General features: G+C 40.5%; 7 protein-coding genes and 3 pseudogenes across 11 annotated transcripts; 3 read left to right on the forward strand and 7 right to left on the reverse strand.

Annotated features, from left to right (window-relative positions):
- Positions 1–12194: 12194 nt before the first annotated feature.
- Positions 12195–38881, forward strand: LOC103716924 (sacsin). Its single transcript, XM_008805130.3, has 13 exons — positions 12195–12730; positions 14067–14793; positions 15918–21919; positions 22921–24413; positions 24587–24850; positions 27846–28063; positions 29210–29481; positions 30334–33370; positions 33465–33597; positions 33968–34485; positions 34586–35503; positions 35591–35767; positions 38303–38881. Exons 1-13 carry the CDS (start codon positions 12384–12386, stop codon positions 38498–38500), a joined length of 14304 nt encoding a protein of 4767 aa, XP_008803352.1. The 5' UTR covers positions 12195–12383; the 3' UTR covers positions 38501–38881.
- LOC103718588 lies at positions 38730–43514 on the reverse strand (annotated as a pseudogene).
- A 1986-nt stretch (positions 43515–45500) lies between these two features.
- On the forward strand, positions 45501–50299 carry LOC103716908. Of its 3 annotated transcripts, none has more exons than XM_039115109.1 (3): positions 45501–46049; positions 46169–46489; positions 49212–50299. In XM_039115109.1, exons 2-3 carry the CDS (start codon positions 46377–46379, stop codon positions 49942–49944), a joined length of 846 nt encoding a protein of 281 aa, XP_038971037.1. In that variant the 5' UTR covers positions 45501–46049; positions 46169–46376; the 3' UTR covers positions 49945–50299. The 3 variants fall into 3 exon arrangements, with proteins under 3 accessions (XP_038971037.1, XP_008803333.1, XP_008803340.1); XM_008805111.4 differs by having other exon boundaries at positions 46359–46489; XM_008805118.4 differs by having other exon boundaries at positions 46359–46489; positions 49242–50299.
- Positions 50300–63686: 13387 nt separating this feature from the next.
- On the reverse strand, positions 63687–78061 carry LOC103716898 (annotated as a pseudogene).
- Positions 78062–82033: 3972 nt separating this feature from the next.
- Positions 82034–82591, reverse strand: LOC120104306 (pentatricopeptide repeat-containing protein At2g13600-like). The gene has a single exon (XM_039115227.1). The coding sequence runs from the start codon at positions 82589–82591 to the stop codon at positions 82034–82036; it is 558 nt and encodes a 185-aa protein (XP_038971155.1).
- Positions 82592–82647: 56 nt separating this feature from the next.
- On the reverse strand, positions 82648–83561 carry LOC103716890 (pentatricopeptide repeat-containing protein At2g22410, mitochondrial-like). The gene is made up of 2 exons (XM_039115228.1): positions 83250–83561; positions 82648–83181 (listed from the first exon to the last, which is right to left on the reverse strand). Exons 1-2 carry the CDS (start codon positions 83559–83561, stop codon positions 82648–82650), a joined length of 846 nt encoding a protein of 281 aa, XP_038971156.1.
- A 2284-nt stretch (positions 83562–85845) lies between these two features.
- On the reverse strand, positions 85846–95409 carry LOC103716881 (dolichyl-diphosphooligosaccharide--protein glycosyltransferase subunit STT3B). The gene is made up of 6 exons (XM_008805072.4): positions 94329–95409; positions 93319–93855; positions 91191–91645; positions 90894–91016; positions 89542–89601; positions 85846–86969 (listed from the first exon to the last, which is right to left on the reverse strand). The coding sequence occupies exons 1-6, from the start codon at positions 95223–95225 to the stop codon at positions 86840–86842; spliced, it is 2202 nt and encodes a 733-aa protein (XP_008803294.1). The 5' UTR covers positions 95226–95409; the 3' UTR covers positions 85846–86839.
- A 12292-nt stretch (positions 95410–107701) lies between these two features.
- LOC103716784 (pentatricopeptide repeat-containing protein At1g12620-like) lies at positions 107702–114654 on the reverse strand. Of its 3 annotated transcripts, none has more exons than XM_008804947.4 (6): positions 112630–114654; positions 110541–110601; positions 110186–110437; positions 109102–109192; positions 108834–108912; positions 107702–107949 (listed from the first exon to the last, which is right to left on the reverse strand). In XM_008804947.4, the coding sequence occupies exon 1, from the start codon at positions 114453–114455 to the stop codon at positions 112698–112700; it is 1758 nt and encodes a 585-aa protein (XP_008803169.1). In that variant the 5' UTR covers positions 114456–114654; the 3' UTR covers positions 107702–107949; positions 108834–108912; positions 109102–109192; positions 110186–110437; positions 110541–110601; positions 112630–112697. The 3 variants fall into 3 exon arrangements, with proteins under 3 accessions (XP_008803169.1, XP_026664369.1, XP_008803177.1); XM_026808568.2 differs by having other exon boundaries at positions 110186–110448; XM_008804955.4 differs by lacking the exon at positions 107702–107949 and adding an exon at positions 107956–108698.
- Positions 114655–115741: 1087 nt separating this feature from the next.
- Positions 115742–121225, forward strand: LOC103716803 (serine carboxypeptidase-like 34). Its single transcript, XM_039115111.1, has 10 exons — positions 115742–116048; positions 117624–117731; positions 118147–118242; positions 118340–118432; positions 118539–118627; positions 118732–119022; positions 120110–120246; positions 120454–120546; positions 120680–120785; positions 120865–121225. The coding sequence occupies exons 1-10, from the start codon at positions 115775–115777 to the stop codon at positions 121012–121014; spliced, it is 1437 nt and encodes a 478-aa protein (XP_038971039.1). The 5' UTR covers positions 115742–115774; the 3' UTR covers positions 121015–121225.
- Positions 121226–136077: 14852 nt separating this feature from the next.
- Positions 136078–144179, reverse strand: part of LOC103716770 — a 12238-nt pseudogene continuing 4136 nt past the window's right edge.

Below are 144179 nucleotides of genomic sequence, written 5' to 3' on the forward strand. Positions count from 1 at the left end.
AATCTAAATCCAGATATGCAGCATTATCGGAACATTATGTATGCTAAATTCAATTTTCTTAAAATCCAAATATAGTTTGTAAATTATATTCTTTCAAATCATCAAATTTAACTTGACAGCCGAGAGTTGTGATTACATCAAAGTGCCACCGCATAGCCCTCAATAGCGGGGTATCAAAATACCAACGTACAATCCTTACTAGCAGGGTATCGAAATGCCAATGAACAATCCCTACTGGTAGAGTATCAAAGTGCCAACATACAATCCCTACTGGCAAGATATTGAAGTGTCAAATGTACAACTCCTACTAGCAGGGTATCGAAGTGCTAATGTACAGCTTCCTCTAGCAAAGTATCAAAATGCCAACATACAGCCTCCACTGGCAGGATATCAAAACATAATCTCGCCATGAGTCCAAATCTGTTTCCATTCAAAACTCTTTTTCTCAAAATATGTTTAGCGTTCCAAATTATAAGATGCGAAATCGAAATCAATCAAACATAATCTATATCAAAACCTATACATTTAATTAAGAATCATACAATATTCTAGAAAAAGACATATATATTAATAAGACACCATGTATCAAATTCATAAATCAAGAACAATTTGATTCATAAAATATTTATAATTTGCCGAATAAATCTAGAAAAGAGGGTTACATTACTTATCTTGCGAATGCAATCCAATTAATAGATTCAATTAGGGACCCATGGTTGCCTAGTGTGGACGGCGGCCGACGATGGCCAACGACAAGGAAAAACAGACTGAAACAGGGCTCCCCCATTTTGGACGGTTTTTCGGTGATTTGCCAACCCAAAATAGGGTGAATCCCAGCTGCAATACCAGGAGAGAGATAAGAAAAGGAACACATACCTCGATCTGGCGAGGTGGTATGGCAGCTTTTTTTTGACGACAAATTGAGGAAGAAGAAGGATCGAAAGAGGAGTTTGAGATCAGTGGCTCGATCTCAGGTGAACTCGAAGGAGGAGGAGGTCTTTAAATAGATAACTCTGGCCTTATCCGACCGATCTTTGGATCAAGATGAACTTCCAATCTCCGGAGCGTATAGGGTCAGAGTCTTCTTCCCTGCCTTCCACATGTGCATCGCACGTGAAGCATGGCCCAAAAATGGCCGGGCCAAATACTCTAGGTTGGTCAAATGGACCGAGCTCAGATACAGGGCATCACAGTATCAAAATAACAACTAAGAAAAATTACAAAACTGTGTTCATCCTTCCAAAAATTCGTCACACTCTTACCTCTATATGTGATTACTTAGGTACAAATTTTGTTGTTATCCTTGGGAAAGAAAAGTATGGTTAATGAAAAAAAGAAGAAAGACCACTTGTTTAGTTGGAGTTTTCAAAGAAGAAAAATGAGAAAGTAGCATTCCTATAAAATTAAGATTCTCATATGTCACTAAAAAAAAAATCTATGAGGAATGTGAAAAAACTACTTTTCCACCGGTTGAGAATTGAGACCTTTTTTTTCAAAATTTTTCTTAAGCCATCAAAATTCATAGGTAAGATCTTTCTCTTTATTAAGGGTATACTAGATATCTCACACAACTTTTTCAGAAAAATAAATGTTTAATCAAACATAAGCTACCCTGAAATGTGTTATATTTTCATAGTCAACCAAATATGCCAAAATCAGATAAATACACCTTCCAATGAATTGTGTCTTGTATTAGAAATATAGATGATTTAATTTTCTTAAATAGGAAGGTTGGCCTTGTTCTATTGCAAGATCAAATATCCTAAATCTCTTATACAAGTTATACTTCCATTGTGAACTAGCCCTTCCATCCATCTTCATGAACCAGACATGAACCTAGCTTTGGCAAAAGACTCATATAGCTATCACATGATCTTTAAAAGTTTTGAAAATCTTTAATATACCTTTGTTACATGTTCAATTGAGGAGAAAAAAATCCTCTGAAACTTTCCCTTTTCCCTTCCAGCATTGAACGAGGAGCTCCTTGTTGAGGTCTCGGTTGAAGAGCCTGAGGAGGAGCCTATCATCGATTTTGGGGCTGCCATGGATTGCCAGGGAGTCACTCAGGTAGACAACCGAGAGGGCCACGAAGAGGGAGCTCTCGCTCACCAAGTTGGATCAAGCGTTCAACCAAAGGTAGTGCTACGAGATGCCAGTGGGCTTTTTCAGCCCAACCCTATTTCATCTGAAGTGTTTCCTAATTTACATAGGTTATAAAGTAGGTCTACTCTGATACTATTTGTAACAACATAAAATCTCACCAAAAATGGCCAACCAGAAAGTATTTTTGGGGTTCTTGATTTTATATAAGTACGCAAGATATATCCAGCAAAAAGTTGATGTGAGACTAAATACACGCTCATGCAGGTCCTCACATATTCTCTCCGTTTAAGTCCTAATGTCCTTACATCGATTATTCGCTGGATAAATATTGAATATTTATACATAATCATAAAATTTAAATAATATTTTTTTGGCTAGTTTTTTTGGATAAATTTTTAAATTATCAAAGAAAATCTAAGCATATGACGGTGGTGATTGTCATCGAGAGAAGGCCAATGTCTAATATAGCACACCCGTATGTGATGGGTGTTCCAAATGTTTGACGATGAACCTCTTTTTATGTTAATAATACTGGTCGTCAATGTTAACAACCTGTATAATATCCATCAAGAATGAAGCTGCATGTTTTCGGTTAAAAAAAAAATAGAAACCGAGAAGAAAAGAACGTAGGAAGACAGTGATTTTAAGCTCCTCGGCGTCATCGCTGACGGAAGCACGCGCGTACCACCCGATCTACGTGTCAACCACCATGAATCAGGCCACACCGCTAAATGCACCTAACGCTTGACGGTCAATTTGGATGATTGACCCGAGGGCAGGTGTGAGCCGTTCTTAGCTTGAGCGTTACCAAACCACTCTCCTTCCCTTTCTTTTTCTTCTTTTTTTTCTTTTTTTTTTTTGGATTTAGGTGCAGATGATACTGGAATGGATGCATCCTTGACCAAGTTTGACAATGAGTGTGGGTCCAGCTTGATGGGTGCGTAAAAATTTTAGTACAGATGCCTGATAGTAAAAATAATTCTCAAATGATCATCTCCTGATCCGAGACATAGGGATGACGATGAGAGATGGAGGAGCCTTTCAGGCCAAGCATGTATTCAGAAAAATTAATGGGACGGCTGACTGGGTGGCTACCTACGCGGCCTACCACTCAAAGTATACCCTTTGGTCTGGAGAGAGAGAGTTGCCATTGGCACTCCGTGAGCTTTTGTATTTTGACTTTATTGGGTGTATTCATATACGTACTGTATGAAACATCTGTTTTAAGTGAAAAAAAATAATCCTCAAGTAGCATGATAACCCTCTCAACCATAGTCTGTAATGATATGTTACTGCGCTACAGAAGCTTATTATAATAATTATAACGATCATTATTTATCTCAAAAAGTAACATTTTTAATTTTAATATTACAATAATTATTCAAATAATGGTTGTTATGATGGGACCATAATGGAACATAGCATTCAATAATGAAAAAAATAACAGTTTAATCTTTTTCCTCGTTTTATTTAGATAAAACAATAGATTATTTGGAATGTATAATCAATTTAGGAAATTGAAATTTAAAATAAATATTTATTTTACTAAATTGAAATTGCAGAGAAAATAGTAGTTATTATTTGTGTTATAGCGGTTTGCTATAATGAAAAATAATAAATATTATTCTTTATGTTATTTATCTGAATAACATAATGGAGGTGGTTCAAACTATTATAACAACTATTATAACGATTATAATAGCCGTTATAACGTTTAAAACATCGCCATGGTCTCAACAATCATAGTTGTGCATGAAGACATGAAGACTTGCGTGCACTGACTGTTGGAGAGTTACTTATGAATAAAAGTCTTGGAAAGCTAACGTTATTTAGGGAATTTATTTATGTGAATTTTACGTTATTTGAATAAGTGAACCATCCCGCAAATAAGAGGATGCAATTGGATCTGCAATTCAGACCGACAAAATGGGTACATCAAAGAGTCTAATCATGCGTATTTATCACCTAGTGTCAGCCGATGCACCAATCAAAATGGGAGATTGAACTAAGATAAACCTCCAATACAAAGCACCTACGAGAAAATGGGTATTTTGAACCGTTTGACTTGGATCTCTCAAAATAAATAATAGTAAATTGAAGAATTCTAATAACATTTTTTTCATTAATTTTATGATAGAATTGATTGCGATATCTTTATTTATACCGGTAAGATCTGTTCTTACAAAATATGGATCAGATTTCTACCTATTTCAATTGTAATCATTTCATCTGACTTTTTTTGGATTGAGATATATGCATGATAAAAGTATTTTCTAAAAATGAAACTTTTTATTTTGACCATCTTATTTGGAAACCTAGATATTATTTATTGCCTTTATTACTAGATGCATGATAAATTTTGAGAAACTATCCAATTACAAAAAAAATCTTAATTGATGTTTATCCCATGATTGCTTTGTTTATATGAAAATTTGCATAGAATCGATAATCATGTCATGGTATCTTACATCAGCATGGTCTTTGTATTCCGAATCATTGTGATTTATGTCCTAATATTGAGGAATCTATCTCTCATGTTATTTGGATTACAGATTGGCGACTTAGATCTGGAGATGGGCCTTTCTCTCAGACATAGCTATTATTGCAATTCTCTCCATCGATACTTTCCTCTAGAATATTAAAGATAGATCCTATAGAGGTAACCGAAAACTGAAATTTTGAGGTTGTCCTAATGTCATGCATTGCTTATTAGATTTGGTTGGCCAAGAAAAACATATCTTCCAAAGTATTCTCAAAATGGTCCTTATGAGAGCCTCCACCTTAGCCCAGGAGTATATGTAAGTAGCTGCCTCGAAAAAACTTCTGACAGACTCTATGCTCTCATAGATGATATATTTTTCTTGGATGCCACCACTCCCCATGTTTTCTCAAAGTTAACTATGATAACATTGTTCATAACAGAGGTAATTTTGGTGGGACTAGCTTTGTTATAAAAAGTGTTAGTACTATGCTGATGGCAACAAACAACATTAGCTATTTGAGGTTACAGTACCAATGGCAGAGTTGCATGCTGCATGGAAAAATTTGACATATGCTATGAAACAGCTGAAAGCTTCTCATATTATTCTTGTGGGGAACTTTTTAATAGTGGTTTAGTGGCTATCAAGCTCATCAAATATAGACACCAATTCTCATCTTTTAATACTGGATTGCTGGAGAATGAGAACAACTCTACGTTCATATGAGGCGACATATGTTTATAGAAAAACTAATAATCCTGCAAACTGGATGGCAACATATGTGGCTAATCATACGAAGACTACATTGTAGATTGTTGTAACAGATATTCCTTCTGATATTTTATATATTTTTATATTTCTGTTCCCATAGATATATTTATATTAAATTGGTATAATAAATCCTATTTAAAAAATTGATGTCATGGACTCTAACAGTTTTAATGTTACCCACAAAAAATCCATATCATAACACACCTCTCAGAGAATACTAGAGAACAGCATAAAAGGGATTTTTATTAATTCTAAGTATTGGGTTGCGCTTTTAGATTTATGGGGCGGTGGAAACAAATTTAATTACATTATATGCTATGCATGAACTTTAAGGTAAATCATAAACAAAACCCTACACTCAAGCAACAACTATGTCCTTCTATTTCGTACATAGCAAGCCGAAGCTGCGCCGCTAAACAATGCAATAAAGAAAGCTAGACCTACCACCAGGTGCTCTAATGCAGTGAAACCCCATGTGCATATCACATGGCACCCATGTCCCCCGATGTATGTCACCAATGTCCAACCGCCGCATAGACCGCAAAACGTGATCGCACCTACAAATCGCTGCGAATTATATATATACGCGGACTGTAGATTTCTGAATCATGCCACAATTTTTTTTCCTATCATCCATCAGCGTTCTCTTCTGATTAATTTATCTAGGAGCTGGACCACAAGACATGACTTGATGGACCCAACACCCAATTCTTTTTTTTTTTTTGGCAAATGGACTCGATCCTTTTGCTAGTAAAAAAACAGAGACGTGAGCCCCCTTCCTGCCCTAGTAGTGCCCACGATAGATTTGGTCTCTTGGGAGCTCCCATCTTTTAGTATTCTCAAGATAAATTTTGACAATAGTATGGATGAGGATGGGAGCATTAATGGCGTGGGTTTCATCATTAGAGACCACGAACCCAGGATGATAGCAGATGGGGCCGGAGGATATTTGACGCCTCGGTCATCGGGGCTGAGATCGGAGCAGCATGGAAGGGAGTCACCCATGCGAGGCAGATTTTGGGGCGGACTACATCCTTTTCGATGGTGATTCGGCCATGGTGGTTGAGTGGATTCGGGGCCGAGGTCGTGATGCCAGCTTCAGACGGTTGCTATGCGACATTCGCAGGCTCTTAGTTGAGTGTGGTCTGTATGAGGCCACATATGTCTATAGAGAGGTGAACTGTGTGGCTTCATTCGCCGCCCACCACATTGGAGGCTTTATTTGGGATATTCGTGTAGTGGTGTCTCACGCTTTTGGTTAGCTGCCAGGTAGGAGTGAGCTGCTGTTTTTGTGAAAAAGAAAAAAAAGGACGTTACCGTACCAGGAAAAAAATAAAAAACAAAGACGTTACGAAACGAGGCACCCGCGGTCCGATCGATACCAGATAGCGAGCTAGCCGTTGCGTGCTGCACGTGGTCACCAGCCCCGGAAGTGGGACCCACTGAGACCGGTGCGGACGGAGCATTCTGCGCCGGTACCGAGGAAAAAATAAAAAGGGACCATGCTGAGCGACCAATCAAATCGTGCCCGTAACCGTCGGATTTTTTGGGGGCGCGCCAATTAAATGAGTGGCGCTGGTTGCACCTACATCGTGGGAAGGTAGCAGTCAAATCAAGTGGGTGGCAGGTTGGGTGGATTTACTTCTGCCGAAATGTTGGGAATGGTGGCTACGGGGAGCTGCGGGAAACCGCAAGTTTCTTGGGTTTCTTCGATCGAAATCTCATAAAAAACACGTGTGATGACGAAATCATCTCCAATTAAAAAAAAACTTTATGAGTCGGCGAACAGTTTAATATCGCGAAGTTGCTTATGCCGAAAATGGTATAACCACTCCAGTGGAAGGAGCTGAGACGGCGCATCACACTGCCAGACGTGAATATATCCCCCCCCCCCCCCCCAAAAGAAAAATACATAAATATCCTCGTAAATATAAAATTTTACATAAATATCTTTTCAAAATTAATATTTATATATATATATATTCTCAGAAAATACTTATTTTGCTATTATACCTATTTTTTATCCTTATTTTTGCATATGTATCCACGACATTTAACACTGTTAAAAAAATTAATAGTTTCAAATTAAAATAACTAAAATATTCTTAATAGGTAAATATGCAAAAAATATATTTATAAGGCGATCACAGCGGACAAAAAAATAATTTCAATTATTTATTTTATTTTAATATGGTTTTTATTAACAGTATTAGAAGAAACGTTATATTAGGGGCATTTGTGCAAGAAAAAAAGTGTCCAATAAGGGTACAAATAAATATAAATTTTAAGAAGGTATTCATGCAAATTTAAATTTATAGAAGGTATTCATACAAAAAAATTCCTTCAAAAAAAATTGAAAAATAAGATGTTCCCAAAAGTTATAGGAATATGAGCATGAGAGGAATAGACGAATTCACTAAAATGATTTGCCATACGAAACTATTCAATCCACAACATCGTTCGTCTCCCAATAAATATGTCTCGCGTGAAAGGAGATACAACCGCTAAACAAGTGCCAAATATTTGCATCAGGGTGTACTTAATTGTTGAGAAAGAGCTTGATGGTATAGGCTTGATGGACAAAAAAAAAATCTAAAAAATATATTAAATTCAGACATAGGTGAAGAGTTGGACGTAAAGTATAATGTTTAAAATCCATGTTTCTGTAGGTGGCTTTTGTATGCACATGAGTACATCGTTAGCAATTTTAATAACTATACATGAACAAATTTAGAAATTAAATATATGTGCAATTGCTAGTTTTGATCATAGTATTGTTCCCGGTATATCATCTTGTATGAATCCTACTGACTTGATGATATGGAATGATTATGCAGCATCGATAGTTAAATTTTTGGAAGCAACAACTTGTTTCTTTTATATGTAATGCTCAACACTGGATTCTGAATTAGTCACAATAAGTAGAACAACAATAGTTCTAATTGAACGCAACTACATAGACCTTAAGCTACATCGTCTAACTTATCAGATGTATATTTTAAAATTAAAATTGTGAGACAAGCAGTCTCACTTATACTTAGCAATCTAGCGAACATCACCGTCATCAATGTTGTTTATCCAAATTTAAAATCATGCCAACTATATATGTCCCAATAATTATGGCAGCAACACCTAATTTTGCATACGTGGCCCATGCTTAATTAAAGTAACATGCCGGCGGTGCCATTATGTCATCAATTTTTCCCCTAACAACGATTGTAATGTTAAAAAAGAAAAAAATTTCTCTTCGATGCAAAGTGAAAGGAAAGTTAATAATGTTACTTTCTCGGTTATTATTTCATTATAATGGTTTTAAATATATATTACAACAGTGATTTAAATACAAAAAATTAAATATTATTTTTTTTGTACAATGGTGTCTCACACACAGTAGATGTAGATGCAACCAACAAAATTAGAAAATAAAAAACTAGCTAAAAGCCTTGACATAGACGCACTGTTCACCCAGACGAAATCTCTAGAGTGGTGAGCCGCAAAGGAAGCAAACTAATCTGTAGCACCGTTTGCCTTTCTGGAAACGTGCGTGGCGTGAGAGTCGAGCTCCCTCAGCAATCTACGAATCTCGTGGATCACTGGCCAGTCCTCCGCTATATGTCCCTAACTTCGGATCCACTCAAGCACCGTGGCCGAATCTCCCTCGAGAATGATATGATCTGTGCCCAGTATCCGCCTCGCATAAAAAGACATCATCCCAGGTAAGTCTAAGCTCGGCGCACACCACTGACGAGTCGAAGATCCGCCGACCCCTCGCTGCAACTAATATAGTGCCATGGTCTCAGATGGCGAATCCCATACCTCCACAGCTCCCATCCTCGGCCCCAAATACTGTTTAAATAATGACTGTTAGAGGGGATTGTTTACAGCACAATGCATTACTAACGTGGATTTGGCCTATCATGTTGGTTTTGGCTGCAACCTAGAGTGTGACTCGCAATTCCTAATGTACTGCACATGATATGATGGAAATTTAGTCTCCGAGTCACCAACTTCTCAGGTTGGTTGGCCATAAATTGTCCACTTGCTATTTTCCATTTTATGCATTAAATACCTCTTCACAACTTGTTCTATGAGCAGGGACTACTTCAACTAGATAGCAAGGATACAGGCCACTTCTCTCACAATATGAGAGGAGCTCAAGAGAAGGCGTAGACACAAACCCTATTTAGAAACCACATTGGACTTGGCAAATTTATTGTACATGGAAACACAATGACATAGCCAATTCTGCACCACCGATATCCTGCACATCACTTAACGGTAGGCCCTTGCATCTGAGATAACAATTTTGTAGGTATGCAAAAATAATTTCTACCAACAATTTACAACTGAATAAAAAGGTACAGCGGCACGTGCCCAAATTGCATCATCTTTGAGGGCGATTCGACCACAGTGGTTGAGTGAATCCAAGACCGAAAATGCATAGTTGAGGAGTGGCCGATGATCCAAGAGATATGTAGATTGCTGAGGGAGTGCGACTCCCACCAGACCTCACACGTCTATAGGAAGGCAAACGGAGCCGCCGACTGAATGGCTGTATATGCAGCCCACCACTTTGAAGGTTTTATCTGAATGGACAATAGCTTTTGTAGTTTGCTATTTTCTGATTTTATTGGTCGCATCCATATCAATAATGTGTGAGCCGCCGTCGTACCAAAAAAAACAAAAAACAAAAAAAAAAATAATCTAGATTTCAACATGATCATGTTTATTATTAGTATGGGCTTCAGTGTAATTATCTTTTACCATCAGTGGGTTGGCAACGGGCCACCGGCATGGAACGACACGAGGAGTGTAAGGGAGGCATGGGGGGAGAAGAGAGGTCTGAGGGTTTTGGACCGCAGTAGTGTTTTTGTCCCATGCTAGCATGCACTTGAGATAATATATCTGTCACATGTAGGCTGCACAAATATAAAGCATTATACTCATGATGCCGACAACAATATCTTAATTAGATAATATATTTATCATATAGCAGACTATGCAACTGTATAGTGCAACTTATATTATTTTGATCCAAAAGTAATATTCATATGAAGTCACTGGTGAAATCTTCAGGTTAGCTCATAAATGACTTGGCCCTAGCAGAAGATCCATTAACAAATCAGCACTGTTTGGTGTGGAATCTGAACAGATTGCAAATATAAAATTACTAACCATCCATTCATGGGCTTAATGGCAAGCACTTTGAGATTCCTGCTAAGTGTTAAGGGTGAGCATCATGCTAGGTCAACAGATGGCTGGCTTAACCTGTCCAGCTCTAGGATGACCTAGTTTGATGGACCGAGCATGGGCTTAAAATATTTTTAACCGACTTGAGCCCGAATTCCTTTCGAGCCCCCTTGCACGCCGGAGGAGCTGCCTATGTTTGTCCAATTTTCTACGAGACACAGCCTCTAGGGTACCTCTCGTCGTGGATAACAAATCCGATTTTCTATCGGACACAGCTTTTAGCTTTTAGGGTACCTCTCGTCTTGGCTAACAAAACCCATGGCATAAGGAACGACTACAAACAAACAAAAATTAAAAAAGTTGTTGCATGAAAATTTATTACCTAATATTATGAAATGGATATAAAGGCCCATGGATGCAATTCCAATGGTAGGGGACTTCCAGGCCAGCCCAATCCACTGGAACATGTGTTTTTGAAGTACAAAGAATAGGAATAGAGAATATCCATGGTTCCACTCAGTATTCTTGGAACTAATTATTAGTCTATATCATACTAAAGCCATTTACTATCATCACCTCAACAGATGTAGATGAAGAGATAACGTAATTGGGTAAATTGTGGTTGAAGTTTGGATTACTTTGTTGGCACAGGTGATGCATGGGGCCATGGAAGAAGCTCAACTTAGGTTGGTCCTTGGTCACCTGGATCTAAACGCACATATGTTCTGTGTAAGCATATGGGCCAAACATGGTAGGATGGGCATGGGCCAAAAGTTCAACTGTGAGGTGTTATAATTCTTTGTAATTATTTCGCTTGAGAACGAACTTGTTTATTCTAAGCCCACCTAGGGCAAAGGATAGCAAAATGTTACCTCTAGCCTTACCTAGCCTGATCACATTCTATTTGTTTTAGTATAAACTTGTCTCGAACTCCTTATAGCCTGGCCTGGCCTCGCCCAATCGATGGCATGCGACAATTTGGTCAATCAAGTATATACCTAGGTATAAATTTTAATCCTACCAATGATCGATAAAAATTCCATGACGTTATCATCTTGTGGGAATTCTTCACCAGAAATGCTTATGGAGCAGCCTAAAATCTAAACCAACTAATTTCATTTGAAGGCTGCTGACAAGATAATGATACATTTTCATTGGCTCATTTTTGCAGACTTTCTTGGTGGAGTTTGTATACATGATGTTGTGCATGAATTGCAAGTTTTTTTTCCTCAACAAATAAACGAATTCCTTTTTAATTCCCAAATAGAAAATCACCTTTGCATCACTTCAAATTCTTTGAATGCAAGATATGCCTTTCAAGTTTGGCAAGCAATTGAGGGGATAAAAAGATATATCCCTGAATTCCTGGTAAATTTAAAAATTCTAGAGTCCTATTACTTTTAAAAATTTAAAGATTATAACGCCCAAGAATTTCGGGATTGGGTAATCTTTTTCTTGCCCTATTATATTTATCTAGCGTAGGGAATCCGGACCCCGTAATTATCTCATCTGCCCAACCGCCGGACATCATAAGCCAACCGACGGCAGATGCCGCGCGGCCGTAAACAACCTGACCGTATATCAATAATTCCCTTCATGCCGGTGGGGTCCTTCTAAGAGCGACATCCCTCCTCTTCCTTCCTTCCCGTGGAAATTACAACCAGGACCCAAAACGAAGGCGAGTTCTTTGGTTCTTTCTTCCTTGCCTTCGAGACGCGGCGACCTCGTCCTGGCCCTCGGCCTCCACCAAACCCAAATCCCTCGAGTTCTAGGGTTGCGATTCGCCCATGGCGTTTCTCTCTGGAATCTAGCGATCTTTCCCGTCTTGCGACCGGCGAGATGGATCCATCAGGCGACGCGGACCTCTCGCTGCTGGAGGATTTCGGGCAGCGGGTTGACCTCACGCGGCGGATCCGGGAGGTCCTGGTGAACTACCCCGAGGGAACCACCGTCCTCAAGGAGCTGATCCAGAACGCCGACGACGCCGGCGCCACCCGTATCTGCCTCTGCCTCGACCGCCGCACCCATGGCGCTGGCTCCCTCCTCTCCGGTAAGCTCGCCCAGTGTCAGGGTCCGGCGCTTCTTGCCTACAATGACGCCATGTTCACCGAGGACGACTTCGCCAGCATCTCCCGGATCGGGGACAGCAAGAAGCAGAGCCAGGCATGGAAGACTGGCCGTTTTGGGTTACAACTTACAACCCTAATCTTTAACCCCTTTCCCTTTTATTTATAGCTTTGACGCATGGGAAAACGCTTCTTTTCTGATAGCATTGCGTGCCATACTGCCCTTTAGGAAACTAACCATAAGTGCTTGCGGAATTTAGAATCTTTGGTCAGTTTCGTCGTTCTTTAGCGGTTTGTGGCATAATCTAGTGACCGATATAAGATATTTAGGGCTAAATTTATTTTTTCTTTCCTCTTCTGTTTTTGTTTTCAAAAATCCAAGAAGAAAAATGAGCTAAATTGAACAACATGAATGATGAAACCCTTCTGTTTTCTGGAACTGTTGGTAAAACCTTTAGAGGTTTTGGTAACGAATATTTATCACTTACGGAAAAAGAGTGAAAATAAAAGCAAGAAATTGCATAAGTTTTGTGCAAATGCTGTCTTCCATGTCAATCTCCATGTGGCATTTCATCAATTTTTAGAGGAACAAAAACACAAACACAACAACGATGCCAAACAGGCTCTTAGTAATGAATAGGTATGTGCAAGTATCAGAAATCAGCAATGTGGGGCTTTCAAGTTTATTAATCTGAGAGGTGGTTCTTTTCTTGTCCTTGTCGCAGGCCACTCCTTATCTACCACTCTCACTTTAGGGTCAATGGAGATTATTTGCAGGTTACTCATTAGGGAATTTCTTTAGTGGGTACTTGTAGTTATAACCTTTTGTTCTTGTTCGATTTATGCTAGTGCCAGTTTTATCAGACGTGATTGATCTCTTGCATATATTCTTAGTACTAATTTTCTTGCATCACAATCTACAATAGCTGGGAAGAACTTTAGCCATTGATCCACAATTATGAGAAATAGTTCAAGGAACCTTCCCAAGAATAATGAACCTGACATGCCTTCTTTAGTTGCTTGGGTAGAATGAGTTCAGCTTTTAGCTTTTGTAAGTGATTCATCATTTTTAGGTCCTTCAAAAATCTCGAGGAATGTTTTCTCTTGAATTCTTTAAAGAATAAATTTTTGCAAGAGCCATTTGTTCCTTCTTGTCTCTATAGCTCCCCACTTCCCCTCCCTTTCTTTCTCCATCATCTTATAGCTGAACGCTATAATTGTGGAAAATTAATTCGATTACCAGTAGCTAGACTCACTTTTGTCTTGGAAAATATGTTTGGCTCTTTTGACTTTGTGTTTTCTGCAACATCTTTTAATTAGCTTTTTTTTTTAGATATATTATGCTCGCTATTGGTCTCTACTTCTTGTTTCCTGGGAATTTGAAATATATCTTCATTCGCTATGTTTATGGTTGTATTGATCATGGCTTGATGTCTATTTATTTATTTTCAAATAGGGTGGGCTTTAACTCAGTGTACCATCTAACCGACTTGCCATCTTTTGTGAGCGACAAATATGTTGTCCTATTTGATCCCCAAGGTGCATACCTGCCAAATGTTTCAGCTGCAAATCCTGGGAAGCGACTTGAATATGTTAATTCTTCAGCAATATTGCTATATAAAGATCAGTTTATGCCATATTGTGCTTTTGGATGTGACATGAAAGGGCCTTTCCCTGGGACTTTATTTCGTTTCCCTTTGAGGAATGCAGATCAGGCAGCTATTAGCAGGCTGTCAAGGCAAGCATACTCAGAAGATGACATCTCTTCCATGTTTTCGCAACTATATAAAGAAGCAGTTTTCACTATGCTTTTTCTTAAAAGCATTATCTCGGTTGAGATGTATGTGTGGGAAACTGGTGCAAGGGAGCCACAAAAAATATATTCTTGCTCTGTCAGGTTGCCGAATGAAAATACAGCATGGCATCGCCAGGCACTTGCGAGGTTTTCTAGTACAGCTAAATCTTCTAATTGGCAGACTGACTCCTTCTCATTGGATTTTTTGAGTGAGACTTTCTCTGGGGCAAATTCAGGAAAGCGGATTGATTCATTTTTCATAGTACAGGCGATGGCATCAGCATCGAGCAAAATTGGCTCATTTGCAGCCACCGCTGCCAATGACTATGAGCTTCATTTGCTGCCTTGGGCATCTGTTGCAGCGTGTATATCCGATGGCTTGCCTGAGGTAATATTCTTCTCCACATGCTTTCTATTAGTTGGCACATAAATCTTATAGTGTTGGTATTTTGGTAGAACATACTTGTGGGTCCAGTTCAATAAATTATAGTTATTTGATTTCAATCTTATATGAACTTAGAGCTACTTGCAACTATAGTGACTAGGTTTGACTAAGCTTTCACCTTTTTATGGAAGTAACCCTATATCTTGCATTTCCATCTTGATATAAGCTGAAGCAGATAGTCATGCATGCTGATATATAAAGGCTGTTTGTTTGCGCCATAACTTGAACTATTTATTACCAATCTGTCCATCTTTGTCATGTTCTTTGACTCCATGAGTTCATTAAAGATGGCTGCAGATGCTTTTCTTCAGCTCCTTTTATTTATGAAAACAGCTTTATCATGGATGGGCACAAGTATGTTGACTATATTTCATAAAAAATGTTTATTATTGAATGGTTTGATGAATCATAACCACTTAAAGAGGAGGAAATTCTACATGAACATCATTTGCTGTCATGTTCTGACACTGAAGTGAAAGTCATCAAATTTTATTTGGATTTGGGTATGAAAAAGAAGTGGGATGCTCTTCCCTGAATGCCATGCCTTCTGAATGATTCATCATTTTCATATGTTATCTACCACATAGAAAATGGTTTAGTCTCACAGTCATAATTTCACCCAAAAAGAATGCCCTGCTTGTAATATGCAGGTGGGTGTTTGGTTTTGTAATCATGTACCATTACAGTGCATATGAGACACTAAATGAGATGCTGTAATGTATTTTTGAAGAACTCTGATTCATGTTCTTTGTCCTTTTTTATTTTTCAATACCTGAAAACCTGCATTTGCATTCAATCTCCCATCCTTATAATTTTTATGTTTTCAAGTGTGTCAAATTTCAATCAATGCAAAGCCTATTGCTTATGATACTCAAACTTCAAACACCCTAATTTTTATGTATTCAAGCTTGTCAAATGTCAATAAATGCAAAACCTTATGCTTGTGATACTCAAAATATTTAAATACCCTGCTCTTAACATAACGTTTAATGTGCCCTTTCCTCAAGGAGTCTTAGTTCTATAAAATCAGAGCTTATAACGGCTTTCTTGTGAATTGAAAATTACAGGATAATGTTCTTAAACAAGGCCAGGCATTCTGTTTTCTTCCACTGCCAGTAAGAACGGGATTGCCTGTGCAAGTGAATGGTTACTTTGAAGTCTCCTCCAACAGACGTAGCATATGGTATGGAGCTGATATGGACAGGGGTGGGAAACTTCGGTCTGACTGGAACAGGCTTTTGTTGGAAGATGTGGTGGCTCCAGCTTTTAATGAGTTATTGCTTGGTTTACGAAAGCTCTTGGGACCCACCAAAAGGTACTATTCTTTATGGCCAAGTGGAGCATTTGAAGAGCCTTGGCATATTTTAGTTGAACGGATCTACAAAGTTATCTATTCATCTCCAGTCTTGTATTCAGATTTTGAAGGTCAAAGGTGGATACCACCAGCCGAAGCATTTGTTCATGATGAGGAGTTCTCTAAAAGCAATGATCTTGGCAAGGCTCTTGTTTTGTTAGGAATGCCTATTGTTCATCTTCCTAGTATACTAGTGGATACGTTGTTCAAATATTACGCAAATTTTCACCTGAGAGTTGTGAGTCCTATAACAGTGCGACATTTTCTCAAGGAATGCAAAACCTTGGTTATGTTAAGTAGATCTTTCAAGTTGGTTTTATTAGAGTATTCTGTCAGCGATCTAGTGGATGCTGATGTTGGTAACCATGCAAATGGTCTTCCTTTGCTTCCATTAGCAAATGGTCAGTTTGGAGTCATTACAGAGGCCTCACAGGGAATTTCTTGTTATGTCTGCAATGAACTAGAATACAAGCTGCTGAGCGTAGTTCCTGACAAAATAATTGACCAAAATATTCCTGCTGACTTGTATTGTAGGCTTTCTGAGATTGCCAAGGTCTCAGGTGCAAATATCTCATACATCAATGGTCAGACTTTCCTTCAGTTCTTCCCTAGTTTTTTTCCCACTGAGTGGAAATATGAAAACAGAGTCCTATGGAATCCAGATTCAGGTGCTACATTTCCCACAGCAGCTTGGTTTGTGCTTTTCTGGCAGTATCTTCAAGATCAGTCCTATGATTTGTCAATATTCAGAGAGTGGCCAATATTGCCATCTACAACAGGGCACCTTCACAAATCTTCGAAATTCTCAAAGTTGATTAATGCAGAATTCTTATCTTGCATGATGAGAGAGCTTCTGACCAAGGTCGGTTGTAAGATACTAGATGTAAAGTATGGAATTGAACATCAGCAGTTATCTCTTTATGTTTATGATGGTAATGCTGCCGGTGTTCTGAGCTCAATTTTTGAGGCTGTTTCGTCAAATGATAATCAATTGCAGTTGCTTTTTCAAGATTTTGCTGTTGATGAGAAAAATGAGCTCCGCCACTTTCTTCTGGATCCAAAGTGGTATCATGGAGGCTCTCTATCTGATCTAGACATAAAAAACTGCAAAAAGTTGCCCATTTTCCGAGTGCATGCTGGAGGGCATACCCATACCTCACAATTTTCTGACTTGGAATGTTTTAAAAAGTACTTACCACCTGTTGGTATACTTGAGAACTTATTGGGTGGTGAATTTATTCTCTGCACATCTCAGAATGAAGAAGATATTTTATTGAGATATTATGGAATTGAACGTATGAGAAAGACAACTTTCTACAGGCAGAATGTGATAGACAGAGTAGTTGAGCTGGAACCAGAAGTTCGTGATGCAGTCATGCTATCCATTCTGCAAGATCTACCACAACTGTGCTTGGAAGATTCCTCTTTTAAAGAACTTTTGAAAAGGTTGACATTTGTTCCAACCATCCATGGGAGCTTAAAGAGTCCTCAATCTCTTTATGATCCTCGGGTGGATGAACTTCTTGCTCTTTTGGAAGAATCAGATTGTTTTCCATCTGGCTTATTCCAAGAACCAGGTGTTCTGGACATGTTGCTGCTTCTAGGCCTTAGAACATCAGTGTCGACTGACACTATTATACAAAGCGCTCGCCAAGTTGAATCATTGATGCATAAGGATCAGTTGAAAGCCTATTCACGGGGTAAGGTGCTTTTATCATACCTTGAAGTCAATCCTGTAAAATGGTTGCACAATATGCCAAATGACAGTCAAAGTAGGGTCAATGGGATGTTCTCAAAAGTTGCTACAGCACTCAGGCCTCGTGATATGCCTATTGAAGCTGATCTTGAAAAATTCTGGAGTGACCTACGAATGATATGCTGGTGCCCCGTTCTGGTTACTGCACCCCATCCAGCTTTGCCATGGCCTTCAGTTTCATCTATGGTTGCTCCCCCGAAGCTAGTCAGGTTACAGGTGGATATGTGGCTTGTATCTGCTAGCACTCGCATACTTGATGGTGAATGCTCTTCATCAGCCTTGTCATTTAGCTTGGGTTGGTCTTCTCCTCCTAGTGGTAGTGTAATTGCTGCTCAACTACTTGAACTTGGCAAAAACAATGAGATTGTGACGGATCAGGCACTTCGACAAGAATTAGCCCTAGCGATGCCAAAGGTATACTCTCTGCTAACTAATTTGATTGGTTCAGATGAGATGGATATTGTTAAAGCTGTTCTAGAGGGGTGTCGGTGGATTTGGGTGGGAGATGGATTTGCAACTGTTAATGAAGTAGTTCTGAATGGTCATCTTCATCTGGTTCCTTATATACGTGTTATTCCTGTTGATCTGGCAGTCTTTAGGGAATTGTTTTTGGAGCTTGGCATAAAAGAATTTTTAAATCCGACAGATTATACTAATATTCTTTATCGAATGGCTATGAGAAAAGGTAGCACTCCGCTTGATGTGGAAGAGCTCAGAATGACTGCATTGGTTGTGCAGCATCTGGCTGAAACTCAGTTTCAGGATTTACAGGTCCAGATTTACTTACCAGATGTGTCGTCTAGACTGCTTCCATCAAGCGATCTAGTTTTTAATGATGCTCCATGGTTGTTGGATGTTGGAGAGAGTGCATTTGGTGATACATCTAACGTTGCTCTGAATTCAATGAGAAATGTTCATAATTTTGTTCATGGCAACATTTCAAATGATGTAGCAGAAAAACTCGGTGTCCGCTCTCTTCGTGGCCTGTTGCTTGCTGAGAGTTCCGATTCAGTGAACTTGAGTTTGTCTGGGGTTGCTGAAGCCTTTGGACAGCACGAGGCCTTGACAACCAGGCTCAAACACATTGTTGAAATGTATGCAGATGGACCAGGAATTCTCTTTGAGCTTGTGCAAAATGCAGAAGATGCACAAGCTTCTGAGGTGGTTTTCCTCTTGGATAAAACTCAGTATGGGACTTCATCCATTCTTTCTCCTGAAATGGCTGAATGGCAGGGGCCTGCTCTTTACTGTTTTAACGACTCAGTTTTTAGCCCGCAAGATCTTTATGCAATCTCACGTATTGGTCAAGACAGCAAACTTGAAAAGCCTTTTGCAATTGGGAGGTTTGGGCTTGGTTTCAATTGTGTTTATCACTTCACAGATATCCCTGGTTTTGTTTCTGGGGAAAACATTGTGATTTTTGATCCTCATGCATGTTATCTCCCTGGGATATCTCCAACTCACCCAGGACTGAGGATAAGATTTGTTGGAAGACGGATCTTGGAGCAATTTCCTGATCAATTCACTCCATTCTTACACTTTGGATGTGATTTACAGCAATCATTTCCAGGTACTCTATTTCGTTTTCCTCTCAGGGGTGAAACTGCTGCTTCCAGAAGCCAAATAAAGAAAGAAAAGTATGCACCTGAAGATGTAGAATTGCTTTTCTCTTCGTTTTCTGAAGTTGTTTCTGAGACATTGCTTTTCCTTCGTAATGTCAAAAAGATCACCTTATTTGTCAAAGATGGAACTGGTCATGAGATGCAACTTATCCACCATGTTTCTAGGCACAATATTAGCAGGCTTGTAAAGGAACCACATCCACTTCATTCTATGCTGAACTTTATGCATGGAAACAGGCGAAGTGGAACGGATAGGGATCAATTCTTGCACAAATTAGATAAGACTGTAGATAGAGATCTGCCATGGGATTGTCAGAAAGTTGCAGTTGTGGAGCAAAGTCCTTTTGGTTACATGTCACATTTTTGGATAATTAGTGAGTGTATAGGTGGGGGGCATGCTAAAAACAAATCCATAACATTGCGTAATAGATCACGTAATTTTATCCCTTGGGCATGTGTTGCTGCATACTTGCACTCAGCCAATCTAAAGGATGTAAAGGAGTTAAGCAATGCTCTAATTTCTGAAGGAGAATTTAATGGTTTTGCAGCACTTGAAAATCAGCCTCTTGCTGAAGCCATGCAGGATAGGAAAAAAATTGAGGGCCGAGCCTTCTGCTTCCTGCCTCTACCAATTAATACCGGTCTTCCGGTGCATGTTAATGCATATTTCGAGTTATCTTCAAATCGAAGAGATATCTGGTTTGGAAATGACATGGCTGGGGGTGGAAGAGTACGATCTGAGTGGAATACCTGCCTCCTTGAAGATGTCATTGCTCCCGCTTATGGTCACCTGCTTGCTGTCCTTGCAGAACAGATTGGTTTATGTGATTTGTTTTATTCATTTTGGCCGACTACTATAGGAGTCGAACCATGGGCTTCATTGGTGCAGAAACTTTATAAATCAATTGCTGACCTTGGACTCCCTGTCTTGTACACAAAAGCTAGAGGGGGGCAGTGGATCTCAACAAGACGAGCTATTTTCCCTGATTTCACATTTCCAAAAGCAGTTGAGCTTGCAGAAGCATTATCTGAAGCTGGTCTGCCTATGGTCTTGGTGTCCAAGCAAATTGTGGATAGGTTTATGGAGGCATGCCCATCACTGCATTTTTTGAATCCTCAGTTACTGAGGACTTTGTTGATTCGACGTAAGCGTGGGTTTAAAAACAAGGAGGCAGTGATATTGACATTAGAGTACTGCTTAAATGACCTGAAGGGAGTTGCCATTTCTGATAAATTGCAGGGATTGCCCTTGGTTCCTTTGGCAAATGGATCATTCACGACATTCAACAAGCGAGGGGAGGGTGAGAGAATATTCATTGTGTCTCAAAAGGAATTTGATCTTCTTAAGAATTCAGTTCCACATCTTCTTATAGATTGCTGTATCCCAGATGGAATTTTCTCAAAACTACATGATATAGCTCATTCTGGGCAGTCAAACTTGTATGTATTCACATATTATTCCCTTGTCGAACTGTTCCCTAGGCTTCTGCCAACTGAATGGCAGCATGCTAAGCAGGTGTCTTGGACTCCAGGGCACCAAGGCCAGCCAAGTATGGAGTGGATCGGGTTGCTGTGGAGTTATTTGAAAGAATCCTGCATGGATCTTTCAATGTTTACCAAGTGGCCTATACTGCCAGTTGGGAATGGCTGCCTTATGAAACTTGTTGAAAATTCAAATGTAATTAGAGATGATGGCTGGAGTGAAAACATGTATATGCTATTGCGGAAAATAGGATGTTTCCTTTTGTGGTCTGATTTACCAGTAGATCATCCCCAATTGAAGAACTTCGTTCAGGATGCAACAGCATGTGGTGTTTTGAATGCTGTGCACGCAGTTGCAAGTCAGCCACAGAATGTCAAGGGGTTGTTTGTGAATGCCTCAGTAGGAGAGTTGCATGAACTTCGGAGTTTTATTTTCCAGTCTAAGTGGTTTTCTGGAAATCAGATGACTTCGTCGCAAATAGACATGATAAAGCTTCTTCCCATATTTGAATCTTACAAGAGTAGAGAGCTTACAAGCTTGGTTAATCCTACAAAATGGCTTAAATCAGAGGGCATACATGAGGATCTGTTGAATGAAAATTTTATCTGGACTGAATCTGAAAAAGAGAAAAGCATTCTAAGTTGCTATATAGGTATTAAGGAACCTACGAAAGCTGAATTTTACAAGGAACATGTGCTGGAACGTATGCCAGAATTTCTTTCACAACCGAGCATTCTTTCTTCAATCCTTCTTGATGTGAAGTTTCTGAATGAAGTGGATACTGCTTTTAAAACTGCACTATCTGAAACCCATTTTGTTTTAGCGGCCAATGGGTCCTGGCGTCATCCTTCCAGGTATGCTCATGTCCAAGTCTTTGCCATCCCCGGCGGGTCATACCATGCGAATGATTTTCAACTTTTGAAACATTATTTGGTTTTAGATAACATCTGCTTTCCTATTCAATGTGGAACTAGTTTTTCTGATGTTTTGAGTTGAATCCAAAATAATCAAACAAGGGAATGCACATTGTTCACACAGGCACATTTGCTTATTTCAAAGATCATGTGCATACTCTGTAAAAGAAAAGTTGGCTTGCATCCCTTACATTTGCATCACAAGGAGTTGCTTTTTCATGGTTTTAATTTTAATGTTTTGATGATCTCATTTTATATAAATCCAAATTTCTTACTTCTATTTCTTGTGAGTTATGCTTTCAATATCACTGTTGTAATCCTTGTATTTTATGCGAAACCTTGCCATCGAACTTCCTTTTAATTTACTATGGTAAAATCTGTAAGTTCTAGTAAGTTTGCAGCATTGTTAAATTGTACCATGATCCTATAGGTTATGGAAAATATGCCTTGAAGTGTATGATGCTGCAGAGTTTTCTCTGAACTATGTCTGGGCAATGATTTGATACGAATATTAATGTTATGCTGATAGACTTATAAAATACATCTTCTAACTATTTAGAACAATTTAGGACCATATGAGATGCATATTCATGAATTTTTATAATCTCAGCACTAAACACCAAAGCATGTAATTTCTTTGCTTAGCTTGCATATGTTTATTGCATTAAATGTGCTCTTCCAATATGCCTGTAGGATGTTATCTGTGTCAGGAAAGATTGTGCATTAGCATTTTGATGCTTGGTTCTTATGCAAACAATCACAATTTATATTCTGCTCGATTTTACTCTGTTGATAGTGACATACACAAATCTAAAACTTGCATGATAAGCATTGTTTACATTATAGCATGTATATTTTCATATTAATTATAGAAGTATGTTAATCTAGATTCCAAATTTTGAATTGCTTTCATTTTTTCTAAACTAATTTGTTTTCTCTAGGCTTTATGATCCTCGTGTACCTAGCTTGCATAATTTACTGCATAAAGAGGTTTTCTTTCCTTCTGAGAAGTTTCAAGATGCTGCCATTCTTGAGTCACTAGCAAGTCTGGGACTTAGAAAAACCTTGAGTTTTACTGCTTTACTTGACAGCGCTAGGTCAGTTTCGATGTTGCATGATTCAGGAAGCATAAATGCACTAATTTATGGTAAAAGGTTACTAGTTTATTTGAATGCACTAGGGTTTAAGCTTTCAAATGCTAATATTGAAGAAGTAAACCATGGAGTTGATAACATAATGTCATCCATTGATGGTGGTTCTCATGATGGAGATCCACAATCAAAGACTCATGAAGAATGTGACCAGGAGGTATTCTCTTTTCTTTCCAACTTTGATCATGATCAATCAGAAGATGAATTTTGGTCACAGATTAAAGTCATTGCTTGGTGTCCTGTCTATGTTACTGCACCACATAAAGAACTTCCATGGTCCAAATCTGGTGATTGTATAGCACCTCCAAACGTTACAAGGCCTAAATCTCAGATGTGGATTGTATCATCGAAAATGCGAATTCTTGATGGTGATTGCTGCTCAGACTACCTCCAACAGAAACTTGGTTGGATGGATCTGCCAAACATAAGAGTTCTATCCACTCAATTAATTGAGCTTTCAAAGCTCTATAACAAGCTTAAGTTGCAAGTTGAACAGGAACCACCTATTGATTCTGTTCTGGGAAGGGAAATCCCATCAATATATTCAAAGTTGCAAAAATTTATTGGTACAAATGATTTCAAAGTTGTAAAAGAAGATCTTGATGGTGTTCCATGGGTATATATAGGCGACAATTTTGTGTCTACTAAGGCACTTGCATTTGACTCGCCAGTGAAATATCATCCTTATCTGTATGTCGTTCCATCTGAACTCTCAGAATTCAGAGCTCTGCTTTCAGAATTGGGTGTGAAATTAACCTTTGATGCTATGGATTATCTGCATGTCCTGCAATGCTTACAATGTGACTTGAAAGGAGAGCCACTATCATCTGAGCAGTTAAATTTTGTTCATCGTGTCTTGGAAGCTTTTGCCGACTGTTATGCCGACAAACAGGGACCTGATGTATCACTGAACTCGCTACTGATTCCTGATTCTTCAGGGGTTCTGATGCATGCTTCAAATCTTGTCTACAATGATGCACCATGGATGACGAATAATAATCCCACTACAAAACATTTTGTACACTCAAGTATTAGTGATGATCTAGCAAACAGGCTGGGAGTACAATCTCTTCGTAGTTTGTCTTTAGTTGATGATGAGATGATGAAGGATTTGCCATGCATGGATTACGCGAGAATATGTGAGCTGCTAGCTTTTTACAGAGATAGTGATTTTTTACTGTTTGACCTTCTAGAGTTGGCTGATTTATGCAATGCAAAGAAGCTCCGCCTGATATATGATAAACGGGAACATCCTCGTCAATCTTTGCTCCAACAAAATCTAGGTAATTGTTCTACTACTTTTAACATGTTTGACATGTGTTGATGGATGATTGAACTTAAACTTCTATGATATTCATATATCTTCCTGTGTGTGCTGTTCAGTATTTCTGAAAGTTGATATTTACTGGAATTTGATATTTACTGTTATTATTTTCTTTCAAACTGCAATGTGTAGGTCACTTTCAAGGGTCTGCTTTGACAGTTGTGTTGGAAGGAACTACTTTGAGCAGGGAAGAAATATGTGGTCTGCAGCTTCCTCCTCCATGGAAGATTCGGGGCAATGCTATTAATTATGGGTTAGGACTGGTTAGCAGCTACTTTGTGTGTGATCTCCTGACCATTGTTTCTGGTGGTTATTTCTACATTTTCGATCCTCTTGGTTTGGCTCTTGCTGCACCTTCAAATACTGGTTCCTCTGCAAAGTTATTTTCTCTGACAGGTGCAGTTTGTCCTATCCTCTTGGGCCCCACATTTCTAAATTGTCGATTAATTAATTTCAATGGATTTCAGGTGCATTGAAATCCCAATAACTAAAATAAATGATGGATTGATTTACTAATAGAACTTCAATATTATTTGCTGAAAACTTGACTATTTTGCCACTTTTCACACAGCTATTCGATGGCTTTTAGCCTCTAATTTTTGTTCTCTCACATCTCTGGAGGAATGAGATGAAACACCTCTTTTTCAATAATGTATGTATGAAATTGCATTTCCTGCATTAGACTGAAAATGGATAGTCATTTCGACTTGAACCTGGTATTTTTTTAACATGTTTTGGATCTATAGATTGCCGAAGTATATTAAGTTGAAACTGTAAAGATTGGTCAGATCTCTTTGGGCTGAGGAAAAGGAGGAAAAAGCAAATGCGATCCAAAATTTATGAGCTCAGTTTCTGATAATGACAAGCTTTTGAGATACAGAGGGAAAAAAAAATCTTTGTCCCTCATGCTGATGGCTTCTAGTGATGTTAGACATTAACTTTGCAGCTGCTTTAGAAATTAGGAATGTGATCATCTATAACTAAGTTGAGGTTTCTCATACATTAATTCAATTGAGTGTTTCATGGATATTCATCATCACATATAATTAGCACATTCATGCATTCCTGTTGGCACTCTCCTGGTCTTGTTTTTGGTATATTAGTCTGTGGGTCCATGTGATTTTTTTTGTCCACCTCATCAATATGACAATATCATCTGTCCATTGTACTCATGGATGCCCTAAATTTATTTTTTGGTAATCTTACCAACTGAGCTTGCCAATCCTTCATCCATGTTTGGAATGATTGAAAGCCATTTATGCAATGATGACAAAATATTCATTTTTAAGTAAATATAAAACTACATGACGACTGTGTATATCTTAAAGTTCTGAATATTGGTGAATATGGATGAGAAGGCTTGTGGAGGTGGCAGGTGAAAATCAGCTGAAACTAGTTACTATTTATGGTCCATTTGGATATAATAGCATCATGGAGTTGTTTGGTTGCCTGCATTTGGGAGCTTGTAGTTGCTGTTTGCTGCAATTGAAGTGCAGGCAACCAAAACAAGTGTTTGGATGCTTGCAGTTGCAACTGGAGGTTGTAGTTCAACCGCAACAAAGGTCACAATTCTAACTACAAGGTCCTGTAGTCGAGAAAGCCCTTTGAAAGAGGTATCTTTAGTTACCAAAAAAAGAGTTATCTGAATCATTTTGACTGTTCGCCCATCTCCTTCTCCATGGTATCCTTCTAAGTAAAGTATTATTACTGTAATATTGTTACTACATTAATACTATAATATTATAATACTATTACTAGATCAATATAGTTCTTTAAATAAAATATCATATAAATATAATAGTAATATCATATTATACTACTATTATACTATAATAATATTAAGACGTGGACTAGGATCTGGTCAAGTGCATTTTCGCTCAAATTCGACTGGATGCTAGTGGTCCAACATTGATGATCCAAGCTATTGGATATGATCTATTACCTCTAAGTTGCTTACTAAAAATTATGTTATTTGGAGATCTCGAGCCTCTTACATCAAGTGGGCAAAATTAGACAATTTAAATTGAAACAATACATGCTTTTTGACCATTTGATGCATAGGCTAGGATTTCCAAATCATACGATTTTTTATGTGTAAATAATTTAGAGATACTATATCACATCCTATAGTTCAGATTATTGGTGTTAGACGCCTATCATCCAATCATGACCTAACTGGATCTGAGTGTAAATCTACTTGATCTGGTCCTAGTTTATCTCATAATATCTTTATAATATATTATTTCATTATATTATATTACATTATAATATATTATTATTCTATATTCATATAATTATTATAATAAAATTATAGCAATACTATGTTATCATAATATAAAATTATTATAATAATATTACATTATAATTACAATAGTATTAAAATATATTATATTTGATATTTTTAAAATATTATAATACTATGGTATTACTATTATTACAATATTATAACAATATTAGAAAATAACATAATGATTCCATTGTTATAATGTTATGATAATACTATAGCCTGTATATAATATTTATAATAGTTATAATTACCTATAATAAACGATATATAATAATTATTAGTTAATTATAATGCATATGATAAATAATATGTCTAGATGTTATAATATCAAATTGTTTTATATTTATATAATTACTATAGTAATTATTCTTATACTAATACAATGATAATATAATAGCAACATTGTTTTTCTATTATAATTATAAAAATAATGTGATAGATATTATATTGTATTCCAAAATGTGAAGTTGTGAACAATTCATGTCTCTCAGGGGTAACCTTAGCAGCTCAAGTATAGGGCAATCATATCTCTTTCCACGTCAAACAACAAACAATTATAATTGCAGCTGTGGTTTTCAATTATAAACAACCAAACGAGGCCCCTTTCTGCAATTGCAACTGAATGGCCCCTTCGCGTACTTATACCTATACACATTGCTACAAGTAGATACTTGGAGAACTATCATTGTGAAACTTAACATGCATGTAAGTGTTATGGTCTGCGTTCCCCTGATAATCAGTAGGAACTGCTGTTTCCACATGGTCTCCTAAACTTACTAGTGTTAATTATCTATGTTTACTGTTGACTAGAATTATCTGAAATATATGACATGCTGCAAAATTCCAATTATCTTTTACAAGTCTCCAATGTTATAATAAAAAACATGCACAGAGCACCCGTATTTCAAACCAGAGCTTGTAGCAAGAAGATAGCTGATAACAAAATGCAGTCTTGTTTTTTTTTTTTTAAGTTGAAATCTATGTAGCCTTAAAAAATTCATATGTTTCCTTAATTCATTAGGTTCTGAGTTGCTAGAGTTTGTAATTTATGGTGTTCATCACTTGCTAGAAATGATCCTACTCAAGTTAATTTTTGTTTTCCAGGCACTGACTTGACTGAGAGATTTCGTGATCAATTTAGTCCAATGCTTGTTACTCAGGATATTTCATCATCCTCATCTAATTCGACAGTTATACGCATGCCTTTGTCATCAAAATGCACGGCGGAACTTGAAACTGCTTGTAAGAGAGTAAACCAGATCTTCGACCGATTTATGCAGAATGCATCTTCAACACTGCTATTCTTAAGGTCAATCTTGCAGGTGCATACCCAACAAATGCCTGGTGATTTAATAACTTTTACTGTGCTGTAGAATTGACTAAGATCTGTGCTTTATGTACAATACCTAAATTAAGGTAGATGTGGAAGAGCATGGTACTATAATTGAATTTTTTATTATCAACTCATTGAATTATATGGGAAACAGACATGTTCATATTGAGTATGTGATCTACACAATCTAACCGTGGGAGAGTCAGAGGTTATGGATATTACATAGGGAAAAGTTCGCTTTTCCTAATGCATACCAAAACACACTCTCTAGAAGATGCATTTGACAAAGTTTATTAGGAAGAAGCTAACAGCATTGGGGCATAAAATTTGTCAGACTATTTTTTTTGAAATTCAGAAATATCATCTTTTTTAATATAATATAGACTGAAGGTCAAGGCAGTTTTACTCAGTTTGCTGGTTGTCCATTTCATAATCATGTGCAGAGTGTTCAAAGGCACTTTTATTTGTAGTCCTGGTTCAATTAAGGTGGTTGTTGAGTAATTTTGTGATTTTTAATAAACTGAAAGTATGATTTCAAGCATGTAGAAGAATGTTTCAGGAAAAGAAAGGTTAGCTATTTTTGATATTCCTTCTTCTTCTTCTTCTTCTTCTTTCTTCTTTCTTCTTCATGTTGGGCCCGCCATACACAACATGATAATTTGGAAATCTCAACCTACATGTTCCTTGAATTTGGTAATAATAAATGGACATAATAATTTTGGAGTTTGATAATGTGGCACATTTGGGAGGAGTGGAGGGTTATATTTTAATTGGTGCATTATTTATTAAGAGACAAACTTTGCCTATCTAGATGTGTATTATTAATCAATGCAAGGTTTATTCAATTTATATTTGTTCCTTTATGTTTTGTTGTGCTTGGCATATTGTTTTGGGAGACTGCTCATTCTTTATTAAATGAGAACTGAAAGTCTTTCTATACTCTAAATTGTTTTCTTCTACATGGTAGTTTGATTGGGGAAGGTTGCTTATCTTTTATATTTCTGAACAATTTGTTAAACAATAGAGGAAGTTATTGGTTATTTTTCTCCTACTCTTGAAGTGTCTCCTACATTCTTTTTGTTTTTTTTCCATCCTCGTTTGAAATCAATATACAACTTTTCTTTTTTCATTTCAGGTGTCATTATTGACATGGGAAGAGGGGAATCTACATCCAACTTTGAATTATGCTGTTTCTATTGACCAATCATTTGCTATATTGAGGAATCCATTTTCAGAAAAGAAATGGAGGAAATTTCAACTATCAAGATTGTTTACTAGTTCAAGTGCAGTGATAAAAATGCATGTTATAGATGTTCACGTGATTCAGGGTGGGAGCAGACTGATTGACAAATGGCTTGTTGTGCTTTGTTTAGGATCTGGGCAGACTCGAAATATGGCCCTTGATAGGTATACCCCTTACATACCTAGGTGCATTTATGAATTATATAGTTTGAATATGCTATTTTATCTTGAATGAGGAATTTATTTTGGATTTAAGTATATCTATGACTTTCTCTAGCGGGTGTGGAATTGTAAAAATGAGTTTTTCGAATCCTGGAATATTGTACCGTAAGTTTTTCTCTAGCAGGCTGTATTATTTACTAAAATTAAAAGTGCAAATGGTTATGTTGGCCATTGGTTGCGCAAGACTTGTCTATTACACGACTTTTATTTTTTAGTTACTTCCTTTTTCAGTAAGAATTAAAATTAGAGCTTTTTTAGATGTGCTTAGTTAGCATAAATTTTTGGTTGGCTTTCATCTTGTGGTCATATGATGATTTAAGAGCTAGGCAACTGTATACTTATTGGTGGTTTGCATCTTTTAGTTGGAGCAACCATTTTTTTCATTAGGAACTAAAATCAGATTCGGAGCTGTTTTAGATGGATTAGTTAGGATATACTTTTGAGTACTTGCATCTTTTGGTCATATCATGATTTTCTTGAGTCAAATATTTAACATTATTTTTCCAACTTGGAGGAAAGAAAAAAGTTCATCTTTTTCTCTAAAGCATGTGACCGACCCATTATATAAGTGCCTTCATGCTGAATCATGAATTTCTCCATAATGAGAGCAGGTGATGCAGTAATGTGGTATTGATCTGGTGTTGCATCCATTATGTTCATGCAAATCTAGTGCAGACTGCCCCATGGAGAGTTAAGGACATATCTAGACTGCCAATAGAATTCACATTATGTTTTCCTCCTGATATTCTCTTAATGCTTGATATTATCCTCATCAAACATAGTACTGCATTTCAGGCGGTACCTTGCTTATAACTTGACACCTGTTGCTGGAGTTGCCGCTCACATTTCACAGAATGGACAGCCTATAAGTGCACATACATCCAGCTGTATATTGTCTCCTCTTCCCCTCTCTGGAACTATTAATATGCCAGTCACTGTTCTTGGATATTTCCTTGTATGCCACAATGGTGGACGGTATCTTTTTAACAGTCCACTTGAAATGACTTTTCCAGAGTTGCAACATGATGCGAGAAATCAATTAATAGATGCTTGGAACAAGGAATTGATGCTCTGCGTTCGTGATTCGTATGTTGAGATGGTGTTAGAATTTCAAAAGCTGAGGAAGGACCCCTTGAATTCTACTATTGAATCAAATTCTGCACGTGCTGTGAGTTCTGTTATACAAGCTTATGGTGATAGACTTTACTCCTTTTGGCCAAGATCTAAGCAGCAGTCAACATCCTGTAATGAGCTTGATGCTGCTGTCCGTCATTCTAGTTCAATTAAAGCACCCGTAGCAGATTGGGAATTATTAATTGAACAAGTGATAAGGCCTTTCTATGTTCGTCTTGTTGATCTTCCTGTCTGGCAGCTTTACCATGGAAATGTTGTCAAAGCTGATGAAGGTATGTTCCTGTCTCAGTCCGACAGTGGTGAAGGTGATAAATGGCCACCATCTGGTGTTTATAGTTTCATCAAGGAACTTTATCCTGTTTTCTCTGTACCATGGGAATTGGTCAGGGAAATTCAAGCTGTGGGAATCAAGGTTAGAGAAATCAGACCTAAGATGGTCCGGAATCTTCTTAAAGCTTCTCCTTCTGTTCCACTTAGGTCTATTGAAACATACATAGAGGTTCTAGAATATTGTGTCTCTGATATTCAGCTACAGAAGTTATCAAATTTTACCAGAATTCCTGGATCAGTGGCAATTAATGATATGCAGGTTGAAAATGTCCATATGTCTACAAATATGGCACCTTCTTCGTCGAACACAAACATGACAATATCTCATCATGCTCTTAGACAGAGCTCAGGGACTTCCGGTGGTGATGCTCTTGATCTGATGACATATTTTGGCAAGGCTTTATATGATTTCGGACGTGGGGTTGTTGAGGACATTGGCAGGGCAGGAGGCCCTCTAGCTCATAGAGCGACTGCAGGTAGCAGTATATACATGGATGAGCCATTTCTATGTATAGTTGCTGATCTCTATGGCATGCCATTTCCATCTGCAACAAAGTGCCTTACAAGGCTGGGGACAACTGAACTTTGGATTGGGAGCAAGGAGCAACAGTTACTTATGCGTCCGCTAGCAGATAACTTTATCCATCCACAATGCTTAGAAAAACCTTCCTTGGCTGCCTTTCTCTCTAACCAGACTTTTCATAGTCTTTTAAAATTAAAAAATTTCTCTCCCCACTTGTTGTCAAGTCATCTGAGGCATCTCTTTAGTGAGCGTTGGGTAAATCGTGTAATGGACACTAGTAAGACTCCTTGGGTTTCATGGGACAATATGGCAGAATTACCAGGTGATGGACCTTCTCCTGAATGGATACGATTGTTCTGGAAGATTTTTAGAGCCTCAAATGGGGAACTTTCACTTGTAGCTGACTGGCCCTTGATTCCTGCTTTTCTTGATAGTCCAGGCTTATGTCGTGTAAAAGAGCATCATCTAGTATTTGTGCCGCCAATTACCGATCCAACTCTTCTCAGTGGAGTTGCAGACTCGAATAGGGAAACAGATGAGTTGCTGAATACTTTTGACAATGATATTGCAGAATCTGATCTAAAAAAGTTGTATCATGCTGCATTTCAGTTGACAAAATCAAGATATCCATGGTTATTTACTCTGCTTAGTCAGTTTAAAATACCCTTATACGATATATCCTTCCTGGATTGTGACATACCATGTAACTTTTTTCCTGCAGCTGGGCAAACACTTGGACAAGTGATTGCGTCCAAATTACTTGCAGCTAAAAATGCTGGCTATTTTTCCATGCCACCGAATTTATCAAATGAAAATTGTGATAGATTGTTTACTCTTTTTACCTTGGATTTTAGATCAGCCAATGGGTGTGTATACAAAAGGGAGGAGTTGGAAGTGCTGAGAGAACTTCCGATATATAAAACAGTTGTGGGTACCTACACAAGGTTGTCTGGCCCTGATCTGTGTATTGTTTCTCCAACTTCATTCTTTCATCCTTGCGATGAACGATGTCTTTCTAACTCTATTGATTCAATTCTATTTTATCACGCTCTTGGAGTCAGTGAATTAAGTGATCAAGAAGTATTAGTGAGATTTGCCTTACCTAGGTTTGAAAGAAAGACTTCAGGAGAACAGGAAGAAATTTTATTGTATTTATATACAAATTGGAAAAATCTGCAATTAGACTCCACTGTATTGAGCACCTTGAAAGAGACTAACTTTGTACATAATGCTAATGAACTTTGTACTGAGTTATTCAAGCCAAGGGAGCTTCTTGATCCGTATGATTCTTTATTGATGTCAGTATTCTCTGGAGAACGAGACAAGTTTCCTGGTGAGAGGTTTACTACGGATGGCTGGCTTCGCATTTTGAAGAAAACAGGCCTTCGGACATCCTCACAAGACGATGTCATAGTTGAATGTGCAAAGAAAATAGAAACACTTGGAAGCCTAGCGATGGAACATATAGAAGATCCTGATGATTTTGAGGAAGAATTTTCAAGTACACAAAATGAAATTCCTTTTGAAATATGGTCCTTAGCTGAATCTGTTGTGGATTCAATATTTACAAACTTTGCAACTCTTTATGACAATGCTTTCTGTGAAAAGCTTGGTAAGATTGCATTTGTACCTGCGGAAAAAGGTTTTCCAAGTGTTGGTGGTAAGAAAGGTGGAAAGAGGGTCCTTTCTTCATATAGAGAAGCAATTTTGTTGAAGGATTGGCCGCTGGCTTGGAGTTCTGCTCCCATTCTTGCCAAACAAAATGTTGTTCCTCCAGAATATTCTTGGGCAGCATTTCGCCTGAGGAGCCCTCCAGCCTTTTCTCCAGTCTTGAAGCATTTGCAGGTAAGAATAGTGAATACATTTGAGTTAATTTATTCAATGTATCATTTGCTTTTAAGTGTTTTACATTTAGGGGTTTTATGAAAAATGACCACAGGTTGTTGGAAGAGATAATGGCGAAGATACCCTTGCACACTGGCCAACTTCATCAGGCATGATTACAGTAGAATATGCTTTTCTAGAAATTCTGAAGTACCTGGACAAGGTTTGGGGAACACTTTCTTCTTCAGGTCGGTAAATGCATGTTATGTATATTTTTGATTATGTAGTTGTAGACCATTTCTTATTAATTGTCATGTGCTATGGATTATGAGCAGATTTTGTTTGTCTATATCTTCATGTTTTTGGAAGCCATCCTTGAACTAGTTAATCTATGTTAGTTTCATTTTCATCTGCCTTGAATGGGGACATTAAGCTAATGGAAATGTGAGAAAAGACTGGACATTAAACTATGGAGATGTGAGAAAAGACTTTGTTGCATATCTCTTAATTCAAGCTATGTTTCAACCCACACAAATTTGCAAACAAAAAAATAATAATCAGAAGATAGGATTTAGACCATGCTTGAATTTTACATCCCAGATGTACCTTTCTTGGCAGATATGGCAGAACTGCAGAAAATGGCATTTGTGCCGGTTGCTAATGGCACTCGTTTGGTTACAGTGAAGTCTCTCTTTGTTCATCTGACAATTAACCTCTCGCCTTTTGCATTTGAACTCCCCAGTCTATACCTCCCATTTGTTAGGATCCTCAAGGAAATTGGCCTACAAGAGGTTCTCACTATTTCCTATGCAAGAGATTTTCTTCTGAGTATCCAAAAGGCATGTGGGTATCAACGTCTCAATCCAAATGAACTCCGGGCAGTGATGGAAATATTGAATTTCATATGTTCTGGGGCTACTGCAATATCTGATGCACCGGACTGGATAACTGATGCAATAGTCCCGGATGATGGCTGCAGGCTTGTTTTGGCAAGATCATGTGTATATGTTGATCCCTATGGGGCCCAGTTCCTTGGTAATATAGATACTTCCAGATTAAGATTTGCTCATCCTGAGCTTCCTGATGCTATATGTATGGCCTTGGGAATCAAAAAACTTTCTGACATTGTTGTTGAGGTATGCTGTATTTGCTATGTGATCCTTCTCTATTTTCTGCGGGTCTTGCATGAAATATGACCATCAGTGTCGTTATACTTATTGATATTCTCCCTTGCAGGAATTAGATGAAGAACACCAATTACAGGTTGTGCACCAGATAGGGAATGTACCGGTGAATAAAATAATTGATAAGCTTTTAAGCAAGTCACTACAGGATGCTGTGTGTGTTCTAATTAATAGCATAACCAATCACTTGCCCTCATTTGAAGGTCTGAGTTTGTTGCAGATACAAAGTTCACTGGAACACATGGCAGAGAGATTGAAATTTGTTCAATCCCTTTACACTCGATTTTGTCTACTTCCAAAGCTTCTGGATATTACACGGGTGGTGAAGGGTTATCCTATTCCAGAATGGGGAGGTAGTACAAGGAATCGAACTATTTACTTTGTGGACAAATCAAGGACTCGTATTTTAGTTGCAGATCCTCCAAGCTTTATGACGATATACGATGTTGTCGCCAATGTTGTGAGCCAGGTGTTGGGGGCACCTGCAATATTGCCCATTGGGCCACTGTTTGCCTGCCCAGATGGTTCAGAGAAGACAGTTCTCAAAGTGCTCAAACTAGGGTCTGAAATTGGGGTTATCAATCATGAAGGCAGGACCAAAATTTTGGTGGGGAAGGAATTGTTGCCTCAGGATGCTCTTCAGGTGCAGTTCCTTCCATTACGCCCATTTTACACAGGAGAAATAGTTGCATGGAAGACGGGAAGAGATGGGGAGAAACTGAGGTATGGCAGAGTTCCAGAAGATGTAAGGCCATCTGCTGGTCAAACACTCTACAGATTTCCTGTGGAAACAGCATCTGGAGAGACCCAAGTACTACTCTCTACTCAAGTTTTCTCGTTTAGAAGTGTTTCAGTGGCAGATGCATCTTCCTTGTCATCCCTACCTGGGAGCAGTAAGGGCCTACCTGAAAATAAGATGTTGCACGGCCAGGCATCCAAAGATGCTGGGCGTGGGAAAGCTGCAATTGAGGTTAGATTACATGTTTTTATATAACGTGTCATAGAATGCCAATTTTTGATTTATTTATCAATACCTAAAGGGTCTTTCTAATTTCAGGTCTCTAAAGAGCTCCAGTATGGCAAAGTATCTGCTACAGAATTGGTGCAAGCGGTTCATGACATGCTTTCAGCTGCCGGGATCAATATGGACGCTGAGAAGCAGACACTACTGCAAACAACTCTTGATCTGCAAGAACAGCTTAAAGAATCTCAAGTGGGCCTTTTGGTTGAGCAGGTTTGTTTCTTATTTCCTTGCTAATGAATGTTTTACCATTGATAAGCTGGTTCTATTAATTATTTCTATTATTTGTTTGAAATGATTCTCAAATCATTTGGCAATGGCTGATGATAGTTTCAGGAGTATTATTTTCAAAGATTTACAAAATATTAAGGGCAATCATGAGGGTTCTGGGGAATCACAGGTTAGGGGATTAATTTAAATGAGTGGAATTATTGCTTATCAAGATTATGGTGGGAAGTTGCAAAGTAGTAGTTAATTAAAAAAAAAAAAATCTTATAATCGTAATTTATGTCAACCATGGAAGATTATTCCAATTCCTGCATTTGTGTTTTATATTATGCGGAAACAAAGGTCAAGGATCTAAGCAAGGTTACTAAGGTCTCTATTTGTGTTAAGTGTCGGGCACCTCCTGATACAATATATGTAAAAATTTTGGTCCTATTATCTTAGCCGAGATAAACCAATAAAATCTGAGATATCAACTAATAAGATATCATATCAGCGACGTTTTTCAATCACTTTCGTACTTTTTTAAATATAATTTTAAGAAATATTGAAATCAATATTTAAATATAGTTTAAATATCACATGTTGAGACATCAATATCTTAGTTTGAAAATACTAGCTAAAATCTTGGAAAATCTCGATTCCCTCAAAATTTTTTCGACATACCATATTAGCCGAGATAAACGATCTCGGTTCGTCTTGGTTAGGGATCCAAATGAGCCAAACAGCTCTCAAGCTGCTTGAGCTCGACACGGGTGCAAGCTTGACTCGATTCGACTATGTGAGCTCAAGTAGCTTGAATAGTTTTTCAAATCGAGCTCGACTAGCTTGAATAGTTTTTCAAATCGAGCTTGAGTAGCAAAATACTTGAATTGAAGGCTCGTGAGCCTAGTTAAGCATAAATATTTTTATTAATATAGTATTTTTATTTACAATATATTATTTATTTATTATTTTAAAATATAATATAATATTTTATTTTATTTTAATTTTATTTTCAATTATGACCAAGGCTGAAATTCGAGTTTGAGTATGGCTCGATTGATATTCGAGTCAAATCAAATAGATCTCGAGTATTGCTTTTTTTTCTTTTATCAAGTTGAACTCAAGCTTGGATATTAAGGCTTGATCGATCTCGAGTCGAGTTTTGAGCCTGAATATTTTTTTATCCGCCATCCGCCGAGATAACTGATATATATAGATCTAAAAACCTTGGATTTGAGTGAAAAGTTTGTTTTGAGGTGATTGAGCGGAGAAAAGCAAGATGTCATTTGTGAAGAGATGAGTGTTGTTTGTCTTATGGAGTTGGGATGTACGAGAAGAAAGCAATCTCAAGCCTTTCTTTTAGCTTGTTCACCAAAATATGCTGAAAGTTCGGGGGCATATGAAGACAATTACTGTTTGGTGATTGATAGATATAATACTGATTGATGGCAAGTAATTCTTGGGTCATTTGCTAGAGCCCACTAGCCTAGGAGAGGTTGATCATTTAGGGCTTTAGTTTTGAGGCTTTGAACACTTTGGCTGATCTTCTCACATCCGGTTTTCTTTCTTAGAAAAAAATGTATAACCAAAATAATAGAGTTCTCAATATTTAAAGAAGGGCCTGAGAAGTTGGACGATAGGTCTTCTAGAATACCATTGACATGGACATTTTAGTAAAATTTGCCATGTTGCATATTTCTACGAAAAATTGGTTCGGTCGTATATTTTCTGGAAGATTCTCTTAGGCAATCATATAACATAGTTGGGCCAAGTTAGTTGTGGTTTTGTGGTTCGCTAGTCTGTTCAGCCATGCTTTGGCTCTGATAAAGCTAGTTCGTGTGTACGCTCCATTTCTCAGTTTATGCACTTTGCATTTTCTTTATGAAAAATTGTGCTTGGTGCAGCCTAATTCATTGGCAAACATTTGCGATTTATTAAAAAAGAGGTGATCATCAGTCATCACAGTTTGTGTGCAAAGGTCTAGCCAAACTTGGCTATTTACATCGTATATAGCTGATGAAAACATCTAGTGGTATACCGTAAAGATACGGATGAGCAATGAGTGGTTATAACTATTTGGGATGGTATCATGTGAAGAGCTTAGATTTGGACAAAAGGGCCATTAAGAGTTTTGATAAGCTTGTGGAGGAAATCCTGGAAACTCCAGGAGGTAACAGGAGCTTTATAAAGTTGAACCTGAACAAATGGAGATGAAACATGTTCACTAAGAATCCTCATAATGAGACAGTTTATGTTGTGGTATAACCTGATAAACGTATAATCTGCAAAATAAACAATTATTTTTTCTTCTCTTTTTTTTTGGAACAGCTTGGTGATGTTTAATGAGAAAGCTCTGCATGATCATTCTAACCAGAATGCCACCTCTCTTCTGCTTTCTACGTGCTGCTGCTGCTTTTTCCCTTTCCCCTTTATAAAAACTTGCTTGCAATCCCATTAAGCAGTGCTTGAAATCATGCAGATTGCTTAGCCCTTGATTTCTTTGTACCTGCTTGTTTACTCCTAATATGACCCTTGCAGGAAAAGGCTGATGCAGCAATCAAAGAAGCTGATGCAGCTAAAACAGCATGGTCATGCCGTGTCTGTCTGAATGCTGAGGTCAACATAGCTGTCGTTCCTTGTGGCCACGTTTTGTGTCATAGATGTTCGGCGGCTGTTACACGGTGCCCATTTTGCCGTACCCAGGTTTCCAGAACAATGAAAATTTTTAGGCCATGAAACACAAGGGCATTAATGAAGCCATGGTGAACAGTGTCAACATTAGAAAGACCTCGGCTAATGTGGTGAAGTTTGGTGCAAGATCTAAATAATTTGCAACATAAAATTCCTTCTGCTGGTAAATTGCCTCAGGTTTCAGGATCGTACGAGTAGTTGCATCCCATGAAGATAAAATGCTGTCTGCAGAAGCTTGGAAAAACAGCACTATTTTCACTCTGCTAATTTTTTCTTGCTGCAGATTTATATTATCTGTCTATAGAGCTCATGTAAAAATAAGTTACAATCAGCTGCAGCAAAGATACAGATACCTGAACAGCTTACTGTGAGAATTGGACTTATAGGAATATCATGATTATTGTAGATAAGAATGCAAATTTAATACATACAGCTTCACAAAACTGAATTCTCTTATGGGCTCATTGAATCAAGCAAGATATCGCAGCAAGACCATCATTCCCTAGTACAAAACCTCTGTCATCGGTGATAAATCTGCACAGAAAGGTGCATACAAGAATAGTGTGCTGTGTCGGTCTGTGTATCATAAACTTGATGACAATGTCTAAGGTAAGTTGAAAAGGTTTAAAATCAAACCCATTGGATTATTCATGAAGGGATGCCGAGCAGCATCCAAGTTTAGATCAAAGAACCATTACTTTACAGAATATAGATGTGCTGCAATGCTATCTGCAGCTTTATCACGTGTCCAAGTCTTCCCTCCATTTGTTGTTCTTAACAAGATGTCACTTCCCCCGGCTGCCCATGCTTCATCCTGCATCAAGATTTAAATTGATAGTGTTATATGATCTTGCTAGATATGCTAATTAAATTTTGATAACACCTAGGAAGCTGGTCCCAATTGATTAAATTATTTCTAATGTCCTATATGCATCTCAGTGGCTCCATTAACTTGCAGTGGAGCTAGAATGAGTTCGGCACTTCCAAACCTTCATGACGTATAGTGATTTGTGATTTGCAAGTGGACAAGTTCATTAGCAGTAGTCCAGTTAGAAGTATACTTGGGCAAGCCCCAAATATGAACTTTTGGGATCAGGCATCGATTGAATGTCACTTTGCCTGGATAAGAAGGTTCCAGTCTAGCCAACACTCTTGCAGCTCTATTTCACACATGTCTGAAACTTACACAAATCCAACAGAGTGTCTGAAAATATTTAGCATTTGACATAGACAATATTCGGTGCATGAGATTTTGGATCCCCAGTGAAAATATAGAAAGTAAAATATTGTCCTTTGGGGGGCATTTCACAATGAACATTATCACCTGATTGCTAGATATCATAAGGATATCACTTTTGAATTTGGACAATGTTTAAGATTCAAATTGATAATTTAAATAAATCCAACATGAATATTTGCAGAAGAATATCTAACATACACACATGCATGTTTAGACTTCTCACACTTCTGAAGACACCATTACTGTTACGTATAACAATAATGTGCATTTGTGAATAGTTGACAGACAGTTGTGTTCATTATTCCTTTTCCTTCCTATAGCAAACTATTACATAGGATGGCCTAATGAATGAAAGAGGAAGAAGTTTGAACATACAAAAGATCCCCTCAAGGGCATACCTAGCCAAAAAGGCAAGTGTAAATTATAAGATGCGAGCAACATCAATGTTGGAGGACAAAAATATGCGCTTAACCAAAATTATTTCCATACAGCAGGATTTGTACACATATGAGTGAGCATCCTCATAGGACATCAAACATAGTAGAAGTTTCTCGTGCCAAACATAGCATGGCAAAGGCAGAGAGCAACATTTTTAGAGGAGGCTGGAGAAGTTAAAGTTATCAGGTGTATTCTAGATGGTAGGAGATTAAATTGTGCAGTTGGTTCCATAGGGCCGCTGGGTAATTGCTGCTTGGCATTATTGTTTATAACTGAGTGCTAGGTTTTACAATTACAGTCACTCTTAATGGCAATGATCATACTGAATTTAACCAAGATACATGCCATCTTGGTTACCATAGTCTCTCTCTCTCTCTCTCTCTCTCTCTCTCTCTCTCTCTCTCTCTCTCTCTTTCTCTCTCTCTCTCTCTCTCTCATTAAGGGGGGAAAAAAAACTTGGTTACCATAGTAAATTCAGTTATCTACAAAAAAAGTATGTCCATTCTACAAGTTGAAAAATTGTGGATGGCATGTTAGCTTGGCCTGTTATGACAGATACAGTGGTAGCAGAAGAATTTCAGGATTCGTTATTCTTCAACAGACCAAGTGCGAATGCAATACATTGAAAGGAAACAAGATCCAAATGAAAGAATTCAGCACTTGGTATAATAAAACATACTATGCTGCATGCTTTTTGCCAAATTTTTTTTTTTAAGAAAACCAACGTTGAAGTCGGGAAAAAAAAATGAACAGCCATCTCGGATGTATCACAATATGTTGTGCTAAGATGCTCCAAAAACAGGGTTAAGGGAAGGGACAAAATAGAAAAAAAGAAATAGACATGATAAGATACATATCAAGATCTGCCTCTGATCAAATCCAAAAGCCATCTTCTACTTGGAAACAAATAACTGTACAAGATTAATAAGCAGGAAAATGGAGCAGATTAAGCATTACCTTTCCACAGAAAAAGAGAGAGAAGTTTCTATTGTAATTATTTATAAGTCCTGATCCTGTGGCCACCATGATTCTGAATTGTCTACGAGATTCACTTAAACATCCTAGATTCTCTCTCTCTTCTCCCACCTCCTCTTGTTCTTAAGTCTTCTTACATCTTTCTCCAATTATTTTCTCCCTTTTGTTACTTATTTCCGCCGGAAATGCAAAACAAGAGGAAATGCCTAAAAATAATGACAGAGGGTGTGGCTACCATATCTCCAGGAAGTTGCGCACTCAGAGGTATTCTTTCCCAGCTTTCTCCAGCATCTGATGTATATAACAAAATTGCAGGTTTTCCAACAATCCAACCTTCCTTCCCCTTGAAGCTTATGGAATTGAATCTGTAGTTAAAATCATCATCTTCTGCAGAAGGGATGGAGCACAGGAACCAAGTGTTGCCTCCATCTTTTGTCTCCAGTATCGTTTGCCTTGTCCCCAATAGAAAGCCTGAAGGAGATGGACTACACCTTCTTAATTTAATTTTTAAAGAACGTGCATGCAAATTTGGTTGGAAAAGGGTGTAGGACCACAGTATGCCTGTAATATCAAATTCTTCCTTAACATTACTCAACTAAACTAAACTAAAGGTTCATGACCCATAAAGGCGATTAACATTGTACAAACTAAGTCAACCCCCTCCACCCCTTTTGGCATTATTAATGGAATATCCTTCATTATTTTACTAAAAATGGAACGAAATGACATTTGATCATCCATGAAAGCAAACAAATGAAGCATTAAAGTTTGAACAACTTGAGCAGATAGAGGAAGTGAGAAGTTGTATTGTGATGGCAGATGATCCAGCAATTCCAAGATTTTTGGGATACCATGACGAATTATAGTATCCCAAAAATTGTGGAATAGCAGGATGAAAGGATTTCTCTGATCCTCACAGTATCCTCCTCCTTCTCAGATGCTTCACCATATACTAATACCTCTATGAGATATCATAGGATGTGGTAACCAGATATCCGTATAGTCCCCTAAAAGAACTTCTAGACATCAATACTTGCATTACAAGTTTGCAGAAATATTTATTAAAGTGAACTCGGAACTATGGCTAAAGAATTGCACAAGACTCGTAAAAACCTTAGCTGAAACAAACTAGAGGCTGGGACGTTGATTATAATATTTTAATAAAACTTGGGGAGGGGGACTAAAATGGAAATGTGCTTTAATATTGTTGACAAACATCACTTGGCATTAGGAGACTTTATAACTAAGATGATACCACACAACTACAAGTTCATTGTAGCAAAGATGAGTTTGCTTGTGTCAATGCATTGTAAAACTTTGAGGAACAACTGACGAATGTACAGGACAATCAATTTAACAAGTCACGTAAGATGCAAACAAGACAAGAGATGGATCTTAAATCTTTTTCACCATAAGAACAGGGGAAGCCTAAGCAGAGCTGAACTCATGAGGAAGCATGTAAAGAAGCTCAATTTTTCTTACAGGAAAACAAGATCCCAACATGGACAACATGCAAGAAGCGTAAAACTTTTTAAATTTGATATGCTGTGGGGAGCTTATCAAGCCATAAATTTATAGTCAGTAGTTTCCAATGATTCTTTTTTTTCCCTGATAGAATGGCCTGCAGGCAATAAACTACACAACGGGGCAGCCCTCTCCCCAAATACCGCTAACCCTCCAAACCTAGTAAAGGTGGGATACGATGCCAGGTCACTTAGTCTTCCTGCCAAGAACTTTACCAGCTTGACAAGTTGGCATCTTCATGACAATTTTGCAGTCAGTGATGCTGGTTGAGATTTGGTTGCTTGGTCCCTTTAGAATAAAATTCCAAGACAGAATAATAAATTAAGCAGCAAATAGTTATAACCAAAATAGCTAGCGACTCTAGGGTTACTTGACACGATGTTTTAACACTCAATTTCTTTCAAGATTAGAGAAAATAACAACGCGATTTGCCAATTTTCAAGAACTGATAAAAGGTTTTAAAAATCAAGGATTTCCAAGAAATCGGGTTGGGAGGAACAGAGAGGCGGTAAAGGAGAGATTGGATGATCGGAGACAGACCGTGGTTCAAGTCGTCGGGGACGAAGGCAATGTCGAGGAGGACGACGCCGACGTCGACGGGGAGGTAGACGCGCTCCCATTCGGAGAGGGCCGGCTCGTCGGACCTCGCCGGTGGCGGGTGGAGGCCAGAGCGGGGCGAGCGCGAGGGAGAAGGAGGCGGTCTCGGCTATGAACTGGCGGCGAGTCTTGGAAGAGGGGGATGGGGAGGGGAGGGACTGAGGGGAGGAGACGGTGGCTGCGCCATTTCAAATAGGAGTAGTAGTAGGAGGAGGAGGAGGAAGACAAGAGGGAGGGTTTGAGGAGGAGGGGGTTTGAATCGGCGAGGTGAAGGCTCGCCATCGGAGAGGCTTCTCCGAGGTTTTTGGTTTCTTGGTTTTCGCCCTCCCCCGGCTCTTCGTTCTTTCTTATCTCGCTTCCCGCGCATTTGAAAGCTTCCCATGCAGAAAATTATTTGGAAACTCTGGAAAATACGTTTAACTCGGAAATAAAAAAAAATTAATAACGCGTGTTAGAAAATACTTCAACAGAAAATTATATTCAAATAAACATGATAATTTATGGTCTAGCAAAAATGTATTGTCTCTCTCTTTTTTTCAGAGAAGGCAATTAGTTGGCCGAAAATTTACGCAGAATTAGATCAAATAAAACTATAAAAATTATTTTTATATATTTTTTTAATTTTTTTAAAAATTGTGAAAAGTTATATTCATCTACGGAACAGATATTACTATTATTTGCATCCACTTTGGATATGCTGTGATCATGTAAAATCTACCTCATTTAAATTGGATGAGATCGGATACCTAATAGGATTGAAGAATTGTTACCCCTAATTTTTTTTAATAAAAAGATAATAAACATTCTCGAATGGTTTTATTTTTCTTTTTTAGAAAGTTTATTAATGTTGTTTTCTTTGCTAGAGAGACTCTCTTCTACCTGAAATATATTTTGGAATAATCAATTATGGGTTTATTAGTATATCAAATTTTGGATGACTAGAATTTTCCTTGTTTCTTATAAAGAACTAAAATGGATGGAGGGCTAGCTAAGTACTAAAAAAAATAAAGGTGAGATCAAACTGAAGTCTAGAAATTTTATTCTCATTTGGATAGGAATAAAAAAAACTTTAAGGGCAACACATATAATTTTTAACCAAATTGAGCCATAAGTTGCAGGCCAATAAGGTTATCGTACAAGATGAACAAGTGCATCCTCCGACCGGTCGGGTTGGATGCAGGTCGAATAAAAAGTTTATCAATCCAAATCCAACCTGTTTATTAAACTGGACAAAATTTCAAATATGAATCCGACCTTTTATTAAACAGGTAACTTGATTCGACCCACATAATTCATTTATTAAATGGGTTAGACAAATTTTTAATAGATTAAATGGATTTAAACAGATTAAATAAGTTGAGCTGATTGGATTAAACAAATCAAAAACATGTTAAACAAATTTAAAACATGTTAAATATGTTTTAAATAAATTACATAGATCGGGTTATAATCCGACTCAATTATTAAAAGGATCAAAATAGATTAAATAGGTCAAAAGTTTAAACTTAAATCTAATTATTTAATAAATAAGTTTAGCTGAGTCGACCTATTTATGATCTAAATTCATTTATATTAAACTCAAACATACTTAAAACGGATCGTTCACGGATTGGGATGATGGATTGGATCATAAATTGCCACTTTTTGTACACCATCTCTAAGACCCGCATTGCATATGCTTTGAGGAATAACAATGCTGGTTGAAATATGATAGATATGGCCATATGGGAGCATAGATAGCATTTGTAACATAGATTGCAAAGAAGACGGCGTCGGTAGGAACCGTAGGGCAATACGGTAACAAAGCATTATTTGGAGGGCTTATGGTAAGAACGGCAGGTGGTCCGAATCCGATGGCGCCGCGCCGCTGCCCCAACCGAGTAAATTGGACAGCAGATCTCACGGAGTCCGCATGCGGAACCAATCATTCTCGCTCCTTTAAAAGTGATCGTGCACAAGATAATCACGGCCATCGGTTTTTACAAAGGTGCATCAAAAAAGTTATACTTGATGAATGTGGCTGACGGAAATCAGCTCTCATTATCGAAGGAATTATTAGGTGGACCGTCTCTGGAATGAAATCGTCCGGTCGTGTCAAAAATAGAAGAAAAAAAAAAATGTTATTATACACTTAAATGCGTCTGATCCGTCTAATAATTTTTTGTCGTTTTGTGCGCTGGCACTAACTACCCTGAGTCCGGAAATTGGAAGCGGTCCACGTGTCGACGATTCCGCGAACGGCGTCAGCACTAGTAAAAGTGCTTCGGGCAAGTTTCCAGAGCGGCAAAAGCTCCTCCTCCCACCTTCCACTGCAAGGTACCGACGCCGTTTTCTTTTTAACGCTACCCCCGCGCCCGGATTTGGGGAACTCCAGACAGTCCGGGCCGAAGCCAATCGAGATCCGGCCGTGCTCGGGGTTCAGAGATCGAGATCTATCGATCTACGGTACTTTTGGGTGATCTCGCTTCGATTTGAGAATTTTCTGTTGGTTGATTCGATGGGGTTCCGGTTTCTTGAATCCGTGTCGCGGCATCGGCCGATCGAGGGAGATTCGATCGGATTTTTAGGGTTGTAGACGAGAAAAGTGTCGATTTTTTTGGGGGATTTTAAGTTCCCCTAGTTTCCATCCAATCGCTTCAGATGCAGAACGAGGGAGCCCGGAAGAACGGGGCCTCTCGTCTGCTTTCAGCGGGACGGTTGGATGGCTCCGTTTCCGCATCTTCGTCGCCGACTTCTTGTTATTCGGGTGCTAAGTATATCGAGCACCATGTTTCAAAGATGGACACTCTTGCTGGCCTTGCGATAATGTATGGTGTTGAGGTAATTGGAGTTCTCAGACTTGAGTATTGGATTTTAGTATCACTTCGATTAGTTTGATGCAAAGTAGCGCCTTTTTGTTGATCAATTACTTTTTTTTTCCCTTTCATGAGCTTAACCAGTGGACTTATAGAGACAAGTATATTGTGGCTAAAATGTCATCTTTTCATCGTACTTATGGATAATGCTGGCAGCCATTGATCCCATCTGTAATTATCCTACTATTGATTGTTAGTAGGATAAGGTAGAAGTTGATCTTTTCCAATATGGACTGCTACGAGACTTGGTAAGGAAGTTCTTTTAATGATTTAGGTTGCAGATATAAAGCGAATGAATGGTTTGGCGACGGATGGCCAGATGTTTGCGCACAGGACGCTGCGGATTCCTTGGCCAGGTCGCCACTCCCCATCTACCATCCATTTGAATGGTGCAGCCAATTATAGGTAATTCTTTGTCATGTCTTTAATAATGAACCATATTGGCTGTTTGTCTGCCTACCCAATTAGCATGCTTCGAGGCATGCGTCATACGTACTGTTCAAAAGATCATGAATGATGTCATCATCAAAGACTTCAGTTTAATGATGCTATTACGTGCTGGATCACCTTAGTGCTGTGACTGCAAGCTATTTTTATTGTCTATTATTGTTTATCTCCTTTAATGTTTTAATTACCCTTCAGTGAATCTAATGGATGGGAGATAACAATAAACAAAAGAAATTGGTGTTCTTTTCGTCAATTGCTTAATCTTTCAATCGCATGCCAAATTCTAAAATCTTTAATGACTAATTGATTACCTGGACACAGAAAATTCTTGATGCTGTGGTAATTTCGGTTCAAGTGAGAGATGCAAGAGTCCATCCTTTTCAAGTATGATGTATTTAAGTGTCAGACCTCATTTTAATTCAAATTTAGAAGGTGATCATCTTTTTTGTGCACTTCTAGTTATGCCTAGCCTGTGACATTATTATCAATCTTTTGGTTTGATTCGACCTTCCATTTGGTTGCAAAAAGTTTCAAATAAGAATTCAGAAATATAGGAGGTTTCAGAAAACTTTTCTTCTCACAAACCTTTGACTACAGGGGACTATGGGGTACTTATCTGGAAACTAGTTTCATGTTGATAGCAATTTCATGATTGCAGGTATTCTAGATAACATTTGTAGCTGAGAAGCTTTTTTCCACTGTTTTAGTTATTAAATGTAAATATGAGGAGGGTTTACTTTTGGTTTACAGATATTCTTGTATAAGATAAAGCTTTGTCTTCTAGATGGAAAGGACAAGCCTTATGCTTTGATGACAGCATCTTAGCATTGGGAGACCTAAAAAACTTGATTGCAGCATTTCTATTATTTTTAGTACACTTGGAATATTGCAATATCACAGAAATCCTGAGTGCGCTGAAATTTTGTTTCCTATTATGATACCTCGGGCTAGGATAAAGGTGCATTTTGAAGATGGCATAAGGTGAAGATAAAATATGAGCAAATATGTTATAAGAACAACAACTTTATGATGTAGCTGCTTTACCATATATGACTTTATGGTATCAGTACATAAAAACACCTATGTACTTTAGGGCAATCATTGAGATGAGTGAGTACATGGAGCTAGTTCCCACCTTCTACTGTAAATGATTTTAACATTTGTTCTATTGAATATGCTTCTTCTTGTACTACAAGAAACCACCTAGTTAAACAGGTTTCCATGATGCTTAGACTTTGTCTACTAGCTGTAAATATCCGGAGTAAATCAAAGTGCCCTGCCATTGTTAACTGAAAAAATCAAATCCTTCCAAGTGACTATTTTTTCTCCTCCTTCAGCAAGCCTGCACGTGGCCTCGTATAATTATATTGACATTCTGCATGCAGAAGGTAACTCAACTACTTAGACTTAAGAGTGCATTGTTAAAGGCTGATTTTTAGTTCCTTGCACATTGCTAGGATGCTTTCTTTATATCTGATCTGAATAAGGCCTCCTGCATGCATAATAACCTGATCGTAGGACCCTTTCAAAATTTTAGATTCTAGACGTATTAGTCTTTCTTTTATACTCAAGAAGTAAACTCACATTGATTACAGCATTAATGACATAAACCAAGCGTTCTTCTGTCACTGTTACCTGGGGGGTCAACTTTGAACGTTGCTAAAGTATGTTTCCGAGAAAAAAGTGACACCTTTTTTAACCTGGACTTTTTGTAATAATGTCGGACATCTGTTTAGTCTTGAGCATTTGACCAGGCGTGCCTCAGATTTACCTCTGAGAACCATGTTCAGTCATGGCAGTTGGAAGGAGCAAGGTTATTAGTTACGAAAGTCATTTTTCCCCTCTTGGTGGGGCAAAGATATTTGTTTAGTAAAACAAGAAAAAGAAAAATATGAGGAATAATGAAGTTAACCATCGAACATGAACATTTGGGTATAGGATCATGGAATAAGATAATCCTGCAACAACATGCAAAATTTTGAATTCAGAATGAGCAGAGTTCCAAATTTTAAATCATTTTATTTTGTGCCATGAGGAATGTGCTGGTTTACCTCATCATTCTCTAAAGCTCCTTAAAATGGCACTCCTAAATTATTTGACTTGGAGCTGGTTTAGGATTAGTCCCATGTATATGAATGAGCAGACCACTGATTGTATCTTTTTGTGCCAGCCTGCCATCTTTGTCTATTTGAGTTCTAGTATTTCAACTTGCATGGCATGATTTCTCCTTGCATGAGCTCACATCTGGAATTGCTGTTTATAGATATAAAGTCCACAAAGAAAATCAAATAAATGACCGCTGATAAGACAGAATAGAATTGATTGCACGCTGATGAAACCTTCACCTGATTTAGATTTTTCTTTCTTCTGTTGTTTCAAACAAAATGAACTGCTGCTGATTATTTTCGTAGTATTTAAATTTGAATAGTTAAACAAGGATTTTAGAGTACTTCTTTTAAAGAAGTTTACAATGGTTGATTAGCACTTCTCCAATTACATTATTGAACTGTGGTGTGTTTGCTGTTTACCATTGTATCAATTTGTTTCATGTTTTGCTTGCTCTTGGATAACCACTTGCAATCATTGATACTAGCTTGATACCAAAAAAAAAAAAAAGTCATTGATACTAGCTGTAATATGCCAAGGTCGTTCAGTAGCATCTTTTATAACGTTATTTCAGAGAACAGACTCTTGGTCGTCACCCTTGCAGAGATACTCCAGATTCACTCCAAAGGCCGAAGTTGATAAATCCTCAGCACAAGATCTCCCCGGCGATGATCAGTCTGCAGGGATATTATGGTCTCAAGCCCCCTAAAGGGGGTCCAGCTGCTGAAGAAACTGAAATGTCCGTTTACAAAATAAGTAGTTCCCTCTACTTCGAAGATGAATCCCCTAAAACCTCACCAGCTTCTGGTCCGGAATACCCGAACAAACGTAGGATGTCTGCAAGCCTAGCAAATGGGTTCCCATGGGAAAATGGTGAGGCAGTCGAGATACCAGTAGTTGCTGAAGCTGGGGACGGTAGTGATGAGAAATTAGAGAGTGAGAAGTCTATAAGGCGACGTCAAAAGGCTGATACTGATCCTCTTTTGCATACCCTAGACATACTAATGGAGGATGGCGGAGGGCTCGCAGGGAGAATAGGAAAGAGTCTGGCTCCAAGGCTGAAGTTGGGAACGCCAGTAGATATCGACTTGGTCCGACAGAATGCCGTTTCAGCCGAAGACACTCCTACAGGCAATGGGCTTGCTGCCGTAAGGAAATCAACAAGCACCTCAAATTTGCAGGACTCGGATTCTGGCTCGACACGGTCATCTTCCAAGTGGACTTCGAAATCTGATGCTAGTACCAGACCAGTTTTTGGTGGCTTGCCAAAGCCAATTGTTGCTTGGAACAAAGCCGCTCTAGATTAATCATGCTATTATAATGTCTACTCATTCTCATCATTTTTTTTTTGTTATGTGTGTAACCAATGTAAAGCTACGACTCAAGTCATCAAGACCTAGTCATACGTAACATTTATAAGGAGAAGTAAATATAAACTTTCAGTGAACAAGACTCCGGCCTGTACTCCAATTGTCCAGAAGATCTGAGCTCGATCCAAGCATCATCCTTTCCTAGTTCCACTCTGTTCTAGGAAACATGTCATTGATTAAAATGTCTGAAGTAAATATGAACCTGTAAATGTTTGTTGGTTGATGTACGAGGCTGCCGCCCTTTTCAATAAACGGTGGCGCACAAATGCTTGCACCATTTTCTTTTGGTAAAGCAATGCTTGCAGCATTTGATTAAATACTCAGGTGTATTTGTTCCAATGGCAATCTGTTTTTTATCATAAAATTTCAGCAAATCATCCTTTCAGTACATTCATGTTTTGAAAAACATGCTCCGTTGTTCCTCAGTGACAACAAAATCTAGCACCAAATAAAACATGTTCGGCAGGGCAGATGCTCCCATGATTAGTGGGATAAAATTATAAAAAAATGGAAAAAAAAAATAAAGAGGGAGAGAGAACTTTGCATGGCTACAATTAATTCACCCTCCTTTGAAATAAATTTCTATAACTGATGTACTTTTTTTTTCTTTTGACCAAATAAACTTATACACCCCTTTGTGAATAATTTTTGACTCATTAATTGCATAATTTTATATTAGTCACCCTTTAACAAGCACCAAGCATGCCCTTAGTAGGTAACTGGCCCTTTGAAAGAGAAGTGCTGCTGGAAATGGAATAAAATATGGGCGGTTAAGCCTAATACACAACATGCATAGTTACGAGTTCCAAAGGAAGTTAAGGAACGCCATTTTCCCCAATATTGGGAGTAATTTCAGTAAACCTTCATCGGATGCCGTGATTCCAGATCAATTAATATTCTTCCGAAAAAAAAATGATAACAAGAATAATTTCGATGAAACCATGAGCCGATGAAATATCAATGTTTATTTGCTAAAGCTTGGGAGAAAGCAAAAGCAAGAAAATAGAAGCAGCTTATCGTTTTCCCTTTTTTTCATTATTTTATTCTTTTGCCCGTTGAAGCTTATGAATAAACTACGCATAAAGCTGATGTCCCGGGGCACTCATCAATGGAAGGAAACAGTGGCATAGCACTCATCAATGCAAGGAAACAGTGGCCTAGCGTGGTTTGCTTCTAAGGCAATTTTCTTTGCTTCAACAATCTATTAGTCATTTGATTTTCCCCTTAAGTTGTAACAAATATGTAGCAATGATTTGCTTTATGTTTACTCTAGAGTTGATAATGCAATAAAATACTTGGGCTGCAGCCCTTTTTTAATGAAAAAAGGGGATAAGAACCAAAACCAACTCTTCCTTCCACGGCCCCTTACGCGATGATAGGAGGATCGGGACACTTGTTAATAAGAATAGTAAAGGTCTACAAGACAGACTATGAAGCCGAGAACAGGTGCTAAAACAAATTTTGAGAAGCAAATTTCATGCTAATAGACAACTGAAAGAGATTTTGAGAAAAGAAAAGAGATGGCCATTTTTTTCTTCAAATTAATAGATATCTACATACAGATTATTTTAGCAACTTAAAGAGAGCAACAAAGGCAAGTACCAGAGCTTCTCCAGTACATCCTTTTACACAAAATCTAAGTACCCCTCCATACTAGAGCCCCCTTAAATCTTCGTTATACATGCCCATGACAATTTAACTGCTTCTCTAGCATTTTGTCTTCATGTATGCAACTACTACAGCTTCTCTAGCACACTTCTCCTCCATCTATCCTTCTAGTTTTATTCCTACTTTGCTATGCTCCAGCTCTTAGTCATTCAATCATATCAAATTAAAAATTTAGTTCATGCAAGATTTCTTAACCCCTCTGGGCAAAAATTTTAACCATCATACTTCTAGGAGAAATTAAGTTTTCAAGCTTTACAGAAAAGACTTATTGCCATCCCTTGTTAAGGTCTTCTTTTTCTTCCTTTTCCAGCACACGAGTCCTCCATCATTCTAAACCCCCTACCAATGCAATCAGTCAGCAACATGCAATTACCTAGTTCTAACTAGGTACTTCGTAATCGAACTACATTGCCACCAAAATTTCTCATCTGCATTGGCCTTGTGTTTGGCAGATAAGAAAATGGCTTATTGACGTTTTACATTTCTTTTGCTCAAAGTGTACAAGTTTTGCAATCAAATAATGGTCTGTAAGCACAACTCAACCCCATAAACTCTATTTGGTTTACCTTTCCACTTCTTTGCGTGAAATATCTTAGAGATCCAAATGATAATAATGAACAAACATTAAGCCACTAATTATAGTTGGAAACCATTTAGTGTGGTGTATACAAAGTAGACTATGAGCCTAGTAAATTTTAAGGTTTGACTAGGTCTTTCTATAATGATTGTTCCAAGCCAGCATCAAAATTGGCCTACATCAAGGCCTATCAGTACTCCTTAACTCCAAGCTATCTTCACATACACAATTTAGCATATAATAATATTTCTCCTTTCATCAACTAAAGCTACATTACACATGCTACCCTTTCAAGACAAGTGTACACTGTACAGGTTGGACTTAGTTGGAAAGGTAGGTGTTCGGCATGTCCCTTGCTCGCGAAATTGGAAGTTGGATTGTGGCATGGGGACAAGATTGTTCCCCATTCTAGTTAATGCCATACATGTCATTTGAGGTGTTAAGTATAGTCTGCAATGTTCCAAATGAATAAAATAATGACTGGTTTGAACAAGGTATAGCTAAGCAACATCAGATGTCAAAAGTGTGTCCCCACTCCCCTCCCCTCAACCCCAACAAGAAAAAAAAGGTGAAGAGAATGTTGACATGAAGGTTTGGTAAAACTAGGAAGCATAGAATGAAAAGTGAGAAATACTGTAGAAAACATAGAAGTGGCACAAGACAATTATCAAAAACTGATCAAAATGTCATAAACAAGTGCATGGAAATTGGACAAAGTGCAGTTTAGTAGAGGTGCTATTTTCCATTGAAAAACCCAGGAGGAGGAGAATACCTGGGCCAGCATGAATGGAAGTAGCTCATAAGGATTTAGGAAATCTCAATATAACAACAAATGGTTGCCCTTAAAAGAAATATTGGTATAAGACTTCATAGAGCCAAGGATTGATATTGATGGTCATAACCATACCATGTTAGAAAGAGCTTTAGCAAAGACTGAATGTTTTCTGTAAGCAAGCAAAACTTTATATTATTAAGGTTCATGAACAAAAATTGGTTGTTTTAGAAGTGTTTTAAGTGATAGTTTATCAGGTCCTAAACATAATCTTCCTATTGCTTCTTTCTCATACTCTGTTTTTTATTATATTTTGTGACAAGAAGTCTAGAACATATATAGCACTAAACAGTTTCATATAATCTCATTATGCCATTGTGGTTGGTCCAAATACTGGTTCTACCAAAATTTGGTCTATTCGAGCTTCAAATCAATACTGTTCACTATCTCAGACTAATGCAAAATGATTTGACAGATTTGCAAGGGCACAAAGCTTATATCTGCTTAACAAAGAATATACACACAACAAAAGTCCAGATGATGAATGCACCATTTCTTGAATGTTAAAATAACAGATAAACTTTGGCACAGAGAAGCAAGTATAGCTCATTTATATGTGATAAGCCTACAAAAAACAATTAGTTCAGAATTTATGTAGTAAATTTCACTCTGTTTCAGCTTCAAATTAAAGCATGCAAAATATTGATATTAAGAAAATTATAGCTTATTATTATCTCTTCCCACTTTCAATCACAGCAAGAACTTCTCAATACATATGCCAAAACTAAGACAATTAAACCAGAATTCTGAACTTAGAAGTTAAGGAATAATGACCTCTGTCCAGTGCTATGAAAATGCTCTGCAGAAAGTCATTGAACTGTACATTTCTCCAAGAACCTATGGTGTAAACTTCATCTCAGCATTTGAAGCAGTTTTTATCTGGCAGGAACCTTTAACATCTTCATCAGTCACTAGCATGATCCCAATAGGATATCTATTTACATAGATCACCATATGTGCAGCCAAAAACCTGTCACAGTTATTTCAAAAAAAAAAATTATGGTCCATAGTTATTATTTTAACCCTAGCACATACATAAAGAAATCAAGCAAGAAGAGTAGTATATTAACCAGGGCACACCCCAAAGAACAGAGAGAGAGAGAGAGAGAGAGAGAGAGAGAGAGAGAGACCAATTTAATTTTACCACTATATCTGACCTCCTAAATGAAGCAAACTGGAGCACATGCATGTGAATGCCAACATTTCCTTGAAATATAACATTTATACGAATTTCACATGAAGAACCAAAAGTGATAACACGGTTAACACCACAATGGCGACCATGCATGGTTAATTAAAAATCAGGGGCAGACACTTGACTGTTAACTCTCCATGAATAAGCTCTTTTTTACTCTGAAAATATTCGATCATTGTTGCATGTCAGGAGCAGCTGCAGAAACAGACTTGGGTGACAGCGGGCAACTCAAGCTCTAAAAGTCAAAAATAGAGAACGCCTTCTCAAACAGTGCAAATTCTGATGAAATGATTAAGAAATTACTTTATCAGTTGCTACTTCTTTTAAGGAATACACATCATAAGAACTCAAGAGAAAATTGCAAAACAAACATATGATTCAATCATGACCAATACATTGCCAAAATATATCTGCAACATAAGTATTACATACATTTGGAAAAATTATAAAGCAGGTGCAAGAGCTAGAGCAGAATTTAAGAGGGGGTATAACCAATGCAAAAGATTCCAGCAACTAGAAGTTTAATGAGCAACTATGAGATAATGTTATATCATACAAAGCAACTTAAAGTATAACAAAAATCTACCAGACATACACATCACAAGAATATAGAAATTAGAATCTTGAGAACCCCGCATCTAATGAAATTCTTGAGTAAATAAATGCAGCTTGCCAACACATGTACATATATATTGCAAAAAGCCCGAGGAAAAAAAATACTAAATAAACTGAATACCTACAGTGGGACAGGAATATGCATTTCAAAATTTATAAGAAGTGCTTTGAAATCCAGCATATTACCTGTTGGTCGACAAGAGAAAACCCTCGGATTAAACTCAGATGACTCATGGAAAGAAAAGTTATATTTGCAAAATGGCAATTCACATCTTACATTCTAAAGACAAGATACTTCAGATTTAGGATCTTAGAAATCCGCATTCAATGAAGTTCCCGGGCACAATGATATAACTTATGACCACATCAACATATAAATTACAAATGAAAAGGTGAAAAAAAATACTGAAATTAACTGACTGCCTACAGTTCCACAAAAATATAGATTTCAAAATTTATATGATGATCTATGAACTCATACACGTTACTAGTTGGTTGACAAGAAATGGCCTTGTGATTTAAACTAAGATGATCAGCACCAAAAAGAAAAGAAAGAAAAGGAAAGAAAAAGAAAACACAGAATAATTCAAAAGTTTGGCATATCCTACACATCATTATGGTACCAGATAACACTTTCTATATTCAAGTGCATAAGCACGAAAATGAAGATTGTCCTTAAAACCATGACAAGTTCGGAAAAGTGCCTTAAAATCATCTTAATTTTTTACTCTTTTGACAGGAAGTGCAGTGCTATAATAGGTAATAAAAAGTATAGACCTACCATATGGCCCTGAACAAGAAAAGCATGGGGAACCAATAAGGGTGTCAAACATAGAAACCTCCTTAAAAAAAAAGGAAAATGGGGCATAGCAATGTGTATGAATACATATGTAAACCACTAAAACAAATTGTGAAATGATAATGTGTGGATGCCGGCAAACTCCTACTTTAGCAACTTTAAGCAAGAGAAAACAAAATGGGTTTTACTAGATAAAAACAAAAACAAGTGCCTTTAAGTCCAAACCTACTTGTCGCAATAATCTTTGCAAAAATAAAACAGACAACACAGAGTATTTAGAATGTATTCCCATCAATACAAAGCAATGGTTTTCAGCACTATCAAGCTAGAGCATGTTCAAGATTGATACAATGAAAGACTATAATGTGCTCAAACACAAGATTGTCAACTGTGTTTATAGTTCACTATTTTCCAACTGTCCATGCTTTCATTTCACAGCTACCATTGTTAGTTCTTGCTAGCCTTATGTTTTCTGCATCACAAGGCAGTACCATAATTCTTGCTCTTCCAATTTATTGCATTTCTATCTCCACTATAGCATCTAGAAATACTGGAATAGTGTGAACATAATCCTTAACATGGATACATGATACCTTGAAACACATGCTACGAGCACATTTGCCAAAAAAGTGAAAAGGTTGGATCAGAATATATTTTTTAATAATTTAAATGTAGTAGGACAAGCACGCTGCTAGTTGCTTAACTACCCAATATAAACTTGAAGATAGCCTGAAGACCTTGCAACTTAGAATGGTTATATAACCCAAGACAATCAGCTAATGCACAGTTTTAATTATGAAATAAAAACTTCATAATAACCCCCATGATTGACAGACACCTGAATGCCTAGATTCTTGCCAAATACTAGGATTTTTTTCACAACAAAGAATCTCAAATACAAGCCAACACTTACAATCCATAGGCTTCCTTAGTACCTTTTCTTTTAACCAAATCATATTCTGGGATCTTTGTACCATGGCGATAAAATAATAAATAACTTTTTTCTACTCCTTGCTGATGATCCATTTAGCAGGATGTTTTCACATAAAAACATAAAAAACATAAATAGACAGATGCATATACCATGCTAATTGTATCGAGGAAGAAAGACAACTTACAAATAAATTAGCCGAGCAGAGGAGTGAATCTTTGCGATATTTGGGCCCTTCAAATGGCCATCATTTATTTGTCTATGAGAGGTCCGCATAGGCAAATACATAGAAAGGTAGAAACAGAAATACATGTCCCATAATTCTCTTTCATCAGGTTCAGAAAAAGGAGAAAAAAAAATCAACATATGATACTTATGTCCCCATGACATCTGCATCCCATGAAACATAGAAGAGTTGCTTCAGGCATCTCAAGAACTGATTTTTCAGCGAGTTAAAAAAACATAGACCTCTTCTATGAGAATAGTTCAAGACAAAACAGATCCCCCAGTATTTTGTTTCTGAATTAAAAAAACAAGATTTGATTCCCCAAACTTGAATTTGCGGATCAGCGCATCAAAAGCTATAATCAGTTCTTAAAGAAATATGAGGCTCTTAGAAGTATGCTAGAGCTTGTATTTCCGGTTACCATAACAAAGGCAGGGAAACAAAGAGAGGACATTGGAGTAATCCTAATTCCATGATATACATTTCACTGCAACCAAAAAATCTTAATTACAAATGTTCTTACTAGATACATATACTTCTACTAAAGCTTAAATGTAACTCTACAAATGCATTCAGTCCGCTTGATCTCAGAGTCTATATTCTCAAAGTGATAGTCGAGTATCAGACTGCCAGTCATGCTAAATACTTTCCCCATCATTATTGTTCCTCTGAATATTTTCTCCTTCCTGTATATTGGTAGGTATATCATACACAGAATTTTCTCACAAGTTTAATACAATTATAACCAGTGCCTAATAATCTTACAGAATGTTGTTTTGTTTTTCCCAAATGTTATAAGTGAATTTATACTAGAAGAAAATCCAAAATCCACAGCAGATAGAATACGTCTCATCCTTAAATTCGAAGGTTTACAACCCAAACTACAATCCGCAGCTGCAACAGAGCTTCCAGGTGCTATGAATCACAAAAGTTTAGAACAGTATAATTAAACAATGAAAACATAGACAACAGATGCTTCCGAATCACAACTGAACTTTCTCCAGTACATGCCGTGTTTGCCCTGACCATTAACACTCATCACCGAGGAAGTTAATAATAAGAGAACTACTGGATTAATATGTTTGATTTCAGAAAGATTATTTACAGCTCCAAAAGTCTTGTAAGTTGTGATATTTTCATCTTGAATCTATAGAAGCACGATTTTTGATGGGCTTTTGTTGACTAATTCATTTTGAATTTTCATCAAGAGACCACAAAAGAGAAATTATTTGAATCATCACATATTAAGTTTGACATTTTATTTTTTTACGACCACCAAATAGTATCTCTAGATCCAGATCTAGGAAAACCATTAAAATGACCTCTCTCCTTAAAAGGATGTCCAGAAGCTTCAGAAGTTTTCAAACTTGTTCAGTAATAATTTTTTCAGATTTTTGGTTTTGGCAGAATTATAATGCTAACGGGCTACTGCTATGTGAATCATCACTAAAAACTGCAGCTGGTGTTTTATTACCATCATGGGTCACAAAATTGTCGCTGCAAAAGTAAATTTTTGCACCAAAGAAAAGTTGATAGAGATCTAATTCTCCATACATTTGTTTGACTGTTTCAACTACCTTAACTCGGGTATTTTTTCAGCTGAAGATTAAGATCAATCTTCTATGTCGGCAAATATAAGATACGGGTCTGAAAGATGTAAAAAGTTCTAGAAAGCAAGCTATTTTGCAAGGCTTGCCACATGTATTAGATCAGTTTAGGACACTTGACATCATTTGCTAAGAAAACATGCTAAAAAGTAAGCCTTTGATTTCTGCTCATCAATTTCTGAAATTCTATGGACTACTGACATGCTTGATAGGTGTAGCTGCGACTCTGGAATAAACAATCTTTGTTAGAATAATCCTAGACAATTTAGATAAGAATTCAATCATGTTCATCAAATCTCAGATGCTAAACTTGCATACATACAGAATCCATCAACCACCAGATTAGCATGTAACTTAGGCTGCTAATCAGTACCTAAGCTATCGAAATAGTATGCTCTGACAAAACGAATCAAATACAGCTCTAACAAGGGACATGATAGTATGCCCTCATTAAACACACCAAACACACTTTCCTTAGAATACCCATAACAATTAGTACTTGACAGGCCAACATCATACATGCATTGCATCAGGGAGGGTGATATACATTGTGCCTATGCTTGGTAACATTCATCTAGTGCAGAGATATGTAATAAATAATTTAAGGATAAACAAATGCTAACTAGGACAGACTCAATGTTACATCTTAAACTGTTAAAATAGCAATAATAGAGGTGTAAAAACATGTTTAAACCTTTAAATATATTTTTAATTCTTATGACCATGCCAAAACCTACGAACCCATCACAATTTATACATATTCATGCATACATATGATACAATATTTTTTTGAAAACTGTGAAATTATATAAGCCACATTAATACAAACGACATTATAATGGCAAGATGATATCATCAATGAAACTGAATATACAATATATGCATCCAATACGTTCAGGTAGATTAAGTGTATCAGTTATGCATGCTTATGAATCAATACTTTGCAATTATGAAAGAGTAACAACCAACTTAATATTCATTGATGAGTCGTCAACATAATTTTGCTTCCTACAACACAGTACGTAATACACATGAAAGTTTTAAATCATTGATTGCAGCTGCCACTGATATTCCCCTTGTGCAAAGAATCCCTAGTAGATGCATTTTAGATCTCTTATTCAAAGCACTTTTGATCAGAATATTTCAAACCAGTACAAGGATATGGACTGCTAAAGGTTATCAGGCCAAAATAGTGTTTAACTACACAACACTCAAAATCAAATCACCACTTCAACCATCTTTACAAATTACAAGATGATGAGCCAAATTATTATACGAAACAAAGGATGGCATGCAATTATTCCTCATGTATTTATATAGACATAGATGAGAAAGATATTAATTTATATTGCATTCTTGACTTGTCAAGGAACTCAATGATAATTTTTTTTAAACAGTAACAATTTGGCTATGTTACTATGATTCAAATGGTAAAGGGGCAAAGCTCCTAAACGTCAAAAATGTAACAAATCTGTTATAGGAATGCATCAAATCCAGAAGTATGTTAGATATCAGAATAGCAGAAACAGCTCAATGAACACAAATTTATTTACTAAAAGTTGCTAAAAGGGCTCAGTTTTGGCTTTAAGTGGGACAAAGTCGAGCAAAAGGCCAAAAAGAATATGAATCGAAGTGACAGAAGAATTTCAAAGATATTAAAAACTTACTACCAAGGAAATGAGCATAGAGATTACAAATAACCAAAGGCATTCAAAGAATTATCCTATACACCATAAAGGGTAAAATATGCAACTAACCACTTCTGATAAGTATGAGTATTGGCTTTGCTTGTCCCTCGTGATAATCATTTGCATCGATTTATACTATCTTGCTTCCAAATTGAGGCCTTGCAACTTCTAAAAGTAAACTTGCATGAAATATGGAATAATAAAACTATTGCTCAGTACCAATGATAACATGCCACCATTTTCCTTGTAATAAACTGCTAACCTTGTGATGAGAAATTCAACATTTCCTATAAACTCTTGCAGACATTAACTTGATCTTGCCATGAGTTTAGGTCATAGCGCTCTCAACAATCATGCATACCAATCAAGATAAATAGTCCATTGGTCCCTTTTATTTCCAAATGCCATTGAAGTTTTCACTTTTCAATGTCTCTCTCACACACACTCTCTATCTCTCTGTGTGTGTGTGTGTGTGTATGTATGTATGTATATGTATATATGTGTGCATACAACACACATATGTATATGCACGCACTTACATATGTAAGTGTGTGTCACTGTGTTAAAGAGCACCTTGCATGAAGTTTACTGATGGTAGATTGGCCGGGGCTCTGCCTTTCATGTGTATGCTACCAGGATGCTTCATTTTTGAGTTGTTTATGTAAGTGCGTGTCACTGTGTTAAAGAGCACCTTCCATGAAGTTTACTGATGGTAGATTGGCCGGGGCTCTGCCTTTCATGTGTATGCTACCAGGATGCTTCATTTTTGAGTTGTCTGGAAGTGTCAACACTTTTGGAACGGGACACTCCACTTGTAAGTGTCCTGCTAATGGTAGCAAAAAAGTGTCTGCACTTGGCACTTTTTTTCTGGAGTGCCATGCAGAGAACTCATAGTTCTAAATGTTGGAATTTTCAGTTAAGTGTCCTTAAGTTTTTTTTTTTTCTTTGGGTCACTTCAAGCAAAGTTTATTTAAGATTATATATATAGTTTAAGCAATATCATTGTATTTTAAATATAAATATATCACAATAAGTTATCAATCTAAGTATCTCAACGCATCTTACAACTAGCAAATAAATTCAAAAACTTGCAAACTCATGGCTATTTAATTCATTTATTTGCTAAATAGCATCTATAACTCTAGGTTTCTTTTTCGCTTTTCTGAATAAGCATCAAAAGCTACAAACACACGCCACACACACCACACACGCGCACACATTGTGTCCCATGCCTGTGATTGAAACTTGGACACTTGGCACCCATTACAAGTGTCTAGGTAATCCATGCACCAAAGAAAGTATATTTTATCTAGAGAAGAAGAAACTACAAGAATAATAATATTAAGTCTAAGTGTGGAGCCACTAAATTTTGAAGAAATAAAGACAAATTTAGTTCCGAATCTTTATTGATCTTTCTCCAAGGATAACAAAGAGTGGAATTACCACTAAATTCAAGCAAATATTGACTCAAATTCATGCCAACTTTCACTGATATTTCCTTCTGCACTACATCCATAGTGTCTAATAAGAGATGCAATGAATACCTCATAAACTCTTATAGACACAACACATGAACCATAACTAATGAAATCTAGAAAAACCAAAATTAAACCATGAATCTCCTAAACATTTTACGACTCAAACACGAACTATAGGGTACCTAACAAAAAAACTGTTTAACTGTACTTTGACTTATTGACTTGGACTAAGATATGAATTCTCCATAGCAGCTGCTGCAGAAGGGCAACTGATATAATAAGGGTAAGAAGTAGGTAGAGATCAATATTTGCATGAATTTAGTGGAACTGATATGATAAGTGTAAGAAGTGGGTAGAGATCAAGAGTCTCTAACAATGAAGAAGGGCATTGGTCCCACAATATGAAATGTCTCATTAACTAGTTTGTATAATATCATTATCTACTTGGGCTTATTTTAAATGTGCAAAATTGTATATACAGCAGCTTACCCAAAATTACATGATTATTTGGCTTTCAATAAGACTAAGATACATATGTTTACAATACAAATACCTACTACTATTCATTTGAACAAAAATCAAGGTAACATATATATATGCACGTGTGTGCACGTATGCTTACCACAAATAAATATGGATTACACTAAACATTAAAACAATAGATCTTCGGTATAAGATTGAAATTTAATTTAATAATGTACATCAATCAAAATTGGAGATTCACATCATCGATCATGATCTATACCATTAAAGATACCTAAAAATTAACAATCATATAATTTGGTAGTATCCTACCTAAGCATCAAGTGGGCGGAAAAAATGGACAATGCCTAACAATTCTAGAGCCCTAAAATACAAAGAGGTCATACGAACTGAAAATTCACACCATTGATCTTGATCTACATATCTCAAAACATCTATAGACCATAATTAGATTATAGCAAGAAGACGGACCATTCAATTAAAGCCATTTATGTTTGCCCTTAATGCTAGTACCATGCTATTATAAATGTCGGTATACGGTACAGTATGAGACAGCGAAGCATACCGAGTTTTAGCACGATACGAGAATGTGTGCCGGTATGGTATGGTACGCCGGTGCGGCATGGTACCAACTAGTACAACAAACCTCGTTACCTAAACTGCAAAGTTCAATAATTCAAGTTGCAAAATGAAAATATAAACCATTGGATGTAATGTATAAGTTTTAAGCCCATACGTACAAAAAGGCAGGTTTTGGACAGCATCACTCCAGCATCACTCCTCCCACTAGATGCGATCTATAAGGTCTAATGGTACGATACAATGTATAATTCTAAGACAACTTCATGCATAGGCTAGGGGTCTCCAACACATGCTTCGGCTTGGGGTCTCCAACACATGCTTCGGCTAGGGGTCTCCAACACATGCTTTATTGTATGTAGCATTTTCAATCTTCTAAATCACATCTAATGGTTTACATTTCCATGTTTCCACATTGATCATGTACTTGTATGGGTGTATGGTGCCCTCCTTTACACTTTGTATAATAACCATGCTCCACTCCCCAAAAAACACATGCACACACATATATTCGAATGCGTGGTTGCAATCAACATATATTACAACAATTTCTTTGAGGAAAGACCTACAAAAAGCCCATGGAACTTCAACCAAGATGATTGACATGTTTGGACAAATAGGATACTAAATTTAGAACCTGTTAATCATATGACATTGGTATATTAATCATGAAATTGGTACAGACTGGTATTTGATATGGTCTAACCCAGAAAGAGTGGAAGCTCCAACATCAAAGCAAAAACTAATGCATGTCTAGATCAAATCTAACTATCTCAAACATAAAAAGGCAAATGAAATTTAAAGACATCCATAATGGGGATACTTCTGCCTAGTGGTTTCCAATTAGGACAGTCTCAAGCAAAACAATATCCACAAATATTATCGGTTGGCATAAAAACATCAGAAAGAAAAACACCCAATGGACCACTGCAAGTAAAATCACAAACTTTGTCCTCATCTCATGCCTATTTTGCTTCCACCCAGATATTTCTACTCTGTAGTTAACTGAATTTGACTTGCAAAGCCTCCAACAGTCAATGAAGACAAAGTGCTTCATCAATTAAGACACAAATATACCAGGAACAAAATTCTTCTGAACATTATCATTAACAACGTTGAATTGAAACAAGAGCTGTATTCAATTCAGAAATATACAGAGGTTAGAATCACATTCTCTAATTGTGTAAATAACATGGGCTTACGTTTAGCAGTGATTAGCCTGCTTGATGAATTGTCAAGGGAAAAATTAAAATGTACAAAGCTTTGCCAAAGGCAATGTTAGGTCCGGTCACCATCTTTAATGGCAAGTGCCCTTTTAGAACTCAATCGGAAGGAAAGGACCACCTCCACAAATATCAGTATTGCAAGTCCCCAACTTCCACATCATACAGGTAAGCTGAAATGAAATTAAAAGAAAAAAGCACAAAATGTTTTGAAGTGAGATTCTTCTACAAAAAATTCTTGCTGTAAAAGGTAATGTACAAATTTCAACAGTAGTTTCAGAAAATGAAGTAAGCATCAGCTGCATATTATTAAAACTTACCACAAAACACTAACATATTCACCGTTAAGCTGGCCTCCAACAATTAAGAGCAGGAGCATCAGGCCTGCATGGCAGCACCTGGGGAAGACCATGGCCTGTATAAATTCAAAAGATACCAAATCAATCACAATATGATGACAATAAAAAATTGAATTTGCCAAATTCCCAACTTGCAAATCAAAACAACCTGGAATTGAAGCTCCAGAAGGCATGTGAGAATTCAAATGAAGCTGAAAACCCACAGAATTAGAAGATGGTCTTTCCATGTTAGTCCTCAAAATTCCTGCCAGAAGAATGTCAAACATATTCAGAATTTGACCATCCTATGGTTAAAACTACTAAATTAAAGCTTTTGCTTGTCATATTTAACAGGTTTATTCAACTGTGAAAACAAGATATTCATTTTAAGAGCAACATTTTATACCACATACCATCCTGCATAAAAGAAGTTGCTGAGCTTCTCCCTCCAGATACCCAAGCATTATGATGATTATCTGGACTAAAATCACTGGAATGCACTCTCCGTTGTTCATCAGAAGCAAAATGCCTTCGACTACTATGATGGGATGAGAAGGTGTAAGGATTATATGGCTGCTGCATATTTTGACTCATAGGGTTAACATGTGAGAAATGATTTGGTGGTGTTTGTGCAGGGGGAAGGGATGATTTGGGGGTGTTTGTGTAGGGGGAAGAGGATGGTAAGGTCTTTGGTGGAAGGGCACACTTCCTTGTTGAAACTGCTGACCGGAATGGGAAGATTGAGACGTTAAATACATGTCATTATGCCCATATTCATATTGCCTTGAGGAACCAAAGTTTGTTATAGGTTGTGTGTTGCAGATGCCACTTGTCATGAAGTTAGCAGGCTGCTGCAGAACCACTTCACTTTTCAAAGCAGCATCTTCCTGGCCGTGGAAGGCAGCATTCCCAGTCATCTGGGCTAGTTGATTGCCCTGCATACAGAAGAAAGAGGTTAAAGATACTATATAAAAAGCATAAATCCAAGCTACTAGTCAATACACTTACACTTGAGGTCGTGCAATATTCTTGTATAGAAGGATGATATAACAATGATGTCGGAGATGAAGACACCATGGGTGGGGGTGGTGGGAGAGATGGCAAGGGTGGTGCTGCAGATAATGGTGGGGGTGGGGGTGGCGGTGGAGGAGATGGTGATAATGGTGGTGGTGGTGGCGGCGGCGGCGGCGGTGATGGAGGCAAGGGTGGTAGTGGAGGTGGAGGATCCAAAGGCAATGGAGGTGGATCTAAAGGCAATGGAGGAGGGCCCACAGGTAGACAGGGAAGCTCAGTTTGATCAGCCAACGCTGGTTCAAAAGCTATGTCAGAGTTATGATGCTGAGATTCCAGTTCTAGGCGATCATTCTTTAGTATACTTTTCTCATCTTTAGATAACATGGACACATCTTCCATTTCAAGCTCGCCATCCACATCCTCCAGAATGTGATGATGTCTGTCACTTGGAGTACAGGCACAAGTATCTAGCTCTTCTGAAGCACCAACAGCTTCAACCGGCAATTCATTGCCAGGGTCCCTGCATGGACCACTAGGAAGATCTTCTTCCTCATCTTCAAAAACATGGGAAGATAAAAGGCCAGGCAACTGAAAAGTTGCATTGCTGAAAGAACAGAATACAAGAACATGTAAAAAGATTCAAAACATGGAATCAAAGGATAAAAGAAACAAACAGATTCTTGAGTACTAGGAAACAAGCATTACATAAAAAAGAAAATAATAACATGACAAAGAAAGTTAAGTAATCATGCAATTACCAGTCTAGTTTGCAGCCTATGCTTTATTATATACATACATAAAGAACATGACCTCCAATATTTGTTTCCTCTCTCTAGCTTGTTCTTAGACTCTCTAGCAGAAAAGTAAAGGATTCGAATTCCCTTGCATATTGGCGATGTCTGTGTATGTTGGGCAACTTAGTAAACAACAAAAGAATAGGGGAAAAGGGGGAAGGTTGTGGGAAGGTTGACACTTCTTTGGTGTATTGAACATTGACTTTTCATCCTAACCTAAAGTACCATGTGCATCGCTTACCATGGGATTACAGCAATCAATGGAATCATGTGCCACACAATTCACATATATACAAAAGTCATGGAAAACATGTGACCACAATCATCTATTGCATATAAGAATCATCACACGTGATGAAACAATAGTTACCATGATTCCAATAAGGTGCACTTAATAAGCTAAATGTTGCTAATTGAATTAAAGCACAACTTATGTCTTAAATCTTTGCTTTAATTTAATAAATCTTACTCATTATCATCAAACCATAAGCTTGAGTAAGTGACACATGATTGCCAATCTGTGCATGCCATGAATGCAACTGGATGGGGAAAAAAAACCTTCATTATATAAAGATGTGGTATTGGGCAAACAAATGTGTCGATTCCAGGCAACGAGTACCAAAGAACACAGAATGGCAAGAGGTGATATGCTCAATGTTCTTGTTACGAACATTACAAAATGGAACATTTCATACAAATCTTAATTGCAACATTGTAATACAAAGCCAAAAACATAACACAAAAGTAACATGTCTGTTTTGATGGCTTTTCCAAACCAAATGGATCTTAAAATTAACAGCACATTCTAGATCCCATTCCAATGTTGAATCTTAATTGAAAAGGGTATTATCATAATGAGGTGACTAGCAAAAGCACAGAAGTTATGAAATTTCTTTGGTGCAGAGTATTTTTTTTAAATATACATAGAAAAGGTATTCTATACACCAGAATGCATGCAAGCACGCGCACACACACACAAGTATAATGTTAGATATGTACATATGTTTAACTTAGTTTAAATAATATTAAGTTAGGGGCATATTAGGAACACCATTTGCATTGGTTTTTTTTTCTCATCAAAATTGTGTGTCTACATAAAAAGTAAAGACAATATCACATTTATCAATTTAACACCATTAGCATAACCTCAACTACATATATCAAGTTGAGTCAGAGGAGACACTGGGTTATTGGCTGAGATAATTAACGCCTGTGCAATATGGATGGAGGTATCTAGAGCCAAGGATCCATAGGTAATGGCCCAAATGATAGCAAAAAAATATATAAGAAACACTGGGAGTTAATATAGTACTGAAAGATGCAACATCTTTTCTAAGAATTTTGGATTTGGGTAATCATGGAATAAACTAAACCCTAGTTGCAATCAAAAGTCTAATTAGACAGCTCAAAGTCTTACGCTCTCAGTAATATACACTAGATCCATTTTTGTTCTGTTTAAATGTACAATCAATTCATTCCAAATCATACACATTAATTTTGATGACTTAGTGCATCACTTTATTTAAATCAAACATTCAGCTACTAGTGTTGCCAAGCATGCTGGCTACTGGCCAGCATGGCACATGCCAAGAAGTGCTGAACAAAAGTGTTTAAGAAACATAATAATCAAGAAGATAACTTCTTATAATTAAAAATAAAAAGAAAGAACTAAATGACTGCTGTGATGACCCAGTACTGGTGTTGGCACTTCTTGGCACAGTATCCGTAACCCAGCACAAATGGGCACAAGCCAGCACTTAAAATCTAGGTTCAAATTATGAATCACTAAATTCCAAAATATATCCATTTTCAAACCTGCTACTATTAGGAAAAAAGGAATCACTAATCACTCACTAGCATTTCAGCCGGACCTAACTCAATCAAATGGTAAATTTAGCCACTAAACCAATACACTAGATGGCTAGACAATATGGAATTAGCATATTAAAATGTAAGGAATTCGATTAATATGTACAATAACAACCTTCCATACTCGTCAACAAGCATTCCTTCCATTTCTCTGATTGGATCATCCACAGAACGTTCAGCTCGAGAAGGGCGTCTGAGAAAAAATCCATCATTCGTGTCGTCATTCGGAACATCAATGTCATCCATGTACTGACGTAGTAGTGATTCAGGTAGAATTTTCCTCTCAAGCCACAACCTTAAGACCTGGGGGAAAGAAAACAGTTACTTCCTCCAACAAACACAACCTCTTATTAGCAGAATATTAGTAACCCAATTAGGCCACTTTGTGTATTTTAAAAAATTGCCAAAGACTAGGTCTGCCACCAGTCCGCCCCTCCCAAGACCGCAGTTATCGGGGCTATAACTGGGTAATGACTTTTTTAATTAGCAACCGAATTACCTTGAGGCACTGGCGACGATTCTCACGAGCACTGGCTCCAGGCGGAGCTGCAGCACCCAAAAGACGTGGTAATGCTGCTTGCACAGTAGGAACATAGGAAGCTCCAGCAATGCCTGAACATTTTAAAAATGCTTCAAGATTTTTTTAAAAAAAATAAATCCATCCATTGGTTATCATATTAGATCCAGAAGCATGCACCAAAGTGTAAGGTTGTGGATTGCATTACAAATTATGGTTTGATCCAAAATTATATTGAGTGTAAATACATTTTCACGGAAGCTACAGGAGTTCTTCCATAGATGCACCAACCTTTCTGGTTATGTGAACATTGAGTGATGGAATCCACAAGAAAAAAGAGATCAATTCTACGATGAAAGCTGGTTTCACCCTCCAACTTCCGAATGAGAAGCTCTACAATCTGCAGAAGGCATGAACTTTTACAGTGGGTAAACATTAAAATGTTTCAGACCACAAAAAAGGGACAAAGCATATATTTAATAGACAACTTTCAACAAAGAACCATTACTATCAAATCAAAAAACTAAAAGGTACCCAACTTAATTTTGAAAAGAAAGCCCTGACTAAAATTAATTTTAAGCTCAAAAGCACTTAACAAACATCCTTAATTTGTCAATAAGCAAATTGATAAACTTGTCCCACTGATAAAATCCAAATAGAAAATACAAAAGCAGCCATCAAACATTACCATTCAAAGGAAAGTGAGAAACTATCACCCTAACAAAGATCCTTATTAGTAATTGCAAGTAAATATATAATGAGCTTGATAGCATATTGATCATATAAAGGGTGGAACACACTTAAATGCAAGCTAGTGCATGCAGTCGGCTTCATCAAATGTGCATTTATACCCCCCCACCCATCCCTCAAAATTATTACAAAAAAAACATATACAGAGAGGATAAAGGGGAGGGTTTGAGAGATAAAATGTTTGCAATGAGACATGACCACACAAGCTTGCCTACCTCACCAGCAATGCCATATTTGGCACAATCAATCGCGAGGCGGGTTGCGCGTCCAATACTATCTTTTGTCCTCGAAAGTGTTTCTAGCATTCCTTCCAAAGCATCACGTGCAACAGCAGCTTCAGTACCACCACTCAATGACCCGCCAGGTGGCCTATGTTCAGAACTAAATTTGTGCTCGCATTCTTCGAGTTCCACTTGATTTGTTGATGACAGTTGTCGAGCAAGTACAAATGGAGAATCAGAAGGTGCAAATGTTCCCTTTGCATCCTTCTGAACAGAATTCCCTGATGGCAAGGGAATGGAAGAAGCAGGACTTGGGCTCCTTCCCTGTATCAAAGGTGGCGTCGAGACTGAACCACGAAAAGCATTTTCCTGGGGTAGACAATGAGACTGTGCCTGTCTCCTCTTTGCTTGAGCAGCTGCAATTAGATGTTTCATTGACTTGAACGAATCTGTAAATTTGGAATCAGTTGATAAACTTGCTGGTTTGTCTTGTTTAGCAGTTTCTGATCTGCGATCAGACAATAATAAAACCAATTGATTAAAGTAAAGCAAGTATTCACCAAACCTACGTACAATATCAAACAAGGGAAAGTAGCAATTTACATACCGTTCTCCTGCTAGAACATCCTTCTCAGTGTTATGCTCAGCTGAAAAATTAATGGCATATCTATTCTCAGCATCCACAGACATCTGCATATTGGATTTAGAATTGATCTTCAACATCTCTGACTTAGATGATGACCTATTCTTTTCTGTAGTAGCTTGATTATGAGCGCGGGATGAGCTCTCAGGAGTCTGGTTTGAGAGTTTAGATGAAGAACTTTGTGCTTTCTTTACTGAAACTGAACATGAAGTTTTTGATTGGGGTTTGATGGATTTATGCTCTGACAACTTGGCTGTCTCACCTGGGCCAACAGATGTTTTGGGTGAAAAGATGGTTTTCCTAACCTCATTAGATGAAGATTTCTGATATTCTGGCTTCCCAGGACTAGGAGATACAAGTAACCCAGATGGTTTTTCAGCCTCTCTTGCCCTAATTTTGCCAGGACAAGGAGATGCAGAATCATTCTCAATTTCAACAGGTGATATCCTATCATTCGAAGATTTCTCCTCCCTTGTAAAACCTGGATTTTCAACCATACCATTGTTAACACTAGACACAGGATCTTTACCTCTTCCTGGCTGTGATTGAATAGGAGCTGAGATGTCTGGTTTTACTGTAGTCAAATTGATAGCAGATTGTTTATGAACTGGAGTTCTGTGCCCTTCCTCTTCATCGTCATCGTCAATTCGGCACGACCTCCGTCTGGGGCGAAAATAGGTTTTATCTTTAGCACTTTTAGCCTCTGAATTTGATACTGCCTCCAATTCACGACAATGTCGTTTTGATAATGCCAGGATGACCTCATTACCTTGTAAGGGTATCCTATCATTATGTGTTCCTGTTTTAGAAACCAGATGACTATCAGCTTTCAGAGATGTAGCAGATTTCTTGCTTTCTATGACTTTATCTTCTCTACTTTTAGCAGAAAACTGAGAGAAGTCGCTATTTGTTGAGCCCTTGGTGATTGCACCACTCTTGTCTGCATATGTTGATTTTTTAGCTGGTCGTGAATCTTCGGTGTCATCCAGCTTATGCTTTTTACTATGAAGCTTGGACCTTTTCTCCCCAGATCCATCAGAAGATAATGACCCTCCAGAGACATGTCCCTTAGTAGTATCTTCTTCTTCCTCCTTGCTAAGACCCCTCTGTAATGTTTCTTTTCCAGAATCCTCTGATTTTTTCAAAACCCCTTGATCTCTTTACAATGTTTGCATCAGTATCTAATCTCAAAGCTTTTTTGGATCTGACACCATCACGTGAAGCAATATTTTCATCTATGTGCTGTTTGTTTCCCTTTGTATAAGAATCCTTTTCCTGCTTTTTCAGTGGAGGGCTTCTTTTCACTTTCAGGGCATTGTTGAGTTCTCTTTTTGGTTTAGGGGCCGCCTTCGCTATGAGATTGCCATTCTCTAGAACTTTCGGTGCATTGCATAAATTTTTTGAATGAACTGATGTTGCCAAAGGTTGAGAACCCAGAGGTTCATTGCAAGACAAATCTCCATGGCCTTTCTCAGGATCACCAAGATCTTGATATCCAGTAGCAACAGAGCTCTTTGGAAGAGCCTTCACCATTTCAGTTTTTGAGCATATTTCCATGCCATTACCTTGATTGACATCAGGATAAGGACTTGTTGGATTATCTTCCTTCATGGAAGGAGTACTGGAAGCTGAATTAGAAACTGAAGCTTTTCTTTGTGGTGGCTCATGTATAACATTATTTGATGCTTTCTTCCTCCTCAACTCAGAGAAAACTAGAGACTCTGTTCCACTTAAATCACTAGGCTTCAGGTCAGACATCGCAGTCCTCTCATGCCTCCATGAACAGTGCTCCAACCCATGCAACTGATCACTAGAGTTCTCATTTCTATCCGTCTCCTGTTCAAGTTTTCCCTCTTGATCTTTTAATGGAGACATCTCATGATTATCTACTAGATGCATGCTATCTTCAAAACAATCAGTTTGGGATGATGCAGGACCAGTGCTGGTCCCATCGGCATCATCTCCAAGCTCACCTGAACTTTTCTTGTGCAGTTCTTCAAAGCCTCACAAATCTCCTCCACAGCATGGGCAAAACATTTGACGGTTTTACGCTGGCAGCGAGCTATCACCTTACCTTTTGATTCATTAGTAAATACTTGAATATCAGCTGGTGCAACAAAAGCACTGCAGAAGAGCAGCAAACAAATATTATCAGTTTACAGGAATATAATCAGGATACACTCTTATTCCAGACTCAAGTACCCTCTGAAAGGATTTAGAATACCAAGGACAAAAGACATACGAGAAGAATTGGTATACGAAAGTTAAGTACCACCATCAGAACAGGTGCAAACTTTCATATGAAGACTATTTATCTATCAGGGTATGATATTAAACAACAATAACCTGCATGGAACACGGAAAGGAAAGAAACCAAGAATGACTGGAATATTTCGATAAATGGTCATATATTAACAAGACTAAGATAGGGAAAAGAAGGACATTTTATTTGATGTTGCTTACCCACATTTTTCTCAGTACATGCATCAGAAGGCTATACTCAGAAAAATACCACAATGGGGCACCTCAATTATAAATGAAACAAAATCTACAAGCTGGCATAGCCTTGTTAGTTATAACACAACTAATTTCTTTTTTTTTAAAACCCAGGTATGGTCCTGGCGATCCAGGGTCCTGGAGGGGACAGACCTAATCTTTGGCAATTTTTTTGCATAAAATCGCTGCCCTAGAACTTGAAACACGCAATTGTGATTGTCAGCCTAAGCATTTTACCATTGCACCAACCCAATGGCCTAACAGTGAACTCGTTTGTAAAACATCCTTGACAACAGCATTCTTTAAGTATAAATGGCACCATAGTCCATGTTCAGCAGCCCTCAAGTTTTTCTCAGTTTCATTAACCAGTTTCCAGCTAAAATAAACCATAATGCAAATATTTGCTGTATCAGTATAACATGGAACTGGTTCATGCAACTCCTGATCCCTTTAGGACAGTTCCACTTGTCATCTTTTAATTAGGAGAGTGTCATGCATGCCAAGAGAGAAAAAGTACAAAAATTCTCTTCCATCTTGTCACCATCTAGTAGAATATTATCATATGTTAAATATTGCAAAATAAAAGCCACAATAAAATAATGCTCTAGAAAAATGTCGAACTACTTACAGTCGGTCCCTTGAATTAAAAACATTACCTTTTTCATGATTGCATAACTTAGAGCCACTTCCATGTCATAAGGAGAAATCGTTGTGCTTCTGAAGTGTGATCCTGATCTCCAACAGGATTTTGTGTCTTAGGATTTCAAAGAGTTTTGCTAGGGAAATATGAAACTCCTCTTTCAACACATAGATATTGAACTTAATTGTAAAAATACCCATAATAAACCGATGGCAGAGTCATCAACTAATTAAGTAGTAACTATTATAATAAGGGAGACCCTTCAATGACTAATAATTTAAAAACCAATGGTCTCTGATATTTAATACTTTTAAGGAACCAAGCCATTTTGTGATTAAGAACTTAAAAAACTTTAAAATCTACAAAAAAACTATTTTTTTTAATCCTCTATTTACAATATGAGGTATTGGAATGCCAATTTCCTAAACTAGAATATGCAAGCCTCCATATATACATTCATGTGTCATGTATACACCATGTATATAATACACTATCAATAAATTTAGAATAAATCTTAAATCATAGCTATCCTGATTCTGACTTCCTAGAAAAATTTACAACTCCCAAATATATTTAATTTGTTAAAATTTCAAGCTTATGTGCCCATATCCCACAATTAAAATTCAAAGTAATAGAACACCATTATGAAGGACAAACTGACTAAGGCAATCACCAACATCACTTGTCTATTGAAAAAATGACAATCTGAACTGCACCATCCTTATTGGTAAAGTATGGGTTTGAACATAACATCAGGAGATCAACTGAAATGTCCGATTAACTAGATAGCAAAGAAATATCAATTGTAAAGCCTTTTTGTGAAACCATCTTATTTTTCAGCTGTTGGAAGGGGCAGCTTGGTTTCTAAGATATAAACGATGGTAGTACACAGTATATATTGGTTCCCTAGGCTTAATATGAATTCATGAAAGTTACATTGCAGGGATTAGCAGGATTATCCCTTATTTATATAGGTTTTGCAGTCGGGGACTATGAAAATGTGTAATTGCTTGAACGTACTCAAATTTATATTTTGAATGAAGACCAAAAAAAATCAAACAAAGGGGTATTACCAATAATAGGTTTTTTAAACTTTTGTCGGAGTCATAGCTGCCAGTTGGCTAGGTCAGAAATTGCATTGCACTTCTATTCTTACTAATCTTACTACACGTGCGCATGATACGATAAGAGTCCCACATTATGCAGAACCCCAATCTAGTCAAGGACAAGAATTTTCAAAACTTGAAAAGATATTCTTGAGCAAATTAGAGTGTAAAAAGACACAACGACAAATATATTAATTGGATACACAATAATTCTAAACTAAATCAACTCTAAACAACTCCATTTTTTCTTTGAGGCACTAAAACATGATTACAAAGTTGCACATTGACATCATTCTTGATGTAACAACTTCACCTTCTTACAAAACCAAAAGGGAGACGAATGATATTGGGGGAAAGGGGGAAAGATGGAGATGAGGCTAAAAAGAAGTACAGTTAGATTCATAAATGTGTTATGGTCAATATCAAGAATCGTGAAAAAGAGAATGTGAGAGAGAGAGAGATTGAACTATAAATGGGTGTCGAGAAACAATAGAAACAGATAATGTCGTCGTCACCTCAATATTATAAATTATCACCTACTAAGCAAAGACTAATTCGAAAGTTAAGACTAAATTGCATCACTCTTTCCCTTTTCTAATCCCATTGCCCTAGAACCCCAACTATCAGTCCCTCCCACTCCCTAGCACCTTGTTACACTACTTGGTGCCTAGAAACATGCATCTTCTCGCCTCAGTCTCATAGCCAAACAACCTTCTATCCCTAAATCTAAAGCATGTTGATTGTATCCAATATCTCCTCCACTTTGGCCTTAAACTCAAATCCTCGACTTTTTTTTATCATCTACCCTCCTTTGGTATCCAAACACAATAGAATTAAAAAATTATGGATATTTGATCTACCGCATCCAAAAATACCATCATTAAAATTGCATTCAAAGAAAACCTAGAAACCACTTGTGGACTTCTTGTAACCCACAGTTTCCAGCTTCCCTCCCTCTTTTCCAAAAGGCTTACCTCTGCATTGATGTTTTGTTTCACAAACTTTTGTTTTCAGTAAACCAATGACACTTGAAAAAAACCATGCATCAAATGCATGATACAAATGCAAGCCAAGAACCAGTCAGTCCTCTTAATTCCCAACATGAAACATGCATGTCTCATGCCATTTCAGAGGACACATCAACCTCCTGTTGAGGAAAACCATATGGTCAATTATGCATATCAGATGTGTGACATTTGTGCACACACCTTGGTCACATGTTAAGTAGTGGAACATCCACTTCTCATAGAGAAAAAGGCATGCTTTTCATAAGTGAGTTGTGGATTCTATGAAACCACCAAAGCACCAAGACCCACACCCCTAATTTTATTTTTTTAAAAAAAAGAAAAACACTCCACAAACAATGGTCTCCATGTTCTTCCCTGTTAATATGATCCCAGTAGCTTTCCTTTATATGAAACAAGCAAATACAATACTGAACTAGAAATATCTTCAATTAAATTATTATGAAATTATATGCCAACATTCAATTATATGAAGTACTTGGTAAGAGATAGTCAATTCTTGTTCTTATTGATTTTTGGGTTCTTCTCCCTGATTTAAACTCATTTTACCAAATTTTAGATGAGATAGTCTTAAGATCAAGTTTGCACTCTAGCCCAAATTCAAGCTTGAACATGAACTCGGCTAGTAGAACAAATAAGCCAATTGCAAGCTAAGCTGAATCTGCCAGCACTCTCTCAAACCAAGGTTGAACTTACGTCTGTGAACTTGACTCTAGCTTGAACTGAGACTAGATATACCTCAGCCAAGACCAAACAGCTTAATCTCCTGCCTGGCAAGCTAATTTGCAGCCCTATCAACATCATCGCAATCAAGGTGGGAGTCACTTTAAGCATTCTAAGGTATGTCTTCTACTCGGATGGAAGCCCAAACACCTAAAACTGCACTCAACAATTATTTCAGGTCGATCACAGAGATTATGGAGGAGTTTCCTCAATTATTTCCTACCTAACTGCCACTATGACAATGCCTACAAACTATTTATTACTTACATGAATTATCATTGATAATCTCAACATCAATGGGAGAAATATGACACAGCTAAGATTTAGACACAAAGTTCATCATCCTCTGAAACTTCAAATCAAGTCCCAAAAATTTCTAATGTCACCCTCAATTGACTATATTGAAAAGGAGCTAACATGGAGTACATAGTTCTATCTGAATATGTTGACAATGTTGTACGACAATACTAATAATTAATGACACAGAGAATCATTTATGAAAAAAATACCATTTACCTCCATATAATAAAAAAGAGAAGATCCACTTTCTAAAGGGATTCATCCAAAAGCATTTATCTGCACAATCCTACCAAATTTAATCTTTATGAACCTCGTATGAAGACCAGAAAAATCTCCCCTTGAATTTTCTCTACAAGGACTTGAAGAGGAGTTTTGCCTTTTATGAACATTGCACTATAAAATAGTTCTAGAAATATCTTCTAGCTATATCATAAATTGGTAGTCCCCATATTTACTTTCAAATTTTACCAAATTAATTGAAAAGGTGTGAAAGGGAAAACATGCAATGGTATGACTGTTCAAAGCACAAGTTGTATTAAACTAAATTACAATAGAACAGGATAAGGTATAATAATGCAGGATGTAACTTGGACATTCACCCGGTGTAAAAATATAGGTTATAGAGAAAATATGGGGAATGCATCACACTTACATTTCAGAAGTCCCAAAGAACTGAACGAAGTATTTCTTAGGATCAGGCGAATGCCCCCAATCTTTAGGATTGCTTATCTGAAAAGAAACAACCAAAGGTCTATTAGATATAAACCAAAGAAGCAACAAGAATGTTTGATACAAGCGCAATAAGGAGAAACTGAGGAACAAAGATAATGGTCCTTTTTTTTTTTAAAAAATATATAACGCACTTTCATAGGATCAAAGATGGCAATAATCTAAAAGCCACCAAGAAACAAACGAAACGCAACAGCTAAATTTTACTATAGGTGGAGTTTGAGAGCTCCAAGGGTCCCTGATACATAAATAAACAACCAGAAGAGGGAGAAATATACACAATTAGGAGCAATAATCATCGAATTAGGCGAATTGGTTCAAACAAAGTTTCAGTCAGAACATAATCACGCTACCTAGATATTTTGGTTAAAGAAAAGTTCCGAAACCCTAGAGGTCGTGCTTCATTGAAATCGAATCAGATGGCAACGAAACCTTGAGACGAAAAAAGATAGAGGACCGAAAACTGTACCGAAATCAAAATTCCATCTGCGAGACAAAATCAGAATCCAACCAAGAAACCGAACTCACCTTCGCCGGCCACGCCGGGAATCCCTTGACCTTCGCGAGAACCAAATCCCCCAGCTTCAACTGGTCATTCGCCTTGCCACGCGCCCACCTCTCCTGCGCCCCGGAGCCATGGCAACGATCAAGAAACCCTAACCCCCACCCGTCCTCCAGTAACCCAGGCTCAGAGAAAAAAGATCGGGAAGAGAAACCCTAGAACGCTGCCACCGGCTCGCTTCCCCGAGCCCGAGGCGGCTCCTCGCCCTGTCGGATGCCGGAGACGAGTATTCGGGCGGCCGGACGGCTACGGCGGCGTGATCGAGCGGCCGTGGGAGGATGGCGAAGAGAGGAATCTCAGCATTCGAACGCCGGAGACGGCGAGAAGGGATCGAAGAGGCGAGCGAGATGAAGCTGCAAAAGACGAGAGTCCTACAGCGACCGAGATTTGGGTACAGGGCGAGAGAAGCGAAGGAAACAACCAGGGAGAGGGGCGAAGCCTTTAAATCATACTCGCCAACACCATCCTAGCCGACCGATTGAGATCACACTGTAAGCCGATGATTATACGGTGAATATTATACATATCTAACTTCTTGGCCGTCTGATCTGGATTCAACGGTACGATTAAACGGAAGAAGGTTCCTGATATTATTTTAGTTTTAGAAATAAAAATCCTCTTAGTATTGAATGATGGACACCTGTCAACTACGGAGCGTATCCACCGTTGATTCGATGCGGGTCGTATTTATCCGTGCTCGGGGGCCACCTGATAGAATCCACTGCGGAGGAATCCCCGGGTTCTTATGACTGGACTATGTTTTTGTTGTCTTGGGAGTCATTAGTGGACTTGAAAATGGAACCCTGATGCAAAGACCATCCAACGTGGCATCTAATTCTACCCTGTGTCATATGTGCAGACCCATGTTTATGTTTTTGCTAGTAAAAAAAAAAAAGGAGTTGCAGGCTGTTTTTTATGGAATTTAATGATCAAGAGGATGATTAAGAGGATTGCTAAACATACACACCATAATCAATGGTGTTGTATTAAAATCTCATGTAAGATAAAGGAGTCATAGATTGCTATTTTTATGCAAAGTTGAGAAAGAGCAGACAACAAGGAGCCTATGGTATAACATCAGTTATGTTTAAAATATATAAAGTAAAATAGTTGTATATCGTCATTTATGATATTAGTGATCAAGAAGATTGGTGTACATATGATCACACGAATTTGCAGCTCAAGCTCTTTATAAGCTACAAACAAAGTTCTATTGATGTGGATCCTACATCCAATTTTTGCGGCTAGCTTTGCTTGGATGTTTGCATATCTTTTTCTTTCCGATGATTTAAAACCCTAGATTCACGGAAAGATATTATGATAGGTGATGAGACAAGATTTTCAAATGTAAATGTTAGTAACACATCTTTTTGTTCAATTAGACTCAGTTTGCTTCTCAAACAAGTAATGATGATTTGCATAAAATGATAGCATGAAGAGATGCTCCAAAGGCATTTGATGCTGCTATTGCCCTTATTACTCTACCATAATCGTATCAAGACTTCCCCCCCATTATCCAAGATTGGCTTTATCTACAAAGCTTTCTCTAGCTATTTGTTGGTTTTTTTAATATCTAATGTAATTAGATACAAATAAGCATGTCAAAAATTTAAAAAGAAAGATGCTTAGTTGACATGTTTATATAATGCATATGATCACAATTTTGTCGTTCAAGAACACATTGGCCCTAAGGCAACAATTTGAAGTCAAGAAAAAAAATATAATTCATCAAAAGTTTGAAAAGAAGTCGACCTTTCAAAAATCAAGGAGAAAATTAAGATAAATAAGAATGTTCAATTTATCATTGTATTTTGGTGTCTTATATTAGTAAAAAAAATTAAAACAACCGCAGAAGTTTAAAGATAGGAAGCCATAGAAGAATACACAGTTGCAGCAACAATAGCTAGCACCATTAACATTTTGCCAATCATTTATTGTACGAGTCCCAAATAAATCATGAATTTCACAAACCATTGAAAATAAGATATGTGGTTCATTCAATTTTTCAGACTAATGCAAGAAATCATTTATGTCATGGAAAAAGTTGCAAGTTGCATGAAGATCAAGAGAACATGCTAAGGTGCTTTGAAACATTCTTTTTCTTTATTTTTAAGTGGCAAATAGCAGGTTCATGCCATGTCAAGCTGGAGATATTTTTAATGGATTGCAGATTCTTTGCATGTAAAGTTCAAGAGAGAGAGTAACATTGAAGTGGAGAAATGAGCATTGAGATATTCTAGGCACTACATGGTCCGTAGGATATTGATTGTCAAAAACATTGCCAAATTATCCTAAAACAACTGAACATGTCATTTACGAGCAGCATCTCCTATGTAAATAAATGGCGTAGCGGGAACTATTGATGCAATACAGTGTCTGTTTCATTCTCATTGATTTTTTGTTATAAACAAACATAACTAAAAACTATGACGTCAAAAACTTTTGGCTCGATCTGTGGACATATGACAATAAGCTCGTGACCTTAAAAAAACAGATAGATGTATGTATGTATGCCTCTCTCTAGACACATCAAGAGAAAATTTAAGAAAGCATCTATCCAGACAAGGCATGTTATTCCTGGTCTTTTAATAACATATAAATCAAGTTTTGTGATTAATTCATCAAACTCATCAACAGATCAAGCCCTAAGGCAAACAAAGTCATGAGTTTGATTTCTTATAGCCAAGATAGCAATTCAAGTAATGATGCAGAGAACTTAGAAATGCAAAGAGAGAAGCCATTGAGCAAATCAGCTATCATTGAAGATATGAACCTACAATTTCATCTTACAAGAGCAAGCAAACAAATTTAAGAAGACTGATATAAGTTAACAGTCAAAACCAATCCTTCTTTACCCCAAGAAAAGGTCATTTTAATAAGTTTTCTTTAAAAAAAGATCCTCATGATATCAACTAAGAGTAAAATTTATCTCAAAAAATCAATCAAGAATAACATACAATATACTATCTCAATAGGTAAACTGGAAACAAGAAAGTTGCAGTAAGTTTTCATTAGAGGCATGTAGAAGGAGCATTCATAAATTTCAGTTGCACAGGACACATGAATTCTAGTTGATGCTACCATCACAGCTGGTTCACAGGTATATGACTAGCAAAATATGTGTTTCAACTATAAGCAATTTCAGAAACTTCATGTACAGGCGATATATTCTGGAATCGAGGTTTTGGTAACTCACATGATCATTTACACAGTACTCTTCTGCTTAATTTGATAAAATACATTGCATGCCAAAAGTTTTGCACTTTAAAAGGTAAACTAAATAAAGTAAAATAAACCAATGTTGCTTTTGAAAATATTCTATTTTTCCATAATGCATTCACTCACTAAAATATCATGCCTGGACATTTGAGTTCAGGACTTGATGAAATTGGTATGCATGCCATGAGACAACATTGAGTAGCATGGCAATGCACAGAGCAGCAAAACAGAATATGACATGCCATGCATTGGTCTTAACTCTGAAGCCTTGGAATATGGTGTATCACCACTTTAATTTTGTTTATCTTGACTGACTGTGCTAGCCTTTCTCATCTCTTTCTGGTGTAAGCGGACCTCCTGCAGAAAACATGAAAACATGAAGGAACTTAGGTGATTGTTTGCAACTCAAGAAGATCCATTCAATGCTAACGTCTGTCAGGTCTTCTAGCTGATATGCTCAAGCAATTCAAGAGTACTCCAGTTGGTTCACATCCTCTTCACCCTTCACCCAATGCACTATTCCAGAAGAAAAATGAGTGGGCCATCACATCTTAGGATGAGATCACCATCCTATCTATGCTATGCACTTTGTAGAGTTGATATCATTAAAGATACCATCTCATATGATTCCAGCACATGACAGTTGCAAGCAAATGCCAGAAATATTCATTTTCCACTTCAGTTTGTCCTGGCTCACTCTAGAAATCCACATAAATGCATCTGCTTATGATTCAGTGCCGCAAAAACTTACTATGTTATGAAAATCCTAGCCACTTGCTCCTTTCTTACCGTCCACTGTTCACAGTTCACCTGAGTGAGTTCTGTCCCGGTCAAATCCATTATGTCATGGTCATTCTATTCATTTTTCAATTACATCCACTGTCTGGACAAACAAAAGTTTCATCTGCTTGATTGGTCCCTTTTAAAAGATTTTTCTTCATAACCCCTTTTACGCTCAGATCAGAGATGTAATATGATGAAAGCTAGTAAAATTCCAAACATCATTGTCATCGTGCAGTCTGCGCACAACACATTGAACTCATCTGGATATCTATTTCATGCAACACAGAATGGATATCCTTGATCCTTGGATGTGAATTTACCCCACGAGGAATTCATGAATCGTCCCATTCAGATCAAAATAACTCCATCCAGGCCGATTCTTGATCCCTCTATCTTTCATTTCCTTCCTGATTTCCAGAACTTCCCTCCACTTACCGGCGCAGCAAACATACTTGATAGCTGAACATAAGCTCCACTGTGAGATGGATCCAACTCAAGGATCCTCTCCCCAACAAACTTTCCAAGTTCAGCACAGCCATGGACCCTACAAGCGCTTAAAAGAGCTCCCCAGGTAGCGACATCAGGTTCCACAGGGGATTCTCTGATGAACTCAAAGGCCTCGGTCAGAAGTCCTGCCTGTCCCATGAGATGGACCATACAAGAGCAATGCTCAGCTCGAACAGCAATTCCATAAACTCTGGTCATCTTATCAAAATACTCCTTTCCTTCTTTTAACCAACCAGCATGAGCACACGCTGACAAGACCCCGACAAAGGTCAAGCTGTTTGGTCTCGGACCATCTTTCAACATCTTGGAGAAGAGCTCAAGGCACTCAGAAGCTTTCCCATGAATGGCCAATCCCATTATCATCACATTCCACGACACTAAATTTTTCTTTACAATACTGTCAAACAATCCACAAGCCATCTCCAGGCAGCCACACTTGGCATACATGTCTACAAGGGCGGTGCTCAAAATAACATCCGATTGGAGTTTACTCTTGTCCAAGCTCACATGTATCTCTTGCCCGAAATCAAGAGCCCCAAGTGTGCACAAGCAGCAATAGTACCAGTGATGGCTGCTTCATTGGGTGCAACACCTCTGTCACTCATCTCTCGATATACCATCAAAGCTTCCTTGAAGCAAAGATTTTGCACATAACCATTGATCAACAAACTCCAAGAGACTTCACTCTTCTTTGGAATCTGATCAAAGAGTCTCCTTGCAGCCACCATGTTGCCGCATCTAATATATCCGGCAACCATAGAGTTCCAAGATACAATATCTTTATCCACCATCCCATCAAACAACTTCCAAGCATCACCAATGCTCCCACACTTCCCATACATATCTATCAACGAATTAACCACATAAGTAGTGTACCGTATTCCAAGCTTGCAAGCTAAGCTCTCTACCTTCCTGCCCAAATTCAAATCCCCCAACTGAGCACATGCCGTGAAAACAGCAACAGCAGCAACGTCATCAGGTCTCACATTTGCTTCCACCATAAGAAGAAATAGTTCAACGGCCTCCTTGGCACGCCGCTACGAACATATGCATTGATGAGCTCAGTCCAGGAGATCAAATCTCTTTCCGACAGTTCATCAAATACCGCACGGGCAGAATTGAGGGATCCACCAGCAATATAACCATGGATCAATGAATTCAGTACTAGAGCATCAGACTGAAATCCTAAGGCTAGCAATTGTGCATGAATTCCCACTAAGAAGTGCATATTTTTAAGTTTAGAGCATGACTTGATGACAAAGGAGAAGGCGATGCCATTTGGCTTGGCGCCTCTCTTCAAAAGTTCGTTGTAGAGGGCGATGGTTCGTATTGGGTCTTGGGAACGGCTTGGGCTCGGAAAGGCAATTCCAGGAGAAGGTGTCGGGGGATTGGATTCGGTGGAAGAGGAGGCGGGCATAGGTGGGGTCGGGAGGGGTGCGAGGGAGCAGAGGTGGAGGATTTTGGTGGAGGTCTGGTCGTGTTGGAGAGAGAGGCCGCGACGATGAATGAGCGTGGGTTTGCTTGAGTTGAGCCATGGTGCAGGCCTGGAGAAGCGAAGGAGGCATGGGTTCATGGGGAGTATATATCTGGCCAAGTGTTTGGCCATGACGGAGAGAGAAGAGGGGGGGTTTCTTGGTGCAAGGGGAAGGAGGATCCGATCTCGAGATAGAGAGCGCGAGAGTTGATGCAGTCAGGATAGAATCACCACCACTAAATGTTTAGCTTTGAAAAAACAAGATTTTTTTTTAAAATTAATTCAACGCTCTCCAGCTCCCTCCCCCATCGTGGTCCTCCTCCGCCACCTACTCAACCACTTTAAAGAGCAGTCGGAGTTTCTCCCTCCTTTCCGATCTCCACCACCTCAACCTATTCAACACATCTTCAATGGCAGAGAAAGCGGGAAGCGGAGCACTCGATCGCTCCAACCTACGAAGGAAAGGAAAGAAGCGACTCCACAACGACTTCGGCTCCTCCTCCTCCTTCGTCGTCAACGACGGCGAGATCGCGTCCGCCTACCGCAGCTGCCGCCTTTCGTTCAACCGACAATTTCCATGCAACCGCGCTCTGCCTCGGTGCTCAATGCCGGGCTGAGAAGAGGAAAAAAGAAGGAAAGAAACAGATGGTTCTTTTCTTCTCTGTCTCTTCTCCTCATAATTCCCTGCAATTTTTCTCTGATCATTTTGATATGGGGGTCTGGACCTGGCTTTGCATGGTAGAAATTACTCGCATTGATGGAGAGGGATACGTGAAAATCTTTAATTCTGTTTTGCTGGGAATAGATTTTTCCCTTCCGACAGAATGCCCCAAGAAGCCGCACAATCGCCGACCTGAACAGCCGAAGTCGGCGTCCGAACCTCGGACGCCGACCCGATCAAAATATCCCGACCTAGAAAAATCTTGATGCTCAAGGTCTACCCTTGTCAGCCACCTACTACGGCCGTACTTCTCCGAGGTCCAACTGAGGACCATATCCTGCCACTGCTTCAGCATTTATTGCGCATGGCCGCTGCAACCCTCCGGTTCACTCTACAATTAATATGAATCTCCGGCTTACTCCACCATTAATGCGGATCTCCGGCTTACTCGACAATTAATGCGGATCTCCGGCTTACTCCATAATTAATGCGCATGGCTCCTGACATCTACGGATCCTCGGCTCTCCACGGCAAGTTAGCCCAGCAGAGTCTAGTCAACCATGATAAGTCTCCGATCTCGGCCATACCTCCGACACCGATGCAATAATTCGCCTGGCAGCGCCCCAATTCAGGTCGTACGACGACCTCACCGCCGACATCGATGTAATAATTCGCCTGACCGTGCGCCGACCTGGACAACATGCCAAGCCGTACTACGGCCTCGCCCCGTTACATCACAGGTACACCGCCCCCGCCTATAAAAGGGAACCTTGGCTTCTCAGGCGGGGGGGGGGGGGAAATTACACGCTCTACTAACACTTTATCTCCTCTTCAACACTATTTGCCCCCTCCCTGACTTGAGCGTCGGAGGGCCGGCGCCGGAAGACCCGGCCACCGGCTTGTTTGCAGGCACACCAAACGGAGGACGCCGCTCGCCGACGGATCGCCGCCGCGCCGTGAGGACCCCCAGCTCCTCTCTCCGGCCACCCCAAGCGGAGGACGCCGCCCGCCGACTGGTCGCCGCCCCGCCGTGGTGACCCGCTGCTCCCTCTCACTCGACCGAAGATTGCCCCCGGGTCCAATTTCCAGCAACACTGTTTGTGTTTTATGCCTCGAGAAGTGAGTCGGGTTTTTTTTTTTTTTTTTTTTTCTCTGAATTCTCTGTCTCCTCTTTCCTTTGATCCTTTCCTTCTCGCCTTGGCGGCCATTGCAAAGGCGGGCATACATTTTACCATTTCATCTTCTCAACAAATTGGCCATGGCCATGGATATCATTTGCTTAAAGAAAAGCATATGTTTTATCTTCTTCTCCGTTTCTCTTTCTTCTTGTACAAAAGGATGTCTACTAATTTGACAAATGAGGAAGAATACTAAAATACCCATCGATTGGAACGGACGTCAATGAACGAGATGAACGCCGAGGAAGAGCATCTGGGGAGTAGATGAGGAAGATGGCAAAAAGGAAGAGGATCCCAGAGATGGTGGGAGTCCTGTAAAAATCCTTGGTAATTTTTTTTTCTGAATAGATATCAGATAACGGATAGAATAGTTTTCTTGGTAAAATAGAATTTTAATCTTCTATCAATGTCCATTAACAGCATAAATACGTTGATACAATAAATTAACCTTTAGGGTCTAATTGAAACTTAAAAATTTCAAGTAACCATTCAAAGCTACCCGGGGCCTAGCTCCATCACTGCACCCCCAACCCTCCAAAAAAAAACCGGCCACCTTTACAAAACGCCGGGGATACCCGGGGCATCTGAAGCCTTCAAAACCCCAAGAATAGAAACAACCAACAAGAGCTCACTTCCATGGCAGAAATTCCAGATAACTGCCACGGCCTGCAAGCTGCTCGGCAGACTAATACTATTCTTTACATGCATGATTCCCTATTTTTATCCAACCTGTACCTCTCCACATCGCAGACCACGTCCTCTTACAAGGTGTCCATCAAAGATTGGCAAATGTGCTGCTCACCACCTCTGACGATCCAAACAAGATTCTGAATGGAAATATCACTGCAGATCTGTTCAGGAGGCCAAGTAATCCGTCATAAGAACCACCTTACATATTAAGCAAACCAAGAAAATCTATGTTACCAAAAAATTTGCATGAACACCAGTGTGATTTCTTAACGACTTGCTGACGTTTTAGAGTGCGCTTCAGATGCCATGAAATTTGCAGTGTGTCAAGTCCAGTTGCTGTGTATCAATAATTATGCAAACATGGCTAAGAGATTCCAAAAAGATAGAATTGCTAGTTCTGTCAAATTTACTTTGCAGCTAAAACATAAATAAAAGGGGTGGGGATGGGATGAAAAGCCTAGAACTCAAACTGACGGTATCCAGCCTCGGCATATTGAATAACATGCTATTCTGTCACGCTCCAAGAAAAATCAACCCTCCTGCAAAACAGAACCCCAACCAATGAAAACCATGTTTTACATTACATGGGCTCACCTTCCACTGTATATAAGATCGTGCAATGTTCTGCAGATTGAGCACAGTGATTCATATCTGGGGTTCCTCTAATCTAAAAGGCAAGACGTTCAGAGACCTCACCACCTGTTTTTGGGTGGCTTGACTTTATATATCCGAACAATCCAGTTCGATGTTGTGAATGCCTCTTCCAAGTATTCAAGCTTGATATCTTTATTTCCAATTTCCACTCCTCTTGCTCGATCATACCTGCCAAAAATAAGTCTGAATTAAAACATGAAATCATAACTAAAGCAGCAAAATAAATTTACACTATGGATCCTAGCATCACATAGATGCAGCTACCCCAGCAAAAAACAATGTAAAACTAGTTCTGAACAGACAGTATAGCTAGAACATTTAATTGCACTGTCTGAACTGATGACTCTGAATATTGAGTGGAACTGCAGATTTTCTAAGAAACTTTAACAAGGAAGAAAAAAGTTGCTCTGATTTCAGTAATCGAGAACTGCATCATTACAATTTTTCCCAGTTTGCATTTCAGATCCCAAGCCAAAATACTTACCAAATATTAATCCACATGACTGTAACATTCTATGTCAATTTGCCAGCAGCCTAGAACAACAAACTTTAACATAGGACAATTTATCACCATCACTCACTCAGTGCAGAAAGCTATTCACAGGGAGGGTCACAATTAAAAGCAGGTTGCTTAACAAGAAAGTTTCAGAATTCCTGTGTATTTGGCTAATGTGAACTAAGTCGAAATATACGATAATAGATCAACATAACTGAAGAAACTTATCTTGAAGGATCCTCAACTTTTTATGAATTTAATAATTAAATATTCATATTTATTTTCATTATGTGAACTGGCTTTAAATTACGGAAAAAGGCATTATACCAAAAAAAATCCATGTCAGACTTTGTAACCCTTAACTTTCATATTTAATTCATGAGTAAATTCTAATTAATCTTTCTAATTAAGTAAATTTGACTACAGGAAAATTGATGTGGGGCTCATCAGATTTCAGTAATAAAATAAATGAGATAACAATCAAAAATATCCTTTCCTAAATAATCTTTGGGCTTTCAACTTAACCTAAGCAGCATATTTGATAGTCTCAAGACTTCTTAAGAGAGAAACCTACAAAGATTATGCTACAAGTAAACAGAAAAAACCGCAAATACTTATCCCAAATTCGACAATAATACTTATAGCCTTAGGGTCTGTTTTGGATTATTCCTAGAGAATTGGGCTAAAAATTCTGTAGAAATCGGGCCTGTTGGTCCATCTAGCTTACATTTTTTAATAGTCTGTCCAAATTCAGCCTAGATCCTAGCCTTTGGGCTGCAGAAAAAAAAAAGACCTATGGAGGTCATTTTTTTTCTTCCCAGAGTTTAATTGTTATAGGGTCATGCTCAAATAGATGGCCTAGTCCACGAATCCTACAAGATTTTCAGCCTAATCCTGTAGGAATAGCCAAACAAGCCCTTAAATGTATACAGATACATACACATGCTTGCATTTTTTTAATAAAAAAATGTATGTATGCATATATCATAGACGATTTATACAAGCATGTGTGTGTATAGCCAGTCTAGAAATCCTAAAAAATGTTTGTCACAAGCAGCTACTTACGTGCTCGAGCAGAATCCATTGTCTAGGAAAGTGGTTGTCATAGGCCTATTAAATTCGCATGGATTTATAGGGGCAGCTTAATGCTAAAGCACCTGCCTAGATATAAAATCAATCTAATAACCACATCGATTAACCTAAACTGGCATATCTAATAGCTTATATCTGTATAAGTTACACAAAGCTTAGTTAGTTTTAAGTACATAAACTACATAATTACTTATTAGACTCAAACCTAGTGCAACAAGACTTGTCTTTCTGTGCCTAAATGACTCCAAAGACGACATGAAGTCCTGATGTCGATCCTCTAAATCAGTGCAAAATTCTTGGCCAATAAATCTTCCAAATGTGAATTAGTAACTTTTGACCATATTGGTAAGTGTACTTAGATTAGTTTTATGAAAGATGCACTCATAATAAAATTGCATGCAAGAAATAAGCATTTCAGAATTTTTATTATCTGTTTACACAACTTAACGTATAATCAATGCAATTATTTTATGCTTGAGAAGAGGTGAACAATTTCTCTTTCACATTTTGAAGCACCATTATAAGTAAAAACAGAATCATATATCATGACTTTACAAGAGTAACTGACATGGTCTGCTGTGCGGCACCGAGCCCCAGACGGGTTGCCTGGCACATCGGTTACCCGGCAGCACAGGTCGGTACGGCCCACGCCGTGCCATGCCATGCCCTGCCGGGCCTGTACCGACATAGTAGACGAGGCAGGAGAGGACGAACAGGAGAGAGGAAAAGAGAGAGAGAGAGAGGAGGGTGGCGGAGCGGAGCCCGAAGGAGCGTCCTCCGCATGGCTCACCGGCCTTCGTTGGCCCTCCGCCAGCCGATCTCCACCTCCCTCTCTCTTCCTTTCTCTCCCTCTTCCTCTCCCACCCCCGCTCGCTCTCTTTTCCTCTCTTTCCTTCTCCTTCTCCAGCTCCAGCAACAGGTTTCGTTTCCGTTGCCGGAGCCGTCCCGGTCCGCCGCCGGGATGGCTCGGTACGACCAGAACCATCCGATTCGGGACGGTTCCGCCGACCCTAATAATTGACAACATGCTAATTCATGAAAAAGTAAATTAATGGATGTAATATCTCCTTTGGAAGAGTAAATGACCAAACTATAGAATTAAATTGCATGGGTTTGATCAAAGACACGTAGGATGGAAGGCAAGTTACTTACCCAGTGGGTTTTCCATACTCTGTTGTCAGCTCCCCAAACCGATAATAAGAAAGCTTGTACCTGTCCATCACCAGATAAACTTATTTCAGGAAAAACTGGACATCAAACATAAACATAATAGATGTCTGAAATCTCATTTTTAGTACTCTCAGCATGATGAGTAAAAGAATTATTTTTCTTCTGCATCCCGATTCCCCACAGCACATTGCGTGGGATTGAAAGAACCTCTCATCCACCACCAAATCTAACTTCCTTGGCCTTATAAAAATATCCACATAGTCTGAGAATATTCACAAAGCATCCATAAAACCACAGAAGTACAACCACACATGCCTAAGAACATTGGATACACAAACTGCAATTGGCCTTGGCCATTCATCCTATATATCTCTTTTCCATTGGGATAACTCCAGTTCTTAAAAAGTTTATTGAATGAATGCAGTTTATCGAAAATGTAGAACTAAGAGATATTTCTAATGTGATAAAAAGAAGATAGTCTTTTACACCTTTCCCAATAAAATAAATGGTGTTTCAGATGCATATCAGCTGACACAATGTGCTTGAATTGACATCAGATGTAGTTATGTAAATGTGAAGAATGCTTGTAGGGATAGAAGCAAATATAGGCAAGCTAAGAAAAGAAAATAAGAAATTCAAGAAAAGAATAGAAACAGGTGTGGAATTTAATAGAATAAAATTAATTCTATCACAATATCATTAGTCTAAAAGGCCTGGATAAAACCCTCTATGTGGCATATATCCACTTCAAGGACTCCTAGCATAACTAAGATTTGGCTAACATATCACAAGAATTAGTATATAATCATAGCTAAAACTTTTACTTTTGACACCTAAGATAAATGATTTGACCAAGGGCTCTTTGTGACACTTTTGAATGCTGTATGACGATGACTAAAACCTCATGTAAAGTGATGGAAGGTGCCAGACTAAAAGCTTGCTGGTGCAACACATTTTTAAATATCGGTGAACCATCAGGTTGATTCTAGATCATATAGCTACTATAAAAAAAATCGAAATTGACATAATCAGAATTAGTTAAGAATTTATACAGCCATAGGATTTCTAAGCTCCCTTCCCCAAGTACAATGTTTAATTCTCAAAAGCAGTTTTCATGGTAAAATTTGTTTATTCAAAAGTTTATTTACTTTTCCCCATTCCCAGTAAGTAGATGTGATTGACCATGCTTCTTCTTTATTTAAATGGCCAACTACTTATTGTCTTAAAAAGAATGAATCAATCAGGCAGCATTAGAAGAAAATAAAAAAGAAAGTAGAACAAGGTTGGTTCATATTTCATCATTGAAATCTAATCAATGTGTGTGGAAAGCTTACATGAGACAGTTCAACATTTTTGGAGCCGCCCCTTTGTCAACGCGATACTCGCCATTCACAAGATAATCAGGTTCTTTTATCACAGGAAAAACTCCACCACCGATACGCACCATCCACAGAAATCTGTCACAGCATACAAAAAATCATCAGATAAGTAAACATGATCAAACAGGTAACTAAACTTAAAAGGTTACTGAATAAGCAGTTCATTGATGCATCTTTAGGAAACAGGCTTTGCCACTTTGCTAAACAATTAGAAGAATGCATGCAAATGTACTAGGTAAGTTAAACCCATACTTGTTAATATCATCAGAAGAATAGCCAGTAACACCACCAAATACAACAAGCACATAATCCACGTCCAGTGATTGCATTATCTCATATGCTTCATCCTCATATGATGACATTGCACGCCCAACAGTAGCAATGTGTGTATTATTCCAAGTATTATTGTCTACAATCACAGTTCTATTTCCCATGGCAGTGATCTGGTATCCATAGTCCCACCATGACATCACCTTGGCATCTGGAGGAGTATTTTGACGAAGCCAGAAATATGCCTCACGGTAATCATCAAATATAACTCTGCCACCATGAGCGCTCCTTGCAGCCAAGACAATAGAGGGCGAAGAATATGCCTCGGATGTGACCCAGGTGCAGTGTATAGCATATCTACCAAGCAAATAAAATGCACCAACAAGCAAAGCAATAGCAACATTTCTTTGGAAAGGCAAAGCTTGATCAAGTGATGCCTGCCAATTGAAAAAGTAGGAATTATCCTAATCAGATAAAACATCTTCCTTAACTGCAAAAGGTTTGTGAGGAAATATTGTAGTAGCACACCACATCTAAATTGTGAACTTTCAACATCAAGATGCTTCAAGAAGATAGTGATCCATCATCATATAATTATAGGTCTCGTCTCTAACAAGCATGCAACAAGCGCAAAGGATAGAAAATTTTGAGACAATGGCTCATCAAGTACTGCACCTCAAACTATATTTCTCAAAGATAATTTCAATGAGAAAATGTCAGCTTTAGGAATGCAATTTTCTAATTGATATCATTGTCCAAATCAATGTCTCAATCATTAAACTACCTCAAACTTGGAAATGTCAAGCTGCTATATTTACATGTTCAAACATGCTTCAAATTTATAAACTCGGTAAACAATGTACTTCTAAACTATAGCTTTAAAATTATATAACTAATGATACAAGAATGTTGATGTCAATATGCCAGCTCATGTTCTGTAGGAAAATATTTTTGTAAAAGAAGCTAGGATCTTGAAAAATTGAGATGGAACATCCATACATGTAAATGGTCCCTCCAGTAATACATGCCTGCACACATGTATTTGTAAGTCTACCTGCCAATCTAATATTCACATAAAAACATATGCCGGCGCATGTATATGTGCATAAATGAAAACGTGAGCACAGATTTACACATACACACTGTTTGTTCATAGGTTATCCCCTGTTCTGTGCCATCAAAGAATCAAAATGCATCTCCTTGTTGAGGTCTTTTTTGATCTCAGTAAACTTGAATCTATCTTTATTGCGATGACTACTTCCAGAAAAGCACTAATTTATAATTCAAGCATTATTTCCTAACATTTTGATTCATATAATGACCATGAATGGTATTAAAATTTTAGCAACCCTTGGCTACACTCGAGTAGATCTCCCATCAAATCCGGTCACATCTAGTTTGGATGAATGGAGTCCCATATTGATGATCCAAACTGCTAGATGTGATCTACTACCTCAAAATTACTTACATACCAAAAATCATGTGATTTGGAGATCCTTAGCCTATACATCAAATAGGCAAAAAAATTGGATAACCTAAATAATATTGAATCATATATACTTTTTTTGATCACTTGATGCATAGGATAGAAGTCTCCAAATCACATAATTTTTGATGTGTAAGTAGTTTAGAGATAGTAGATCGCATCCAACGGTTCCAATCATAGATATGAGACCCTCATTATCTAATATAGACCTGGCCAGATCTGAGTGGAAATCCACTCGAGTGTAGCCAAGTTTGGCTCTTAAAATTTTACATTATCTATGTATGCAACTTAAAATCCACTTTAGTACAACCATATCCCAATTTCATCAACTCAACATATTAGAAATGTCTTCATCTATCAATCCTTGGTTTGGAAAATACGTTCCAACTATCACTTTGGTATTTCTTCGACTATTTCACATAAATTAGTTATATATGCTCCATTCTAGTTTTTAAAAAATCTAAAATGTTGAAAAGTTTGAAAGAAGACGAACCATCATTACCGAGTTCTTAAATGCATTATTCATAAAAATAAAACCAAAACTAACCAGAAGATCATAAAGACAGTCACATGAGAAGAAGTTAGATTTTACAATATGTGCTTTTTTGTTTTGCAAGCCCTTACCTTAGCTGATGCCTTCAAGCTAGATATCCCTTTGGTGGAAAATGTCTGTGCAGCCTTGCTCTTTTTTCGTATCAATGTTGTCAGATTTTTTATTGTGGCAGAGAGAGCAATAGAACTAATAAGGCATACAGCAGGTGTGGCAACAAGAATTAACCGAACCATCACACCAGCAAAGTACATGCTTGTCAGGCCATACATAACTATGAATATCGTGGCATCTGACAGACGCTTAAAGCAGAAATAGAGTCCTGCTGGAAAGAGAAACAGAAGGATGTGGAAGTCAAACATGAATGATGACCATGCTGTCGGTTGATGCTCTGAAACAGATGCAATGATGGGTATATGATCCTTTGCATATGTCGGATCAAGCAGGGAGTAAAACCTTCCTGCCCAGGGAGAGATATAACCAGTTGCCATGCCAACTCCAAGAGCAAGAGCACCCACAATTATTGCAGATGTCAGAGTAATTCTCAAGAAGGAATGGAATAATTTAGGATCATTTATTATGTATTTCACCCAGTCTACAAAGTAAAAAACCTGAAAACAAGGATCATATGTTAGGCTCGCAAAGTGGCAATAAATTAAACGACTCGGGCATCTGCTAACTATTGTATGGCAGATAAAGCCTAACAGAAACTTCAATACATATACAATGAAGGGAAAAAAAAAATGTTTCATTGATCATCCACTGGTTTTCATAATGGACATCGTGCTGGATGATGTATTTAACATGATACAATGAATTTGACGATCAGAAGGCATTTTCATGTTTATTAGTTCATTTGAGTATGTTTTACTGAAAGACAACCATAAGCAGGTCACTATGAATTAGTCAAATATCAGTCACCATCTGTGCAGCTATATGTCACGATAGCCAACCACTTTTCTACAACTAATTATAGTTAAAAAAGGGACAAATGTTCTGTTTTTTTTTTTAAATCCCCTAATCAGAACCAAGTGAAAGAACAAACTATAACACGTAGAAACAAAGAAGGAAAGGAGGTGCAAACCTGCATCAAGAAAAACACACCCAAGGCGGCCATGTGCTCTCCGGACTGCACATGCTGGAATCCGACGAACCGGATCTGCATCGCGAGCAGCATCCCCAAAATATACATGCAATTATAAGCAACGTAAAGCCTCATCGAATACCTCCCCGTGATCAGCAGCACCAAAACATACAGCGGCACCAAGTTGATTATAAACACATACCCGCCCCACGCCGATACCATGTAGAAGTAACCGAACGCCGAGGCCAGGCCCCATGCCAGCGATCCCGTGTTCACAGCCTTCACAAAGAGGTAAAAGGTCAACAATAAGGCGAAGATGGCGACCCCCTCGTTATCGTAGGACCCGGCGACGGACCGGGAGATGTAACCGGGGCAGATGGCGATGAGGGCGGCGGCGGCGAGGCCGGCGCCGGCGTCCCAGATCTCCTTGCCGAAGAAGTAGGCAACAAGGGTGGTGTTGGAGGCGAAGAAGGGGGCCGTGAGGACGCAGACCTCGCGGATGTGCACGGCGAAGGTGAGAAAGCGGAGAGCGCGGTAGATGAGGGCGGCGGTGACCATGAGGCCGGGGAAGAGGGTGCCGCCGATGATCCGGCCAAGGGGGTACCAGCTCTCGGAGTCGAACCAGTTCCAAAACTCGTAGAAGCCGTTCTTGGTGAGGAAGAGGGTGGTCCGGTAGTTGAAGTAGGGGTCGAACTCGTGGATCATGGACTCGTAGCGGAGGACGCTGAAGAGGCGGACGGCGAAGGCGAGGACATAGATGAGGGCGAGGGCGGAGACGCGGATCAGGAGCTCCTGCTGTTTGGTTTTGAGCTTTAGGGCTTTCAGGGAAGGGAAAGGGGAGGAGGAAGGCGAGGCGAGGGGAGTGGGCTTGACGCCATTCTCGGCCTTGGCTCCCATGGAGAGATCGGGAGGGAAGGGAAGGGGAGGTGGGGGAATGGAGGAACCCTACAGTCTTGATCGGGAGAGAATTAGGGTTTCAGGGGTTCATTTAGGTTGGGAGAAGGGAGAGAGAGAAACCTAAATATTTTGATCCGGAGAAGGATTTTAATGATCCAATTTGGATCATGATCTCTGAAACTCAGATCGTCGCATTTGATATACTATATTTTAATTTTTTTTTTTTTTTTCCTCAGAAACTGCCTACTCATTTCATAGAGTCCTAATATGAATAAAACCTGCAGAGCTCTGGGGAGAGAACTTTCCCCTGAGGTAACGGCTAGTTTTCGCCGGCGTTGAGAGCTCGGCGAGGTCGTCGCCGGTCGAGGCAGCGGGGCGCACCGGCATTGCGAGGACCCGCCTGGTATCCGGAGGGGCGTGACAGCTGGGGTCCCGTTGACAGCCCGGCGATTCAGGGGGGGGGGCATTCGGCCTTCTCCTTAACGCTAACTTTCCTTGCAGAGTATCTTCCTTGCAGGCGGCATGCACCGGAAGGGGAAGCAGCCGGTGGGGACCGAAAGGGAGGGCGCGGCGAGAGGCAACGGTAAGCCTAACCCCAGTGGAGGAGCCCGTAGCGGAGGTCGTGGGGAGCACTCCGGCGCTTGGTCGAGGCCGGCGCCGTGGGTGACTCACTGGCCCACGGCTGCGGAGGTGGAGCGGCTGCGCCGCCTTTTCCCGGAAGTGGTGACACTCTCGGAGGAGCCCATCGAGGAGACTCGACGGGAGTGGGACGGCCGGGCGGCCGTGGTCCGTAGCCTTGGCCGCCGTGTCCCCGCGGAATGGGTAGCCAAGGACGTGGCTGCCCGGGCCAGGTTGAAGGAGGTGGTGGCCGTCCCACTAGCGGACGGCTACCTGGCTCTGCGTTTCCGGTCGACGGAGGACCGGGACAGGGCCATTAGCGAGGGGCCATGGGTGGTGGCGGGACAGCTTCTCGCCATCGCCCCCTGGGTCCCGGACTTTGAGCCAGGGGAGGAGGCTGTAACTACGGTGACGCTGTGGCTCCGCCTCCCTCGGCTGCCTCCGGAGTACTGGTCGACGGCGACCATTCTCGAAATCGCAGCCCGGGCAGGCCGGCCGATTGCGGTGGATGGGGTCACCGAACAGCGACGGGCGATGGGATTCGCCCGCGTGAAGGTGGCGATTGACGCCACCAAACCCCTTAAACCGGGGATTCTCATCCAGGGGAAGACGAAGGTGCGGTGGCAGCCCTTCGTCTTCGAAAGTGTGCCGGCCATCTGTCCCCGGTGCGGGCGGATGGGCCACTTGGAGGCGGCATGCCGGTTTCCCTCAGTGGCGGTGGACCCGGGGGGCGATCCTGCTTCGCCGCCTCCCGGTGCCGGGGTGGACACCCAAGGACCTGCTTATGGTCCTTGGATGGTAGCGACCCGGCGGAGACCACCGCCGCGTGAAAACCGACCGCGGCGGAGGGAGACGGAAGGGCCCGAACCTGGGACTGAGTCGGTATCGACTCGGCCGCCAACCCCGGCACCTCGCCCGGAGTCGCCAGGGCCTGATCCGGGTTCCGTGGTACCCGTGCCCCAAGCCCAGCCGACACTGCCGGCGACCAGCCCGACCATGCCGGTGTCCCCGGCGGACACTGACGGCTGGCAGAAGCCGGCGAAAGTCGCCCGTCGTCGGTCACCGCCTCGCCATGCTTTGACGGAAACCCTCGCCCCCCACTGGGTTGACTCGGTCGACGACCTCGATGACGCCGAGTCAGCCGACCCGGAGCCAGGCGTCGGTCGCGAACGGGGGCGGGTCAGTCCAGACACCAGTCGGGCTGAGCCGGGGCCAAGCGGGCCGAGTGAAGCCCGTGTCAAGCGGCCCAGGCCTCCTGCGGGCCTTGGCCCACTTCAAGCCTCGGAAACGGTGGCCCAGTCGGCCACCGCTGGGCTGGCCCGGCAAGCCCGACCTTTTAGGGCTCGGCGAGGGGAGCGGGGGCCGGCGGTTGCGGCCCACGGAGCACCGCTGCTCGTTGAGGGCGCGCGACGAGCCGGGGTTGACCTGCGCGCTCGGGGAGCGCGACCTGCGCGGGCTGAATGGGGTGCGCGGGCTGCGCAAGCTCAGCCGGGCGCGCGCGGCATGCGGGCCCAGCTGAGGCAGCGGGGAAAATTCGCTACAGGGCCGCTGGCCCTGATACGGCAGCAGGGGCTGTGGGTGCCCCACATGAGGGGCCCACAGGCCCAGTCTGAGGGGGGCCCACGAGCGCAGTTGGCCCCTGGTCTAGGGGCCCAGGTCCAGCGAGACCCGCAGGCCCAGAGTGAGCTGCTCTCGGACCCCGGGGCATCATTAGGCCCTTTCAAATACTGCCCACCTTGTCAGGAGATGGTTTCAGAGCGGGATACCCCCCTACCAGTAGGTCAGACTCTCCTCATGCGGGAAGTGCTGGGAGAGCTGCGATCCTGGGACGATCACGAGGGCCCTGGGAGAGGCCCAGATGGGGTGTTTCGGTTTGGCTCTCCGACCCCTGCCTTGGGCATAGAGGTCGCTCTCGATGGGCCCGAGGTTGGCGGGCACCCTGGGCCGTGCCTGCAGGGTGCGATAGGGGTGCCACTCGGAGGGGCCCGTGAGGGACCCATGGACGTTGGTGACAGTGGCGATTGCCACCGGGTCATAGCCACGGCTGGCAGCGCAGAGGGGGGTCACCCAGCTGTTGTGCGACTCATCAGGGCGGCAGTCATGCGCGACGCACCAGGTGTATGCGCTGAGGTAGAGCAGCAGGACGACTTAGGCCGCCAGTCTGAGGTAGCTCCTGAGGCCCAGGGGGAGGATGAGTCTGTGCCCGACCATGCGGTTGTGATCCATGAAGGTTCTAGCTTGGAATTGTAGGGGGGCGGCCAAGCCGGCCTTCATGTCTTCCTTTAAGCGGCTAGTACAGATCCACTGTCCAGATATCTGCTTCCTTTGCGAGACACGGTTATCTGGCGATGGGCTTGGTAGACTGAGGCGGCGCCTGGGGAGGGACTGGGAGACCTATGCAGTCGATTCCCAGGGGATGTCTGGTGGCCTTTTGGTCCTGTGGAGGCGAGGGGTGGCGACGATTGATGTCTTCCACAACTGCTCTCAACAGGTAGTCATGGTAGTATCGGAACCCTGCAGTGGTCCGTGGGTGTTGTGTGGTGTGTACGCGAGCACGGATCACAGGGTTAGGAGAGCCCTCTGGCAGGAGATCACTGACCTGGCCGCCCAGGGTATCCCGACGCTGTTAGTTGGTGACTTCAATTGCATCCAGAGTGCTAATGACAAGAGGGGAGGTGCAGCATTCACGGATAGAGTTGATAGGAGGGAGTTTCGCGACTTTGTAGTGCGGAACGGACTGGTGGACCTAGGCTTCTCCGGACCGCGGTTTACCTGGTGCAACAATCAATCTGGCAGTGCTAGGGTTTGGGAGCGGTTAGATAGGGCCTTTGCGTCCCCGGACTGGATCCTTCGATTTCCTACTAGCCGAGTGAGTCATTTACCTCGGATTGCATCAGACCACTATCCCTTGCTGATCTCCACCTCATCGGGACCTAGCCATCATAGCCCCTTCCGCTTTGAGAAGATTTGGTTATCGTATCCTCAGTCTTGGGACATTATTCGCGATGCGTGGCGTGTCCCGGTGCGGGGGAATGCGATGCAACGAGTCTCACGCAAACTCGAGATGACCAAACGTCGGCTTCGCCGATGGAATCGCGAGGTAGTGGGCGATATTTTTCGGAGATTGGATGGGGTGGAGACTGCGATTACTGAACTGCAGAGGAGAGAAGACCTAGGTGGTGAACTCCCGGAGGGGGACATGGCCGATCTTCGGGGGCTTCTAGCGACTCACCACTCCTTACTACGGCAGCACGAGATATTTTGGCGACAGAAGTCTCGGGTCCAGTGGGTACGCGAGGGTGATCGCAATACTAGGTTTTTCCACCGGACGACGGTTATCCGGAGACAGCGGAGCATGATCCACTCATTGCGTGATGGGTCTGGAGACCGAGTGGAGGGTGAGCCTGCCGTCAGACGAGTCATATTTGATTTTTTCCGCACCAGATGGACGGAAGATGGAGGCCCGGATGATGGCGATCGCCCTCTGAGGGTTGATGGGGGCATTGATGATGACGAGAACACAACCTTGATTCGGCCGGTGTCGGCACAGGAGGTGCAGGACGCAGTCTGGGCTCTGGCGGCAGACAAGGCCCCGGGACCCGACGGGTTCCCCCCGTTCTTTTTTCGAAGATACTGGGGTATCGTTCGGGGAGCATTGGTTGAGGCTGTGCAGTGTTTCTTCACCCAGGCAGCCATGCTTGAGGACTGGAAGGCCACCTTCATCACGCTCATCCCGAAGCGCCAGGAGGCGGTAGAGCCGGGTCACTTCAGGCCCATTAGTTTGTGCACTACCTTGTATAAGGTTGTGGCGAGGATTATGGTGGGCAGGATGAAGCCCCTACTGTCGGGCATCATCAGCCAAGAGCAGGGGGCTTTTGTAGCGGGGAGGAACATCTCCCAAAATGTTATGCTGGCCCAAGAGATGATGTGGGACCTTCAGCGAGCACCGAAGCGGCGCAGCTTGATGGCAATCAAGCTGGATATGGAGAGAGCGTATGACAGGATCAGGTGGAGTTTTCTTCGGAGAGCACTGGAGGCCTATGGCTTCCATAGGCGATGGATCGGATGGGTCCTAGGGTGTGTCCAGGGGCCAAAGTTCTCTATCTTGGTCAATGGCACACCGTCAGCTTTCTTCGAGTCCACCATGGGGCTGCGGCAGGGATGTCCCTTATCCCCTTATTTGTTCATTATTTGTTCTGACATTTTGTCCCGTGCTTTGCAGAGTGCGTGCACTCGCCAGGAGCTAGGGGCCTATGTTCCAGCTCCGGGGGCGGGACCCATCTCTCACTTACTCTTTGCTGACGATTGTCTTCTTTTGTCTAGGGCGCGGATCTCTGATGCACGGGTTCTTCGCAGGGTGCTGGTAGATTACTGTGCAGCGTCCGGCCAGAGAGTGAACTTCACGAAGTCAGCTATTCAGTTCAGCCCTAGCACGGAGAGCAGAGTCAGACAGGAGATCAGACGGATCTTGCAGATACCAGAGCAGGAGGGGACACTGGTCTACCTGGGTGTTCCCATCACAGGCCGGAGACTACGGGTGGCAGAGTGCTCGAGGCTGGTACAGCGGGTTGAGAGCAGGCTGGAGGGATGGCGGGCATCATCTCTATCCATGATGGGGCGACTGACACTAGTCAGATCAGTGTTAGGATCCATGCCGGTATACCTTATGGCCAACACTGTGATCCCAAAGACGACCCTATTGAAGATTGAACGTCTCCTTAGGAGTTTCTTGTGGGGGTCTCATGGTGGGGGCCATGGGGTACACCTGGTGGCCTGGGAGCAGGTCTGTCTTCCTATCAGTGAGGGCGGTCTGGGAGTACAGTCCCTCTTGGAGAGGCGTGAGGCCCTTGTCGCTCGACACGCAGCCCGCTTTTTGTTGGAGCCACAGGGGCTTTGGAGCCGGGTGATGGCAGCTAGATATGGCCGAGGGGGCTCTGAGGTGGTACGGAGTGGCCGCCGCGCCTCCTTTATGTGGCGGGAGATCGGAAAGTATTTGCCGACTGTGTTGGCTAACACCAGGTGGCTGATAGGCGATGGTCGGAGCATCGATGTGATTTGTGATCCATGGGTGGATACCCTTCCTTTGCGATACTGGCCGACGATGGTGGATACCGAGGCAGCTGAGGGGCACCGGGTATGCGACCTCCTAGCACCAGGGAGGACAGGTTGGGATGAGATCAGACTCCATCAGTTGTTCGGGGTTCACCTTGCTGAGAGGATTCGCTCCCTCCCAGTACCAGGATGCGAGGGGCCAGACGTCCGAGTATGGGGCACCTCATGTAGGGCTACCGTTAGGCTGGGTGATCTGTCACGAGTCATCCAGCAGGAGCATGAGCGGGGACCGGACTACACCTGGATATGGAGGTCCGGTCTCCAACCGAGGGCAGCTCTCTTCTTGTGGAAGGTGATGTGGGATCGCCTTCCGACGAGTGCAGTGCTGAGGAGGCGTGGATTGGGGATCCCTGCGGAGTGCGGGGCTTGCGGCATAGACGAGACTGTGGATCATGTACTATTTCGGTGCACTTGGGCGAGGGCGACATGGCAGTGGACAGGTATCCCGGAGGTGGCGTGGCGGGAGAGGAGATTATTCCTTCAGATGATACGACAGTGGCTGGCCAGTCCCGGGACACATCAGGAGGCCATCAGAGCGACCTGCACAGCCCATCAGATCGGCTGGCAAGGAACGCTCGTATCTTCAGCGAGCGCAGGATATCGCCGAGGTTGGTTGCGGAGTCTGCTCGTGCACTGGCGGTGGAGTCCAGACTCACCATCCCTTCAGATATACCTTTGATAGCTCGGGACACCTGGGGTTCCTTCTCTGCTCAGGCAGCTCCTCGGACGGTGTTTTTCACCTGGGAGCCCCCACCCCCGAGTTTCCTCAAGGTCAATTTTGACGGGTCGGTGTTGGATGGAGGTTCGCGAGGCGGGGCAGGTTTCGTCATACGGGACCCTCATTCTAGGGTAGTGGCAGCAGGCGGTTGCCAGTTATTCGACATATCAGTCCCAGGGGCGGAGTTGCGAGCTGCCTGGGCGGGTCTTCGCCACGCGAGGCAGGTGCTGCGGGCTAGCTCGATCATTCTGGAGGGCGATTCGGCTACAGTTATCCGGTGGATTCAGAGGGGCACGAGTGGTGAGAGCACAGACCACCCTCTGATCCGGGACATCGGGGTGATGGTGAGGGATGGCGTGGCCTTTCAGGCCACGCATGTATTCAGAGAGGCCAATGGGGCGGCTGACTGGGTGGCTGCATACGCAGCCCACCACTCAGGATACGCCCTGTGGGCAGGAGAGAGGGAGCTGCCTTTGGCACTTCGTGAGATTATGTATTTTGACTTTCTTGGATGTATTCGGACCCGTGTTGTCTGAACAATCCGTCACAGCAAAAATAAAAAATAAAAAAAAAATAAAACCTGCAAGGTCGTGAGAAAACAACAAAGACAAAAAAAAAGGAATGCTTGATACTTTTAGATAATTATCATGTTTCACAGAAATTCATAGTCATTGATCATATAATATCTAAACTTTTCCTTCTATATTACATAAAATATATTTATTAATCATACAATATATATTTTTATAATAAAATATTAATATATTAATTATTAATATATTTCATAAAAATATAGTTATTGATCTTATAAAAATATATTAATTATTATTATAGATTTAATATTTTTATTTATACTTTTAATATATTATTCTTAATGGTAATGTTGCGGGGACGGACGCTTTGGCCGGAGCCTCACGCAACAGTTAGCCCACATTAAGCTAGCAGAGAAAGAGGACTACGTTCCTCCCGAGGTATTGTCCGCTTTGGGCGCTCCGGCCCGCGCGTCCAGCGCAGACGGGGGGAGACTGGTGCTCTCACGGTTTTGTCCCACAAAAGGGCCCTCGAGAGGAAAGGATTTCCACCCCCCATTTAAGGCACAGAACCTTTCCGCTACTAGCCGATGTGGGACTAAATTCGGGTGCACCCCCCCCCCCCCCACAACATAGCCCCCCTAGCGGGAAGGTTCCTGTGGCGCCTCCCAGTCCTAGGGGGTAGTCTGCGGCAAGGGGCGCGGCCCTTCCTCTAGCGCCAATCTGTTGCGGGGACGGACGCTTTGGCCGGAGCCTCACGCAACAGTTAGCCCACATTAAGCTAGCAGAGAAAGAGGACTGCGTTCCTCCCAAGGTATTGTCCGCTTTGGGCGCTCCGGCCCGCGCGTCCAGCGCAGACGGGGGGAGACTAGTGCCCTCACGGTTTTGTCCCACAAAAGGGCCCTCGAGAGGAAAGGATTTCCACCCCCCATTTAAGGCACAGAACCTTTCCGCTACTAGCCGATGTGGGACTAAATTCGGGTGCACCCCCCCCCACAACATAGCCCCCCTAGCGGGAAGGTTCCTGTGGCGCCTCCCAGTCCTCGGGGGTAGTCTGTGGCAAGGGGCGCGGCCCTTCCTCTAGCGCCAATCTGTTGCGGGGACGGACGCTTTGGCCGGAGCCTCACGCAACAGTTAGCCCACATTAAGCTAGCAGAGAAAGAGGACTGCGTTCCTCCCGAGGTATTGTCCGCTTTGGGCGCTCCGGCCCGCGCGTCCAGCGCAGACGGGGGGAGACTGGTGCCCTCACGGTTTTGTCCCACAAAAGGGCCCTCGAGAGGAAAGGATTTCCACCCCCCATTTAAGGCACAGAACCTTTCCGCTACTAGCCGATGTGGGACTAAATTCGGGTGCACCCCCCCACAACATAGCCCCCCTAGCGGGAAGGTTCCTGTGGCGCCTCCCAGTCCTAGGGGTAGTCTGCGGCAAGGGGCGCGACCCTTCCTCTAGCGCCAATCTGTTGCTGGAAATTGGACCCGGGGGCAATCTTCGGTCGAGGGAGAGGGAGCTGCGGGTCACCACGGCGGGGCGGCGACCAGTCGGCGGGCGGCGTCCTTCGTCTGGGGTGGCCGGAGAGAGGGAGCTGGGGATCCTCACGGCGGGGCAGCGATCCGTCAGCGGGCGGCGTCCTCCGTCTGGGTGCCTACAGACAAACCGGTGGCCGGGTTTTCCGGCGCCGGCCCTCCGACGCTCAAGTCAGGGAGGGGGCGGATAGTGTAAGGAGGAGATGAACAGTGCTTGTAAGGCGCGGAATTTCCCAACCCCCTCCTGAGAAGCTAAGGCTCCCTTTTATAGGTGGGGGTCGGTTTACCTGTGATGTAACAGGGCGAGGCCATAGTACGGCTCGGCATGTGGCTCAGGTCGGCGCACGGTCAGGCGAATCATTGTGCTGATGTCGGCGGTGAGAGCGACGTACGACCCGAACCAGTACGCTACCAGGCGAATCATTGCATTGGTGTCGGAGGTATGGCCAAGATCAGAGACTTATCATGGTTGACCAGACTCTGCTGGGCTAACTTGCCGTGGAGAGCCGAGGATCCGTAGATGTCAGGAGCCATGCGCATTAATTGTGGAGTAAGCCGGAGATCCGCATTAATGGTGGAGTAAGCCGGAGATCCGCATTAATGGTGGAGTAAGCCGGAGATCCGCATTAATGGTGGAGTAAGCCGGAGATCCACATTAATTGTAGAGTGAACCGGAGGGTTACAGCGGCCATGCGCAATAAATGCTGAAGCAGTGGCAGGGCATGGTCCTCAGTTGGACCTCGGAGAAGTACGGCCGTAGTAGATGGCTGACAAGGGTAGACCTTGAGCGTCAGGATTTTCCTAGGTTGGAGGTCTCGAGGTCGGATGCCGACTTCAGCTGTTCAGGGTCGGCGATTGTGCGGCTTCTTGGGGGCATTTGTGTCACTTGGGGGAAAAATCTTATTCCCCCAACACTACCCCCCGACTTCCGAGTTCGAGCGGCTTGCGGGCTTGGACGTGGGAAGTAAAGTCTATCGTTAAAGTTGGGGGGTAAATCTCGTCTGCGCCCTCGTGTTTCTCGGAGTGTTTATGGCGAGACCCGCGCCCTTGGACGTTTCGAGGTTGCTTTATTCAGCGAACTTATGGTGGAGCTCGTGTCTTTACGTTTCTCGGAGCGGGTGTAACGGGGGTGGCGTCTCTTGGATCGCCAAGATCGCTTCGTGCGGCGGACTCATGATGAGGGTCCTTGGGCTCGACGAGGCGACGCCTCGATCCCGTAATCGGAATTCTCCGCTCATCAATGAGCGTGCCGTTACGGGGTTCAAAACGGACACGCGGCATGACCTAGGATCGGACGCTTCCGATCTCGTATTACTGGATCATGGATCCGGCGAGGTGAAGGCTACGTCGGGGCTCCACGTGCCCCAGGGCCTTATTAAATGAGGGGAGCGGAGGTGCCGTCCGTTCGTTGTTCAAGGCGATTCGATTCTGCGGACCCATAATGAGGCCCCGAGATCCGATGGGACAGGACTTCGATTTCGTACCCGATTTATTGATCCGGAGTGAATACGGTGCCTCGGTCTCCGAGGTCAACACGTGGCGCAATCCGATCGGGGGACGGAAACCGACCCTGTCGATCTGGACCGCCGAGGGGGTCTATATAAACCCCTTGAGGTTGCCCTAAAGGTTTTATTTGGCTGCCTCTTATTTTTGTTGTCTTTCTCCCTCGCTTCCTTCTTCAACCGAACCTCGCCGTCGGTGCCCGGAGCGATTTCCGGCAATGTCTAGTAGGTTCCTACCCTGCAACTGCTAGGGTTCTCCTTCCTTTTCCTTCCCCAGTTTTCATTCTCTGTTTTCGATTTCACTTCGCTCTTGTAAAATGGGTCTTGGTCCGGAGGAGGTAGGGTCCAGCCTGTCAGAGGAGGAGCTGGAGTTGATCCGCTCCCGCTTCTTCTTCCGGCCCGGGTTTCGCCTTGAAACCGCGGGGCCGGAGGACAGGGTGACGCAGCCGCCCCCAGGTCGGATCGCGGTCTACCGCGAGACACTCTGGGCTGGTCTGCGGTTTCCCGTTCACGAGTTCGTGAACATCCTGCTGGCCGAGTACCAGCTCGTCCCGGCGCAGTTGGCTCCGAACTCGTGGAGGACGATAATCGAGTTTTTGTCCCTGTGCCTCGGGCACGGGATCCCGATCTCAGTGGGTCTTTTCCGCCGGTGTTTTCTGTTGAAGAAGAACCCGGCGGACGCAGGGTGGCTATACTTTGCCTTTCGGGGCGGTATGTCACTCTTCCAAGGCGCCCCTTCCTCGATTCATGAGTGGAAGGGGAAGTTTTTCTTCCTGGCGTCCGAGGCGCCTTGGGGGTTCGACCCGAGGTGGGGACACCCTCGGTTGAAGGCCCTCAACAGGCTCTCCGAACCGTCGGGGAGGGAGCTGAGGACCCTAGACTCTCTGCGAGCCCTCGGGAGGGGCAACGACCTGACCGAGCTCCTGCGGGAGGGCGCCCTGGCGAGCGTGGGTCTGAGCTCGGCGCGCCCCGAGGGTAACGGTAGTCATATTACTTTATTTCCTTGTCCTTTGTTTTCACTGCTACTGGTCTGACACTTAGTGAAATTTTTGTTCAGACATTCCCCTCATGCCGACCAACAACACATCGCTTTTTTCCCGCCTGAGGAGGCGAGAGGCCGAGGCCGACGGAACTATGCCTCAGCCTCGGAAAAGGGCGAGATCAGACGGCGCCTCGACGTCGGCCGGGACGAGTGGCCCCGAGGCGGGGGCCTCCACAGCCAACCCGAGGCGGGCACGGGTCGTCAGCCACGTGGGCCCATCAGCCCCTCCTTGCCCTGCCCCCATTGCCCAGCGGGGGGAGCCGTCCACGATCCGGCAGCAACGCCCGGGACCTGAGCCGACTCGAGGCCCCGAAGCGAGCGGCTCCGGGACCTCGGGCTCGGGCATGCCGGGCCCTTCCCGAGCTTCCCGGGAGGAGTCAGTCGAGCCGGACTCCCCTATTCCCGAGCGGAGCTCGGCCATTCATAACGCCGAGGTCGCACGCTCCGTGCTTCGGCGTGCGATGCTTCCGGCGGACCGGGCCGAGTTCCGGAACATTCCGCTGGAGGTGGTCGTTGACAGTGCTTACTGCAATACCGCCCGGGTAAGTCCTTTTTTCAATTTCCTTAAAGTTGTTAGTGAATCCGTATGTTTTTAACTCATGATCATTTTGTCTCTTTCTTTACAGCATGTTCACGAGCTCGACACCCTGGTGTTTATCGCCCAGGGATGCCAGGAAGAGGCCCGGCGGGTCAGCCGGCAGTTGGAGCCGGCTAAGAAAAGGATCGCCGAGCTGGAGGCAACAGGTAATATTTATTTGATTATAAAAAATAAGATAAATAGAAGTGATATATTAAATATTTTTACTATATAAATATAAAATACAATAATATATTTCTATTATAATTTAAACTTATTATTAAATAATAATATAATTAATAATTGTAATATAATATATATTATAAATATAGTATATATTATATAATATTTATATAATATATAAATATACCAATTTTTTCTGTTGGATTGAGAGATATTTTTTTCTTATAGATATCCAACCTCAAGGACATAAATGATGATTTAAAAAGTAGAGATGCTTTAGAATTACTTCTTGCTTTTGTTTTCCTTTGATTTAGGGTGGTGATTGGCGAAGATCAACCCGACCCGGTAATGTAGCCCTAGCTTGGTTTGGCTGTTTGTTCCAGCCGTCATATGGGCTCGGTTTGGATGGAGCCATGATTGGTTTGGGTACTAAGATTTCATCTATCTTTTACGTTGTCTTAATCCTTTGACACAAATTCACATGGCTGTGCCTGTAGCAAAGAAAGACATAAAAATGCTCGCAAGACTTATCCCCAAATTAAGGTTGATGTTTGGATTGTCAGCTCGATTTCTTTTGGTTATATATTTTACGCAACTATATCATGGCGTTGGAACAAAGGCATGTCACCTTTTTGCTTTTACGAAAGCCTGAACAACTTAACACGGGCACGGAGGCAATAGTTGAACCCATTTCTATGTCCAAAATAGCCACACTGATAGCCATAAAAGTTACTACCTCTATATGAATGAATCATCCACATTTCCTCAGGAGCTACATCTTTGTTTTCTTATGTCCTGCTCTCCTCTTTCTTACCCTCGGAAACAAATCTCAAAAAAATTTCTAATTCCACAAGCATTAAAATCACTGAATCTCCAGTGAACGTATTTCAGCATGGCTGTCCAAAGTTCAGGTACCTTCCTGCAAAATATTAAGCAACAAAATCACTAAAGCAAAGTATTACAACTAACTGGCGATTAGTCGCAAGAAGAAAAAAATAACGGAATACTAAACAGAATGATAGCCAATAGCTGATGTGCCAAGCTGCCATCAATGCAAGAGCTTCATTAAGAACAAACGCTGTGGAACATATGAAAATTAGGGGGTTTTTTTGTTGTTGTTGAGCCATGTCGGCCATAAGTAGAGTTCTTTTTTGCAATGGTAAGGAGGAAGCCAAATGAAAAACCACAGTTTCAGAAAGCCTGGCTAAACCATCAGCAGGCTGGTTCGCCTCTCCAGATGCATGGGAGGCCATGAAAAATTGTAAAGATGCTGCGTATCCAGCAATGTCCAAAAGGAGGGGATGGTTGTGAGAGACTGTAAAAGACTGCATTGACAACATCCGTTGATACAGTGCAAGCCATTGGATCACCGTGAGGGAGCCTAATTCTAGCCAAATACTCCTATATCCTAGCTGTTGGGTGACTATAAACAGGTTTGTCCAAGCAGCTTGAAGCTCTGCCTGAGGAACTGAAATTGTTTTGAGTTTTGAAAGGACCAGCATATAACATAGTGCAGTAGCGATCTCTAATGATGTATCCCAGCGCTGCTTCCACTTAAGTCCATGAGGCATCGAAATTATGGTACTGATGCCCCTAAGATATTCAATTATCTATGATCTTCCAAAGTTCTCAACTCCCATCGACTCTTAAGAAGAAAGTTGCAGAAACCTAAAATAAATATAACAATTATTTACAAGGAAAGTAGGCCAACTAGTAAAAAATTCAGAAACTGACATGCTGAGCACATGGCACCCATAAACATATTATGATGCCAAACTAACTTTAAAATAATATCAAACATACCCTTCTTAATTGCTGTAACAAGCCAACATCTGAAGAGGTGTCAAATCCAGTATGGTTTTCCAAAATCCAGATTAATCTTCTGCAAACCAATATGTTCAAATTTCTTATTTGGCTCAAGTAAACAGAATATCAAAGTCAGCCACCCCGCTTTCAAACTATGCAAGAAAAACCCTGCATTTTGAATGAGTGATGCAATCCTTTGCTGATTGCCAACAATCTACTCTCATCCACACTCCACTGGGGGGAAAACAAAATAAGCATATCTTACCTCTCCAGCATGGTGGCTTTTCATGTGCCCATCTGAATGCCATACTTCAAATATACGGGAGTTTTTAATGTCATCTTTGAGCAGAGATGTCCTGCAAAGCATTGACATAGAGATGCAATTCACAATCCACTAAAAGAAAGTTAAAATATATAATAATGACGATGTAAAGGGAAAAAAAAAAAAGAAAGGTTAAATCTGCACTCCATGTTATGAATGTTTGCACAACAGAAGGTTCTATGCACGTCACACCTCTCTCCTTAGCAACCAGAGGTTCTGGTTCAATTCTGTTCATCCCCAAAAATACGGACATGGATAATTATAATGCACGTGCTTCCCCCCCTCCCACCCCCCAAAAAAGGTTTTACACACGTCACCACCACTAAAGCACCAATTTTTTTCCTTCTTCTGAAGAATAAATCCACAGATAACTTATCTGAACTAGCTGACTGCTCCCTAGGATATTCTCCCTAATTGCAAAGAGGCTTATCCTCTGGAGAATCATGTCAAAGTCACCACAGCGTAGCATGCTTATGCTACCTATTGCTCATGTCTCTTAAGAGAAGTGCATCATTTTCCTACCACATATTTTTATACCATATGGAAACTTCAGTATGTGCATTTTTTTAAATAAAATGCATAACATTACTCAGAAAACTTTGCTGGAAAATGAAGCAGAATCATGCTGCAAGTTCTCATGAGATTTACTCGGAAGCGTTTATCATCATCCAAGCCTTTTCCCAACAAACGTGGGGTATGCATTTGCTAGGAGGTTTTGTGACATGCAATTTCTAACTTGACAGCAGAAGGTTGATGACAAGACATTGTTAAATGGAGAGAAGTGACAAATTTCAATGCAGAAATCCAGACCAGATTTGGATATCCACAAAGCTAAGCTTCACTACATTCTATTAGAAGGAACACCATCTTTTGAATCAAAAAAGAAAAAAGAAAAAAGAACACCATCTTGATTAAATTGTCAACTGCAACAAATCAACATAAATTAGGTCATGGCCCTGTTCTGGAGCACAACATGCAAGAACTCAAAAAACCAAAATTGAAATAGAAGAGCACCAATCACCCATACCTCATGAGGTGCCATGGCATACAGACCCCAGTCTCACAGAAATATAATTTCACTAGTGGCCAACCAAAAGCACCTCTGTGTCTATATCTGTCTTTCATCTCTGAAAGAAACCCATTCCATGCGCCCCATCATAGGTAGCATAAGCAGAATATTAAGACTTCATAATGACCGAACGACGGAAATTGCTTCAGATATCTCTTAAGGACATCTGAGCCCAGGCTTCATTTAACAAAACCTTAATCTGCAGCGAATCTACACAGCATCTGAGACTTGTTAAGTAATGAGAATACCATCATTTGTACGGCTATTAGATGATTATGACTCCATGAGATCTTATTGAAGGGCTCCATTATACCTTTACGATATGGCAACCACAACACTATTAGTGGTATTAGTGTTCTTGCATCTGCATCGACCTGCATCATTGGAAATTAGAGCAGATTAAATAGTTAAGTAGAATGACTGATTAAAAGCAACATGAGACAATAAATGGTCATTTTATCAATGTTTACTTAGGGAAATAAAATAAGTAGCAGCATCTATAAACGTACTATAAGTACTCAAATACAAAGCTCTCACTCACAAACTGGTCCAATAATATATATACAAAAGGTGAAAGTCAAGTTATGCTCCATACCATACAATGCATTGGAGGATATAGATGCACTTCAGGTGCTCATGATCATGAAACTGTCTGATCTTTTACAATCTTTTGTCCACCAAATCAAAATGAGAAGCCAGTATCTATCCATTTTGGCCTTTTTTTCAGGTAAAAATAGTTTAGCTTTGTATTGAGCACATTTTCCAAATGAAATCAATAGCACTTCATCCAAAACCTATAGTTGGAACCATATCCTAATTCTGGAGGATCACCATACATGTGGCGGCTCTAAAGTGGAATCAGATGGGGCTCCCAGACTTTGAACCAAGGCCTAAAGTTGTGTGGTTGTCCAAATGGCTGATAAAAGAAATGGGCTGAGGTAAACAAGTATTGCATAAGGAAAGCTGACCGAATCCGTCTTAAAGATACCTTCAAGTGCAGAAGACAGTACTATAGGCAGATTAAAGAGAGACGACCAACACAAACCATGAAGAGATAAGCCGAATGGAGGTTAAGAACAAGTTAGGGCATATAAAGTATGATGATCGCTCTGACAGGTGGTACAGGGGTTAGGTCATTCTGACAGACGTGGAGTAGTGGGAGGACAATTGACATCGATTATCAAAATTGCCAAGAGCGGAGGCTAGACGTGGGTAGCATCCATCAAAATGGGCAATTACTATCTCTTAGTATAAATAAGTAGAATTTATACTCTATAGGGACCTCTTTTGACATCCAACATATCGATGAATGTTATTTTATCTTAGTTTTACTTTATCTTGCACTTTGCTTACCAGTAAGACTCTACCTTAGGAATAGTATTAACTTAGATTTCTTCTACCTTAACCTAGGCTACAACCTATCCCGATCCATCTTCCGTGAATGGTGGTATGATGGTGGCAAAAGTCTTTGAAGATCAAGACATCTGGACCAATGCTACTGTCGCATCCTCCGTTCAATTATCCTCTTTCTGGATGCTCTAATGCCGGTGGAATGCCCGCGTACTTATCTTCCCTTTGTCACTGGACTTGTTACCCTTTTCCATCAGCCAACAAGTTCTTTGGCACACTCGGACAGGATAGAAAGGACAAACAAGTTTTTTTGGCATGCCCGGTGGGATAGAAAGGGCAAACGCATATATAATAGGACAAATGCTAATATTATCATAATTATAAAATGTTAGGTGCATTTATTTATTAAATATAAATTCAGACCATAGTGTTGGTTCTATCATTAAGTTATACTTTATATAATGTTGATTTAGTTAATAAAATTGTGCTTCTACTAGGTCACAGTAATAGTAAAGGTAGGATGTCTTTGCTATGCTTGAGAGCTGTTTATGAAAAGAAGACGAATAGATGGATACAATCTCAAACACAAATGTTGCTGATAATTGCTACTGACAAATATACCGTTGTTCCAGGTTATATGTACTAATCAGAGAATGAAAGGAAAAAAAAATAGCCATATAGAACTATTGCCTTGAAGCATTCAACATCTACTAATGATATTTAATTACTAAGTTTCATCATATAGAACTAAAAATTTACATATATTTGTCATATTTGCCGCATAGGATAGCAAAAATATGTAACAAATTGAAGTTGGAAGTCTGACTAGACAGTAAAAAAGTTACAGACATGAATTATATTTGAAAAATTGGTCACCGGAGAGCATTTATCGAACAAAACATTGATACATGTTGGAAATCATATGGAATATATGAAAAAAGAAATGGCAATTATATTGTACTGATATCCAAAACAAAAGGCAGATGGAATTCAGCTGATGAAAACTTTGCATGAAGAAAACATGAAAGATTTAAGTAGAAGAAAGGAAATACCCGCCATAAGCATGCTTCTTCAAAGCAAACTTATGATCAGTACAAAGGCTGCAAATGCTAGCCATGTGTCATCCTATTCCTAGCATTTTTTCCAGAATAAAAGAGACTTTTGCTATCTCTCCATTTTGACAAGAGCCAATCCTGCAAAAAGCCTTGATTAAAAAATTGAATATCCGGACATCAAGAACCAGTCCTTGTTTTGACATTTCTTCAAACACCCTTAGCAATTCCCCAATTTTTGCCCCCCTAACCAACCAATAAGTTAGATGTGCAACTGGCTCTGATGGGAACCCATCTTCAAGGGATCTAACGAAATCAACTGCCTCCAAAAACTTCCCATTCCTACAAAGACAATCAACTAACGTATTATAGGTGACTGTATCTGGGGCATTCTTCTCCACGTCTAGGTTTGAGAACAGAAGGCAAAGTTCATTTATTCTTTCCGCCATATAAAACTCATGAATTAATATGTTACATGTCACGATATCAGCAACAAACCCTTTGCTTCTAAAGATACATATTGCCTTCTGAAACTTCCCACCTTTGCAAAGGCTATAAATCAAAATATTAAAAGTCTGTGTATCAGGTCTTATTCCCTTCTTCAACATATCAGTGAAGAGCTTCAAAACACCTAACCATTTCTCATTCTCACAAAGCCTGCTCATCACAATGTTGTAGCTGACAACATCAACCTCCAATCCCAATTCTGAGCTCCTTTCCAATGTATACTTACCATCCCAAACCTTTGAAGAATCTTGACAGAAGCTATCAAGAAGAATATTCAAAGTCACAGTGGTGGGGCATAATCCCTTCCCAAGCATAATATCTAACTGCTCGAAAGCTTTGTCAGCCTTTCTTACCTTGCAGAGCCCATTCATATAAGTGTTATAAGTAACAGCATTGGGTTTCCAGCCCTTTGACACACTATCTTTCAAAAGACTCTCGACCTCATCAAATTTTCCAATCTTGCAAAGCCCATCAATCAGTATATTGTAAGTCACAGCGTCTGCAGAGCACCCAATATTCTGCATTGACTCTATTAATCTCTTGGCAGCACCAATCTTTCCTTCTGAGCAGTAAGCCTGAAGGATGGGAGAATAGCAATGAGCATTCGGAGTGCATTTCCTCTCGAGCATTTGATCCAACACCCCCCATGCCTCAGTGACCCTCCCGGCCCGGCTAAGCCCCGTGATCAGCGTCGAATAGGTAACGACATCCGGATCACAGCCGCGCCTTGCCATCCATCTGATGACTTCATAGGCCGAATTGAACCTTTTGAGGTAGCAAGAATAGAGCTTTACCATAATAGTATAAGCGGCAGCGTCCGGTTCCACTCCTGAATCAATCATTTCCCCAAACACCTCTTCTGCCTTTGCTGGCCGATTCGCTGCCACCAAGGCATTGATCACTGTAGTATAGCACCTAACGTTAGGCTTAGCGCTGGACTGTTTCATCTCATGGTAGAGCCTGAGGACTTCACTGATATTGCCGGCCCGGCTGAAGACCTTCATCAAGGTGTTATAATGGAACGGATCGGATTCCAGGGGCTTGGCGCCGGATTCAGGAGCTGGATTGGGTTTGGTTTTGGGGAATTTCCCCGCAACCTCGGAGAATCGGTGGAGGAGCTCGTCGCCGGAGGTATCTTTGTGGGATTCCGGCAACGGGAGCCCCTCGTCAGCGAAGGCGGCGCTGGATGCCATACCGTGGCAGCGGAGGGATCGGCGCCGGCTGCTCGTCTCGTGGTGCATCGCATCGATCAAAAAGTCTAGGGTGCGGATGGCGGTGCGGATGGCGAACGGCAGTGGCGACGGGATCCATGCCGTCATAGGTGAGGTCGACGGCGGCGGAGGAAGACGGTTAGGGTTTTGGAAGGAAGGAACCCTAGGGAACGGAGATAGATGGCAGCAGCGGCCGCCGCCAGTAGCGAGTCCCAGGAGGAGGAGAGCGGAAGAACTGCATTTGAAAACCCGAGGCGATGACGACTTCGTTCTCCACCACCCTGCAACTAAGGTAAGAGATGTCCATGTTTGCACGTGCGGGTTGCACGAACCCGGACTTGTTTCCGATGGGCAGGGCTAGGTTGGGTTAGGTGGTTGGGGTTTGATTCGAGTTGAGGGTTTACGAATTTGGGTTTGGGGCAAGTTTTTAATCTTGAATTTGTCGAAGATAATCTATTTTTAAATTTGAATACATTTTTACACAATGCTTGTAGGCTCACTTTGGTCACTGATTTATGATGGACACACGCGTCTAGGTGCATATTTTTATCATAGTTTCAATTAGAATTAAACTAAATATGATGTACATTCTATGCTTATTAGAGCTTATGGACCCTCTTGATATGATTTTTTTTTTCTTTTCTAATTGGAGGGGAGGGGAGCGGTTGGGGTTGATGCCATCCCTGATTTTTAGAACTATTATTGGCCATGGTGCAAGACCCCTTGCTTTGCATCCAATTGCAACAATGTTGGGCCTCCGAGAAGGAGAAAAGAGGGTAGTAGGCCGTTAGAATGCAGGCCCTGGGCTGCTCATCCTTCTCTCAGTTCGGCCTCACGAAATCGAAATCAGGATACGGGAATTGGGATTCCACAAAGCCCGGCCTCACACAATTCGACGGTTACTTGGGATCATTTGGTTTGGCGATAAGAATGATCCTCTTTTCATACTTCACATTTAAAATCTCACATAGTACGGAATTTTGACTTATCTAGAAGATTATTAGGAAAAATTGAAAAGAAAAATATCAGTATTTGCGTTGAGATGTTAGGATTCAATAGAACTGTTAAGATTAGAAGAGAAAAATCTCACGCTCTACAGAGCTCTACAGAATTTTCACTTATCCAGGAGATCAATAGGAGTAGTTGTAGAGGGAGTAGAGTATTTTGGTACTGCAAAAGATTACGATTTTGAAAAAACAAAATATTAGTATTCTTATTTAGGTTTGTTAGGATGTTAGCATTAATTAGAAACTGTTAGGATTAGAATAACTGAGAGTCCCTAACTCCCAGAAAATGGAGTAGGAAGGAAGGAAGCACCACAATACCACGTAGAAGCTCCCCTATAAATCCAAACTCATTCTTCTCCCCCCCCCCCCCCCCCCCCACAAACTATTCATTCTGTTCTCCATCATACAAACAACTCGAGAATGGCTATCTTCTCCTTCTCCTCAATCTTTCTCTTTACCTTCCTCCTCTCCTCCTCGACCCTTGTTGAGTCTAGAAAACTGCTACACTGCGAGGAATCATCTCAACAGTTGGCCGACATCGTCGACCGGCTCCCCGGGCAGCCTGCGGTGAACTTCCGGCAGTATGCAGGGTATGTGACCGTCAATGAGACCCATGGAAGGGCACTCTTCTATTGGTTCTTCGAGGCCGCTGAGGACGTCGACAAGAAACCTGTGCTTCTTTGGCTCAATGGAGGTATCATGGAAATACATGCCAGCCTTTTGTTCTATCTTAACTTGTTTCTGTTGTCATTTCTACAACCAACTTTTTTTTTTTTTGTTTCTTCTTCACCTTCTGGTGTTTCTTCTGATCTAAAGAGTTGGATTTCATTCTTTAGATAAAGTTTTAGATGATGATACTATTGGAGAAGAATCTCTGTAATATCCCTTCCATACTGCACCCATATTTCAACTTTTTGTACAAGTTATCATTGGTTCAGATTCATCATATAAAGTTAACATTGACCTTCTCTTCCACTCATGATATTTTAGTGGTTCTTCTAGCCCTCAAGACGTAGCTTTTTGTTTCTCTTGTTTCTTCTGCCAGTTGGAATTTTGACCAGCACTTAATTTATAACTTACTCAAGCACTGTGAAGTTGACTACGTATTGTCTAATGTATAACCATGTGAAGAAGATAACGGATCTTCCTTAAAATCTCTCAAAATAGGAAGACAGAGAACTCCCTCGCCAGCCTCATGATATCAACTCATGGTTCGCCTTCTTTCATTCTGTCAACAGCTTCTTATTCCACTGCCCATCTGATATTCTTTTGGGGATTTGCACTATTTTGGCTGCAGTCTACGCAAAGTTTCTGCTTTGACCTTTGACTTCTTAACTTCTGTATTATTTAACCACAAATTTAGTATACGGATAGATTCCCTATAAAGTATAAACTACTATGTTTCTTTATGCAACTGGGGAATGATCCTAATACCCTCTATGTAAGGTTCAGTACTGAATAGAATGTAAGAATTTAGTTGATTTCCTTGTTATATATTATTATCTATGCTAAATAGTGGCCAAGCCTATTTCATGGACTTCAAGTATGTTAGTTTCAGGTTTATTGGTGTCCTTAACATATCCCAAACAAAACTTAATTTGGAATACTTTGAAAAATTATCATCTCTATTCAGTGAAAAAATAACAACGACGTTCGAAACCAAAAGAAACAATCAATTCAACATCTTGATGCTCGTATATTGGTGTTTAACAGATCTACTTACAGGCCACTATCTTTTGTAAAGAAAATTTATTATTTTTTTGTGTTTTTCTTTCTTACAAATTCTTTATAAATAGTTTCTGTAAACTCTCCTTTTCTAATAAAGACAAAGTGGCTTTGCCTTCCTCTTCATAAATAAAAAAAAAGATGCTGGTATATTGGCCAATTAGTTGTCAATAGTAGCTTGACTTCTTTCCTCTTTTAATTTTATGTGATTACAATAACCAAAGAAGACTAAGCAATAGAGTATGGATAGGGCCGTTCTATTGATTTCTCGTTGATCGAGCTGTGTCAACTTCTTGGTGTATGTTACTGTTCTCATTTATTATGATTGCATCACAGCTATCTCCTGCATCATAATATGTAATTTCCTTTTCTTTTTTTTCTTAAAAAGAAAGGAGAAAGGAAGCTTCCAACCAAGGTGTTAGGGACCTACCAATTTATTTGTTCCCCCTAAATTATAGCCTCTTCGTACTCGGGTTTCAATGTGTATCTGAAGTTGATCTCAATTAGTTGTCATTAATACTTGTTTTTATTTTTTTAATTTCAGGACCTGGCTGTTCTTCCATTGGATATGGAGAGGCAGAGGAGCTTGGCCCTTTCTTGATGCAGAAGGGCGTGCCAGAGCTCAGATTTAATGGAGAGTCCTGGAACAAAGGCAAGATCACCCTCACTCGCTACAGAAAATTCTAAGATGTCTTAACATCTCTCTGTAGACACACATGTACATACATACATACATAGCATGTACATAAATGTCTATATTTACGTGTGAAATTTGTTAAAAATATATGTTAATAGGGCAGATAATTTTACTGAAATAACAACAATATAATATGATAAGAAATTGCTTCAAATTCATTTGTCCTAGTAATGATCTAATGTTTACACCCATTGTTTGCATTATGCTTTCATGACTTCTTTGGATTTTTATGGTTGATTTTTTTTATAAAAAAAAAAACAATCAATCTTAGAGAAACGAGTGAGCGAGCCTAACCCAATTCATCGAGTTAATCAATCAACTTAGTAAGCATGCAGTACTTGATAACCATATCCTGCAATTCAATTTTCAGAGGCTAATTTGCTTTTCCTGGAGTCACCTGTTGGCGTGGGATATTCTTACACAAACACAAGCTCTGACTTGAATATGCTTGGTGATGAAATCACTGGTAAGTCTATTAACTAAAAAAGTTTATACCTCTAATCTTCTTGTACATAATTGTTTTATCATTTCACTAACCTTTTTTCTGTTGTTATTTTTCAAAGCAAACGATTCATATACATTTCTTGTCAATTGGTTCAAGAGGTTTCCACAGTTCAAAACCCATGACTTCTACATTGCTGGAGAGAGCTATGCAGGTAGATAATAACATCACTGTTATTATCTCTGATATCATGATTGAGTGATTACATAGTAAATATTTTCTAGATTTGGACCATTCTTTAAACTGTCGCCTTTCATTAGGGCATTATGTTCCACAACTTGCGGAGAAGATCTTTGATGCAAACAAGAATGGTGATAAGGATAATTACATCAATTTCAAAGGTTTCATGGTAATTGAGACTCCATGAAGCACAAAGTATATTTTAGCATGCAACTTTCATGAAGAATAATTTCCATTCAGAAAAATTGACCTTTAATTGAGCCTTTGTTGCAGATTGGTAATGCATTGTTGGATGATGATACGGATCAGACGGGAATGATAGACTATGCCTGGGGTCATGCTGTCATCTCTGATCAACTGTACCATAAAATCAAGAAGGGCTGTAATTTTAGTGATCCAGGAGAAACCAAGACTTGTAATGGTCTAATGGAAGAATTCTATGCAGCTTATGATATCATTGACATGTACAGCTTATATACCCCTACATGTGCTGAAGATAACAATTCCACCTCTTCTCATCAGCAAGGAAAGATCAGGGGCAGCAAGTTCAGGTTCTCCAAATATGTAAGCCTCTTACTTGAGTAATGCTAAAAAGGCTTAAACCTGGTATCAAAGAAAGGGTCGGGGGTGTATCTTTCGCGCGAAAGAAGAATTCACTTTTCTTCGTACAAATCCACCATTGGATCGTCCGCTATTCGCTTTGAGATCTGTATAGGTGGATGACTGACAAAGTTTTGAATACTTTGAGTTCTGTGCAGTTGGAGGTGATTTGTACGAAGGAAGGTGAATCCTACTTTAGTATAAAAGATACAACCCGATCTCCAAAGAAAAGCCACAAGGTTATAGAGAAATTATTGCCTACACTGTGTGCACAAGCATGACCGTGCGCGAAAATTGGCGACTAGTTAATGTGGTAGTGCACTGAGATGCATGCTTAATGAATGGGGCCTATAGGAACAAGTAGCTGCTTGTAGGCAGTAATGCCTAACAGAGCAGGTCTGTGGGGTAAATCACCAATCTCCTCATGACACATGGCTCCCAAACCTTTTCTCGGTGTCAGGTTTAGGCCCCAAAGCATTTTCCATTTCTTTTTCCTTTCATATTATCTTTATCGTAGCTTATAAAATTTCAAAATTGAATTTTGATTATGGATTGGATGTTTTTTTCTGGTCTTAAGTAAGTTTTGAGATGGATCATGGTTCATTCGATTGTGATGGTTTCCCTTGTTTTTTCTTTTATTCTTTTGTTTTATTTCTTTTCCTGTCAAACATTCTCATTTCATTTCACATAGACACTATCAAAAATTGATCATGGTCCATGATCAACACCAATCACAGTTTTGTAAACAAGCATGCTCAAACTACAGAGAAGTTTCTATGTAGTTGTTTCCTACTCTGTTTAAGGTAACTTAAAAGACTCCCTTATTTTCTTGAAGTAGAAAGAAAATATACAAAGTTAATGGTGTGAATTTGGTGACAAACATCAACCCGCAAGCCCAAAAGAGTTCTCAATCCTATATTTTGGAGTGATTAAAAATTTATATTTGGTTTAAGATAAAATAATCAAGAGCTGCAGGTAGATAATACTCAGGTCTCATTGTAACCAAAACTGAATTCGCCTTCTTTTTTTCTTTTTTCCTAATAATTTACAGAAACTGTGGCATGGGAGGTTGGCTGGCTATGATCCCTGTGTCTCTGACTACTCCGAAGTATACTTCAACCGACCAGATGTCCAAAAAGCTCTGCACGCCAATGTCACAAAGATTGGATACAACTGGACTCATTGCAGGTACCAATATCTGAGTAACTAAGAGGAAAAATTTGCCTTAAAATATTTATGCTAGTAGCAAGTATTACTTCCAATATATCTCATTCAAGCCACAGGTCCTTCCCTCCCAAAAACGCTAAAAGACTTTGCAGCCAAAACCAATCTCTGCACACAATTCTACAAATCCTCTTTGGTTATGACTAATGACTACAAATTTTGTGATGCCAGCGATGTGATCCTTGAATGGAATGACTCCCCAGCTTCCATGCTCCCAACCCTTCGGAAACTCATTAATGGAGGAATTAGAGTTTGGGTATACAGGTGAAAATCTTTCAGAAATAAATGCTTAATAAAACTTCTCTGTTGCAAGCACCTATGGCTTGCAGAAGTTTGGTTAAGATCTTTTGATTATTATATATTTATATGTTTATCTAATCTTTGTATGAACTCGTAGCGGCGACACTGATGGAAGAATTCCTGTCACCTCAACGAGATACTCATTGAACAAGCTTGGCCTCAACACCACTCAAGAATGGACACCATGGTACACGAGCCAACAGGTATGCTTCTTCTTTTTTTAATCCATCAGCTTTATCGATCTTTGCCTTCTCTGCTACATTCTATTTGGCATTCTATTAGGTTGGTGGCTGGAGAAGTGTTTACGACGGACTGACGTTTGTCACGGTCCGTGGCGCCGGGCATCAAGTTCCAACGTTTGCACCGAAGCAAGCACGACAACTTGTCGAGCATTTCTTGGCAAACAAACAGCTGCCTTCTTCTCCATTTTAGCTTCCCTTCTAGTGTTCTCATGAGGTCTTCTTATTTGGTATTTGTTTTGATCTCTCGACCTATAAGTTCTAATTTAGTCCCTTGGTGATCTGATACAGGAATCCCTAGTTGCCCAATAAAATTTTAGAGAAATATGCTGTGCTCGTTACTTAATTCCATTTATTTTGTCGAGCTATATTAGTGACAATGAGGTGCAGCTTTGAATCTTCTAGTTTTAATTGCTTGCGGTGATGTTGTTGTTGCAGTGTTAGGAGTTTGATGAAATGCCGTGCAGGTTCGGATAAAGTTCATAGTGGTTAAACTTGGAAAGGATTAACACATATAATATATTCTTCTTGTTTAAAGCAAACCTTATTGTGCTGCCCCGTGATTAATGATATAAACTTGGTAAAAGTAGAATCATGACTTCACGAGGAACGTGGAGCAAAATAAAATCTTCGTACCTTTTCACATGACAAAGACCCATCTTTTTTAGAAACAAATACCGCATATTATTTGCATCCAAATAATACCACTCCCTTGAATTCATGTGTCTTCTATGCAAGCTTTAGTCTTCTGCACCCTATTGTACTGTGCCATACTGAATAGTTTTTATGATCCAAAATTTTTGGTGGCATGATGACCCTGAAATAAAAAAAATTGCCCAACCAAAAAAAAAAAGCAAAAAAAAAAAAAGATTTCTGCATGAATATCCTTCTAAATATCGAATTTTGCATAAATACCTCCTAAAACTATTATTTGCATGTATACCCTCGTAAAACACTTATTTTACTATTTTATCTTTTTTTATCCTTATTTTTGAGTATGTACCTACACCATCTAACGACGTTAAAAAATTAATAGTTTCAAATTAAAATGATTAAAATATTCTTAATGAGTAGATGTGTATAAAGAAATATTTCTAAGGCAATTGATTGTGATGGAGGACAAAAAAAAAGTAATTTCAAAATTTTATTTTATTTTTAATTAAAATTACTATGGTTTTATTAACGATATTAGAAGAATTTTTATATTAGTAGTATTTGTATAAAAATAGTATTTTATGAGGTTACATAAATAAATATAAATTTTAAGAGGGTATTCATGCAAATTTAAATTTATAGAAGGATATTCATGCAAAAAATCCAAAAAAAAACTGCCCTTTTAACAACAATTATACTCAATTACTTTTGTTATGCATACCCAAACTAACTAGGAACAAATTCTAGACATTTTCTATATTTAATACATGAACTCGACCAGAAATCCCAGGAGACACGCATTTGCCCAACCAACACCTACTACGTGGGCTCACGCTAACGGACCATTGTAAACCGCCCACGCGCTAAAACTATTTTCTTATACAAGACTGAAACAAATTCTCTCCTATACTTGCCTATAAATACTTCTTCTTTGCGATATCCCACCCACCAGGGTCATCACCAAGCTTGAGTTCTCCAAGAAGTCCTCTGCAAGCTTCCCTTCTTGTCAAGAAATGGCGAGAGCTGATTTCTTCCGATTTGCGATGGAGGTCGCGCCACCGCAGCTGGTCTCAGTTAGGAGGCTGAGGGCATCGAGGATCCTCGAGACGATCCCGAAGAGGATTTGGATCCCATCTAAGCATTTCCATTTAGGGAATGACGTTGGAGAAATGTGAATTTTGATGGAGATTCCTTCTCTTTTCGTCTATGTACAGATTTTTTCCCTCTCCTTGCCTTTGTGTATCTGTAATCTTAAATTATTCATCAATTATAAAGCAAAGGTAGTTTATCCAATAAAAAGAAAACGCACATTGTGAGTTGGATTTCTTAAGTGGCATGGGCGCTCATTGCTGAGTAGATTGAGGGCCCAAGGTGGAGCTTTTACTTAGGATTTATTTGATTTCGAAATATTTTTTCTAAAAAACTAATACCTAAAGGTATAGGTATACGACGGAAAATAGTGCACATCTCAGAATGACTTAGGTTTGATTAAGCATATGTTTTCCTAAAAAAGTTGTGCACTCTTAATAAAGAAAAGAAAATCTAAAATGCGAGAATCTTATTTTTATGACAAAACTACTTTTCCATCGCTTCTTTAAAAATTCTAACCAAATATAAATATTTTTTATTTTATTGTTGACCATACTTTTGTTCCTCTTTTTTTTGCAAACGAAAAGTCTTAAGTTAGAAAACTTTATCGCACGCACAATACATATCTTGCACGGACTTTAGTTGTTCCCCGAGTATGCTGGTGTTGAGCATAAGATTAGTTCACGCCTCCGATCCGAGATCACGAGCCAGAAGTCGTGGCAACCGCCGCATATTTATAAAAAACTCTTTCTATGAGCATACAAAATATCTCAACATAATATTATCAATATACAGTGGAATAATTTAAACTAATAATATATAATTTTTATTTTATTAACTAATTTGGGGTCTTTAAAAAAAGAGGAAAAAAAAAAGAAACCCAAGATGTATGCGCCTAGAGGTCTCGTTAGGGACAACAGCAAGAGTGTGACGGGCTTTAGATTGGACAATATCTTTTTTTCCAAAATTTTTAAGATGTTTTTATGCTGACAATGGATTTTTTGCCCAATTGTTTACTCGAAAAAGAAAAAAAAGAAAAAAAAAAAGAAGAAAAAGCGTTAATGCTAGTCTTACTTTTACACTTTTCCTAGCGGCAATTTCCCCAACCAACCTACTTTGTGACCCTCTTTATGATCTGATTTTTTTTTTTTTTGGATCGAATTCTTTTTTTTAAGATTGCCTTACGCACTCCATCAACGCACTTGATGCTGGGGATCTACTCATTCATTTATTGTTTGAAAATTTCAAATAAATTTATTGTTTGCCAGATTTTATTAAAATGGATCTATGAAAAATCTAAAGAGTCTAAAATAAGCGAACATCAGAAAAATACTTATTTTGCTACTTCAGTAAAATATTACTTAAAAAAATAGGAAGCTGTAAAACAATAAAAAAGTAACTTCATAAAAAAAAAATATCAAAAAAATCTAGCGTGCCGCATAAGGACGAAACTATTGAAAATGACACACTTCACGTGCTATATATAATCCAATAAAAAAATAACGCGTGGCCTAAAACACACGGTCCATTTACCGAGCACCTTCCTAGTTCCCAACCTCACGCGCTAAACGCCCATGTGGTCAACGTGACCGGAATTATGCCTTGTACGTTCTCTACACCTTAAAGATTTGTATCAACTTTACGACACGAAAAAAAAAAATCTGATTAAACCCAAGGACTGCTCCCACGAGGCATATATTTTTCCAACTCCAACCGATGCCCGACACGTGGATGAAAACCAGCGGTCCACTGAAAGCCGCCCACGCGCTAAAAATTGTGGCTCTCGTCCGGGGCAGACTATCCAGTTGCATCCTCTACAAGAACACTAATTTTGTATCAACTTCCTCCACCACCTTGTATGCTACTTCATTGGATCCAACAATCCAACGATCCAGATCGTTTCTCATACAAAACACTCTTCCATGTATAAGACTTTCACGAATTTCCTCCAATGCTTGCCTTTAAATACTCCTTTGATCTTTCCAGTGTCCCACAAGGGCATTCAATCATCTAAGCTCCAGTCCTTGAGAAACTTTCAGTGTCTCCTCTTTCATATGTTTTGCTACTCTTCGAGTCCCTGCAAGCATCCCATGGCGAGAGCTCTCATCTTCCAGTTTGCAATGGAGGTTGCGCCGCCGCAGGTGGTCTCGTTTGTGCGGTTCAAGCCATCAAAGATCTTGGAGACGATTCCTGAAGAGGATGTCGATCCGATATAAGCCTATTCCTTTGGAGTATGACGGCAAGGAAGTGAGAGTTTTGATGGAAATTACTTCTCTTTTCCTCTATGTACAGTTGCCAAGTTTGTGACATCGTTTACCCCCTCCCTTCTGTATATTTGTCATCTCAAATAGCTCATTGATCATAAAGCAGTAGTATTGTTTTCATATAGTAAAGAGATGTGTTTTTTGGGAGCAAGAGAAGATATTTGTTGATGGAATGGTCTTGTAGAGATGACCGAGGGTGAAATTTCCACTAAGTTCAGTTGTATCCTCCAATAATCCAGTAATATTCAGCAACTATGAAGTTTGAACCAAAGATGTTTATGCTTTGAGGTCTTATTTAAAACAAGAACAGAGGAGTGACTTGTATCTTATATATTTGCAAAATATTTTCATGCTAATTTTGTTATTAAAATTTGGATGGAGCCAATTGTCCAAGCCATTGTGTCTCTTTGTGCTTTAAATTATGATTCTTAATGCTTTTGCAAAATTACCTGGACATAAAAGTTCTTTATATCACTCAGTGGCTCAAGGGAGATCTACAGAGTGTAAAATAGATGCGTTTTGCGAAAATGCTTGTTCAATTGCACAAAATTATAGTAGAACATAGCAAGCTATAGAACCTTTTAAAAAGAAGTTTTTTTAAAAAAAAGAAATCCTCTAGGTTTTCATAAGATCTTTACAATTAAAAAGCTAATTCTATGATTATTGACTTTACAAAATCACACAGGAAATCAAATAAAAGTTCTTAAGAAGTGGTAGAAAATCTCAGGCTTAAAAGCAGAACCAATGGTGAGAATGGAAGGGTTGTAATGGCTAAAACATCATACGCGAATTTATGCAAGTGAAAGGATACATCTTTCATTCTTTTAATTTGCAATAAATCTTTTATGCTCCTAATTTAGGTGCTTCCAGCACGCAGCTTCCTGTTGACCCTTGGAATGATACTAGGTTTGTGATACAATTAAACCAAGCTCAAAACTTTTATCCTGCTCTAGGTGAATGCAAATTCTTTTCATCGCAACCTAGCTTTTTCTCAATGAAGGAGCTTACAAGCATTCGGTCTCGAGATGCCGATCAAATCAATTGATGCCAATATTGTAGCAAAGCCTACCTACACATCTAATTTGAGCCACATCAAAAAGGCGATATATTTTCTTAATTACTAAACTAAAGGAAGGTTGGACAATCTTAATGCTATGCATTTAGTTAGATCACAATCTTTTTGCAGCTAAAACATAAGAGCAATAATGTGGTTGGCTTACATGAGATTCAAAATTGTCATGTGAGCTACAAATAACAAGAAAAATTTCTAATGCATATCTGTGGTAAGTTTAGAAGGGTGCTATGCTATATTAATTAGGTTTTTTTAAAAAAATATGACTCTAATCCATTTTTCCATCAATTTTTTTTTTGAGACAAGGAAATATAATAAAGCAGAGAGTATCCGCGTAAGCCGTTCCATCATTTTTGTTTTTTGCTTTTTTTTCTTTGGAGTGGTGACGTTTTACCCAATTCATGATTGCAGCCACTAAATCACGGCAGCAGCGGCGAAGGCACGAGGAAATGAAAGCGACACCCGAAGCCCCAAGGAAGCAAACCACGAATGAACTACGTGTACATCCCCACAACCACGAAGCTCACGAAACATTTTCGTGGGATCCTTCGAATAAGACGACCCAACGACTGTTATGCTTATATAATTTTTTTTTCCATGTGTAAGACTTGCATGAACCCTTCCCTGTAGCTGGACATTACCAACCTAGCTGAGCGAAAAAAATATCAGAGAAGGCCGCCGCGGAGGCTGGAGGCGGTGTTTTTGAGGGTGGTCCTGAGGGAGATGGTGGGTTGATGCGCCGGCGTTCACCGGAAACTTGGGGGTCATCGCCGTCGAACTATCGGAGAGTAGATAGGGATCCGAAGAGGGTCTGAGCCTGTGAGGAGAGAACAGGCCCAGCGCGGATCTAAGACGCAAACAGTCAAACGGTTGGTGTGAGTGTGAAGGGAGGAGGTTGAGAGATGGCCTCTACCGGTGAAGGAAGACCGGCGAAAGTCATCGCAGGGGACGGAGGGGGATCGGGTAACCCTTTTCCGGGCGGTGCCGCGAAGACCCCGTCGTGGGCAGATGTGACGAGGGGATGTCGAGACACCGGCTTGGACCAACCACCGGATCTCTGCACGGGAGCTGGCATCGCTTCAGAGGCGTTTCACTGAGGTTGTGGAGATCCCGGAGGAGGAGTTGGAGGGGACCAGGGCAATTTGGCGGAGCTCGACAGTGTTAGTGCGAAGCTTGGGGAGGAGCGTACCGGCGGAGTGGGTGGCGAAGGAGTTCCGGAGAGTGGGGAAACTGGATTATGATGTGGAATGTTTTCCCCTGTTGGAAGGCTTGTGGCGGCGAGGTTTGCGACGGAACAGGATCGGGAAGCTGCTCTGCTGAATGGTCCCTGGACAGTAGCTGGTCAATTGCTCGCCGTGGAGCGTGGCGTCCAAACTTTGTGCCGGGTGCGGATGGGTGGGAGAGTGGTAGTCTGGCTCCGGTTACCGGGGTTGCTGGACTATTGGAAGCCAACCACCATTCTTCGGATTGCAGCGGCGGCGGGCAACCCATTAGCAGTGGACGGCATCACGGAACAGGGTCGACGGTTCGGATATGCCAGGGTGAAGGTGGAGGTGGACTGCTCAGCCCCTCTCAAACCGGGAACCTTCGTTATGGGCCGATCGTCTGGGAGTGGGCGAGTTTCTGGCAGGGGTTCGTTTATGAGAACCTGCCAGCCCCGTGCACCATCTGTGGGAGAGTTGGTCATGTTGGGGGGATTGCAGAATGTCCGCCCCAGTGACAATGGAGGAGGAGGAAGAAAAGAGGCGACGGAAGGGGAAAATGCCAGCTGAGGGCGTCCCGGAGCAAGTGGATGTGGAGGAGCTGTGCCAGAGGAGCAACCGGTTTTCGGCCCCTGGTTGGTGACGAATAGGATTTGGCAGCAGCGGCCAGCCAAGCCGGCCATGAGGAAGAAGGTGGCGGACGAGTCGGTGGTGAGCCAGGACCCGTTCCGACACCTCCGCACAGATCCGGTTTCAAAGGGTGACAAGCCGATACGATTGTCTCTCCGATAGACCTTGAGGGCTGGCAGAAACCCTCAAAGGTTGCACGGAGGAAAACGCCGGAGAAGGATGTGGCGTTGGCTGGAGCGGGCACAAGCGGAGGGGGGGCTGAGTCAACCAGTGTGTGCACCGAGCTGGGCGCCAAATCAAGCTCCAGGCCGGTGTGGGTGGGCTCAAACCGTTATCGGGCCGGGTCGTTGAGGGGCCCAAAAACATTCTGCGGGGCGCGCGGGCGGACCGGGCCTCAGCCCACGGAAGCGGTCGAGGAGCCCTACTAAGTTTCCGGCACAGGGACCGGCTCGCTCCGCGGGGTTCTTTCAGGATCTACCGGGCCGATGAGGGGCAGGTGGGGGGTAATCGCCGGAGGAGCAAGAGCTCCCCCCGCCACTGTCGGCGACACGCGGTAGACCTCCCCGGGCGGAGCTGGTGTGCCGAGAGGCCGGTCATCTACCGGTCACCGGGGGAGTGAAGGCTTTGGGCAAGGCGCGGCTGTTCCGGGTGGCATCGGCGGCGGCCTCCTTGTCGGAGTTGGGGGCTGCGGCGGCGTCGGAATCGAGCGGCGGATCGGTGGTGGAGGGGAATGGTGGGCGGGGGGGCTGCGTCGGTGCCAGCCACTGTGTGCTCATCCCGTCGGAACCCCTTCAACCGATGAACAGTGTGCCAGGCTATGTGGCACAGAGCCAGATTGTTACAGCTATGGAGGGGATTACAAGGCGTCCCGGGGATTCAATTACTGCTTTGGAGGAGGGAGGGCATCAGAGGAGGTTGAGGTGGCGGGGAATCCGGTGCCACAGCGTGCCATTTGGCACAGAAATAGTGAAGCTCACAACATGGTATTGGCCCAGATTATGAATGCTGTTAAGGGAGGGTCTACAACTGAGGAGGTGAGCACAGGAGATGATTGTGGAAGATTCTTGTAGGTGTGGCCCGGGGAGCTGGGCGCCAATCCACTAGTGATTTATGAAGATTCTACTTTGGAATTGTCGTGGTGCGGGAAACCTTCCTTTGCCCCGGCTTTTCGCAGGTTGATGCTCCAGCACAACCCGGATATTTGTGTTTTATTGGAGACTCGGTTATCTGGTAGAAGTTTAGAGAAGGCAAGGAGGGCCGTGCCGAGGTCATGGGGTTTCTACGCAGTGGATTCTCAAGGTCTTTCAGGAGGTATCATTGTCACTTGGGCTCAGAATGATTATAGAATTGACATTTTCAATGTGTGTACTCAAGAGGTAATCTTGGTTATCTCGGATGGCAACCGGAGGCCATGGGTCTTTGCAGCGGTATATGCTAGCACAGACTATAGGGAGAGGAGGATTTTGTGGGAGGAGGCATCTCTATTGATCAGCCAGGGCCAACCGATGTTAGTAGCAGGGGACTTCAATTGCATTACCAACTCTCAGGAGAAGATGGGGGGTAAGGCCTTCACCTTTAAAAGGAAAGTCAAAGAGTTTCGGGATTTCCTTGACTTGAATGGATTGGTTGACTTGGGCTACTCTGGCCCGAGGTTTACCTGGTGTAATAATCAACAGGGGCAGGCCCGAGTTTGGGAGAGACTGGACAGAGTTTGTGCGACGGCAGGATGGGTTCAGTGCTTTCCAGATTATCACGTCAGACATTTGCCGAGGATTGCATCGGACCATTGCCATTACTAGTGAGTATGGATACATTTACTCCGGTTCGCCCCCCGTTTAGATTTGAGAAGCTGGCTCTGCTACCCTCGGTCGTGGGAGATGGTTAGGGAGGCGTGGAGTTTGCCCGTCCGGGGAGATGCCATGTACCGTGTTCCCGGAGGTTGGAGTTGACCTCTAGACGGTTGAGGAGGTGGAACCGTGAGGAGGTGGGGAATATTTTTAGGAGGATAGAGGATTTGGAGGAGGTCATATCCAGATTACAGTCTCAGGAGGTGCAGAGTGGAGGCTTATCGGAGGGGGAGTTGGGGGAGCTCAGGTCACACTTGGCTCTACATGATTCGCTTCTTAGACAGCAGGAGATTTTTTGGAGACAGAAGTCAAGGGTTCAGTGGATTCAGGAAGGGGATCGGAACACCAGATTCTTTCATCAGTCTACAGTGATTAGGAGGCATCAGAATAGGATCAAGGCTATCAAGGGTGAGGATGGGCAGATGATGGAGGACCCGGACACGATACAGAGGATTTTGGAGAGTTTCTTCAGAGTTAGATGGACAGAGCAGACACAGGTTGGGAGTCTAGTGGATATCCCGAGGCCTCAGATCCAGGTGTCGGATGAGGAGACTGCTGCATTGATCAGGCCGGTATCAGAGAGGGAGATCAGGGAGTCAGTTTGGTCTCTTCAAGGGGAAAGGCTCCAGGGCCGGATGGTTTTCCTCCAGTGTTTTTCAGGAGGTATTGGTCGATTGTGGGACAGGAAGGTGACAGAGGCTATTCAGCAGTTTTTAGTACAGCTATGATGTCGAGGGATTGGCAGAGGACATTTATCACACTGATACCTAAACGACAGGATGCTACTGAGCCGGGGCATTTTCGGCCGATCAGTTTGTGCTCGACTTTGTACAAGGCTACGACGAAGATACTTGCAGTCAGATTGAGGGACATTCTTCCGAGGTGATCAGTCTGGAGCAGGGAGCCTTTTTGGGTGGGCGGAGTATTACAGATAATGTGCTTATTGCCAGGAGTTTATGTTTGATCTTCGTAGGGCCCCGATGAGGAGGAGCCTGATGGGGATTAAGCTTGACATGGAGCGGGCTTATGACAGGGTGAGATGGGATTTTTTGCAGCAGTCTTTGCAGGGGTTTGGGTTTCCCGAGATTTGGATTAGTTGGGTGATGGTTGTGTGCGGTGTCCCTCCTTCGCCATCCTGGTGAACGGCACTCCATCCCGCTTCTTTGAGTCTAGCGAGGGTTGCGCCAGGGTTGCCCTCTTTCTCCTTTGCTCTTCACGGTGTGCGCAGATGCGCTCTCCAGGCTTCTTAGACATGCTACATCCACACAGGAGTTAGAGGCCTATAGGCCGGCAGAGGGGGCAGTGTCGATCTCTCATATTCTTTATGCTGATGATTGTTTATTGTTGGCTCGGTCGACTCCGCAGGCCGCGCAGGTCATCTGTAGGATTCTGCGTGTCTACTGCGCAGTGTCAGGGCAGTGTGTTAATTTGTCCAAATCAGCAATATGTTTCAGTCCGAAGACGAGAGTGGCAGCGAAGCATTCCATTCTGGAGATTTTGGGGGTGGGGGAGCAGGTGGGCATATTGACATACTTGGGGATCCGATCTCAGGGCAGCGGCTTCGCAGTAGGGACCTTACCTTTTTGGAGCTTAGTATCAGACAGAGACTGGAGGGCTGGCAGAGACTCACACTGTCGATGATGGGGAGGATCACCTTGGTTCGGTCAGTTCTCTCGGCGATTCCGACTTACTTCCTCTCTAACTCTCTTATCCCTATGGAGGTCCTGAGGACTATTGAGCAGCTCTTTAGGGACTTCATCTGGGGGGGGAGTGGTGGCAGAGGCGGTATACACTGGTTGCATGGGAGGTGGTGTGCCAGCCGACCAGGGCTGGAGGATTGGGATTGCAGTCCATGGTGGTGAGACGGGAGGCGTTAGCGGCACTTCATGTAGCTAGATTCATGCTAGAGCCTGACAGTTTGTGGTCTTCATTGATGAGGGCCAAATATGGGGCCCTAGTTCCGGGGATTCGGGCAGGACGACACCATTCGCCGGTCTGGAGGGAGATGTGTGCCAGAGCTGTGCAGGTGCTTCCGGAGATTACATGGTCTATTGGGGATGGTCGGTCGATAGATGTTCTGGCGGACAGATGGGTGACTGAGCAGCCGATTAGTCTTCTGCCGACTCTGGTGGACTCGGCGAGATTGGTGGATGCAGAGTTGTGACTTTATGACCAGGCTGGGGGTCAGTGGAGGGAGGGCTGGTTCGGGAGACTTTTGGAGAGCAGCTGGCAGAGGCGATTCTGGCTTTACCGGCTCTTTTGCGGGAGGAGTCAGATAGGCTAGTGTGGAGGCCGTCGGGACGGACGCGGGTCCGAGCTAGAGATCTTCTTCCCCTATTCAGGAGGGAGTCCGGTCGGCAGATAGAGGGAGGTTGGATTTGGAGGTTGCGGGTTCACCCGCGTGTGGCTTTGTTCATCTGGAAGGTGGCGTGGGGTTGCCTACCTTCCAGAAGCGTACTTGTTCGGGAGGAGTACGGATCTCGCAGTGGTGCATGGTGTGTACGGAGGTGGAGGAGACTATTGATCATGTTCTTGTGCAGTGCCCGAGGGCAGAGAGATTGGAGTAGATCGCCGGTTCCCCTGCCCCAGTCGGTGGAGTCGGCTCAGGCCTTGATTTCTTTATTGAGAGGATCTATGCGGAGCCCCAGCTTGTGGGAGGAGGGTATTCTTAGAGCATATCTGGCTTACCATATCTGGTTGGACAGGAATGCTGGCATTTTTGAGGGTCGGAGGATTTCATCGAGGATGGTGGTTGATAGAGCTCTATTACAGTTGGGGAGGTCATTGCAGCCTCAGCGGTATTCACTAGTGAGATGGCTAGGGACATCTGGGGCACTTCACCCGCTTTTACAGCGCCCAGGTTCGCCCTCGTCTCTTGGGTGCCCCACCCCTTGGTCATCTCAAAGTGAATTTCGATGGGAGCATGATGATGGATGGTGTTTTGGAGGGGTTGGATTTGTGATCAGGGATCCTGGGGTAGGATGGGATGGCAGCAGGGGGTCAGCGCACGATGGGTCTTCAGTTGTTGGGGCTGAGCTTCGAGCTGCATGGGAGGGTTTGTCTTTTGCGAAGAGAGTCCTTGGTGCCGAGTGGGTGCTACTGGAGGGGGATTCCTCTGTGGTGGTTGATTGGATCCGAGGTGTGGATAGATATGGGGATGGTCATCCCCTCATTAGAGAGATTCGGAGACTGGCTCAGGAGTTCGGTGGCTTCCAGGTAGCCCACGTATATCGGGAGGCGAACAGGGCAGCAGACTGGGTCGCCTCCTTCGTCGCACGACACTCTGGGGAGTTCCTTTGGACATCTGTAGGAGAGATTTCTTCAGATTGTACTCTTTACTTTATCGTGATCTGGCAGGATGTACTCACTTTAGAGCTATATAATTTGCCGTTTTGACCAAAAAAAAAAAATATCAGATGGATCATATCTAGGATATCATCACTCTTTTTTTAATTTTTTTTTAATTTTAATGTGTAATAGCAACTCCATGATGAAGCTGATTCATCCAATAATTTTAGCTCTATATCCTACTCTCGAAGAAATTATCGTGTACATCATGTAGCTATGCATGCTGCCAATCACAGTTACTTGTTTTTGTGAGCTCCATTCATCGACGGTTAATCTCGATGTATCGCTACAGAAACGAATAGTTCTGATTAGCGGCATGCATGATGACGACACCGTATAGGATACAATTTCTCTTACTCTCCTTTCTCTCTCTCTCTCTCTCTCTAGAATTTCAACGAGCTTTTTTTTTTTTTGGTGCATTTGTACTCGCCTTTGCTTCAAGAAATGACGAAATATTGTGCTCTCCTTGTCCACGCACAGATGCTGATTTCGATGATGTTGGCTACGAGTTTTTGATGGGAATGAGCATTTTCCTTCTTTCCACATGAGTCGTCCAATTTGCTCATCAAATTTTGCTTTGAAAAAAAAAGTTTTCATTGAATTTCTAGTGAAAGGTGGTTTGTAGTAGAGAGAACAAGAATGACATTATTGTTTTTGAGAATGGATTTATCATGTAATCAAAGTTTGTGTCCTCATCAAGTCCTTGGGGTTGTGTCATGGCAATTAAAATCAGTGTGTCATAGTGCATGTGAAACACAAGCTAATTCTTCTTGAGGCAAATGAAACACAATCTAATTCAATCTGCCATGATCATTTATTGAATTCTGTGGCGGGTACACGTACAACCATCCGTTCTAAATCTGGTGACCATTCATTCTTCTAACGTTGCCTCAGATGTTTTATAAAGCAAAAACAATAACTTAGAGGTACAGCCTTTTTTGGACCATATCTATCAGGCATGCTATTTTTGAGAATCAACAATATCCAATCCAATCTAACAAGATCTATCAAATGTTGCCCAGATCCTGTTGAATCATGACAAGAATGTCATCAATCATGATGGGATTTTGATAAATCTTGTTGATGTTCCAAGATCATGCGGTTTGTCAAGATTGCCAGGAATTCGGAAACTTAATGCAAGCATGAAGAATATCTACAAAGCCTTCATGGAGAAGAAGCAAAATAAGCGCAGTTAATTATCATGGACATCAGCAACTTGAAGTCATTCTTCTGCTATTTAAAGAATGACAAACCTCTGATCACTACATTGGGAAATTAACTCGTCCGTTGTCCATTAAGTGACCATTGCCTCGATCAAAGCATACAAAGGTCTTATTAGAGAATTTGTACCCAGAATGGCTTGCCGATGCTTTGAGAAAACAGGACAATAAGAACCTTAGCATCACTCTTCCCCCTCTTTTTAAAATTGAAAGGCCTGAAAGCAAGTAGACTACACTAAAGGCATTTTAGTTATCATAGGAGGGTCCGAGGTGAAGGAGAATTTTTTGTGATTATTTCTTTCAGACAACCAAATAAAAGTTCTAACTGCCAGTATTAAATCTAGGCTCGGGGAGATCAGTGGTGAGAGGCTGAGAGTTGCAACGCTACACATAAAAAACGGGGAAAAAAAGAAAAAAAATGATGAAAGTGCTCAAACATATACAAGCTAAGCAAGGAAACAATTTAATTTTCTTTGTAACCATTCTATATCTTCTGTTCATTTGTTTTCTTTTTTCTTTTTTTTTTTTATATTAAGGGAGGCAAAAGCCACCCAAAACCTTATTAAAAAATTGGTATTTACAGAGAGTGCAAGTTTACAGGAAGAATGTTCCTTTGATGTGCATTTGAGCTTGTAGCTTTAGACTACTAAATCAAAACTCTATCTTCCTTGTCTTACGGAGTTACTCTGTCTCTCCTGTTCTTCTTCCTTGCAAACTAATCACCACGACAAATAATGAGGGGGGGAAGAATTCATGATGCAGTCTCAATGTGCTACCGAGCCCATTGCCGTATTCTACAGCAGTTCTGCATGACTGTTGAAAGAGTATAATTTATCATTCATTTAAGATATGCTTCAAATGTATTTGGGAGGAGTAAAGAGTATTTTCGTCTCTAAAATATAATTCTAAAATCGTAAAGGACCGGAAGTTTAAACCACCGGTCAACAGAAACTTTTTCTTAGGTTTCGGTCCAACACCGGACCGCACATATTATCCGTATTTTGGGATAATTAATTTCCCACCCTCCGAAAGAAATCTAATCTTTTACTCAAAAAGAAGGAAACCTAATTTAATTATTTGATGTAACCGTGGGAATCATTGTACCAAGTCATGTGATTTCTAGCCAACCAAAACAGTGTCCAAACTCTAAAGTAAGACAAATGAAAAGGACACCTAACCTACCAATAAAGCAGCAAGCCAAGATACCACGACGAAGCTCCCACGAGCAACTAAAATATCAGACGCCGCCTCATAAAGGCGATCCATTTCGCGGAGCGCCTTCCCCATCTCCCACCAGAACGCGTTAAAGACCCATGCGGTCAACGTGGCCTGCACGGTTCCGTGTCCATCCTCCACACCTGCAAGATATGTATAAGCACTGTCCATGGACGATCATATGTCATCCCATTGGATCTGATGATTGAACGATCCAGATCAATGTTCATGCAAAATCCTGTACATGTATGGGAGTCACAGGGACCCTTTCAGCGGTGGCTTATAAAAGGACTCTCTTGGTGGCCAGAGTTATCCACTCCAAGCTGAGCTCCAGTCCTTGCTCTTGTGCGTCTTCTCCACTCGGCTCTCTCGAATTGCTACGAGCTTCGCCTCCTCTTCTGTGATTCATTTCTACCACCTTTGATTCGAAAAATGGCTGTAGCTCCAGGCTTCCGATTTGCCACCGAGGTTGCTCCGCCGCAGCTGATAGCCGTTGTGAAGGCCCCGGGCGTCGAAGATCTTGGACACGATTCCTGAGGAGGAGATGGATTCCGTCGAACCAGTCATCCTCTTCTGAGAGCATCCCTTCGTGTGATTGGTGGAGGAAGACAGTGGAGAGATGGGAACTACTTTGGTCTGAAATTTAGATCTTCTTTCTATGTACAGTTGCTGATTTTATGATGTCAGCTATGGGATCTTGAGGGAACAAGAATCCTTTTTCTTTTTGTATTTCTTATTGCAATTCGTTAACCATCTTTGCAGCATACCTGCCTTTCTTTCAGTACGAGAGTGAGTGAGAGCAAGGTGTCGATGGAATTGTTTAGGAAGATAAGACTTGGAAAAAGACTGTCCTCAAGGAAGGTTTCGAACTTTCAATTGAGGCTTATCGGATTGTGCCATGCCAGTGTCTGCCTTTCTTTAAAGTGTATGCGGTCGGAGTTTTATTGAATCCTGGGGGGTTACAATTACGTTGTTCTGAAGTTGGTGATTGTTTCTTCCTCCAAGCAATAAGCGAAGCGCTTCTGTTCTCCTTTGAAATTATGTGCTTCTTGGCATGTCAAAACAATGAGAGACCATTGCCTGGACCGATGCAAACAAAAGAACTGTCAAATGCTATGTGAACTTTTATCTTGATGTCAATCTGATGATGTTTTGAGAAAACAAAAGGTTTGGCATCAAAACTGTATATTTTATTAAGAAAATTTTCCCTTTCTCGATTTATGTTGAAAGGCCACACCCTAGAAGGGGCCGAGCATAAACATGCCAAAACATTCATAAGGTGAGGGAAGCACCATGCACGGCCACAGCGAATCACCACAAAGAAAGCCAGACTTGCACCCGCTAACAATCCAAGGTTCCATACAATGAATGCCAAAATATCTATATACCCTCACGGTATAAAAGCATTCAAAACTGATATGATCAAAATCTGATAGTAATCACCAAAACAATCATCTTCCTGATATGCAGTTCTCATTGTAACCAAAAATTGAAGGCAAAAAAAAAAATAAATCTCTCCTTTATATGCTGCTTTTCTTTACATCATCATTCTCCTTTTCTTCATTTGAAAATGGAGAAGACGGTTATATGCAAATCTACCATTTCTTGTTGCTTTTGTTTTTGGAAGTGGAGCAATGAAGAAAACACCGGATTCTGTTGAAGAATCTGAAAAGGATATGAGACTTACTTTAACTCAAACAAGAATGTACATATATTCTCCAGAATAAGATGCATCAAGAACTGTTTCTAATAACTACAGGTTACAACATGCAGCTATCAACAGATACACCATATGAATCCTACACAAGGATTCTGTATATTTTTTCATTTGCCTCACATTTCTCCCAAGGTATCAGGAAACTTTGGAGCTGGAAGACGGTAGAAAATTAATATGCGGCAGGTGAATAGGATTTTATGAAGCAAACTTGGGTAAACCACTGAGATAGCTCAAAAGGAACAAAGAATGGGGTCAGATCAAGAGAATGGTCAGTCCATCAATCAATACAACAACTGAGCGAAAGAAATAACACACCCTGGTCATGTGTTTTAGACACTGCTATCCACAGAACAGAAAGAATTCAGGAACATCATGGTTACTTTAGATTCGCTGATCTGAGCCATACCGACAGCTTCAAAACCATTAAATCTTGCAGATGCTACATTTCATCATTTTTAGGAACCATACCAGCAGCTTCTTAACCATTCAATAACACAGCTAGTTGATCAGCAAAGACCAAACCATTAAATCTTGCAGATGCTACATTTCATCATTTTTAGGAACCATACCAGCAGCTTCTTAACCATTCAATAGCACAGCTAGTTGATCAGCAAAGACCAATGGTAGGCCTGAAATCACCAGGAAAACACTACGCCACAAGTTCAATTCTTTAGTCCTTTTCAGACAGCTGAGACAACAGGACACATTCTTCATTATTATCCTGAATCCGATTGAAAGGAGATTTTTGGCGGATGGAAACATGTAACCTACTAATTTTTGATGAGGAAATCATACTTGATTTTGGATACCACCTCGACAGAATCTCCATGAACCATCATCATCTTGCCTCTTTCAAAATATACTTTACTTTGTATGTACTGCAAGAATACAATCACCAAATAAAATTGAAAACCCAAGTTACTTTTATACCAAGCATGAGACTGACACAAATATATTGAAAGGAATTACCTGTAATAACTTGGTTTTTTCAGCTGAGACTCATCAACAAGCTCAGCAGCTTCTTCTAGCACAGCCTCAATTTCAGCAATCTCACTACCAACTCCATCTGATATTATCTCAGCCCTTAGGATAGACAGATGTTAGTAAAACAAATCTCCAAAAACAGGACCTAGCTTTTGCTGAATGGGCTAAATCTTGCCACTGTCCATCAAAGAGGAACAATGAAGGATGCAAAAGAACAAGAAGTTACAATAAACCAGACAAAAAACAAATATAAACATGCATTCACCTTTGAAAGCATAGACTCAGCAAGAATCTCTGAGAGTGCTTGTATTTGATAGCTTGGACCCAATGCGACTGCTTTGATGTCTTGCCATTGCTTCACCAGGGCTTCGGCTTCTTCTGCAGTCCATCTGTTCCGTTTGTAGCATATTACCAGCAAGAGCAGGTAGAGGTGAGAGATCATCAGTGGGCCATGAATTTTGCGAAGTTCCTGCATCTGTTTTGATGCTTAAGGTGTCTCCTGAATTGGCATCAACAGGTTCCTAAGCTGGGCCCCAAATATTTCCATCAATAAAGCCAGAAGCACTTTCTAAGCCTGAATGTTGACTCGTGGTCCAGGCAAGGGTTTCTTTGCTCATTGGGTGAGCAGAGTGCCATTTGTGTGAAAACCTAGCGTGAATAAATTGCATATTTAAGAGCTTAAAGGCACCGAGTAGAAAACAACACGCAAGAGTAGTACATGCAACTTTCCCTGCTATGTCTCCTGCCAAATACCAGTCTTTCGAACTTTCTGTATGATTTATTCCAAGGTTTCTCTTCAGCTGAAAACATGGGCCACTAGTGCTACCAGGAGCCTTAACTAAAGCTGTTTGGCTCTGAAGGTCCGCCGGTGCAAGTTGCTTGACAGCTTCACCCAGATGTCTAGTTGAATTAATATGTGCCTTTTGCTCTGCAGATGCTCCACGGTCAGGAAAAAGAACAAAGGATGGTGGTCGACAACTAGTAGAAGGGACCCTTTTCATGTTTCCAATTTTTTGCTTGCCAACTCTTAGAATCTGCTTTGGGCCCCCAAAAAAATTGGCCTAAGATCAATAAATAAGATTTAGAACATTCCCAATCCAAAGAGCCATACTTTGTTACATTATCCATCCAGTACAGTACTAACCAATAATGGAGAGCAATCTCGTGTATCAGGAAACAGACAAAGAACAGCATCCTTCAGCCACGTTTCCTGGTAAATTTCAGCAGGTCGTCTGGCATAAGACAATTTCAATCTTAAGGGAAGTTCTCTGATCAGTAATAGCTTATGTTCACAACAAGAATCTAGGTTATCCACCTGCTCAAATTGCACCTTTTGTCTTGGACAGCAATGAAGGTAAACTTAGGTTTTCTATAACTTCCCAGTGTGATGAGTTCATAGTCAAAATGAAACTGTGTAGCAATTGCTGAATTGCAATGATGAAAATCACAATTTGTGATGAAATGAGAGAGTTTTTCTTTTGTTTTTTTAATTTTTGAAGGTATTGCTGCAACCACTAAAGTTTAGAATTGACATCAGATTATTTGTTTATCCTTTATTAAAAAGGAAACTTAACAACAAGCAGACTTACATAAAACATATTATGACAATTTACAACCAGTAAGAAAACAACAATGAAGTAAGCAGCACCAAGAAAAGAGAATAACTACCCAAGAACAACTTTGCAAAACAGAATTGTAAAGTCAGTCATGGTTCATCAATTAAAATATGATAATTTTGTTTTGGTATGTAATTACTCACTAAAAAAAACATATTTCATGTAAGATAAAGGGCGTCTAGAGGGATAATTTCTTGAACACAAAGACAATAGACAATCTGTATTTCCTAACCACATCGCTTACAAGTTTCTCACATCTCAGAAAAGGTGAATGGAGGCAGGTGAGGGAGAAATAGCAGGGGCAACAAAGGAGAATGCATTTATGACATGTGACTGAGCACCTAAGAAGTTATTATACCATGTATATCATTTTATAATTGCATATGTGCAAATTTGTCTGTCCGACTGTCCAGTAAACATTCAATTTATTGTAAGTAAGTATGTATGTATGTACATATGTGTGCATGCATATATGTATGGTGGGTTCAGTCATAAAATATTACCTTAATGAAATGCATGTGACATTCAATTTATTGTTGCTTAAATCATATTATATGACTCGTGGATCTTTCAATACAAAATGAACAACTTAATGTGCCCTCTATGCTATTAATCTTAGGAGCGAAATATAGTTTCGTGCTCAAAGAAGTTATTGTCTTCTAAAAATGTAAAATTGTGTATTAGTGTTCTCACAGCATATTTGCATACACATTCTACCAGATCTTCAAAACTAAACGGCACATATGCGTTTGTAAGCATTCAAAATATTGGGAACTCAGAGGATTGTAGCTGAAGTGTTGAATGAGCATCCCAAGCCAAGGGATGAGAGTCATTTCATCACTTGAGCCACTACTGAAAGCATTCAAAATAATCAGTTGGTATATGAATAATCAGTAGGTATACATATTTGAGCATTCAAAGTATCGGGCATGGAAAGCGGGATTGTAGCTGAAAGCATTGAATTAGCATCTCAAGCTGAGGGATAAGAGTGTCATTTCACTATTCGAGCCATTAGTGAAAGCCCTTACAGTTGTTGACGGTTCTAATAGAACTCAAGAAATTGGCACATGCCAACTGAAAGTCAACAATATGAAATATGTTGCGAGAGTTGTAACCAGAAATTTTTTGAAGCATTAGATCAGACATCTGACAGAAACATATGAAAAACTTTTTGAAGCATTAGATTTTTCGAACAAAAGTGCGGTATTTGCAACTATGGGTACTTATATGTGAATCAAAGCTCAGGCACAGAGTGCTCTTCTTAGCTTGTGTATTCTTACTTTTTTATGACTGGATGTTGGATATCTTTTATTCCAAAATTGAGAGGGTGAAAACTACAATTTGTCTTGAAGGATGCCCACCCCCTCCCTTACTGCACATACTACAACAATAACATTATGCTAATGACCATTTCATGTCAACAACATGCCCCACTTAGTTCGGGCAATTTACCAAGCCTACTTAGCAGCTTTCTTTTCTATTCTCTATTGATAGGAACTCAACAATTCTTTGATGGCAGGGTTTTTTTGAAGTCAAATTCCAGTACAATCTCCTCAATCATCTCTGAAGGTATCTTACGCTGACATGAAACACATAGACAGACTGGAGAAGACAGAATTGACAAGGATTAGCCTTACTTACAATATTCTTCCTTCGCAACTCTCTCTCTCTCTCTCTCTCTCTCTCTCTCTCTCTCTCTCTCTCTCTCTCGCTGTGAAATAGGATCTCAAATTGACTGAGAAGACAAAGACCCAAGTGTTCTATAAATATATCACCAGAATCAGGAAATCAGTTTCTAAAACAAAAGGACGTAGATGAATTTTAGCAATCTAAGTGGAATAGACATAAATGATACAGTATACGGCTTTATAGAGGCCATGTACCAGAAGCAGCACCGCCTAAATAAATTGATATTCCACTTAAAGGGAAAAAGGGACTAAGATCACCAGCATGGAAAGCTGTCTCAATGAATGTAATGTAGTGAATGCAAGGTTTTTAAGTGAACTTATACTATATTTTTATTGACATGAGAAAACAAGCTGAAAGACTATATATATCTGTATTTCTTTATTAGTTACTCCCATTATCTCTTCTATTTTTCGGTGCCCGGGATCAACTATTTTCACTTTCAAAATTCATTCTATGAAGACATGAGCATAGTCATTCTAATACCTCTACACTTTCCCTTGTAATCAAAAAGAAAATAGCTGTTTAATGCATAAATTTCAATATCACTTGAGAGAAAAGAGTCCACAATCTCCTCGGATCGATTGACACTTGAGTCTAATAAATCGACACCTTCAACATTTGTTTGTATTTTTAGACAAAAAGAGGACAAAAAGAAGGGAAAAGGAGGGGGGGGGGGCAGAAACATGCTGAACCGTCAAGAACGCCAATCAGCACTCAGATCTTCAATGGCTAACACTTTGATGGAAAATATAGAAAGAAAACATAACAAATTGTCAGAATAAACCAGCTGCAAGACTAATCCAAAGGCTTCCTAACCTGTTCCTACCAAAAAGAAATAATGTGCAACATGACATACCAACGACTGGTTAACAGTGCCCTTGATTTTGTCTTGTCTTATTGTAGATGGATCAAAAGTCTGTAAAGTAGAATTTCCATTAACTTCAAGCTGGCGAAGTTTTCCAACAGCTGCTGTCGCATCACCCTGAGCACCAATAGTTAGTTTTGTACATATCTAAATGCAATATAATACAAATGCCCCTCAAAAAAATTTACCTGCCCAAGAAGAAATGAGCAGAAGGCTTCCTCAAATTTTAAATCCACACCGTCTGATGCAATCAAGCACTCACAGATGATTTTTGCTTTAGTGATCTACATCACAGATTACCAAGAGTTAGACCATTGCATTGAGACCTATAAAATTATTGTCTTAGCTAAGAAAAGGATACCATATCAATTTGTCTTGTTGAAAATCCGAGAGCAATATGAGCTATCGTCGCCATATAAAAACAATTAAAATCAATTACAGCTCTCTGATTCTGTGATTCTAGAGATTTCTTGTTCTTGCGAGTAAGAGCCAAGATGTCCCAAGAAAGAAGATCTACTATTTCAGTAGCCATTAGCTTATTCATTGCCTGGCTCAAGAAACAAGACCAGTCTTGAACTCTACATGAAGATTCCACATCAAGACCCTGTCTAAGCAATTCACGCAAGGCTGCAATTGCTCCTCTCCTACGTTCAGCATTATCCGGAGTGCAAGGCATGCCTAATATCTCCGATGTGCAAGCAGGTGCAAGCTCCTCTAAGGATTCTTCTATCTAGAAGCATACCCAACAAATCCAGTTATTTCATAAAGGAACATGTGATGAATGGAAATGGACATGTAAGGTGTTTGCCTGTGATAGCAGTGGCATTTTTCCTAGAGAAATTTTGCTCCTCAATAGGTATTGAGCACGAGCAAGAGCTTCAAATCCTTCAGATACATTGTTTTTCTCAAAACCAGTCTTTGCAATTGAGCACTTCATCAAAAAAATATACCAACATTGGGAAAAAAAATTGAAAGAGAGATGATAAATATTAATACAATTAAAAAGCAATGCTTAAAATAAATTAAAAAAAAAACTTATCAATACTTCAGCTAGTGCCATGGAGACAAGCAAATCATGAACATATGGTTTAGCATCTGGAAGTTGCAGAGCTGCTCGGCCAATATCCAATACCAGTTTTTCCTGTCCCACCTGTATTAAATAATTAGTCCTCTGTCACCTCTAATTTGTTTAAACTATAACACATAAATACCTTAGTGTAGCAAATTAGTATCAGAATTTGGCAACTGAATTTTGACACAGGATGATAGATATATTCCATGCATATCGATCAGTATACATATCCTGCCTCACAGGGTGCCTTTCTTGAATAAGAATCAATGCATATAGCAACATCCACATAGGACCTTTCTATATTCTAATATTCCAAGCAAAATTGGCATATAATTAAATGAATTGTCATTACGATGAAGAAATGCTTCAAGTGTGCAAACCTTCTTAGAGATTCAGAACATATATATTCAAGCTTTGAATCATATACAGGGCACCAACATCGCTACACATAGGTGTAATTGTGTCGATAACCATGTTAGTACATCTTGAACTGCCTTTTTTAAGAATTGGAGGTCCCGAGCTTCAAGTGTGAAAACCTTCTTAGAGGTTCAGAACATATATATTCGAGCTTTGAATCATATAACAAGGCACAAACATCGCTACATATAGGTGTAATTGTGTTGATAACCATGTTAGTACATCTTGAACTGTCTTTTTTAAGAATTGGAGGTCCCAAGCCAGGATAACTATGAGGAAGTATTTGTTACTGCTTGATCTGTTTCAGCTGGCCAAAAGCATGCGAAAACTCTATGCATTCCCATGGAATACAATAAAAATGGATTAGAAAACCAAGATCTCTAAATTAGGAGGGCTGGTAAATTCAAATAAGTGGATCACAAATTAGATGTCTTAAGAATATTAACCTTATAATTGT

This window comes from Phoenix dactylifera, chromosome 17, assembly GCF_009389715.1.
Source record: "Phoenix dactylifera cultivar Barhee BC4 chromosome 17, palm_55x_up_171113_PBpolish2nd_filt_p, whole genome shotgun sequence".
NCBI lineage: Eukaryota > Viridiplantae > Streptophyta > Magnoliopsida > Arecales > Arecaceae > Phoenix > Phoenix dactylifera.

Bases quoted from the DNA above. Each gene is read 5' to 3' on its own strand.
- LOC103716924 (XM_008805130.3), top strand. From the start codon at position 12,384: ATGGATCCATCAGGCGACGCGGACCTCTCGCTGCTGGAGGATTTCGGG. The intron at 12,731-14,066 runs GTTACAACTTAC...ATTTTCAAATAG, and splicing joins TGGAAGACTGGCCGTTTTGG to GGTGGGCTTTAACTCAGTGT. The intron at 28,064-29,209 runs GTGCATACCCAA...TTTTCATTTCAG, and splicing joins TCTTAAGGTCAATCTTGCAG to GTGTCATTATTGACATGGGA.
- LOC103716908 (XM_008805111.4), top strand. From the start codon at position 45,870: ATGCAGAACGAGGGAGCCCGGAAGAACGGGGCCTCTCGTCTGCTTTCA. The intron at 46,050-46,358 runs GTAATTGGAGTT...TTAATGATTTAG, and splicing joins CGATAATGTATGGTGTTGAG to GTTGCAGATATAAAGCGAAT. The intron at 46,490-49,211 runs GTAATTCTTTGT...ACGTTATTTCAG, and splicing joins AATGGTGCAGCCAATTATAG to AGAACAGACTCTTGGTCGTC.
- LOC120104306 (XM_039115227.1), bottom strand. From the start codon at position 82,591: ATGTATGCCAAGTGTGGCTGCCTGGAGATGGCTTGTGGATTGTTTGAC.
- LOC103716890 (XM_039115228.1), bottom strand. From the start codon at position 83,561: ATGCCCGCCTCCTCTTCCACCGAATCCAATCCCCCGACACCTTCTCCT. The intron at 83,182-83,249 runs GTATTTGATGAA...ATATGTTCGTAG, and splicing joins CCCTCAATTCTGCCCGTGCG to CGGCGTGCCAAGGAGGCCGT.
- LOC103716881 (XM_008805072.4), bottom strand. From the start codon at position 95,225: ATGGGAGCCAAGGCCGAGAATGGCGTCAAGCCCACTCCCCTCGCCTCG. The intron at 93,856-94,328 runs GTTTGCACCTCC...CCTTGTTTTCAG, and splicing joins GTGTGTTTTTCTTGATGCAG to GTTTTTTACTTTGTAGACTG. The intron at 91,646-93,318 runs GTAAGGGCTTGC...TTCAATTGGCAG, and splicing joins GCTTGAAGGCATCAGCTAAG to GCATCACTTGATCAAGCTTT.
- LOC103716784 (XM_008804947.4), bottom strand. From the start codon at position 114,455: ATGACGGCATGGATCCCGTCGCCACTGCCGTTCGCCATCCGCACCGCC.
- LOC103716803 (XM_039115111.1), top strand. From the start codon at position 115,775: ATGGCTATCTTCTCCTTCTCCTCAATCTTTCTCTTTACCTTCCTCCTC. The intron at 118,243-118,339 runs GTAAGTCTATTA...TATTTTTCAAAG, and splicing joins GCTTGGTGATGAAATCACTG to CAAACGATTCATATACATTT. The intron at 118,433-118,538 runs GTAGATAATAAC...GCCTTTCATTAG, and splicing joins TGCTGGAGAGAGCTATGCAG to GGCATTATGTTCCACAACTT.